Source organism: Rattus norvegicus, chromosome 14 (genome assembly GCF_036323735.1).
Source record: "Rattus norvegicus strain BN/NHsdMcwi chromosome 14, GRCr8, whole genome shotgun sequence".
NCBI lineage: Eukaryota > Metazoa > Chordata > Mammalia > Rodentia > Muridae > Rattus > Rattus norvegicus.
Window position 1 is genome coordinate 21,932,856 of NC_086032.1, and position 123,192 is coordinate 22,056,047.

At 39.8% G+C, this 123,192-nt stretch overlaps 2 protein-coding genes and 1 pseudogene across 3 annotated transcripts in view; 2 read left to right on the forward strand and 1 right to left on the reverse strand.

Moving 5' to 3' along the window:
- Tmprss11g (transmembrane protease, serine 11G) overlaps window positions 1-9,209 on the forward strand; it is a 41,061-nt gene extending 31,852 nt beyond the window's left edge. Inside the window, 5 exon segments of the mRNA NM_001008554.1 lie at window positions 305-343; window positions 1,095-1,266; window positions 1,871-2,130; window positions 5,833-5,975; window positions 7,671-9,209. Of these exon segments, the coding sequence (NP_001008554.1) occupies window positions 305-343; window positions 1,095-1,266; window positions 1,871-2,130; window positions 5,833-5,975; window positions 7,671-7,832 (776 nt within the window). The 3' untranslated portion in view covers window positions 7,833-9,209.
- Window positions 9,210-28,486: 19,277 nt separating this feature from the next.
- Tmprss11a (transmembrane serine protease 11A) lies at window positions 28,487-87,233 on the forward strand. Of its 2 annotated transcripts, none has more exons than XM_063273820.1 (9): window positions 28,487-28,618; window positions 46,829-46,950; window positions 47,697-47,815; window positions 64,627-64,694; window positions 67,706-67,866; window positions 76,276-76,447; window positions 78,474-78,733; window positions 83,542-83,684; window positions 85,652-87,233. In XM_063273820.1, the coding sequence occupies exons 1-9, from the start codon at window positions 28,605-28,607 to the stop codon at window positions 85,811-85,813; spliced, it is 1,221 nt and encodes a 406-aa protein (XP_063129890.1). In that variant the 5' UTR covers window positions 28,487-28,604; the 3' UTR covers window positions 85,814-87,233. The 2 variants fall into 2 exon arrangements, with proteins under 2 accessions (XP_063129890.1, XP_038948511.2); XM_039092583.2 differs by having other exon boundaries at window positions 47,739-47,815.
- On the reverse strand, window positions 59,132-59,251 carry LOC120096852 (U2 spliceosomal RNA; annotated as a pseudogene).
- Window positions 87,234-123,192: the final 35,959 nt, after the last annotated feature.

Sequence of the window (123,192 nt, forward strand, 5' to 3'; positions counted from 1 at the left end):
TCTACTTCAGTGAATGTATTCAGATACATAAAATGACATTAATCTTTCAGGCAATTATTGTCTGTCAATGCCAAGAATTCATATTCTTTGTACTTGTGCAAGAATCTTTCTGAAATTCATGTGTAGTCAGAAACTTGTTAATATTTCTCCTCCTCTTTTTCTGATTTATGCTATTGTTCTTATATTGAGGTCCCTAATTAGTATACTTTTTCCCAGGCTGAGAATGTCATGTCCTGTAGGCACTGTATTTTAAATGTAACAGTTATGTTATTGAGAAATGACCTTGACTTTGCTGTTTTTCCAGAAATGAATGCAGCACAAGCAGAACATATTCTAAATAGCAGTAAGTCCAGGAATGTCACTGATATGTTATTAAATCAAAAAAAAATCAAACTCATAACTCTTTGGCCTTTCCCTGTATAAATGTATCCTATTTCTCAAATACCTGCAATATTTTCAAGTTCTCAATACAGCTAACTTTTAATCAATGAAAAATTACTAATAGAAATGTTTTTATGGATTCTACGGTAATATCTTCTCTTTTAGTAGTAAGATTCACTGACAGCTTTTTAAAAACACTTCCTTGAATTTTTCCAGTTTATTTGATTGATTTTAAAATATAAATATTTGCATATATTTAAATGAAACTCACTATAATACTGAAAATAATATTTATTTATTGGATTTTGAAATATTATGTTTGGAATTTGTCTGCAATAAATGTCAATTATCAATACAGTAACCTGTTACATATAACAGGACTCAGAAAATGTAAAGAACTAATTTTGAGGAATGTAAAAAAAAGTAATTAATTAAAAATAAAAAACTAATTTCAAAAAGAAAAATGTTTTTAAGCAGTTTTAAAGCACTAAATAAGATGATACCTAACTTTTTATTGATGACTTAATTACAAGAATATACATCTCCAATCAACTTTAATATCCATCATCCTCATAATGTTTTCTGTCATTATGGGATACTCATCCATAATACTTTAAAGGCAAGCCGCATCCATAATTTTTTTAATGTTTAACTATTTGTCAAAGACACCCAACTCTCTGAAAATAGCCATGTTACTTTCTTCTGCCTGGCAGACTGTGGCTTGGGAATGGAGTACCCACGCATAGCAAGGATCGCTGACGGCAAACCTGCAGGCTCAAATTCTTGGCCATGGCAAAGCAGCCTGCAAGTGGAAGGCATTCACCTCTGTGGTGCTTCTCTCATTGGCTCCCAGTGGCTTGTGACCTCTGCTCACTGCTTTGACAAGTGAGTCCTCAGGATACACCCTCGGGCTCCCCTGTGAGTCCTCAGGATACACCCTCAAGGTCCCCAGCATCACTGCGTCTCACATTCACATCCAGTCATTCTTTCCACGAGCATCTCAGCCCCGTGTTAACCGGAGGAGAAAAGCTGATCAGTTTCTGAAGAACAGTGCGAACAATAGATTGCTTTCACCTCTGACTGAAAATATCTTTGGCAGTGATCTCAGTTTTAATCAGAAACAAGTCAACACTGAAAAATCAAGTATTCCTGAAATACATTGAAGTTTTCTTTCAGTGTCATAAATTATATCCCAACCTATAATTCATATCTGATATTCTGCATGTTTTTATTCTCTGTATGACTGTTAGGGGTTTAACGCATAGCACTGTTGGAGGAAAAAGAAATAGACGTGGTGACCCTAGTAACACAAAGTAAAACGGAATAGTTCTTGTCAGCTAGAAAACAAACTGTCAGTATGGGAAAGCCTAAGAACAAGATGGTGTTAAAGGCCAGTTCAAGAATGACCTTAAAAAGTTTGCCCATGTTGAATCCTGGGCAACTATAGACCAGAAGTGAACCCACTGTGCTCTTTTTAATTTTTGATCAGTTACAAAAACCCCAAACTGTGGACAGTAAGTTTTGGAAGAACCCTTGGCAATCCACTGACCACACGGAAGGTGGAGTCCATCATCATTCACGAGAACTACGCAGCCCACAAACACGATGACGATATCGCTGTGGTCAAGCTCTCCAGCCCGGTGCTCTTTTCTGAAAATTTGCGCACAGTCTGTCTCCCTGAGGCTACTTTTCAAGTCTTGCCGAAGAGTAAAGTGTTTGTCACTGGATGGGGAGCACTGAAAGCGAATGGTGAGTATTTCAAGAAAAACAAAGACGCCAACAGTGCATGCAAACCTGTGTTGCTTTTGCATGGAAATACCCAAATACCAAATTACAAAATATAAATCAAAATAATCCCACGACAATCACAGAAACTTTTTTTAAAAATGTACGAAAATTTCAGCTGTAAGTATCCATACATTTACATTTGATATCGTGGTTTTATAAGATGTAGTACTAATATTTCTTGTTTTATAGACTAGTTTTTATTTTCGTACTCTTGGAACATTCTCTTCAAGACTTCTCAGACTGTATTCCTTTGCATTGCCTTCTTTCAGGCCCCACCTTTCAGATGTCGAGGCACTTTGGGTCCGTCTGACTCACACAGTTTGCGAACACAAGGAATGATGAGATTCTGCAGGGCCAAGCTGCTAAGCAGAAAGAGCCTCAGTCACAGAATCTGAACAGCCGATCCTGCCTGACGTTAATTAGTAAAGGGGACTTTCTGCTCAGTGTGTCCCCGAAGTTGCTGTTGAACTGATGGCAAAGTAAAGTTGACACATACACTTCCCTGCACTAAATGATACCCGATAAGCAGCAAGGACAGACTTTTAGATGTGGCCCTGAGTCTTGGGTTCTTTTTTTTTTTTTTTGAAACTTTTTTACTATTTATTTTTTTTCTTTTTTTTAAAATTTATTTAATACTTAATAATAATTCTTTGGTTTCCGGGCAAACATCCCCCTCCCCCTCCCCTTCCTTATGGGTGTTCGAGTCTTGGGTTCTTTGTGCTGCTGCTGCTGCTGCTGCTGCTACTACTACTACTACTACTACTACTACTACTACTACTACTACTACTACTACTACTACTACTAAGGCTGCTGAGGTTTCTTTCCTTTCCTTTCCTTTCTTTTTCTTTTCTTCCTTCTTTCTTCCTTTCGTCCCCCTCTTCTCTTTCTCTTCCTCCTCTTCCTTCTCACTCTTCTTGTTGTTCATCTACTTGTTCTTATTCTTCTTCTTGCTCTTCCTCTTGCTTTCCTCTCTCCCTCCTCTCCCTCCTCCTCCTCCTCCTCCTCCTCCTCCTCCTCCTCCTCCTCCTCCTCCTCCTCCTCCTCCTCCTCCTCCTCCTCCTCCTCCTCCTCCTCTTCTTCTTCTTCTTCTTCTTCTTCTTCTTCTTCTTCTTCTTCTTCTTCTTCTTGTTTTATTTGGCTGTGGTTTCTCTCTACGTTGTAAACGGAGAGGAGGATTGCCCAGATCTTTTTGTTCTTTCTTTGCAAGATTTACCTCATCAGAGAATACTTCTGAGAGCTTGTAAAATGGAAATTTCCTTTTCTCCATAGCATTTCTTCCTTGAATAGTCAATGTTATAAAATAACAGTGTACTTTCAAGCACTTGAATCATGCTTTATAGTTAAAAATAGAGAACTTGGAAACACTTATGATTATATGTAGCATTTTATGTCACTTAGGAGGCTGGTGCGATTGATCAGTGGGTAAAGGTGTGTACCTCCAACCCTGAAGACTGATTTTGAACCCCAGGACCTACTTGTAAGAGGGAAGACTTTCCTGGAGGTTGTTCTCTGATTTCCACACATCTGCATGGTTGCTTGTGCACTGATGTAACCCATCCACACATACCTCCACCTCCCACACAAATAAATAAATGTGTTTCTATTTAAATAAATTACAATTAGTGAAACTGCAACTGGTGCAGCCGGAGAATATGTAAAACTTTTGTACACAAAGCCAACAGTAGTGAACATTGTTGAATTATCAACACAAACAATGTTAAGATTGGATTAAAGTTCGTCTAAAGAATAGGCAGCAATCAGATTCTTTTGCTAGAAGCATTTCAAGTAGGACAAAAGCTGGAGATAAATGTCTTATGATCCTCCCACACTTAACACTATGACCTGGGAGGCCAGTGAATAAAGGGTGGTATTTCAAAGACCACAGAGACACTTCGCCTTGCTAGCAAGTCAATCTTAGTGACTGAATCCATCAGTTTCCAACCAGAAAATTGGGTTCCTATACCTAAGCTTTAAAACAAACAAATGGAAGAAAACTAGATTTTTCTCTTCCTTTCAACATCTTTTTTTAAGACTTTAACTTGTGGGTTTTTCTTCTTTTTTATTAATCATTTTATTTATTTACATTTCAAATGATATCCCCCTTCCCAGTTACTCCTCCACCAACCCCCCTCATCCCCATCCCCTTTGACTCTATGAGGTTGCTCCTCCACCCATTCACCCACTTCTGCCTCACCCCTTCACCACCCCCTTTGCTGGGGCATCAAGGTAACACACAAGTTATGTACTCACTGATAAGTGGATTTTAGCCCAAAAGCTCAGAATACCCAAGATACAATCCTTTCAACATCTTAACTGTTCCCTGCTATCACTGAGATCAACTGTAAGCTCATGAGCATTTTAAATGGACAACCCTAACTGTGTACCCTAATAACTATGCTTACTGCAATTCAAATGTGGGTTAAGATGCTATCTCAAATGGTTTTACTGTTTTAACATTAACTTCTCCGTTGTACACACAAGTAAAGTTACTCTCAGTAACCTCTCCCAGCCCCTGAATTCTTAATTATAGTAATATTTCTTAAACTTTTATCTGTTGTCTATGAAATTAGAGCATGTAAGCTCATAGCCTTGCCTCATTACTTGTGTTAATGCTGAAATAAATCTATCCATTCAATTGTTTTGAATGTATTTATAAAAAGAAGTAGAATTTCATATGAATGGTATTTTTAAAGATTTATTTATTATACTTTATTTATTTATACATACATACACACACACACACACACACACACACACACACACACACACACACACACACATATATATATATATATATATATATATATATATATATATATATATATATATATACTGTAGCTGTCTTCAGACATGCCAGAAAAGGGCATCAGATCTCATTACAGATGGTTGTGAGCCACCATGTGGTTGCTGGGATTTGAACTCAAGACCTTTCTCTGGAATAAGAGTCAGTGCTCTTAATCACTGAGCCATCTCTCCAGCCCATGAATGACATTTTGAATAGAAACCGTTAAAGGTGGAATGAAAACACAATAGCTTAAAAGTAGTATTTCATTCAAGTAAATGGCCATTTTGCATTACAATCAATACAAACAAATCAATCAATGTGGCTAGTCAAGAAAATATGAAGAGGTGTTATCTTCCTCTTTGTGTTAATGTTCATTTTGAACAGCAAACCACACTGTTTTCATTATATAAACATCATTCTTTTCATGAAGCAGCAGGATCCCATAGAATGAAATTTGATTCTAGGCAATGCTCTTCTTTCTAAATGATGTCTAATTTTGAAACATCTGTGTTCTCTGTACAGTGTTCGCTGTAGGATTCTGGGTAGATTACAGGTGGCGAGAAACTTTTCATATCTAAACTGGCACTGTTTATGTGACAATTTAGCTACGTGATCATGGCAAGAGTCTTAATGATGGGAACATCAGTTTCCTCAACTAAAAATCCAGATTACTCATATCAATATCTTTAGAAGTTTTTGCAGGGACCAAACAATAAATGTATCAAATATGACATAGATATCATCCCAAAGTGTAACTCCTCCTGAACACTGTCACCCAGTCCCAAATTCTGCAACTTTGAGTTCTGCAGTGTTTAAACTCATTTCTCCCCATCTCTTCATGTTTAAGCTACTCATCTATTTATTGTTTCCTCCTTTAGGTCCCTTTCCCAATTCTCTGCAAGAGGTTGAAATAGAGATCATAAGTAATGATGTATGTAACCAAGTTAATGTATATGGTGGTGCTATATCATCAGGAATGATATGTGCTGGATTCCTGACAGGAAAACTGGATGCCTGTGAGGTAAGTATAGTCTACTCGATAAGGATGAAGTCGTTGATCACAGAGTAATGTCATTTAACACAATTCCGTGAAATTAACTTGGGTAGGAAAGAGGAAATATGAGGAGATGTTGAAGAACAAGCCATCTAATGCCTTATGAAACACCATATCGAACAAAGCTGTCTCAATAAGGTTTTCATTGCAAAACAGAACTTTTAGTGGAGACCAGAAATTCATATAGCTTGTAAAAGACAAGTATGAAACCACAGAACAAAGGCTCAGCCATATCTGAACTTTGAATATCTCTTTCAGACTAATTTCAAGCCACGGTGAGACAAGATCTACTGATATTTGACCCTAAATAGCTTATTCTAATTACTATTTAGAAATCTATACTATTTAGAAAAATAATAATCTGCACTTATTCCTATGAATGTAGTACATCACAGATCATTTTTCAAATTACACCAATACCATTTTGTCCATACTTACAACATATTAATTTTAAGTATTAAGCATTTAAGCACAGTATCAGTTCTCCTTTTTTTTTTTTTTCGGAGCTGGGGACCGAACCCAGGCCTTGCGCTTCCTAGGTAAGCGCTCTACCACTGAGCTAAATCCCCAGCCCCACAGTATCAGTTCTAATATATAGTTATTTGTAGGTCTGAAAATAACTAAGAAACTAAAGATGTAACCTATAGCATTTGCGAGTGGGCATAACAACAAAACAATTCCTTGAGAAATTAATATTGACTCTGATAATTTGGCATATGTGTGACATTTGTTGTAGGCAAAGCTGTCACCATTGAGCCAACATTGGCTATCATGTTATGGTAAGAAACATTCATTCACCTATTTATGTAGGTTTTCATGAACCAACGTCTATTATAGACATTACTGAGAGAAACTAACATTTTAAAAAATTGCAATGATCTGACAATTTCATTAGGGCAGGAGTTACTGAAACAAAAGGAGAAAGTCAGGATTCAGCTAGACATTCTAGAATACAAGGTATCCCTCTGAGGAGAAGCAACATGTGTGTCCAACAGGCAGAATCACAAGACTTCGAGAACAAACATGATCTTGAGCCGACCTTCTCATCTCATTGGCTCATACACCCTTACTGCCTTTTACCATTTGTACAGTAAGAGCATGAGGACCCTAGTTATAATGGAGGTCTGAGAAAAGGGGGCTAAGGAGGACTGCCTTCAGTGGATGGGGGTGTTTAGCAGATGCTGGAAGAGACTAAGAAGAACAGGAAGAATTGTGGAAAGCAAGCACCTTTGGAGAGGCTTCAGAAGCCTCTGCCTCTTCCAAACTACTATTTTCCCCATAGTAAACTATCTAAGGGTATGTTTTTGGAAAGAATAGAGACATACTTAAAGACAAACTTTAAATCTTTTGTAGAATTCTTAGGCTAAAGATTATTGGGAAGCCTTCTTGATTTAGGTACTCTAAATGTGTTTTCTCGGAATTCCACCTTAGCCTTTCAGCCAAAAGTGCTACACATTTGATAGAACACTAAAGAACACCCTTCTATTCAATTAGTGAGTATGGAGCAAGCTGGGAGTCTAATTTAAAGCAAAGCAGCACTCCTATTTAATGGAGTTAACATGTTAGTTCCAGGTATGAATTTATCAGTCAGGAGCCAGGGAGCTCTTATTTCTGACACCTCTTTGTTTATTGAACTGACAACATGTTTTTTCTCTTTTCTAGGGTGATTCTGGAGGGCCTCTGGTTATCTCAGATAATAGAAATAAGTGGTATCTTCTTGGAATTGTTAGTTGGGGAATAGACTGTGGAAAAGAAAACAAGCCCGGAATTTACACCAGAGTGACTCACTATCGGAACTGGATTAAATCTAAAACTAACATCTAATGCAACAGCCACCCCTTTATTCAACCTGGAGTGTCACCCACTGCATCTGGCAAACCGTATTCCATACCCACTGCCATGTGCGTCCTCATCGAGCTCAAGATGCACATGAGTATGGGACAGTGACCTCCCTCTTAAATCAGAAGGAGATAGACTTTCTTTCACATCAGTGGAAGGGTTCCGTTGACTATGAACACATAAGATGCTGTCTGCTTCACAAAGATCTACCATTCTGCCAAGTGTCTGATTACCTCCCTGCTCACCTCTGTTCTCCAACCTCATTCGTTTTCAACTTATACTAATCTGGAAGTTGAATAAGTACTAACTGTCCAGCCTCCCTCTGCTTTTCTCAAGAGATGACTTCCTTCTCTGATTCCTCTATAGTTTTTGTCTTCTTCATCTAAAAGATGAAGGGTGTTCACTGGAAGGTTCACCACTGACTGGACAGGCCATGTTAGTCTTAGTCAGTGGTGACACAGTGACGAAGGAAACACTGGATATGAGGCTAGGACTGAGGAGATGGCAATGAGCAGGTCCGTTCCTTTTCATCTTCAGATATGCATTCAGCTTTTCTCTGAAATTCATATTTATATTTGTGCATATTTTATTTTCTTTACACAATTTAGCTGATGTGTATTTTTAAGCGGTTCACCCACCCATATTTTTTTAATAACATGAGATGAATGATAGACATTCCTTAGTATAAATACCTTTCCGTACTTGCAAATTCAAAGTGCTTTTTCTTGTCCCTTTTATTAGCAAAATGTAAATGAGCAAGAATCTAAAAAAGTTACTTTCAGCTCCATCTCCAAAATGAGGGATGTTTCAACACTTGTGTAAATTTATTTTTCAATTGTATGTTATTTTATTTTAATTCACTTTATTAAAACAGCATTATTTTCAACTAGATTTTGAATAATTAAGTACCTGTATAATGGAGAGTCAACATAAATGAATTCTAAGAAAATATAAACATCTGACATGTGACGCTAAACTACCAGTACATATTCATAAAATACTTGAAAGAAGATATCAGTGAAGATGGATTAAATAGTGCATTCTGCAATGGGACATTTATATAAATCATTCAAATAATCTGGAAAGCATCTTTAGAATTCTTAGTTTGAATGATAAAATTGTCATTTTCATATGTATTTAGTTGCATATTTTATAATATCTCATGTGAATATATACCAGTATCAAAACCGAACTCAGATTCACTCTGTGCATTGGAATCTTTATCCTCCTTTTATCATTGTTAAATTATGTGCTGTCTTAAGTTTTTATTTTGGTTTTGTAATAAGTAAAATCTTACACTGTACATTTATGATAATAAACCAAATTCCTTCTCTCTGAGTAGTCACTGGAAGTGACATGTTACTGAACTTTGTCATAGACGTTTCTTCCTTTAGAAAGAGAAGAAGACCCTCAAGGGCATTGGAGGCTACTTAGTAACACTCCTTACTTCTACACAGGAGTTGTTTGCGGGACTCAGTTCCCCACAACTCTTCAGCCAAGTTGTAACAAACAAAATTGACTCCAGATGTTGCAACATGTTTCCAGTGGAATAAGACTACCTTCAGTTGAGAACAGCTACAATGAGGTCTTCAGTGAAAAAGTCACTGCAAAAAGTCATTCACTCTGTTCTGTCATTGTCCCTGCACTTCTTGTAGGCAGGACAGATTTTTTAATATTTTTATTTATTTGTTTATTAGTTTTTTGTTTATTAATTATTTTTTTACACTTTAGATTTTATTCCCCTCACCGTCCACCCCCAGAGGGTTCCACATCTCATACCCCACCCCGTGTCTCCACAAGGATGTCCCCAACCCATCCACCCCATCAGACCTCTAAACTTCCTGGGGCCTCCAGTCTCTTGAGAGTTAGGTGCATCTTCTCTAACTGAACACAGACCCCAGAGTCCTCTGTTATATATACTCGAAGGCCTCATCTCAGCTGGTGTATGCTGCCTGGTTGGTGATCCAGTGTCTAAGAGATCTCAGGGGTCCAGTTTAATTGAGACTGCTGGTCCTCCTACAGGGTTGCCCTCCTCCTTAGCTTCCTCCAGCTTTTCCCTAATTCAACAGGAGGGGTCAACAACTTCTGTTCGTTAGTTGGGTGCACATATCAGCATCTGATTCTTTCAGCTGCTTCTTGAGTCTTTTGGAGGGCAGTCATGATAGGTCCCTTTGTGTGAACTCCCCATAGCCTCAGTAATGGAGTCAGATCTTGGGCCTCCCCTTGAGCTGGATCCCACTTTGGGCCTGTCGCTGGACCTTCTTTTCCTCAGGCTCTTCTCCACTTCCACCCCTGCATTTCTTTCAGACAGGAAGAATTATGGGTCAGAGCTTTGGCTGTGGGGTAGCAACCCCATCCCTAACTTGATGGGGGACGTAGATTCAATAATTTCCCTCTCCCTACTGCAGGGCCTTTCATCTACTTCCCCCTCCCTTGAATCCTGAGAGTCTCTCACTCCCCAGATCTCTGGTACATTCTAGAGAGTCTTCCCAACCTCGTTCCTCCTGATGTCACCTGTTTTCATTCTTTCTGCTGGCCTAAGAGTTTCAGTCCTTTTCCCCCACCCAATACCAGATTATGTCCCCCTCTCCTTCCACCTCCAACCCCTTTTCCCTCCCTTCCTCCTTTTGGTTGCTTTCTTTTTCCTCCCAAGTGAAACTGAGGTGTCCTCACTTGGGCCCTTCAGCTTGCTGACCTTTTGGAGTTCTGCGGACTGTATCTTGGGTATTCTGTACTTTTTTTTTTGACAAATATCCACTTAGTGAGAATGTACTGTGCATGTCCTTTTGGGTCTTTGTTACGTCATTCAGGATGAAATTTTCTAGTTCCATCCATTTGCCTTCAAAACTCAGGATGTCCTCATTCTGAATAGCTGAGTAAGATTCCACTGTGTAAATGAACCACATTTTCTGTATCCATTCTTCTGTTGTGGGACATCTGGGTTGTTTCAAGCTTCTGACTATCACAAATAAGGTTGCTATGAACATAGTGGAACATGTGCCCCTGTGGCATGGTGTGGCATCTTTGGGGTATATTCCTAAGAGTGGTATTTCTGGCAGAACAGATTTTAGGTCCAAGGTTTTATTAATAGGATGGTGTCCTTAATCCTCCACTAAGAGTCCTGCCTAATTACAGGAGGTGGAGCTTCAGACTATATCTGGACTGCTAGGAGTCTCAGCTAGATTCACTCTCATAGACTTCCTGGAGCCTCCCCCATCCCAAATCTCTAGCTAGTCCCAGAGATGCCACCCCCTCTCCAGTTTGCCTTATTCTCCTGCCGACTCCCTAGAGCTTATCTCTCTCCTCCTGCCCCCTTCTTTTTCCAAACTCCTTTTCCATCCAGTTCCCTCCCTCCATTCACCTCTAATGACTATGTTATTTCCCCTTCTGAGTGACATTCAAGCATCTTTCCTTGGGCCCTCTTTGTTGCTTAGTTTCTTTGGGTTTGTGGACTGTGGTGTGGGCATCCTGTACTTTAATATTCATTTATGAGTACAAATGGCTGACCACTGACTGGCTCAACTTGAGATCCATCCCGTGGGGAGGAACCAATATGTACAGTTGCAGGAGTCTACCACAACTGTCTCCTGAGCGGCTCCACAGAGCAGCTGACGGAAACAGGGACAGAGTCCCACAGCCAAACATTAGATGGGGCCTGAGGACTCTTGTAGATCTGGGGGAAAGATTGAGAGACCTGAAGGGAATAGGGACACCACAAGAAGCCCAACAGAGTCAAGTAACCTGGATCCTTGGAGGCTCGCAAAGACTGAACCACCAACCAACGGGCTGGACCTAGGCCCTCTGCACATAAGTAGCAAAAGTACAACCTGGTCTTCATATGGGTCCCCCAACAACTGGATCAGGGACTGTCTCTGAACTCTCTTGCCTGCCTCTGGATCCTGTTTCCCTACCTGGGCTGCCTGTCTGGCCTCAGTGAGAGAGGATGTGCCTAGTCCTGCAGTGACATGGTATGTCAGGGTGGGTTGGTACCTGCGCAGTGGGGAGCTCCTCCTTTTCAGAGAAGAAGGGGAGGGGGAGTGGGAGGAGGAGAGGTTCAAAAGGTGGAGTCTGTAAGGGGAACTGTGATTTGGATGTAAAGTGAATAAATGAATTAATGAAAAAATTCATGCACTTAGGGTCTCCTCACCAGCACTTGGAAATATTTTTATTATCTTACTTTTAATAATGCCAGTGCATTTAAAGTCTAGTGTGTATGACCACAGCATGCCTACATAATTCTAGTCAAATGCAGATCTCTTAAAAACTGAACTTGTTTGGAGAAACGTGGACAAATATCCATTTGTAAACAATCTACAGACAGACAGAAGTCAGAGAGGTACAGATACAAATATAGTGAAATTGTTTTTAGGTTCCTAAGTCATCAGAGCAGCTACAGTGTGGTTTTGGATCAAATATATAAGTATCACTTATGTGACATTTATGGATCAGGCTGAGGCAGAATGGCTCAGCCTGTCCAAAATGACAATGCAGTGTAGAAAAATTTACAAAACATCATGAAGGCCTAAGGGGTATTCTGTCCAGTATGGCAGCCACCATTCAGAGTTAAGTTAATTTTTAAAATTAAAATTTTGCTTCCTTGTTTGGACTTATCATACAATAAGTAAAAAAAAAAAAAACACACGTGACTAACGGCTACTATTCTGGCTACATAAATATAGAACATGTTTGTTGTCACAGAAAAATCTAATGGATACAGCTAACGTCTACTATCCTAGGAAGCACCTACATGATCACTTAGTCCTTCATCTAGCAAATTTCTTGAACCTATACTTGGACACTCTCATAAATAGAAATGTCAGATCTGGGTTAGGAGAGTTGGAATGTTGTAGGCCCAAAAACCAGTTTTCTGGTTTTATCTTTAGTCTCCATAGGAGCCATTCATTGCCCAACTGTTGTGTGCCCAACATCCTTGTGACTATAAGGTAAATTCTATTAGAACATGCTAATATTAGATTCCACGAACCCCAAAACTAAAAATGCCACCAGGAAGCATCTGGCTATCAAATAGCCCCATCAAAATGTTTTAGATGCCTTAATTGGTACTTTTCTTTTGTTCTGTAACTATAAAAATTTAACAAAGCTGCTACCACATTAGAACATAGAGTTCAGTAAAAGTTGAATTTATATTCGCAGGTCATAGCCACTCATGTTTGGCTGAGAATGCACTGCATCTTGTTCCCTTGAGGTGAGAGATGCATGTTTGTGCTGTAATCGCCATGTGTTGTATCAGGCATTCAGGACGTTGAATGTACAGCTGTGTTCAAAACCAGTCCCCAGTCTGAAGACCATGGAAAGAATTGGTGGTATCCTAGACAACTGTCATCCACAGCAGTAGGCCTCTTGGGGGAATGTGTGTTGGCTGGCATGGCCATGTTTAGATCTCGCTTCTGGTAGACTTTTGTACCAGAAGAAAGAGGACTTTTTAAGATGTAGCAGCCTTGTCCAGTACCACATGTAAGGCTGAAGTCAAAATCTCAGAAATGGAGTTTGTGATCTGCCTTAGAAAAACATAAAAGAACATTGCCAGTTAATGATATATTTAATATATGTTAATATACAATACCTATACCATATAATATAATGGTGCATATATAATATATAATATAATATACAATACATAATATATTATATAGCATATAGCATATAATGCAAATCACATAATATATGATATACGATGGTATACGATGATATATTTAATATTTATACTTACTATATATTTATTAATTAGTATTTAATATTTATACTTACTATATAATAATTAAGACAGACTGTTTCTTAGCCCAGGAAGAGGTATTTATGCCAATCAAACAAAGAAATAATAATTAATAAGGTACATTAAGGTGACAGAAATACTATCTAAGCAAGAAGCCAACCCAAATAAGGCAAGAACTGGACCAGACAATCTTTTTAATATGATTTTTTTATAGCTAAATCTAGGAAATGGTGAAATAGAAGACTAATAATACACACGTAGACCAAATGTGCAGCTATAGCGCCATCTTTTGGCCGATGTTATTTTACAAAATACACTCTATTAAAACTTCATGATTGAAACCTGTGTAAGTTTTTCATTGTAGAAGATGGTACTAGGCCATTATCTGATGTAGACTTGGTAAAGACCTTTTCCCAACCCATAGGTTGCCATTTTGTCCTGTTGACAGTGTCCTTTGTCTTACAGAAGCTTTGCAATTTTACAAGGTCCCATTTTTCTATAGTTGATCTTAGAGCCTGAGTCAGTGGTGTTCTGTTAAGGAAAATTTGCCCTGTGCCAATGTATTTGATGTTCTTTCCCAGTTTCTCTTCTATTAGATTCAGCATATCTGGTTTTACATGGAGGCCCTTGATCCACTTGGACTTGAGCTTTGAACAAGGAGTTAAGAATGAATCAATCTGGGGCTGGGGATTTAGCTCAGTGGTAGAGCGCTTACCTAGGAAGCGCAAGGCCCTGGGTTCGGTCCCCAGCTCCGAAAAAAAGAACTAAAAAAAAAAAAAAAAGAATGAATCAATCTGCATTCTTCTGCATGCTGACCGCCACTTGAGCCAGCACCATTTGTTGAAAATGCTGCCTTTTTTTCCCACAGGATGGTTTTGGCTTCTTTGTCAAAGATCAGGGGACCATAGATGTGAGGGTTCAATTCTAGTTCTTCATTTCTGTTCCAATGATCTACCTGTCTATCTCTGTACCAATACCATGTGGTTTTTATCACTATTGCTCTGTAGTACAGCTTGAGGTTATGGATGGTGATTCCCCCAGAAATTCTTTTACTGTTGAGAATCATTTTCATTGTCCTGGATTTTTTGTTATTTCAGATGAATTTGAGAACCAGAAACTAAGTTGATCAAAGACTCAGTTGACAGCACATGCTGGCGAGGATGTGGAGAAAGAGGAACACTCCTCCATTGCTCGTAAGATTGCAAGCTGGTACAAGCACTCTGGAAATCAGTCTGACAATTCCTCAGAAAATTAGACATAGTACTGCCTGAGGACCCAACTATACCACTCCTGGGCATATACCCAAAAGATGCCCCAACATATAACAAGGACAGATGCTCCACTATGCTCATAGCAGCCTTACTTATAATACCCAGGAGCTGGAAAGAACCCAGATGCCCTTCAACAGAGGAATGGATACAGAAAATGTGGTACATTTACACAGTGGAGAGCTACTCAGTCATTAAAAAACAATGACTTCATGAAATTTGCAAACAAATGGATGGACCTAAAAAATATCATTCTGAGTGAGATAACTTAGCCACAAAAGACTACACATGGTATGTACTCACGGAGAAGTGGATGTTAGCCCAAAACAAAACAAACAAACAAAACAAAAACAACAACCCCAAAAACCAAAAGCCAAAAACAAAACAAAAAAACAACAACAAAAGAAAACAAAACCGGCTAGGTATACTAATGATACAACTCACAGACCATATGAAACCAAAGAAGGAAAACCGGAGTGTGGATGCTTCTCCTACACAGAAGGGGGAAAAATAATCATGGGAGGTAAAGGGAGGGGGGATCTGGGAGAGAGAAAGAGAGGAGGGGGAGGAAGAAGGGGAACAGGAACAGGGGAGAAGTACAGAGGGTCAGGAAATTGAAAGGGGATATGAAGCAATGGGGAGTGGGGAACTGGGGGTACCCACTAGAAAGTTCCAGGAATGACATTAGCCAAAATACCCAACAAAAAGGAGAGAGAACCTGTGGAGATCATACTCAGTGGATAGGCACTGCCCCCTGTTGAGGGATGAAGCCGCCCACTTATCTTTTTTTTTCTTTTCTCCAGCTTTATTAAATGGGGTATTTCCTATTAACATTTCAATTGTTATTCCCTTTCCTGGTTTCCAGGCCAACATCCCCCTAGCCCCTCCCCCTCCCCTTCTCTACGGGTGTTCCCCTCCCCATCCTCTCCCCATTACCACCCTCCCACCAACAATCACATTCACTGGGGATTCAGTCATGGCAGGACCAAGGGCTTCCCCTTCCACTGGTGCTCTTACTAGGCTATTCATTGCTACCTATGAGGTTGGAGCCCAGGGTCAGTCCACTTATAGTCTTTGGGTAGTGGCTTAGTCCCTGGAAGCTCTGGTTGGTTGGCATTGTTGTTCATATGGGGTCTCCAGCCCCTTCAAGCTCTTTCAGTCCTTTCTCTGATTCCTTCAACTGGGGTCCCGTTCTCAGTTCAGTAGTTTGCTGCTGGCATTCGCCTATGTATTTGCTGTATTCTGGCTGTGTCTCTCAGAAGAGATCTACATCCGGTTCCTGTCAGCCTGCACTTCTTTGCTTCATCCATCTTATCTAGTTTGGTGGCTGTATATGTATGGGCCACATGTGGGGCAGGCTCTGAATGGGTGTTCCTTCAGCCTCTGTCCTAAACTTTGCCTCCCTATTCTCTGCCAAGGGTATTCTTGTTCCCCTTTTAAAGAAGGAGTGAAACATTCACATTTTGGTCATCCTTTTTGAGTTTCTTGTGTTCTGTGCACCGCCCACTCATTTTAAAATGTTAACCCAGAATTGGTTTTGTCAAAAGGAAATGCAGGAACAAAGAGTGGAGCAGAGACTGAAGAAAGGACCATCCAGAGACTGCCCCACCTAGGGATTTATCCCATATGCAGACACCAAACCTAGACACTGTTGCTGATACCAAGAGCTTGCAACAGGAGTCTGATATAGCTATCCCCTGAGAAATTGTGCCAGAGCCTGACCAATACAGATGCAGATGCTTGTAGCCAACCATCAGACTGAGCATGGAGACTCCAATGGAGAAGTTAGGGCAGGGACTGAAGGAGCTGAAGGGCTTTGCAACCCTGTAGGAAGAGCAACAATATCAACCAACCAGAACCCAAGAGCCTCCAAGGAAGAAACCACCAACCAAAGCGTACACATGGAGGGACCCATGGCTCCAGCTGGATATATAGCAGAAGGTTACCTTATCTGACATCAATGGGAGGGGAGCTCCTTGGTCCTGTGGAAGCTCGATGCCCCAGTGTAGAGGAATGCTAGGGCACTGAGGCAGGAGGGGGTTCTGGGGCACCCTCATAGAAGCAGGGGGACAGGGAGGGGATAGGTTGATTTACTGGGAAGGGGAATAACATTTGAAATGCAAATAAATTAAATAACCAATAAAAGAAGAAGAAAAAGAAATGTAAGTAAAGAAAATAACCAATAAAAAATTTAAAAGATGATATTAAAAGCAAATCTAACATTCTTGCCCCAATCTTCTCTTAGGCAAATTGAAATTTAAAGTTTTTGATGTACTATTACATTATTCTATTGTGCAATAAACATATTTGCTTATATATTTACTATTTATTTTTTAAATGAGATAAATTTATCATTACACAGGACATCTCAATCCAACCCAGAAGTCTTGGCATTTATATACACTGTCCAAATCTAGACTCTGGTCTTCTTATCTTTGTGGCAAGCACTTTAAGTACTAAGCCCTCTGTCCAGCCCTGGAACTGCTTCACTCTTGGGAGTTTATCAGTGTGATTGCCACTGGGAGAGCTAGTTCATGCTAGACCGTCAGCAAATGGGAGTGTAGTAGTGACTGCGGGCTTGTAAGATCTCAGCCCTGGAATCCATCCCAAACCTGTTCTGTAAAACTCACCTTGGCACGGATAATGAGCAGGCTTGGCTCTTCCTCAGTGCCAGCCGGGTACAATAGCTGACTTCTCTTGGGAAATGTGGAGTCATATTCCAAAATAAACACTTGGAACTTTCTCATGAGATGACTAGATGAGATAGCAGAGGATCTCAGAAGTTCAAGAACGTAAAAGAAACACGATATCAATACTTAAACAGATGAGGAAAGATGTCAACTTGCTCTCCGTGACCAAGAATGCAGTTGACAGGGAGACAAAGAGAATGCACAAAGGAGGGAACTATTAGACCATGAAGAGAATGGAAACGAGAAAGAATGATTGCTGAGACGGGTAGCTGCACAGTGGCAACTAAGGAATATATTAATGAACCGGGACTTAAAAAATGATCATCTCTGTAGGAAGGAAAGGATAAAATATGTAAATCAAGTAATAAATTTTCAGAGATAAGAAAGACAGACCCAGAAAGGCCAAGGCCCTACTAAGAGCCTCGGAAGCTGGATCGGTGGCACAGCGGTTACCCCCCGCTGCTGCTCTGCTGGTATTACTTAGTTCCGGTTCTGTTCTGTGATAAAATACCATGACATAGAATGACTGGAGGAGAAAAGCTCTGTTAGTCTACGGTTCCAAGAATACAGAATTCCTAACAAGGAAAGCATAGCAGGAACCACATGTGGAGAGGTCATATTTCATCATCACACTGAGAGGAGTTGGGGGAGGGGGAGGGAGAACAGGAAGTGTGGCTACAACATCTTAAGATCTATCCCCAGGGATCTATTTCCTTTCAGCAAGGCTGCATTTTCTCTAAAACCTCCCAGAACAGTACCACCTGCCAGGGACCACTTGCTTGGAAATATGAGTTTGGTGGTTGTGGTGGCATTTCTCATTAAAACCACAGCAAATGTTGCATTTCCTACCTTGAATTACCACCTCTCTAGTTAGCAAAATCTTGTTTATCAAGTTGTTATCAAGTTGTTTGCTTGTATTTCCTCAAACAAACACTCCCAAAACCATGGACAAGAGTAGAAATATTAATTGGCAGTCCTTTCAATACCCACTCATTCCCTTTCATTGTCAAAATCTATGATAGCTAAGTTACAGACCTACACTATTGTCAGTTGAGTAGACGTTTATCAGACTTGAGGGCAAGGGATTGTCAGAAGTATTAAAATGCCAGCTCGCGCTGAGGGATGGCTATACTACTATAAATCGTGAGGATGAGTCGACAGAACAAACCATTGAGATATCACAGCATGTAGTTGTGCTGTCTTAAGTTTCAGGTTCCTTAGTTTTCACCGCTCCTTTCCCAGGGCTCGGACCCAAGCACGGATGGATTCTGACTATCCATCCCACTCCAGCAAGCTATTAGATTATCAGGCTGCCGCTTAGCTGTGATCTGAGTTTTGATAAACAACTCTTCAACTTAGAATTTAACTGATCTTAGGTTTGTTTTGTTTTGTTTTTAAAAAAAAATTTTTTTTAATTTTAATTGATGCATATTTGTGCATATTTACTAGGTATGATGTGATGTCTAGGTCCAATACATATATTGCATAAGAGTTGATCACAGCAACAATTGTGCCATCACCTTAAATTTCCAGCACTTTTCTATGATGAGCACATTCAGAATCTTCTATTCCACTGTCTAACCATTCCGTTACCTGTATTTACAGAGTCATTGGCAACCAGAAATTAAGCCTACCTAAATGTACTGTTGTATCCATAGATGCACGCCTTACCATTTCCTCCCTGTTTCTTTCATCACTCTCTGGTAACCACTTCCATCCTCAACTCTTATTAGGTGGACTGTAGAGTCTAAGATACTTGCTTCGTTCCCATGCAGAGCAGCAAGGGGATTTGAGACGAACCTATTACCCTTCCGTCTTTGCAACAGGCACTCTTTGCTCCCAGTCTTCAACTGCCCGGATCATTGTAACTTGCAAGGGTGTCTCCTTTTCACTTTTGCTCCTCTGACAAAGTAACTTAAAGGAAGGAAGGCTTATTTTAGTTCACAGGTCCAAACAGTCCACCACAGCAGAGAAATATAGGCAACAGGAGCTGGAAGTAGAGAGCATCCATAATCACAGCGTTGTGGCTGCATGCCAATTCTTCTTCCCTTTGTCTACTAACAAAGTTGCAGATGCCACTCAGGGACTGACCCTCACAATGGGTATGCCTTCCTACTTCAGCTAATGTAGCTAAGATCATGGCTCACAGACATGCCCAGAAGCCCACATCCCACATCTGGGAACATCCCAGACATTTCTAGATCCTGTTGAATTGGCAATTAATGTTAACAGTAACTACTCCATACATGTCAACTTGAAACTAAAAAATATCACTCTTAATCCATAATCTCTTGTCTCTATAGACTCATGACCACCCAGTAATGGAAAAGGCATTCAACCCAATATAAAAAGTTCCAATAGTCTTTAACAATTTCAACATTCTAAAACTCCAAAGACTCTTGACCTTTTATGAAAGCAAAAAAAATTTACCTACTTCCAACATATAATGACACAAAGCAATCCTTCCTCTTTTTAAAGAAGAAGCAAGGCGGAGCAAGACATAGTCACACACAAGGAAAAGCAAAATCTGCACAGCAAACATGAAATTCTGAAGCTCTGTATCCATCTAGGGATGGCACTGTAATTGGCTGGGCTCTAAAAGGCTTGGCATCCTTCCTCACAGCTCTGCTGCTGTGCTGGCTGGTTTTATGTCAACTTGACACAAGCTAGAGTCACTAGAAAGGAGGAAACCTCAATTGAGAAAATGCCCCCATAATATCTGTCTATGAGGCATTTTCTTGATTGATGATTGATGGGGCAGAGTCCAGCCCAGAGTGGGTGGTGCCATGCCTGGTCTGGTGGTCCTAGATTTTATAAGAAAGCAGTCCGAACAAGCCAATAAACAGCACCCCTCCATGACCTCTGTATAAATCCTGCTTCCAGGTTCCTGCCCTATTTGAGTTCCTGTCCTGACTTTCTTCAACGATGAACAGTGACTAGAATTGTAAGTCAAATAAACCCTCTCTTCCCCAACTTGCTTTTGGTCATGGTGTTTCGTCATAGTAAGAGTAACCCTAAGACAGCTGCTTTTTGTACACATAGACTCTCTCCTAGGTTATCTGCATTCTATTGCCATAGCTCTCCTTGGTACATGCTACATGGTACTGACACTTCCAATATCCTGGAGTCTCCATGTAACCCTGTCTTCAATGTCACAGCTGTGCATAGTGGCTTTTTTTCCCCTGGGAGTTCAACCCTACCACACATGGCCTGACCTCATGAGGATTTCCTTACCCTCACAATCTTTCATCAGATCGACAAAGCCAGTACCACAGGAATGCATTGCTACACTCTAGAAAAACTGCCATTCCTTGAACCATAGCCATATCAACATGTGTACACTGATGCTATGGAAACACGTTCCTAGACATTGAGTTTTGAAAAGCAGAGAACCTCATGTTTAAGCTTTATTTTCTTTTGATGTTTTTGAGACTTCTGTACATGAGTAAACTTTATTTACAACATTTCCACTCGTCCTTTTCCTTTTCCATTCCCCTTGCCTCCAACTCAACCTAAAATTTGTGACCTCTTCTACAATTATTATTTTACACACACACACACACACACACACACACACACACACACACACACACACACAAACACAGAGAGAGAGAGAGACAGAGACAGAGACAGAGACAGAGAGAGAACTTAGTGAGTCTGTTTACAGTTTTTCATATATTATACATGTGTTCAAGGCTGACCAGTTGAAATTGGAATTGGATAACTTCTCAGTGGTCCTGATCCTGGAGAAAACTGTTTTCATCCTTCCCTGACATCCATTGATCACCAATAGTTCATCTACGGGTGGGACCTTGTGAAACGTCCCCCTTTTATATTGGCATGTCAACTTTATGGTCACTATGAAGGTCTTGTGTAAGTGATCACACGATTGTAAATTTACTGGAGCAGCTTTCCTTTTATATCTAGAAGTCATTTAACTTTCAGCAGGCATTCTTGCCCTCTGGCTCTTAGAATATTTCCATCACTCGCCATTTCTGGACTTTTATTGGTGTATATACAGCACCTTGTTGTATATGGGCATCCTACAGTTGCTTAGTCTCTACACTATAACCGGTTGCGAATCTTGGTAGTAGCTCCTGTCTGCCACAGAAACAAGCTTCTCTGGTAAGGCTTGTCCTGGCTAGTTTTATGTCAACTTGACACAAGCAAGGCATTTTGAAATAGAGAACTTCAATTAAGAAAATTCCCCTACTAGATTGGCCTGTGGTGCATTTTTTTGATTTCATACAGGAAGGCAAAAGTCACTGAGTAGTACCACACCTTGGCTGATGGTCCTAGGTACTGTAAGAAAGCAGGCTGAACAAGCCATGGGAAGGAAGCCAGTAAACAATGATCTTACGTGGCCTATGCTCCTGTTCCTGCCTCGAGTTCCTGACTTGGCTTCCCTCAATGATGGATTTATAAGCTATAAGGTGAAATAAATCCTTTCTTCCCTAAGTTACTTTTGATCATGTTTTATCACAGTAATTGAAACCCTAAGTGATGGAGGTGAGGAGAGATAAACTTATTAGTACCTGCAAGAACAAACGTTTATAATGCAATGAGAAACTATATTGATTTAGGGAAATGGTAATAGTAGTTTCCCCTACTATGACCCTTCCGACCAAAGGTAATTGGCTAAGTTTACAATACCTAACTTGAATCCCCTTCCTACTGAACAGGTGATATAACCAATGAGACAGTTATTGGCTACTTCTAAGATAAAACTGTCTCTAACCTACCACTGGGTGCATTTTGCTTGGTTGGTATTGTTATGGATCATAAGCCTTGAACACACCCAAAGGAAACCTTATTTTATAAACCTACATAAAAACACACATGTAACAGAATGTAAGCTTTCTTTCTTTAAATGAATTTGGCCCTTCACAAGATGGAGCCTGCAATGGGTGGGATTTTGTAGCCAAAACAGTTTTTCTATTGTCCCAATCCAGCATGGGATATTTCTCTTCCATAAGGATGATCTTTTTAGCAAGTACTATGCCTTGTCACACCAAGCCAAACACAATCCTGTCCTGAGATCTCTTCCATCAGAAATAATAATAATAAGAAGAAGAAGAAGAAGAAGAAGAATAAGAATAAGAAGAAGAAGAAGAAGAAGAAGAGGAGGAGGAGGAGGAGGAGGAGGAGGAGGAGGAGGAGAGGAGGAGGAGGAGGAGGAGGAAGAGGAAGAGGAAGAGGAAAAGGAAGAAGAGGAAAGGGAAGAAGAAGAGGAGGAGGAAGAGGAGGAGGAGGGGGAGGAGAAGGAGGGGGAGGAGGAGGAAGCCATTATTTTCAAATACAACCTTATTTAACTTTTCAGGACATCAGCACAATGAAACCAGATTCTCAGCCAAAATATCATGTGAATGGATGAACTCCATCTAGCACTTTTGTTCCCATCTGAAATCTCAAGACCCAGGCCTCTCTCCATGTTTCTCTCAGCATTCTTATATTCCAGGATCATATCATAATGGCCCCTTAAGAGTTTGCCTCACTCCAAATTCCAAAGTCTTTCAAATTTCAGATACAGAATAATTCTAATGGCCAAAACACTTACACAGGTTTATCAAAACAGGCTGGTTGATTTTTTTTTGTATCTCTTTTTGTCTGAGCTCATTACAGCTCACAGTTCAAAGTAGAATAGATATCACAGGGAAGTGAAGAAAAGGGAGCATGAAGCAGCCGTCACACTGCCTCCATAATCATTAACTGAAGGCAGTAAGTGTATGCTGATTCTGGGTTCCTCTTCTCTAGTAACATAGTCTAGGATCACAGCCAGGAACTGCCAGCAGCGAGAGTGGGAAGGTCTTCTCACATCAATTAATGCAATCAAGACACTATCCCCCAGACATACCCAGAGGCCTTTATGGCAAGTGATTATAGATTCTGTCTATACTAATCATCCACAAAAGTTGACCCGATACCCAGAAGCATCAGGCAGTTTTCCAAGGTCCTTGCTGATGAAATCTTCAGCAGCCTCTCAGAGAAATCTGACTAAAGCCAAAGTGGAGCATTACGTCGTACTTAGCGGACGAGGAGAATAAGTCTCATGGAGGATGTAGAACTTTCATGGACACTGGTGTAACACAACTCTCATCAGCTACATGCATGTAGCATGGCCAGAAAATTGCTACTATACCATATCATGTACTGAGTTAGGTTCAAACTGTCTCTCACTGCAGTTTCTTCACCATAACAACGAGGTACCTCTCTGTGTTTACTTGTTCCAGGAAGGAGAAAACTTTTTTTTCCATCTTGGATAAACATCCCTAGGTTGTTAGAACAAACCCAAAGGGATTACCTTGCAGAAAGATTACCTTTGAACTCTAGAAAATAAAGAACCAGATTTCATCTCTCAGTGTTACAGCAATTAAAACAGAGATTTTTACACAGTGATCTTTTAATTCAAAACATCTTTCGTATCCATAACAATTACTTGCTACTAATTACACTACCTGGAAAACCTAACATATTAACACATTCCCATCTTGTTCTAGTTTATTGAAAGTGGGAGCAGGAGAGTGATAGGCACAAATTATTTTTACATCATTATCAGGCTTTGATCCTCGCTTTATCATGGAACAAGGAAAACAGGCTTCTCCTAAAATTTTAAAGACAACAGCTTTCACAGCCACCATCCTTCAGAAGATTCCACAGTGCTGAATAAGTGGGATTGTAGTACAACCTGCCCACTTCAGCTAAAACTGCTTCAGTGTGGTCGATGTATGTAGCTTTCAAATAAAGCTGCTTGACCAGTGGCTCAAACATGCAATCGTCCCCATTAAAGAATTTCTAGCAACTGTAATTTATTGTTCCAAGAGGACTTTTAAATGTGTTACCCACATTAATATTAGTAGGAAAAAAGAAAGGGTATAGATTCCTAAGTAAATAGAAGAGATATTTTGAGTCACAGCATTATGAAAGTTAGTAGGATATGTGAGATCAAGAGGAGTCTGAGAAAGAGTTCCAAGTGGTTGTCTGGGTTGAATGTGTGCCTCTTCCCAGGGCCTATTTTAAAAGATCTGAGAGAATACTTTGTTTCTTCTTTTGTCTTGTTGCTAAGTTCAGTGAACTTAAAGAAATCATTGATAAACAAAATTAAAAAAAATAATAAAACACAAACAAACAAACCAAAAAACCCAAACACTTTAGAGACCACACAAGACAAATGACAATAACAAATGTGGAACGGGGATAATCTGATTTTGAATGTTACCACAGCATAACATTTTGTCTATTCTTCAATGAGGAAAACATAAGAAAGTGCAGTTCATGCACAGGGAAATCAAAGATTAACAGAAACAATTCCTCAGGAAAAATTGGACATAGGGATTACTAGTCAGCGACTTTTAATCACCTCAATGACTTTGGGGCAGAAATAAAATTTATACCAAAATTCATACGGAATTTTAAGGAATCCTAACTATCCCAAACATCTTTACAAAGCAAAAATGAGGGTTTATACTTCCGTATTTCGAAACCTGATGCAAATCTAATCAAGGGTGTTGGCTTGGAGTTGCAGAGATGGCTCAGCAGGGATGAACTGCACAGCTGTCACAGAGAAGCTGAGTCACAATCCGAGCACAGCCTCCTGGAACTTTGGTTCTGTGGGATCTCACATTCTCTTTGGACCTCAGCAGGCACACACACACACACACACACACACACACACACACACACACACACACACACACAAAATTAAAGAATATATTTTTAATTTTAATATGTATATATATATATATATTTAAAGGAGTGTAAGCCAGACATAGTGACACAGCCTTTAACCTCAGTGCTCCAGAGACAGAGGCAGACGCATCTCTGTGAGTCTGAGGCCAGCCTGTTCTACACAGCTTCCAGATAGCCAAAGCTGTCTAACAAGACTGGCCTAAAGAGTTCAGTACTAGAAGAAAGACAGCAGACACAGAAACTAACCAATGAGAACAGAAACCACCAATAAGTAAAGAACATAATGTTTTGGAGAAATAAAATTAATTGTAAAATCTAGGTTCCACATGCAAAATAATGCAATGGTACCATTTAACTTATATTGCATACAAATATTAACTCTGATGGGATCAAAGGCCTAAGGCAGGAGTTAAAGGAGACAAATCTTGAGGGGAAAACATCATAGGCAAACTTCATGACATGTGATTTGGCAGCAGATTTTTTTGGACTTCTTACCAAAGGGATTGACAGCAAAAGAACAAATACATAAGTTGGACTACATCAAGATTTAAAGCATCTGTGCATGAAAGCATACTATTGTTTCCTCAAAAATTAAACACAAATTATCATACACTTTGGGGACTCCATTTCTGGGTGTATGTCCAAAATAATTAAAAGCAGGCACTCGAAGAGTGATTTCTTTTTTTTATTGGATATTTTTTTAATTTACATTTCAAATGTTATCCCCTTTCCCCCACTCAACCACCCACCCCGTCCCACCTGCCCGCCCTGATATTCCCCTACACTGGAGGGTCCAGCCTTGGCAGGACCAAAGGCTTCTCCTCCCATTGGTGCCCAACAAGGCCTTCCTCTGCTACTGCTACATATGCAGCTGGAACCAATGGGTCTGACCATGTGTTCTCTTTGGTTGGTGGTTTAGTCCCTGGGAGCTCTGGTTGGTTAGTATTGTTGTTCTTAAGGAGTTGCAAATCCCTTCAGCTCCTTCAATACTTTCTCTAATTCTTCCAATGGGAACCCTGTTCTCAGTTCAATGGTTGGCCGAGAGCATCCGCCTCTGTATTTGCCATGCTCTGGCAGAGCCTCTCAGGATACAGCTATATCAGGCTCCTGTCAGCATGCACCAAAGAATAATTTCTACACTCATGTTCACAACAGAATCATTTACAACAGAAAAAGATAAACATATGCCTACAGACTAAGAGATGAGCAGGTAGACAAACCATAAGCAAAGCGTACATCCCCCCTACCCCCATTATTCAGCCTTAAAAATAAATTCTGTTAAATGTAATCACTCAGTCATGATGAGGCACATATGACTCCACCTCAATGAAGCAATATGAATAGTCAGATTACACTATTTATAATGACTTGACTGGTTGATTAATTAGTACTAATTAATTTAAATTAATAATTATACAGTGCTATAGAGGCATGATAGTTTCTGAGTGCTGGAGTTAGAAAGGAATGGGAATGTATTACTGACTACATCCTGAGTGCCAATTTGAGAGGAAGAAAAGCTCAAGAAACACATAGTTGTAATTGGGAGATACCATGGATGTGAATCTACATATTTCAGAGAATATATGCTTGAGGCTTATATAATAAGTTTCATGCTTTACGTATTCATATTTTCAATAACATTTAAAACTAAAAAAGAGAAAGAAAAAGAGAGGCGGAAGAGACAGTAGCGAATGCAGGCAGAGGCTGGAGACACCAAACACGAGCCAAGGGATGCCTGGTACCGTCAGTGCTAGAAGATGGACACAAAGGCCAGGCCTGGTGGTACAAATCTGCAGTTCCAGCCGCCTGGGAGTCTAAAGCCTGTTTTGGCTACAGTGAAATTTCAAGAGCAGCCTGGATACTTTAACAAGACCTGGTCTTAAATTATTTTAGAGTAAAGCAGGATTGGTATGTAGCTCACTGGTAGAGCAATAGTCTTGCATGTATGTAGACACTAATTCAACAATTAGCACCTCAATATAAAAAAAAAAGCAAGTAATGAGTCTTGCCTAGACTCCCCTAGAGAGAGCACAGCCTCACTGAAACCTTGATTTGGGATGCTCGTTCTTGATAATGGTGAAAGAATACGTAACTATTTTTAATATTGAAAACATTTCTGTTATTAATCTTTTAGTCTGTATTTTAAGTAGGAAAGTCGTTGTGACATTAACACACATATATCATCACTCCTGGCTTTACTGCTAACCTGTCACATTTGTAGTCATTTGCTAAGGTGGTCACCGCCAGTGACATAGGAGTTACTAAGGAGCGGGCGTAGAAAAAATGAAGGAGTGATTGACGGAGAAATAGAAAGGAAGAGTGTGCAACTGCCACCCAAGAGAGAGAACATGACTACGCGGTGGGGATAGAGTGAGTGCAGGAAAACATGGAGCCCGCTGTAAACTCTGTCTATCTGCTCTAGAAGGCGGGGGATGATGAGTCACAGAAACTCGAATTTGTCGAGAGTTACCTTTCATCAAAAGAGTACAAGGGAAAGAGATGAAGGCCCCCAGTCTTGTTTCTAAAGTATCAATGTGACCGAAGAGCACACAGCATGTGTTGTTTGCCTAAACGAAAGAATTTGTTTATTCTTTTGAGGTTTTTCCGAGTCTGATAAATGCCAAATATACATGTTACTGCTTATTACATTAGGTCATTCTTTAAAATCTCATTTGAAATGCATTTATTTGCCTGTATTCTGACAGCAAGCACTTAAAATCAATCATTAGTGCATTAACTAGTACAATAATGTATATTGATGCTAAATTAGCACTGTACACTGTTCACTATATCATGAAACTTGAAAATAAGTGTTTTTCAACCAGAGCTGTGGGATCATTTCTCACTGAGCACTTTTATTGTCTCTAAGCTGTCCACATGCCTATCGACAATCTGCTTTACATTCTTAATCCTTGTACATTCCTAATACATTTCTCACCTAAATTCCTGGGACTGCTTTCTTCTTTAACAGAAGTAGTCAATACAAAAGAAAGAGAGAAAGACAGAAAGACAGATGGCAGGAAAAAAAGGGAAGGAAGGAAAGAAGGAAGGAAGGAAGGAAGGAAGAAAGAAAGAAAGAAAGAAAGAAAGAAAGAAAGAAAGAAAGAAAGAAAGAAAGAAAGAAAGAAGGAAGGAAGGAAGGAAGCCTAAACTATTTCTTTAATGTTGGGAGTTTGTTTTCTCTGGCTGCTTTCTCCAGGCTCATGGGCTGCAACTTCTGTGTTCAGACTTGTCAAACTTGTTTCATTTCAACTACTTGTCATTTGTTTCCGTATTTCTTCCAGGAGTGGATCTCTAAGACAAGTAGGGATGTCATAGAGTTGATTGGAAAGTCAAGTTCAGTGGGTGATACCTGCAGGATCCCTTCCTCCCATTCGTGATGTATCTGATTCGGTAAGTTCAATTTTGTTTCTTTGGGTCCTGCTCCTTTGCTGTGTCTGTCCTAGGGATAGACTTCCCACGCCAGAGGATGGCTGGTGAGGAATCTTTAAGGAATTCAAATTGCTTTTAAGCTTAAAGGATTTCTGGAATTTTCACAGTGAGCTGGAGTAAGTAATCTCTGTTCAAAAACCCGTGTTTTGTGTACAAGTCAGCATCAGCATTATCTCATGTTTCCAAGTTCTATAGTGGGTAATTGAGACTGGAGTGGAAAAGCCAATTCCACTTTGCCCTACTTGATTCGGATCTGAGAGGGAAATGATCATTCGTTTTAAAGCAGTCCTCGTTGTTCCAACCCAACAGGCTGTTCCTTCAACTTTTCCTCTTTGTTGTGTTGGTTTTTCTGGAGTGAGGAAAATTAGGAAGTAATGAATTTCAGAGACACCTGATTCACTGTACACTTCCTGAGGAGAAACTGAGCTAACAGGAGATCAAGACTGGTGATAATAGGCTTATTAATATAGTTAATAAGTCATGCATGAATATGAGTAGAACAGCCTTGCTATTAGCATTGCCATTTTCTTTTTTCTTTTTTCTTGGATATATTTTATTTACATTTCAAATGTTATTCCCCTTTCCCGGTTTCCCGGCCATAAGCCCCCTATCCCATCCCCATCCCCTTCTTCTATGAGGATGTTCCCCCTCCCAACCACCTCCGCTTCCCACCTCCCCAGACATTCCCCTGCATTGGGGGCAGGGTCCATCCTTGGCAGGACTAAGGGCTTCTCTTCCCATTGGTGCAGGCTAACTCTTTAAAACTTCTTTTAAATAGTAAAGAAAAATAAAAATATATAATTTTAGATATGATTTGCTACATTCAAAGATGGAAAAAAGTTGGTCTTATATATGGTGATAATATTTCATTTCTGTTGATATTTATGATCTTCGTGAAGTATTTTTACATACATTATTTCATTAAGAGCCTCTACAAGCCTGGTGAGTTCAGGAGAGTGGGTATCATTAAGGTCTATCCTAGTAAACAAATCTGAAGACACAGAAGTTAGGAGACTTCTCTAGGCTCACAGGGCATCAGATGTCAGAACTTCTTGGTGTAGTCCTAAACTATATAGCCTACACTTTTATTGTCTAATTAGCATATTCACCTTATAACCTCCATCTCCCTAGACAGAAGGCACCATCCTGGGAACTTTACATGTGAGCTTTTGATGTCAGATAGTCTGCTAAGTCAGTGAGCTTCCCTGGAAAACTTGCCCCCCCCAGAACACGTATATTTAATAGTAATATTTCAATCCGTGCTTTAGAAAGAAGTTGAATAGTAACCATGGTCTCCAATACTCCTTGGAAGGCTCAGCAGGGCTTCACACATAGCCAACACCTCACAGATACTTGCTGAACAAATGAGAAGACAAACAATATGAATGCTTTGTGCTAATGTTTAGCTTGCTTTTAAAACTCCATTTATCTAGAAAATCCATACCCAGTGCTTATAGACAGTAAGATTACAAAGCAAGATGTTGCATTTCCCATTTTTCTATTAAAATTATCAAGTTTTATAAGTATAGGTGGCAAAAGCTTTCTCTACTAGTGAACAATTACGCACCTGAGAAATTTACAGTTTAAGGGATGTAAATTATAGGAGTAGTATTAATGAGCAGTTGTCCCTATTTTAGACATTACTGACACATTATTAACAAAGAACAGACGTGGTAAGAAACACTAGGTAGCAGCAGTTGCTTTGAGTCGAATTCAGGAATACTAACCCCGAAATGGAAGGTTTTGCAAGAAATCCCGCAAAGAGGCAGACATAAGGATTAAGGACAAGAAGATGCCTACTAGTTGTTGTGATAGCCTATGCTGAATCTATAGTCATTCTAAAGGGCATTCCACAGCTCTGCGCACTGTTTCAGTTTTTACTTCTTCATAAACAAGAAGCAGAGGGAAGAGTAGGAAATGTAACACTTGATTCCCATGATTTGTCCTGTATGAACTCGGATATCCCCACCAAGGGGCCCCTTATTTCAGCTCGGTCCCTGGGCTGGCTTTAGTGGAACACGTTGCAAATTGCAGAACTCTCTGTTTAGATCCCCCCCGCCCCGCAATATCCATATCCCCAGCACTTCAAAAATCTTTATTGATTAAGGGATTTCGTTCACTTTTAAAATTTCATTTCTCTTCTTTGCAAAAGATAAGATGTAATGCCAAGTGCGTTCTTCATCTGAACTTGGGATCAAGTTCCCAGAAGCCTGTACAACCCTCTCTTCCTCTAGCTTAATAAAAAAGCAAAATATAAATTCATCTCTGGCCTATTAGCTTTAGAGGAAAAGGTAGTTCTGGATAAGTGCATTACAAATCTTTGTGGTTTATTTTTTATTATTTTTGGATAATTGTTTCAGTTGACATGCTAATTCATTAAGTCTAATCCCCGACACATCCTAAAAACCACCTTCAGAGTTAAAAATCATTAACTGGTAAATTATCAATTAAATATCATATTTTCTATTTTTCCAGAAAAGCCGTGTGTTCATGACATGCCTTATATGTCAGTCAACTCACCTAATCCTCACTAGTGTGTGACTTAGCCACTTGCTTCTATAGGTGGGAAAAGTAACCAGCCCAACAGTACAAGCTAATAGGAAGAAAAGGTAGGGCCTCGATGTGAAGGCAAAGCCCAAGATTAACTAAAAGGGTCTTCTTCACTTCCTCTATTTAATCAGTTTTAAAACCATAGTATCTTGTGTCCTCTAATTCTCAATTTCAATGAAGTATTCACGGTCTCATCATCTCCACATATCGATAGATAGATATAGTCCGTGGATTGTAATGAGTATTTATGTCATTGAGATTTAAAAAGTGACCTGAAAATCATGCCTTCATTTCCTGATTATCTAGAATATATGGAATTATATTTCTAATAAAATAGGAAGATGAGGATACCCAGACATACAGACACACACACACACACACACACACACACACACACACACACACACACACACAACTTATATTCAATACTGTAGAAATTTATTATCAGATCAGTATACAATCCCACATTAAGTGGTAATTTATTTGCATCTATAATAAGGACTATTATTGCCTATTTTTAAGTACACATCAGTTTGAATCACAGTATTTATTGGATTATTTATTCGTTACAATCCTGATGGAAGAAAACCTCTGTTTTCATGAGAAGAAAACATTGCCCCAGATCACAGTTATTCAATTTCATGTTGTAAACCTGATACAGCCATTAATATGTCTAAAATATTTGGCCAGTGGCCAGAAATGGACCCACTAACGATAACAACCAATAAGCAAATCTTGAATATTATTCTATCCTGGGCTTCCACATTTGGTATTAAGGTGGTCTGGCTGCAAACAAGCAACTGGACGCTACACAGACAAGCCCTTTCCTTCCTTTAGCGGACTTCACTAGTGAAATGGTAGCACTCAGACTGGTTTCATCAAGCCATGGCAGAAAACACATGAAATCATGAACATTGGTGGTTCGCAACCTTCCTGATGCTGCCACCCTTTAGTACAGCTCCTCCTCATTTGTGTTGACCCTGAACCGTAATTATTTTCTTTGTTACTTTGTAACTGTAATTTTACTATTACAAGTCATAATGCAAGTGTCTGATATGCAGGCCATCTGATATATGACTCCAGTGAGAAGGGTGTTTGACCTTTAAAGGGGTCACAGCCCACAGGGTGAGAACCTCTTATTTATCTGAAAGCACTCTGTTCAGAGTAGGACTCAGTATATGCTGGAGTCAGTCCTTCATTTGCTCACCTAATGCTTTCAAACCCAGGAGTAAGGTTTATTATCTCCACTTAACAGAGGGCAGGGAACTGAAGTAGACCAGGATGTGAAAACTTCAGAACACACACCACACCGCACCAAGCACTTCTTACCCGAAAAGTTATTATCTCTATATAAAATGCTTACAGAGGATTGTTCCACACAGATGGAGAATTTTAAAATATTTTCAAGTGTTTAACTTTCTTATTTGTTAACAAAATGAATTTTTGTTATAGTTTTACTCTTTTAAACATTTACATAACAAAGTTTGCAGTACTGAATTATTTTGAATCTCACAGGTCTCAAAGGTTGCAGCCCAGAGCTGGGTGTAGGGGTGTAGGCCTGTAATGTCAGCACGTAGGAGACAGAGGCAGGGGGAATGTGTCTATTCAAGGTCAGCCTGGACAGCACAGTGAGACTCTGTGTCAACAGTCGAGGAAAGGGTTGTAACGTGCATTGCATGAATTTAGAGTTCATGATGTATTCATCCTTACTTCCCCAAACTCGCCATGATGTTTAAAATACTTTATTAAGTCAAGAAAGGTTGAAAAAAACAGTCAAGTGGATAAGTAGACATAGAAGTAGAATGAATGTTGACAGATAAATTTAAAAACAACAAAATAAGAATAGAATACATTGTTACAGCTGGTTAACATCTTAGAAGTAGTTTTTAGAATATATTGTGCACGATTCTTTGACACAGGTATATGAATAGAAAGAGCTCATTCTTAGTACATAAATAATTATTCCAGCCTGAATCTTAATCTTCAATCTAACACATCCTCTTCACGCTTTAATGGATGAAAATAAAAACTGTGTCAGGTATAACTTAACTGCACATAAACATGCATTAACATAGAGGAATATTAAATGTTACCTGTCTTCTGGGGAACTTAGAATGTAGTATAACAAGCTTTGTTTAAGCCTGTATATTTAATTCTTTATTGACCTATTAATAGTACACATATTAAATAATATCTCGATTTCGTTGTATCACTTGTACTACAGTAGAATGTATTTTTATCATTGATTAACTTGCACTAAAATATTCTGGGTACTTTCTGATGTTTAATTGTGTATGCCCCTTCTTTGGGGCAACTCCAAAATAATTAAAATTCCTAAGTGTTTCTGGTATCAAAATTTCTTACAATAACCTCATAATGAAATATTCTTTTTCTCAGAATGGCTGATTTCTATTGTGTAATTACAGTAACAACAAATTGACTCACAGCAGTCGCATCTGTATGGTGCTGACTGTGGCTGTTTGAATGGGAACGGCCCCATAGACTCATGTTTGAAAGGTAGACAGACTCACATGGAATGATGTGTTTAGGAGGTGTGACCTTGTTGTGATCAGCGTGGCCTTGCTGCAGGAAGTGTGTCACTGTGGAGGTGGGCTTTGGGGTCTCATATGCTCAAGTTAGGTCTAGTGTGGCAATCTGCTTCTGCTGCCTGAGAATCAAGCTATAAAACTCTCAGCTCCTTCTCCAGCACAATGTCTGTCCCTATACTGCCATGTGTCCTACAATGATGATAATGGCCTGAACCTCTGAAGCTGTAAGCCAGCCCCAAGTAAATATTTCCCTTTATAAGAATTGCCTTGCTCATGCTGTCTCTTCACAGTAATAAAACCGTAACTAAGACACTTACTGTGTGCTAGTCTCTTTAGATGTATTAATGCATTTAGTTTATAAATAAGTATAATATTTATTTCCACTTAAAAATGTGGAACTTTTTTTTTAAGATTTATTTATTTTGTGTATATCGGATCCCATTACAAATGGTTGTGAGTCACCATGTGGTTGCTGGGAAATGAACTCGGACCTCTGGAAGAAGAGTCAGTGTTCTTAACCACTAAGCCATCTACCCAGCCTCGAGACATTGGACTTTTGATATAGACAGGCCAAATGCCTTGCCTCCCACTGCAGAGGACCAAAGCTGGGATGTATACTCAGATGAATTTTAAATCTGATGTATAACGTTATCAGTTAGATGCCTGTTCAATCATTCTGCATCAATTAAAGTTGCCTGTAGTTCTGTTTTATCACTGATTCAAACACTGAGCTCAACAATGTTTAATAAGGACTTTGAAGCTAAAGCTAGGACAACCAGACATCATGTTTTGCTGCTTTCTCTGCATTAAATTTAAGTTATTTTAGGGCAGAGCTAGAAAATACCATTTTGCTGAGAAGGACAGAGATCTAAAAGACAGAACTGGAAACTAATTTCACTCATTAAGGTCAGGAGGCATCAAAGGATGTGCTTCAGATAATTCAGAGTAAGTCCCATCTCCAAAGCCAGATGGGATGAGGAGTGAGTGAGCCACGATATAATGTCGGGGACGTCCCCCTCCACGAACATGGAGAGCATCAATGGCAGCCATGACAAAATGTTCTCTGTAGCCTTCCACTCACACTCTCATCTGATAGTGTCAAGTTCCTCATGGTTAAACCCTCTTAAACCTGGTTTTGGTTTCCAGTTTGCACTCGCAGGTTCAGGGCAAATACATGAGAAGCAGAGGTTTCTTCTGCAAACCCGAGGTCCTTCTTAGTTTCCTGAATTCAACACAGCCTGAACTTCATTATTCTTTCCAAATAAGAGAATCTAAGAAACAGGAAGAGATCCTAGTGAAAAATAGATATAATAATTTTTCATTCAATGAACTCTTTAGGCACCAGTGTCTAAGACTTAAATGGTTTGTGACACACTGTGAATCTGCTAGTGGCCAGGACATATAGAAAACTTGGTGTGTGGGGGGGGGAGGGTGCTTCTTGTTTCACTTTTCATTTGAAATAACCAAAAGCTCAGAAAGGAAGATTCCATTCAACATTACTTAAATTGTTTTTATATTCATTACCAAATATATTTGACCTGAAAAACCTCCCTTCTTCTTATGCCTTGGGAAAATGTTTTAAAAAGGCCTCAGTGCTGTGCATGACTTATTCACTGCCTTCACGATCTTGCTCTTTTAGAGAAGATGTGTGTCCACATATTAAATTATGGGCTGTGGATATGTAAGAACACTTGCTTCACTAGAACTCATGGAATAAGCTAGGTGTAGCCATGTCCCCCTGTTACTGAGCATGAGGAGGTACTGAGCATGACAGGAGGATGCCTAGGACTTACTGCCTATCTAGCTTAAGGTTGAATGAAAGACTTAAACTAAAATTCATAAGACAGGTAGTAAAGTAAAGGATACCTAACTTTCTCCTCTGACTTTTGTGCACTTTTGAGCACACACAAAAGAATTAAAATCAGAAGGTATTTGGTAGGATAGAAAAGTATAGTCATTATGTTTCCTTTCTATGCCTTCTCTTAGTCTCCCACCTCTCCAAATCTCTATGTTCACAAAAGGCTCTGTGAAGTTGAGGCAGAGGGGAATCATCACTTTGGGAAAGCACACACATTTAAAATCAATAGAAAAGATGAATGTGGAAAAAAACAAACTCAAATTCAAGACATAAGCAAGACAAAGACTGATAGAGTTTTTTTTTCCTTTTTCTTTTTTTCAGAGCTGGGAACCGAACCCAGGGCCTTGCGCTTGCTAGGCAAGCACTCTACCACTGAGCTAAATCCCCAACCCCGACTGATAGAGTTTTTGACCAATAAAACATTCTCTCCTTCAGTTCAGCAAAGCCTCTGCTTCCATTTAACTTAAATTCCACAAATCATCCATTTGTGTAACGGGAAGCTTTTCTTGAAAAGTTAAAACCAATCTCTTTTTTTTTTTTTTTTTTGGTTCTTTTTTTCGGAGCTGGGGACCGAAAACCAATCTCTTAAAGGATAATTTGTTCTCCAAGAAGAAATATTCTGAATCATTGAAGTCAAAGGCAGACCCTTTGGAGAACACCTAGTGGGTACCATTACACAACTGAGAACAAGGAATAGTTTCTAATATTCTATAGCTAGTAAAATAATGAAGGGTAAAATTAAATGACTATTTCAAAAATAGCTAGCAGGAAAGATTCTGAATATTTCTAACACAAAAAAATAAAACCTGCCCAGTTATAGATATACAGCAACCTTGATTTGTTCACTATTTATTGCATACATACACTGAAATATCACAGCACAGTTCATACATATACATAACCCTGCATCATCAATTAGAGTCAAGAATATGTTTCTAAAAAGTCATGTCCTAACTGCATACTTAAGGTATAAAAACTGGTTAAATTGTTTCTTAGGGTAATTACTACAAATAATTCTAGTTACAAGAATGACTATAGACTTCACAAAGGAACCAGTTAACCCAATAAAGTACCCTTTCCAAATAATAGCTCATGTTTTTATAATTTCTATATTAAGTGGTGATTCTTAAAAGGATGTAAGGATTGACGAGTTGACAGTAATATGTCAAAGTCATCACAAAATGTTCCTTGCCCTTTTCATGTAGCAGTGGCTGAGGACTTCTTGTAGTAAATGCTCCAAGGAAAAGATTTAGGTTCTGTAGAATTTTTTTTTCATTGAAGGTTTCCAGGCAAAGAATTCCCTAGCATTAGCATGACAGGCTGAACCACCATGTGGGTGTCAGAACTAGCTCCACTGTGTACACAGTCAACACTGTCAACCACCAAAATAAATTTGTCACCCTTATTTACTTAAATTAGTAAGTAGATTTATAGCATGGGAAGTTGGGCAACAATCAGTAGACATCAGATAGTGTTTCCTGAAGCTCAAACAATGGTTGTATGAATATTAATAGAAACATTACCAATGTGTAAATGGGCAGTCCTATGGCAAACACATGGATATACTTTGTACTGGCTTGTTTGATGTCAAGTAAGACAAGCTAGAGTCATCAGAGAGGAAGGAGCCTCAATTGAGCAAAGGTCTCCCTAAGATCAGGCTCTTGGCAAGATTATGGGACATTTTATTTATCAGTGATTGATTAGCAAACCAGTAAACAGCACTCCTTCACAGTCTCTGCTTCAACTCCTGCCCCCAGGTTTCTGCCTGTCCTGACTTCCTTTCATGATGGACTATGGTATAGAAGTATAATCCAAATAAACCCTTTCCTCCCCAGGTTGCTTCTGGTCATGGTGTTTCATCACAGCAATAGTAACATTAACTAGCAGCAATAGTAACATTAACTAGCACCGAAATTAGTACTAGTAACCTTAACTAGCACCGAAATGAGTACTAGGGTAGTAGGGTATTGCTGTAACAGACATGACCATGCTATTTTCTGGAGGATTGTTGTAGGAATTTGGAACTTTTGACTAGAAAATCCATGAGTGTTGGGAGCTCAGTGGGCTATACTGTAGGAGCTTGGTAAATATGACTGCTGAGGGCAGTGCAGACAATGGAGACTTGGCTTGTGAAGTTTCAGAAGGAAGCAAAGACTTTATTGGCCCTTTGTGTGAAGAATCTGTGCTTCTGGTCATCTAGAGCTGAAGAGTTGTCTGTGATTAACAATTGACCAGGAACACTGTTTTGGTTTGGGTTGTTTTATTGTTTTTTTCTTTTTTTGGCTTTTTTTATTGAAATTTTTTTATTTATTTACATTTCAAGTATTATTCCCTTACTCGGTTTTCCATCCTTAAGCCCTCTATCCCATGCCCCTCCCCCTTCTTCTATGAAGGTGTTCTCCACTATCCACCCACCCCTTCCCACCTCCCTGACATTCCCCTACACTGAGGGGTCCAGCCTTGTCAGAACCAAGGGCTTCTCCTCCCTTTGGTGCTCAACAAGGCCATCCTCTGCTACATATGCAGCTGGAGCCATGGGTCAGTCGATGGTGGATTAGTCCCTGGAAGCTCTGGTTGGTTGGTACTGTTCTTCTGTGGTTGCATGTCCCTTTAGATCCTTCCATCCTTTCTCTAACTCCTCCAATGGGGATCCCATTTTCAGTTCAATGGTTGGCTGCTAGCACTCACCTCTGTATTTGTCAGGCTGTGGCAGAGCCTCTCAGGAGACAGGTATACCAGGCTCCAGTCAGCATGCACTTCTTGGCATCAGCAGTATTGTCTGGGTTTGGTGGCTGTATGTCTATGGGCTTGACCAGAACCACTAAAGTAAAACCTGTGCTTTACTGGTACAATAGATGTTAGTCAGGTGGGGCTGAAAAATCAGCTCATTAGGAAGGGAGCAGCAATACTGAGGTAAAATCTGGGAAGTATTTCTCAAGAGTCAGCATATAGAATCTGTGTTCCAGAGATGGCTTAGGCTGCACCTCAAGTTTGAAGCTAAACTCGGTAGTGTCAGAGTCACCCAGATGGGATTGGGTTTGAAGGCATGAAGGGGTCACGGGGAGCAGCTGATGCTTGGCAAGAAGCTAAGAAGTCATTGGTGAAGTGCTGCCTTGGTAGCAATTAAAGATCCAGGACTGAAGGGGTCATACAGAAGTTGAGGCTTGGCATCGTGAAGAAAGTCTAGGAAAAGCTATTGGTGAAAGTGAAGCCTCATTGCAGCAAAAGACCCTGGTGTTTTGTGGATGCCATTGCCATGGGATGACCACGAAGAACAGCAGCAGTAATGGGGTGGAACCTTTCCAAGCTTTTAAGGCAACCTGTGTGTGCTGCAGAAGGTAGGGCTGGAGAAAGGACCCCGGCTGTGCTGCAGAAGGTGGGGCTGGAGAAAGGACCCCGGCTGTCTGGGGAGACCAAAAGATTGTGAGTGAATCCCAAACATTGAACACTGAGATATTCACACTATTTAAGTTTGGTTTTATATTGTTCAAATTGTGACTCTGCTCTAGTGCTTCTCTCTTGAAGTGAAATATATATATAATACACACACACACATACACACACACACACACACACACACACACACACACACACCTTAGGATCATAAGGTTGAGAGACTTTTTAAAAGAGGGACTTTGGAGTCCTACAGTTTTGGAGTTTAAAAGAGACTGACGTTTTTAACTACTCAGCATTTAATGGAGTATCATACAGTTTCAGTAAATAATTGGTTTTTGCATGGTGTTCTAAACGAATGCCTAAATTATCAGTATTAGTCAACCAGTATAGTGTCAGAACTTTATTTCATGACACCCCAAACAAGCATCTATGTATAAACAGTACCTTTCTTTCTATAAACTGTCTCAAATTCCATGAAAGCCTCTTCCCAATTGCTCTACCCTCCAAAATCATAGAAGGGTGGTGATTTAGAGACAGTCATTACTGCAATGCACTCCAAATCTCAGCCTCTCCACACCTACAACTTTTGCATTACAAAGAGCTTCAAAATGTTAAAAGGGGAGCAGCAGTGGGGACTGAACATTTTCTTTTTAGATACAACTTTTAAAGTGTTTGAATTTGTAAGGTCGCGGGGCTTTTAAAGTTTGTAAAATGTCTTATGTTGTGAGGCCTCTATTAATTTGTGATCTCGGGAATGTACAAGAAAGGAAAGATTGTGGCGTAACAGTGATGTCTTTGTGTCAACTTGACAAAGAGTCAATTGTTCTGAATAGTTTCATGTCAACTTGACACAAACCAGAGTAATCTGAGAGGAGGGAGCTTCAGTTGAGAAAACGACTTCACAAGATCAGGCTGCTTGAGGGGAAAGACCCAGCCCACTTGGGTGGTGTCACGTCACGCCAGGGTTGGTAATCTATAAGGACATTCTATAAGGAAGCAGGCTGAGCAAGCCACAAGGAGCAAGCCAGTAAGCAGTAACCCTCCATGGCCTCTGCATCAGCTCTGGCCTCCAGACTCTGCCCTGTTTGAGTTCTTGCCCTGACCCCCTTCAGTGATGGACTATGCTGTGAAAGTGTAAGTCAAATAAACCCTTTCTTCCCCAACTTGCTTTTAGTTATGGTGTCTCATCATAGCGAAAGTAACTATGTAACACATTCTTACACCAATAACATACACCATTTTAGGGAGAGCAGAAAAATAACCCGAAAGAATGAAAACTCTAGAGCCTATAGACAAAATGAAAAAGTTGAAAGTGGGGCAACTAGACAGGCTGTAGGCTGCCTGTCGGGGAAGGGCTTCTTAGGGAAAAGATCTCCATGGCAGAAGGCTCAGCATGTTTTTCTACTTAAGTCATGTCTGACACACATATGAAGATACTAAGGAGCTGCATCCTCTAACCTGCTGTGTGTTTTTCAACCTGCGAGATTTAGAGACAAAGTCACACTGTCGAGTGAATACCATTTTTCTTGACAGCATCTTAAAAAAGCAAACAAGCCACAAACCCACCCCTCTCCAAACTGACTGCTGACGGTAATGGATGTGGTAAACTGGCTTTCGTGGGGATTATAGGCAGTGTGCTTCAGAATAAGGATCATCTGTACCAGCTTGTTCCCCAAAAGAATGCCAAGTGCCAATTATGGCAGGACTGGGATTAGCGTTAGCTCTTAATTTCTAAGCGCTCACTCTGTGTGTTCAAAAACATTGCTGGAATAAAACATTCCCTGCTATTCGCTTTACTCCAAGCCCATCTTAGAACTGTCTTCTCGTGGAGTGGCACTCTCCTACTAAGTCTTAAAGTTTAGTGCTCTCATGCTTTCTCTCTATATGCATGCGCTCCTTATCACTAAGTCATCGTGTTTTTAGTTGTACTGAGGTCAAATCCCAAGATGACCTCCAACATCACCCTCTCTTCTAGATAATGCTTCTTTACTTACTGAATGAATCAAATCCTTTCTAGATGGTGTAAGGGGGTGGTGGTCACAGATATAATAAAGTCCACAGAAAATTTATTTTAAAAAAGGAGTTGTTATCTTTGTAGGTCTAATCAGATGACACATTAAGAAAAGCCTAGTTTTATTTTGATCTCAGTTCGGCCTCAAGAAATTGAGTTCTAGTAGTCTAGTGAACGTACAAGTGAGTCACAAGCCACAGATTATGAAAGCAGCCCCAACCAGAATCTGGATCTCCATCACGTGACTAGGAGCACTAGGTGTTCAGCCCTGAAAACATATATATAACACTATACAGACTGAACTTCTATGTTCAGGAATATATCTATATATGTGCAAGCACATATATGTTTGCAATAATAATTAGGCCAGAAATATAATCATGTAATGTAGAAAGGCAAAAACAAAACAAAACAAAACAACAACAACAAAAAAACCCAACCAAACCAACAAAACAAAACAAAACAAAAAATCCAGTCCACCCCATTACTTTCCCATTCTGCACAGACTCAGTCATCTGCTCGAGATCACTAAAGAAAAGTGGGGAGTGGTATATAGGAGGGATTGGACGGCAGATAGAGAAGGAATAAATGTAATTAAAATATAATTTCAAAAATAAGAATACAAACAAACAACTTTAAACACACCACAATATATACATATATATATATATATATATATATATATATATATATATATAGAGAGAGAGAGAGAGAGAGAGAGAGAAAGGAAGAAGAAGAAGAAGAAGAAGAAGAGGAAGAAGAAGAAGAAGAAGAAGAAGAAGAAGAAGAAGAAGAAGAAGAAGAGGAAGAAGAAGAAGAAGAAGAAGAAGAAGAAGAAGAAGAAGAAGAAGAAGAAGAAGAAGAAGAAGAAGAAGAAGAAGAAGAAGAAGAAGAAGAAGAAGAAGCAGCCAGCTGTGCCACATACAGCACTGGGTATTGTTTTGTGGTGCAAGTGTTGTCATAATTAGTTCCTCAGAGACAGAAGATGCGTACACCGGTGTTTTCTTTGCCAGCAAAGCTGGTGAAAGAAACAATGTCTGACACAACGGTGCTTCGATTTATAAACAGGCTGGACTCCAAACTGCTGTACTAAGTGTTTTCTAATCTGAGTGATCTTAAGCAGATAACTAACTGACTCTGTGCAGAATGGGAATGTAATTGGGTGGATGGATTTTTTTCTTTTGTCTTTCTGTATTACATGATTATATCCATAACAGCTGGTCTCATCCAGCCTTAATATGACAGGAGGCACCCAACAAGATTGCAACTTGATATGCCATGTTTGTTTGACGTCCCTTTTCTGAAGGGAAACTGAGAAATGAATGGGGAGTGAGGAGATGTATGGGGTTGGGGAGAAGGGACTGGGAGAAGAGGAGGGACGGGAAACTGTGGCCAGGATGCAGTGTATGAGAGAATAAATTAATTTAAAAAGTAATGAATAAAGAAAAGTTGGTCTTAAATGAAGTGTTTACTCATGTAGGGTTAAGTAGCAATTGCTTAAACTTAGGACTCTGTACCTTGTGTTACTCAAAGCTGTGTTGTTGTAAAAATATAAAAATAAAAGAGTATTTGTATTTTACCTCACTAGGTCCAGCACCTCAGTGTCCCAAGGTATCTGCTAGACATCTTGGCGGAAACACATCCCAGCCACACACTTTCCTACACTCAAACACTCACATAAAAGAACACACAACACAATAATCTTAGATCCAACTGATAAGATATAATTGCCCACTTAAACATACAAAGCCCGGTACCATCCATCCCTTGAGAACATTAATAACAACCTGTAAATACACAGAGCACAATTTTAACATCACCTGCCATGGCTTCTCACACTCTCCTCCTCCTGTCTCTTCCTTTCTCTCTAGTCTACTCCTCTTCCTTCAAACTTCTCTCCCACCCATCCTTCCTTCTCCTCCAATGACAGCCCTCCTTCTATCCTGTACCTGCCCCTCACCTGTACTTCACAAATTCAATGGGGAGGTGGTTCTGGTGAAGTCACCTGAGTTCTGGGTATGTGACTAGGCAGCTGTCCTTGGGACAGTGAAGTTAACATCAAAATACAGATAACTTCAGGGCAAACCACAAGAAAGCTGCATGGTGACTGTAGTCCCCAAAGGTTCTTGAAAACATATGCAGTTTGTTTTATGGGTCTGTGTGTGGGTGGTTGAATGTGAGGCCAGAGGTATTGTCACAGGCGGTTATGAGCTGCCTTACATGGCTGCTGGGTGCTGAACGTTGGTTCTCTGCAAGAGCAGCAATCACTCTTAACCACACAGCTGTCTCCCTCCTCCCCCAAGATGCAACACTTTAAACTCTCGGTCGTCATTGTCCATTTTCCCCAGATGCTCACAGCTTCACCGTGGGATTTGAAGCGGCAAGCCTTATGGTGCTTGTGCGCATACAGTGAAGCTGAAGCAGTCTTTCCCATGTGTGGTGGTCCTGCCATCTTAAATACCTGAATAGCAGGCATGTGATTCTTTCCACAACTGCTTTCCTCTGATTGTTCTGTTCAGAGGAACTGTTGTACGAGAAGGAGATGGATAGATTTGAAAGCTTGTACGTGTCCTTAAGTTAAACATTTCTTTGCCTTTTGGTTATGGCACACTAACACAGTTCCTTATAGGAGAGTGAGTATCCACCTGAGACAGAATGTTTTCTTCAGGCTGACCCAAATCCCCATTCTCCTGGCCAGTCATAGAGAAACTCCCTCACAAACGAGCAAATATTCTACATGCACACAGAAACTCCAAGCACATTTAAGAATTCAAGTGTAACTTATTGGAAGATAGCTTGCTACTGGGAACCTGTGCCCTAGAACTCAGATGACCTTAGTTTGAAAATCCTCCAACTTCTGTTATGGGAGGGAAATCTTTATATTTAGGGACGTAGGCGTCTTCTTTCGGAGGGTGGTTAAATTATGCTAAAACATCGCTAGGATTTTTTTATTCTGAGTTTATAAACATCAAGCCATTTAGAAAGCGAAGTCCTATCTTTTCTGTTTGAAACATCAGTTTGGTGTTGTAATTGAGCGTGTTAGATTGACTCCGTCAGAGAACGTACAGCACCTCATCTGCCAAGTCTTGGCTTTTGTGTTGTTTTTGTTGTTGTTGTTGTTGTTGTTGTTGTTGTTGTTGTTTCGGTTTGTTTTTAATGAACCATTGTGTATGTGGTCTATATTCTCTACACATAGATTTCATTCCTCTCCAGTTTTTGGGATGAATGTATTCTTTTAAAATTTTGTATAATTACAAATTACTCCCTTCCATTTTCTCCCTCCAAACTCTTCCTTATATCCCTCTCCACTCTATCAAATCCATGGTCTCTTCTTTCGTTTATAGGCATTACATGCAAGAACGCATGTGTATATGTATAGTCATGTACATTCCTAAATAGAACATGCTCAGCCTGTGTGCTATGGTTTGTATTCATGTTTTGGAGTTGAGCATTTGGCACTGGACAGCCCGTTGACATGCTCTTCCCTAGGGGGTTCTGCCTCTGTGTTCCCAGCTGCCCTCGGTTGTCTGTAATTTGTTGTGTGGTCTTGAGGCTTGGTGGGCTTCTCCACATCTACTGTGGCGTGTCTATATGAAATCTGTTCTTTTATTTACTATACAGGTTCAAACTATTAGACCTTTTTAAACCTCAACACTAACTTACCAAAATGGCTTCATATTTCCCCCTCAAATTAAATAACTACTATTTACTGAATGTTTACTTAGAGCAAAGCATTTCAATAAATTCTGCGACGGAAATATGAAGAACGTCCCTTGCTCATTGTTATCAATACATAAAGATGACAAACTAACAACACAAGGACACCAGTCACTATTACAGAAAATTGTTGAAATGGATCACTAAAGTTACAGCGCCTTATTGGCAGAGTGACTTCTCTGCCAATGTCTTGCAATTCATAAGCAATCTTGATTTAACATGCTTGTAGCTTACAGGTTTATAAGTTTACTCTCTACCAGACTCCTCCTCAGCTTTTAGCGGGAAAAAAATGACCTAAACTGCTGCAGCCCATTAAGGACTTCCAGCCGACTGTGTGTAGTGAGCACTAGTGCATCCACTTGATACAACGCAGTGACCACACTTGTTCACAAAAAGTTAAGAAAGGCAGGTTTTTATTTTAATCCAAAACAGTGACAATTTTCTCTACTCATAGTTTAACAAATTACGAAGCACACATTAGCACATATAAAGTATTTCAGTCAGTGAACTGAACCAAAAATCTAATTAGGGATTTAGATGTAAATTCTAGTTAAAAGGGACTTAGAAAATCAAGTTGATTGGTACCACAAGGAAGCATCAGACAAGAACAGAGGGTGAAACTATCTAAAAACTGTTTGGTTTTCCCAACAAGTCAATGACATTTTAACTTCAAAGGAAGCAAGGCTGCTCTTGACTAAAAGAGACTTATAAGCCATAATTTTCAAGGACTCTGCATTGACCTGCATAAAACGGGATCATATCCTAGCCTGTGTAACACAACTACAAAGACAAAAAGCAACTTGAGGGCAGACTAGCCATTAGAAGATATTAGAGCACTATTAACTAACATTCTTTTTTTTCCTTTTGCATTTTTTGTTATCTTTATTAACTTGAGTATTTCTTATTTACATTTCGATTGCTATTCCCTTTCCCAGTTTCCTGGCCAACATCCCCCTAACCCTTCCCCCTCCCTTTCTATATCAGCTTCCTCTCCCCATTCTCCCCTCATTGCCGCCCCCCCCAAAAAAAAATCACGTTCCCTGGGGGTTCAGTCTTGGCAGGACCAAGGGCTTCCCCTTCCACTGGTGCTCTTACTAGGCCATTCATTGCTACCTATGAGGTTGGAGCCCAGGGTAAGTCCATGTATAGTCTTTGGGTAGTGGCTTAGTCCCTGGAAGCTCTGGTTGCTTGGCATTGTTGTTCATATGGGGTCTCGAGCCCCTTCAAGCTCTTCCAGTCCTTTCTCTGATTCCTTTAACGGGGGTCCCGTTCTCAGTTCAGTGGTTTGTGACTGGCATTCACCTATGTATTTGCTGTGTTCTGGCTGTGTCTCTCAGGAGAGATCTACATCCGGTTCCTGTCAGCCTCCACTTCTTTGCTTCATCCATCTTGTCTAATTGGGTGGCTATATATGTATGGGCCACATATGGGGCAGGCTCTGAATGGGTGTTCCTTCTGCCTCTGTTTTAAACTTTGCCTCCCTATCCCCTGCCAAGGGTATTCTTGTTCCCCTTTTAAAGAAGGAGTGAAGCATTTGCATTTTGGTCATCCTTCTTGAGTTTCATGTGTTCTGTGCATCTAGGGCAATTCATTAATTAACATTGTTAATGAAGAGGTAAAAATGAGTTTTTATGACAACAAAAAACATCATTGACAAAGTTATAAGATAAATATATTTATTTAGATTTTTCTGATCTTTCCATGATTAAAACTTCACATTCGTTTTTAAAAGGTGAATAAAAACATATGTCTGACATTAGTTTGCAAGCCTCAGGTAGACTGCTAAGAAATGAGGGGGCACTGGAAGGGAAGGAATGGACGTTTGCATGCCTCTGCTGACAACGGCTGCACTTGGCATCACAGGAATGCCACCAAATGTCATTAGAAGCAGAAACTAGGGGCAAGAACATAATTCCCAGATCTGGTCTTTTCCATATCTTCTCACAGGACTAAAATGACTTTAACCAAAATCAAAATAATGTCCTCTTGGTGTTGAAGGAAGCATTAAAGCAATGCAGATTTATCCAAGCACAACTAGAAGACCTGTACCTACTCCAGTGTGAGAGTAACCATGGTGTTCCTTCATGCAGAATGGCAGGCTATGGCACCCACCACAGAGATGTGAAGTCGTGGATAATCGCCCTTCTCACCGCCCTGTCCCTGATGATGGCGGTAGTAACCATTGGACTTCTGGCTCACTTCCTTGTCTTTGGTAAGGTACAGTTGGGACTCTCACTTTGGCACATAGAACAGTGTGAAATGACTTTCTACCACACTCTGACAGTCATACTTAAACTCCAATTGCAGTTCATACCAATGACAAAAGATCCACATTAACTATACAAAAGCATCTTTAAGTGTTGGTCCTCTGATCTCTTTCCTTTTCACCTCTGATGGCCAGTCAGCTGATTGACTCCACTGTTACAAACCGTTTTCACTTGCAATCTCTGACAGCCTTTTTCTTGATTCCTTCATTGTACATGGGTCTGTCTCCACAAGAAAAGTATGCAATACTCACCTCTACTCCTGGATGCTTTACACCTCAACACACACCATGAATACCCACATAGCAATGAACACCTAAACTCTGGAGCCTCACTGTGCAATTGAAACATCCGAAAAGACCATCTGTCCATTGTATAACAAGCACCAAGGTAGTTGATGTTATTGTGTCTTACTTCTCTCCTTTATCAGATGGAGGTCTTGCCAACCCCAAGAACCTGGAATTATGATGAAATGATATGTGTGAGGTTCTGCACATAGTAAAGTCTCAACAAATATCAACTACTATTATTAATGTAAAACTATGCTAATATGCTACTATACTTTTATTAAGTTCAACTAGAAAGGGGTTTGGTGATAAATTTACAGATTCATTTCTGGCCTGTTATACTTAGGCCTTGGATCCAGAAGTCTTGGCATAGCTCATGCACTTCCTACTTTTTGTTGTCATCCCAGGCCAGAAAATGCAATGTTGTCAAGGGACCTTTACCATTTCAGATATTCAAGTCAATAGCAACTCAGGACGAAGGAGCTCAAATCAACTGAACAACTTACAGGACATGAATGAAAATTTGGTAAGTCAGATAAAATTTATCTTATAGAATACTGCTAGAATTTTGTGGCTCATTTATTTTATTTCCAAAAGCATAGTTTTTATAACACCCACATCAACATCCACTTGTAGCTTTCTAGCCCCCCTCCCAGACCAGTTTATCCTCTATTGCATGGAATGTATAGGTAGAGTTGGGGTGAGGGAATGTGCCTGTCTAAAAAATTGGGGCTCTAACTTGAATCTCTCATTAAACAATGAAAGGGTGTATGCTATGGGATCTATCCTACTGTTTCTCTAATTTCTCTAAGAGGTTTTTTCTAATAGAGAAATCTAGCTGCATTAGAACTCACTGTTGGTCACAAGTTTCTTATAAAACTATCCTTCATAGTTTTAAAAATAGCTATAAAAAGACAACAAAGATATCAATTTTACTTTGTAATGTATTAGCAAGCACAGAAGTACTTCATGATATTTATAGTCTGTGTTAACAAATTTATTAAAGCTAAAAAGTCTAGGACATCTTCCAAAAAGGAAATGTCTTCTTGGTTTTATAAAGTTATGTTCTAAATGTCCATGAATTCCCACTCAGGAACTGCTCAGCTTAATTTGTCTAAAGGAAACACAGAAGCTTGAGTCACTTAAAAGGGAATACATAAGGGTTTTTTCTTCATGTTTTAAAGATTTATTTATTCTATGAATGAGTGTTCTATCTGCATGTACACGTACATGCCAGAAGGGGGCTCCAGATGGTTGCTAGAGATTATTCCTGAATTTCCTCCCATGAGTATTTTTCCCCCTTCTAAGAAGGACTGATGCATCCACATTTTGGTCTTCCTTCTTCTTGAGCTTCATGTGGTCTGTGAATTATATCTTGGGTATTGGAAGCTTTTCGGAAAATATACACTTATGAGTGAATACAGGCCATGTGTGTTCTTTTGTGACTGGGTTATGTCACTCAGGATGATATTTTCTGGTTCCACCTATTTGCCTAAGAATATCATATAGTTATGTTTTTAATAGCTAAGCAGTTCTTCATTGTAAATGTACAACATTTTCAGTATCCATTCCTCTGTTGAAGGACATCTGGGTTCTTTCCAGCTTCTGGCTATTATAAATAAGGCTGCTATGAACATAGTGGAGCACGTGTCCTTGTTATATATTGGAGTAGCTTTTGAGTGTTTGTGCAGGAGTGATATAGCTAGGTCCTCAGGGAGTTCTATGTCCAATTTTCTGAGGAACCTCCAGGCTGATTTCCAGAATGGTTGTACCAGCTTGCAATCCTACCAGCAATGGAGGAGTGTTCCAATTTCTCCACATCCTCCCCAGCATCTGCTGTCACCTGAGTTTTTGATCTTAGTCATTCTGACTGGTGTGAGGTGGATTCTCAGGATTCTTTTGATTTGCATTTCTCTGACGATTAAGAAAGTTGAACATTTCCTTAGGTGCTTCTTGGCCATTCAATATTACTTAGTTGAAATGTCTTTGTTTAACTCTGTACCCCAGTTTTTAATAAGATTATTTGGTTCTCTGGACTCTAACTTCTTAAGTTCTTTGTATATATTAGACATTAACCCTCTCTTGGATGTGGGATTGGTAAAGATTGTTTCCCAATTTGTTCGTTGCCATTTTGTCCTGTTGACAGTGTCTTTTGCCTTACAGAAACTTTGCAATTCTTTGAAGTCCTGTTTGTTGATTCTTGATCTTATAGCATAAGCCCTTGGTGTTCTGTTCAGGAACATTTTCCCCTGTGCCTACATGTTTGAGGATCTTCCCTACTCTTTCTTCTATTCGTTTCACTGTATCTGGTTTTATGTGGAGGTCTTTGATCCAAGTGGATTTGAGCTTTGTACAAGGAGATAAGAATCAGTTGACTTCCATTCTTCTACAAGCTGACCTCCAGTTAAACCAGTACCAATTGCTGAAAATGTTGTATTTTTCCACTGGATAGTTTTAGTTCCTTTGTCAAAGATCAAGTGACCATAGATGTGTGGGTTCATTTCTGGGTCTTCAATTCCATTCCAAAGATCTACCTGCCTGTCTCTGTACCAATACCATGCAGTTTTTAACCACAATTTCTCTTTAATACAGCTTGAGGTAAGGGATGATGAATCCTCCAGAAGTTGTTTGTTGAAAATAGTTTTAGATTCCTGGGTTCTTTTGTTATTCCAAATGAATTTGCAAATTTCTCTTTCTAATTCTATGAAGAATTGAGTTGGAATTTTGATTGAGATTTCATTGAATCTGTAGATTCCTTTTGGCAAGATGGCCATTTTCACTATATGAATCCTGCCAATCCATGAGCATGGGAGAGCTTTCCATCTTCAGAGATCTGGGATTTCTTTCTTCAGTGACTGAAGTTTTTGTCATACAGATCCTTCACTTGCTTGGTTAGAGTTACACCAAGGTATTTTATATTATTTGTGACTATTGTGAAGGGTGTCGTTTCCCTAATTTCTTCCTCAGCCTGTTTATCCTTTCATCCCTGGAATGAAGCCTACTTGATCACTATGAATGATCATTTTGATGTATTCTTGGATTCAGTTTTTGAGAATTTTACTGAGTATTTTTACATCAATATTCATGAGAGAAATTGGTCTGAAGATCTCTTTCTTTGTAGTGTCTTTGTGTGCTTTAGGAATAAGTGTAATTGTGGCTTCAAAGAACAAATTGAATAGTATTTCTATTTTGTGGAATAATTTGAAGAATATTGGTATTAGGTCTTCTTTAAAGGTCTGATAGAATTTGCACTAAACCCATGTGGCCCTGGGACTTTTTCGGTTGGTGACTTTTAATGACTGATTCTATTTCTTGGAGGTTATAGATGATTAGATGGTTTAGCTGATCCTGATATAACTTTGGCACCTGATATATGTCTAGAAAATTGTCCATTTCATCAGATTTTCCAGTTTTGTTGAATATAGGCTTTTGTAGTAGGATCTGGAGATTTTTTTAATTTCCTCAGATTCTGTTGTTATGTCTCCATTTTTGTTTCTGATTTTGTTAACTTAGATACACACTCTATGCCCCCTGGTTAGTCAGGCTAAGGGTTTACTATCTTGTCGATTTTCACAAAGAACAAGCTCCTGGTTTTGTTGATGCTTTGTATAATTCTTTTTGTTTCTACTTGGTTGATTCCAGGTGAGTTTGATTGTTTCCTGCTGTCTACTCCTCTTGGGGGTATTTGCCTCTTTTTGTTCTAGAGGTTTCAGGTGTGCTGTCAAGCTGTTAGTGTATGCTCTGTCCAGTTTCTTTTTGGAAGCACTCAGAGCTATGAGTTTGTCTCATAGCACTGCTTTCACTGTATCCCATAAATCTTGGTATGTTGTGCCTTCATTATCATTATATTCTAAAAATTCTTTAATTTCTTTATTTCTTTCTTGACCAAGTTATCATTGACTAGAGCACGGTTCAGCTTCCATGTATATGTGGGTTTTCTGTTGTTTTTGTTACTATTGAAGATCAGCCTTAGTCCATGGTGGTCTGATAGGATGCATGGGATTATTTCAATCCTCTTGTATCAGTTGAGGTCTGTTCTGTGACTCATTATATGGTCCATTTTGGAGAAGGTACCATGAGGTGCTGAGAAGAAGGTATATTCTTTTGTTTTAGGATGAAATGTTCTGTAGATATCTGTTAAATCCATTTGGTTCATAACCTCTGTAAGTTTCTGTTAGTTTCACTGTGTCCCTGTTTAGTTTCTGTTTCCATGATGTGGCCAATGATGAGTTTGGGGTGTTGAAGTCTCCCACTATTATTGTATGTGGTGTAATATATGCTTTGAGCTTTAGTAAAGTTTCTTTTATAAATGTGGGTGCCCTTGCATTTGGAGCATAGCTGTTCAGAATTGAGAGTTCATCTTGCTAGATTTTTCCTTTGATGAGTATGAAGAGTCCTTCCTTATCTTTTTATGATAACTTTTGGTTCAAAGTCTATTTTATTCAATATTAGAATAGCTACTCCAGCTTGTTTCTTGGGACCATTTGCTTGGAAATTTGTTTTCTGGCCTTTTATTCTGAGGTAGTCTTTGTCGTTTTCACTGAACTGTGTTTTCTGTGTGCAGGAAAATGCTGGGTCCTATTTATATATCCCATCAGCTAGTCTAAGTCTTTTTATTGAAGAATTGAGTCCATTGATGTCAAGAGATATTGAGGAATAGTGATTGTTGTTTTCTGTTATTTTTGTTGTTAGAGGTGGAATTATGTTTGTGTGGCTATCTTTTTTGGGGTTTGTTGAAAGAATATTACTTTCTTGCTTTTTCTAGGGTGTAGTTTCCCTCCTTGTGTTAGAGTTTTCCATCTATTATCCTTTGTAGGGCTGGATTTGTGGAGAGATATTGTGTAAATTTGGTTTTGTCATGGAATATCTTGGTTTCTCCATCTACATTAATTGAGAGTTTTTTGCTGGATATAGTAGCCTGGGCTGGCATTTGTGTTCTCTTAGAGTTTGTATGACATCTGTCCAGGATCTTCCAGCTTTCTTAGTCTTTGTTGAGAAGTCTGGTGTAATTCTGATAGGACCACATTTATATGTTATTTGACCTTTTCCCTTACTGCTTTTAATATTCTTTCTTCGTTTTGTGCATTTGGTGTTTTGACTATTATGTGATAGGATGAGTTTCTTTTCTGGTCCTATCTATTTGGAGTTCTGCAGGCTTCTTGTATGTTCATGGCCATCTCTTTCCTTAGGTTAGGGAAGTTTTCTTTTATAATCTTGCTGAAGATACTTACAGGCCTTTTAATTTGGGAATCTTTGCTCTCGCCTATACCTATTATCCACAGGATTGGTCTTCTCTTTGTGTCCTGGAGTTCCTGGATGTTTTGGGTTAGGACCTTTTCGCATTTTGCAATTTTGATGGTTTTTTCAATGTTTTCTACTGTATCTTCTGCCCCCAAGATTCTTCAATCTCTTGAATTCTGTTGTATTCTCTTGTATTCTGATGCTTGTGTCTATGACTCCTGACTTCTTTCCTAGGTTTTCTATCTCCAAGGTTGTGATTTCTTTATTTTTTTCTATTTCTATTTTTGGATTCTGGATGATTTTGTTCAATTCCTTCACCTGTTTGTGTTTTCCTGTATTCTTTAAGGGATTTTTATGTTTCTTCTTTAAGGGCTTCTCCTTGTTTACCTGTGTTATTCTGTATTTTTTTTAAGGGAGTTATTTATATCCTTCTTACAGTCCTCTATCCTTATCATGAGATATGATTTTAAATCCAAATTTTGCTTTTATGGAGTGTCGAGATATCCATTACTTGCTGTAGTGAGAGAACTACATATTTTAACCAAGACTTTTTTCCTTAAGTATTTCTGTTCTCAAATCCATTGTCATCTTTTCCATGTGATCATATTCCTACATGCAATATGCACAACCACAACATGCTTGCAGTAATGGTATAGATCATGTTTCTAATGCATCTTCTCAATTATCATTAAGTTTTACAGTTTTTCTATCTTGCATTTTCATGTCCCAGTGTATCGTTTATGTTTACAGATCGAAGGATGTTCCCCTATGCTTTTGCATCCAGAGTATATTGGGCAATGGCATTTGCAGTATATTCTTGAGAAATCTCAGAATGAGGGGTGTGTGTGTGTGTGTGTGTGTGTGTGTGTGTGTGTGTCACCCAATTAGTTTTAGCTCAAGCGATTTTCCGATACATAACTGGGTGGTGGTGATTGTGGTACATAACTTTAATCTCATCACTCTGGAGGCAAGGGGAGGTAGATCTCTGTGAGTTTGAGCTCAACCTGGTCTACAGAGCCAAGGCTACACAGAAGGAAAAAAAGGTTTCACATACACACACACACACACCTTTACTTGAAAAATTAAATTCGTTCAGAGATAAAATATTATCACCTATTGAGAATCTTGAACTTCTTTTAGTCTGCATTCAACATTGTTATATTTTTAAATATATAATAAACCATACCTTCATTGAACTAAATAGCTATGATTGTAATAGGTCTGAAAATAAATAGGCAACATATGAACTTACAGAGGATGTGCATCATATCATACCCAGGGCCTGCATGAGTCTGCACCAGGTCTTCTGTCTCTATATTAGGACTTCCAGCTTAGTACTTTTTATGGGATTTCTCAGCATGCAAATGAGTGGGTCTCTGATTCTTATGCCTTCTCTTGGGTTCTTTTTCTTCTTCTGTTTGGTTGTTTTCTCCAATGCTGATGCTTTTTGCTGTATCTCATTTCATTATCTTTTATTATTTAGAATATAAAAGAAATTAACAATACTTGAAAATATATGAGTAACAGAAACTGAGTTTGAAGTAGATTTTCTTTTCTTTTCTTTTCTTTTTTTTTTACTGGATATTTTTTATTTACATTTCAAATGTTATCTCCTTTCCCAGTTTCCCGCCCATAAATCCCCATCCCATCCCTCCTCCCCCTTCTTTTAAGAGGGTGTTCCTCCACCTAAACAACCACCCCTTCCCGCCTCCCTGCCTTCCCACCTTGACATTCCCCTGCACTGGGGTGTTCAGCCTTGGTAGGACCAAGAGCTTCTCCTTCCATTGGTGCCCAACAAGGGCATCCTCTGCTACATATGCAGCTGGAGCCATGGGTCTGTCCATGTATACTCTTTGGGTAGTGGTTTAGTCCCTGGAAGCTCTGGTTGGTTGGTATTGTTCTTATGGAGTTGCAAGCCCCTTTAGCTCTTTCAAATTTTTCTCGAACTACTTCTCAGTTCAATGGTTGGCTGGGAGCATTCGCCTCTGTATTTGTCATGCTCTGGCATAGCCTCTCAGGTGACAGCTATATCAGGTTCCTATCAGCATGTACTTTTTGGCATCAGCAATATTGTCTGGGTTTGGTTGTCTGTATGTATATGGGATGGATCCCCAGGTGGGACAGGCTCTGAATGGCCATTCCTTCAGTCTCTGCTCCAAACTTTGTCTCCATATCTCCTCCTATGATATTTTTGTCTCCTCCCCCCTTCTAAGAAAGACTAAGGCATCTGCACTTTGGTCGTCCTTCTTCTTGAGCTTCTTGTGGTCTGTGGACTGTATCTTGGATAATCTGAGCTTAAGGGTCAGTTACGTGAGTTTCTAGGAATGTAAGTGCTGCAGGCACAGATATTAACTTAGATAATAGATATTATTCTCATGTGTATATTCAAGGTATTTAATGATTGTTGTGGTGGTAAAAATAAAAATGTAGTGGAACCGGTTCCTGGGTGTACCCTGGTGGTTTCCTGAGTGTTCCCTGGTAGTTGAGCTCTTTCTCTAGTTCTGGCTCCTACAGACCATTGGAACTAGCACTAATTTACTAATTTATCTCAACAGCTCCACACTGCCCGCAAGTACTCTCTGACCCGCTGTTCATGAGCGATTCCAACACACACCCTGTCAGGCCACCCCGCCCTCACTCACAGCTTTCTTGACGGGTTTCCACCATGCCAGGCATACACGTCCCAATTCTGTGGTGGGCCCAGTGCGTCTGGCCACCATACACTCTCTTGAACTCAATTAAGTCGCCACATGAACACACCACACAATATCTTCTGATAAGAAGATTGATAAGATATAATTTGCCTGTACAAACCCATCCCTTAAGAATAGTCATAATAACCTGTAATCTGTGCAAAGAGGAATCTTAACATCTGTCACCATATTCTCTCAGCTGCTTCCTTCTGGTTCCAGTCTCCTCTGCCTCTCTTAAATTTTTCTCCTGCCCATCCTTCCTTCTCGTCCAATCACAGGCCTCATTCTATCCTGTACGTGCATAATGACATCAACCTACAGATTGTCACTACATATTTATGGGTCAGACACCTTAACTAAATAAGCTGTGGAACCACATGGCCTGCTAAATATTTAATGTCTTTTATCTTCATAAAAACGCACACATATCCCTTCCCCTTCAAGTCACCATTCTGTTTTATGAGAAATTTTGTTTGTTTGAAATCATTCTTGCAGTTTTGTTTTCTGTGAGCATTCCTTAAACTTACCTCTTGTGTTACAGACCATGTTTGTTCCATCCTGGTTTTATGCAAATTCTTTTGGAAGAACTGTCCATGCTACTGATTGTGTGTCAATCTCATTGTAACTTCCCCAAAATAGTTTGGACCTGCCATTTCTTACCTTTGTTTCTGCCAGTCACTGTAAGAAATTTCCTAATCACACTCCTCCTTTTCCTGTTACTGATGCATCCATTTATGGAAGAAGAACTCCTGGTTCACTGGGCATAATTTCACTCACTGGTTAACGACCGTTCTTGAGAGTGGCTGAATCCGTGAGTTCTCCTATCTGCATGCAGTGTGCTTTGATTTGTGTGCTTGCACATCTTTCCCACAATGGGGTGTCTTACTCTATCCTTGTTTTTATAACAAAAAGAAAAATACCATAGACAGGGTAACTTAAACAGCATACTTTTATTTCAACTAGCTCTGGAAGTTCAGAAGTTTAATATCAAGTTCTTAGTGGACTTGGTATCTGGTGAAGACATTCTCTTTTTTTTTTAATTGAATATTTTAAAATTTACATTTCAAATGTTATCTCCTTTCCCAGGTTCCCTATCCCATCCCCCCTCCCTCTTCTTCTATGAGGGTGTTCCCACATGCATCCACCCACCTCTTCCGCCTTCCTGCCTTGACATTCCCCTATACTGGGGGATCCATCCTTGGCAGGACCAAGGGCCTCTACTCCCATTGGTGCCCAACAAGGCCATCCTCTGCTACATATGCATCTGAAACCATGGAAGACCTTCTTCTTGGTCATAGAAAGCTATCTTCAAAATGTAATATCTTCAAAATTATTTGTAAGTTTTCCATAAATGAGACCAAACACCTGACAGACATGGCTTGAACGAAGAGGTATTTACTTTATCTCAATCCATAGTTGGTTGGTCCCATGTACTTGGCAGAACACCATGCTAGGGCGATGTGTGGCCCAGATCACATTCACATCATGGTAAGCAAGAAAACAGATAGCAATATAACCAAGGCCAGGGAACACGCTTGAGGTTGCCTGCTTCCCTTAAACAGGCCTTATTTCTTTAAGGGTCTACAGCCTCCTCAAGCAGTACCACAGCTGGAGAAAGCAGTGAGCATGTAGCTGTTGTGACACAGCCAATCAGAAAGGAAAAGAAAAGGGTTCCCTAGAAACCAGGGGTCCTGTATAGCCCCAGCTGCCTGTCACTAGCTGTCTACTTAGGCTAGCTGGGCCTCTCTTGCTAAAGCAGCCAAATCCTACCACTATCAAAGAACTTTATTAAACTATGGACCGAGATAAAATAATATTTCGTCCCTCAAGTTGTGTCTGTCAGGTATTTGGTCTCATCTGTGGAAAAGTAAAAAATAATGATACCTTTACATTTTGATAATATTGAGTGCTTTGATTAAGTTTGCTAAAATCCAACTAGAGAGCCTGTTGAAGATATTTGATATTCCACCTATAAGAGGAATACACAAATATCTAGCTAATTTGGGATTATTTTTCTTTTCTTGGTACTATTTGCTAACCTAGTAGGCATAAAGTGGCAGTGTTACCTAATTACATTATTCTAATTTGCACTTTTCAAATTACTCCTGAGTACCTCATTCCTTCAAAGGCATTTCTTTCTACAAATTCTTTGTGTATATTCTTTGCCTATGTTTTCATTCCTTTTACTTACATTTTTTTAGGTGTTATGTGTAATTTCTAGACACCGAAATTTCTAGCTTGCCTTTGTTGTAGACGCCATATGTAACCCGTTTCTTCTGTTTGTATTGATTATGAGATGGGAATCTATGCCATCATACCAACTCTCTGAGCCTCGTAACTGTTTTTGAAAGTTCTTTGACAGTCCTTTCCTCCTCGTCAATCAAAGACATTTTATTGTACTTTCTTCTACTAATCTTAGAATTTTATGTTTTATATTAGCTCTTGAATTCATCTAGTGAATACTTTCACCTTATTTGTGACATGAATCAGTTTTTAGTCACCGTCTAATGAACTAGTTTTCAAAAGACAGCTAGCTAAGCAATCTAAGCTTTTCTTGTTTCTTTTCTCTTAAATTTTTTAAACTTAATTTTGCTTTTTTTATTTATTCGCTTTACATCGAGCTCACTGGCCCCCTCCTAGTCAACCCTCCCACAATCCTCTGAGTGGGTGCGGACCACTAGGCACTACCTCTCCCAATGAGGCCAGACAGGCCCCCCAGCTAGAAGAACATATCCCATGTACTAGCAACAGACTAAGCTTTTCTTAATATGAGTATTAAGCTTATTGTTTTTCTTGGCGCATGGGTCTTTGAGAAAAGGAAATACGATCTGTCTTTTCAAGTTGTTGCAATCCCGTGGGGGAGATGTGAGTAACACACACGGAGTGGGAAAGCAGGGCAGGATATACTTAAGGATTAAACTGTGTGTAGAGGACAGTGAGTGTAGGAGAATGTTGAAGGTAGAACAGGTCAAGGAGGATCCCAGTGGCCAGGAAAAGCTTTGTTTTGTATTATCTCACGAGCTTAAATCAAGCAGGCACTCTCTCCCCCTTCCGCTACAGAGTTAGCTTTAGAGGACTTCCTGGAAGGGTCCAAGTCTCATCCTGAGCCACTCCTCTTAATAGTTGCTAAATCCTAATGGGTAAAACCAGATTCGTCTCTTTCCTATGTGGATACTAATTGGATTGCCGAGAAAGACGGCTGCAGATCCTGTTCTGCCTCATAGTTTTGGCTTTACGCATTTGAATGGAGATGTAAACGTAAATTTGAGTTCATGCCCCGGTATTGCTAAAACTCCCAGTTCCACGAGATATTGTGAGGGATGTTGATATCCCCTCATAGCCTTTCAAGAAGACTGGTTTCCTGGCACCAGGAAAGATACGCTCTAAGTCATTGTAACATTACCACAATGAGCCCAAGATAAGCTGGAAACAGTGTACGGCAAAAAGGCATGTGATACATTTACCTTACCAAATGTCGTAGCTTAGCCTGGGCTATCCTAAAGACACGCAGGACATATACATTAGCCTAGAGTTGGACAAAATAATCTCACACAAAGCCTGTTTTATAATAAACTGACAGGTGGCTCGAGTTATCTCCTAGATATTCCCATGCAAAAAGTTTCTAAAACACATCGTTTTGCTGAGAATCATTGCCCAGCATCGCGGAACACATCACACCCATATTGCTAATCCAAGGAAAGACTGAAATTCAACGTTCAAAGTACGGTTTCTACTGACCCTCCAGTTTTCACACCACTGTAAAGCTAAATAAAATGACAGGATATTTAATTTCTATCCAGATTTTATGAGGGTAAGGATAATCCCCGAGAGGACGTTTTACTTTGAGACTATTTTCAGAGATATCTAAAACATTTGAAACCATTAGGATCCTTATACATGCATAAGTTATAAACTTGTCATACCATAATGACAGTAATAATATATACGCCCATATATGTATATATATAGAATGAAATAACATCTTGATCATCTTACACTTGATCTTAGCCAAAAGGCCGAGAAGCGATACATCTTGATCATCTTGTACATTTATTCTACTTAATCCTCAATGACAACCCTTTTGAGGGAGATAAATTACAATCTAAGTTTTGCAGGTGGGAACATGAAGGGACAGAACGCCCGATTTGCTCCAGAACACACATTCTGATGATCAGGGTAAATATATCATGGGACTGTGAGAGCAGGCACTATGACTTGAGATTCACATCCTTAGTGAACATCTGTCCCCAGGACAGATGTCCTCTGGAAGAATTATCTATGTGAGTGTATTTCCCGTGTACTGCTACTCCAATTCCCAGAACCTCTTTGTTTCTGGCACACTATTCTCTGTCAGTTTTCTTGTTGCCATGAGATTGAAAACCATGGCAACAGTTGGGGTTTTCTTCACTTTCCCCAAGTACTTAAAACGTACTCCCATGCCAAAGAGGAGGCTCAGCCAAAATCCAAGATAAAATGATTAAAACCTACCAATTCTTTCATTTAGTTTTTTATACAAATATATATTTCCTTAATCGATACACCAGAATCACTTATTGTATAAAGGTGTTCTCATCATTTCCTGGCATCAGTGTTTGGTGAGGGAAACAGTAATAGAACCGAGGATAATGAAGAGAATGTTGGTAGTCATGACTTTGTGTGCAGGTTTAGTGTAAATGATCTACAGTTGCACAAACGCTGTGTGTTTCCAAGTGTGCTGTTTAAGGGAAGATTTCTGAGAACGGCCGTGACATAAGACATCTCTGATCATGATAAATATAGTTCTATTGCAAGTCCACATTCCCCTGGATAACCTGTAATATATGCGGATTATTAATCCACTACGGGAAATACAGTAACACATTAGACATGAAAAAGAGACAAAATAAAATTTCTGTGTGTGTCTGCCTGTCTGCCTGTCTGCCTGTCTCTCACCAAATTAGAGATGTAAAAGATAAGTGTGGAGAGGACATGAGCTTTCTACATGGTGACGTTCTCTCCCTTGCTTTGAAGGTCCCTGCTTTTAAATGTCTTTAGTACTGTTTTAAATAGATGCATATTTGATATATCGTTCCGAAGATAATTTGTAGATCCTGTTTTTTTTGAGGCACCCTGAAAGTAATCACTTTTATCTTTTATTGTATCTCTCTGTAACCTCTTAATTTAGACGTATGTACTTTGACTCTCCCACCGCAGGAATATTAATCAAGTTGGGATACGGTTACCTAGCACAGTAAATCCAGCAATATGTGATTAGTCATGGATGTGTGTTTCCTTCAGGCATTCTACAAAGAGACATTGAAAGAGAATAGTGCAAGAAACTGACAACATTATGAAACATCACACCCTATTTAGTGATCTCATTCCTTTGATTTAAGGTAATCAGAAAGCCACACTTGCTTGTCACTTCACCCACACATCCAGACCTCAGATGACCCTGAATCTAACTCCTTTCTCCAGTAGACGCTGTAGTGTTCAATGCCAGGAGAGGTAGACCTTATCTCACTTCATCGAGACCGGAAATGCTAGAAACACTGCCTGGTGTTCAGGCTGGCCGTGCTCCACCCAACGCTGAAGGAAAGATTTAGAGCTCACTTTTTCAACAGCTCCCCTCTATGTGGGGGACATAGCCCAGTCACTAAAGTGCTTGCTGCATACACATGATGATCTGTGTTTAAATCCCTAACATCCACTTAAAGAGCCAGGCACAAAAGCTTTTATTCCTGCAGCACAAGGGTGGCAGATACCGGAGATTCCCTGGATCTCACGGACAAAGCAATCTAGCCAATCAGTGAGCTCCAGGCTCGATGAGGAACCATGACCAAAAAACGGCGAAAGATGATTGAGGACATCTACCGTTGACCTCTGGCCTCTAGATGCACATTACATGCAGTATCTAGAATTGTCAGTCAATAAAATAACATTATAACTGGATCACAGTAAAAGGTACTAGCATCTGCTATTTATTTTGGGCAGACTTTTGCAGTTTCTGGCTCACGTAGTCACAGGCCACTCGCCATTGTGATGAGGAGCTCTGGGTGCTCCTCCTTAGGCCAGTACTGTGAGGAAATTTTCAAGCTGAGAAGCTTGCCAGCCTAGGCCTAATCCCGATTCTGTGGCTCAATGCTGTGTCAATTAGGGCAAGCGACTTCCTCGTCCTAATAATGTGGACAGCAATTGTATTCACCTCTGATGGTTGATGAGACAAGCAAATGTGCTCACATGCCAAAGATTTTTGAATGTAGTGCACAGTTAGCAGACAATAGCGATACTAAATCCTACATTGACCACACAGAGATTCAGGATAGAGCAACTTGCCACAAGGAGACAAACTCCTGGGAAACGTCAATGAGAAGAATCCTTCAACTAGTCCATATGTATTTTCCTTGTTTGTATAGAAGTATTTGATCTCAGCCTATGTAATGGATAGACACATTTAGACCTACCATTGAACTGGTAAACATGAGACTCTCTGCTATACAGCTCTCTCTTATTTATTTATTCACTCTACAACAAGCAATTTAACTGCCATTACAAATGTTACAGACGAGGAAAACAAAATCACCATGTTTGCACATAATTCTTTACGGTTTGATGAAAGGAAGGATATGCTTATGTTAGTAAATATAAAAACATGTAGAAAGTATAACTGGATAAGAAAAATCAAGACAGTAGAAAGTGAGATTCGCATGAGGAGGAGGGGTCAACTAAACCCCAGAGGATTCCCTGAGAGAGATCTCCAAGGATAACTGGGATTCAGAGGAGAGAGATCCCAGAAGGTAGGAGAACCCAGTAAGTCAAAGACCAAGTACACAGGATAATAGAGGCCAGGGCTTGTGCTGGTATAGGGAAGGCTGAACAAGAGACTGGAGAGCCACTGAATGTCTGCTGTGTTGACAAAGATCAAATGTAATGACAACCAATTTCCTGTTTCACTGACTTCGTCCCTGCAGCCACAGTAATGTCAAGTAAGCTTTACCAGAGCTAGAGATATTTTTAAAAATTGTGTCAAGCTGGAGAGCTGGCTGAGAGGTTAGGAGTATTCAACTGCTCTTCCAGACGGTATGGGTTCAGTTCCCAGCACCCATATCTGATTGCTCCCAACTGTCTGAGACTCTATCTCCAGGACACTTGGTGCCTTGGCACTCCGCACATGGGCTGCAATATGTACTCACAAACACATGGACGTATTTCTACAACTAAAATGAATGATTTTTCTTTTAAGAATGTACATCCCATTAACCTTTCTATGGTACCATTCTTACGCTTAGGATAAAACAACAGAATCTATTTTTTTTTAATGGCACGATTTTAGTTCCTTTAGTTCTCAGGAGGTCAACTAAGGTTACGTTGGAAATAGGAGCTTGAGTAAACTATTCAGTAGAACAGCTACCTGAGTTTTGCAATCTCGACCTAGAAATACCCTCATGTGAAAACATAGATTACTGTCAAAGAAGAAGTCAATTAGGAAGGATCTAACAGAAAGGGCCCTTGCTTGACATGTGCAAACAGCAACTTCAGGAATGATTGGGAATGAGCTGAATGGCTGGGCGTATCTGTTTGAGTTGTCAACCTCTCCCTAAGTTTTTCATTAAACACCCAACTAAACTCCAATTGCCCTCTTAGTATTTAATCTCAGTGCAATTTGCAGCATTCCAAAGTCACTAAGCAGAAACTAAGTACTACCCTAAAGGGGTCTTTTGTTCAATATCAGGACACTCGGCTCCTAATTACAAAGCCATCAATGCCCTGAAGCAACAGATAGGATTTTAAAGTCATTGACTCTGTTAGATTGTGTATGACAATGAATTTTAGCAAGCTCATTCGTATCTACGCTGGGAGAAAAAGGTGTCCTAGAACTTGGAATGTCACAGCACTGAGTCTGTACGGTGGATCGGAAGACTCTTATTTCATGGGTAATTGTAAGGGTTAACGTAATAAAAGTCCTGGCTCCTAATGAAGCATCTATAAAATGTTAAAAGCAGTAAAGAGGTCAGAACTTGGTCCACTCTTCCTAAACCATCTTTCCTCCATTTGTATGTCTTGCTCTTTTAAAACTAAAAGTTGCATTTCTTGCCCTTGCCTTTAGGATTTAGAACGTCAGATTTCTCTCTTCTCCTCTTCTCTCCTCTCCTCTCTCTGTCTCCCTGTCTCTGTCTCTCTGTCTCTGTCTTTCTGTCTCCCTCTCCCTCCTCTCTCTCCCTCTCCCTCATCTCCCTCTCCCTTCTCTCCCTCATCTCTCTCCCTTTCCCTCCTCTCTCTCCTTCTCCCTCCTCTCCTTCTCCCTCCTCTCCCTCTCCCTGTCTCTGTCTCTCCCTCTCCCTCTCCCTCCTCTCCCTCTCCCTGTCTCTCCCTCTCCCTCTCCCTCTCCCTCTCCCTCTCCCTCTCCCTCTCCCCCTCACCTTTTACATTTATAATTCATCTGGTTTCTCAACAAGAGAAAGAAGCCTACATTCAGATGACACTATCGTCACCTAATGTTGGTTAGAGGGTACTGAAGTAGCAAGCTTGAAATTGCATATTTATCTGTTAAAACTTATATTCTTCTTCTTTCTTAGTGGTATAAAACGGGGTCCATCACTTTTACTTGATATTTCAGCATTATCTTACCACCTTTCTGGTTAGCCTTAGAGTCTACAATGAATTTAAAATCTGTTTCTTCCCAATACCCAATACCCAATACCCTGTATGCTTTATAACCAAAGATCTACAGAGCAAGTGATTACATTCGAAACATACTATAAATGAATGGCAATGTGGTTTTACACTTTTATTATATACTTTTGTGTGAAAAAAGTGTTTATAACATTTCCCTTAAACATGAACTATTTTGCTCATGTGTTAATTGATCTGAAATGTACAACCCCTAGTACAAACTGAGAAGATATTTTGTTTTTAAATTTGGAAATTCAGAAGCAACGAAACTCTTTTTCACAGATTGAAAGGGGAAAGAGGGTGGAGTCAGGGTGGGATCATACAGAATGCTTGCATGCATATTTCAGAATCTTTTTGCTTTTAATGTAAAAGCTTATGGGAAGTTCCCAATTTCTTTTCCCCCTTTCCTTCAGATATTTTGCAATGAGATTCTTTTATACAGAGCAAACAGTTTGAAATAATACCAAATTACTTGATGTTCATTTAAAAATAAAGTACAGCTCTGGTAAGGACACTGAAAGACTCGATAAAAAGCCGCCCATTTTATGTAACATTCACATTACCTCGTGGGTAAGAGCTATATTCGTTTTAAGGCTTTTTTAGAGGAGTAAATAATCAAATTTCTGCAAAAAAAAATCACTAACTTAAATAATCATATTGTTACTGTGAAAATTCTATTTGTTTCCCGTTTAATAGTTTTATTATAAAATATCCTGCTAACACATTGTTTTTCTTTTTTTTATAATGACAGGTAGATGAAATATTTATAGATTCAGCCCTGAACAAGCGCTACGTCAAAAACCACATAGTCGGACTAACGTATGTATATTTGGGCAAGGGTGTAGTTGTGAGCCTGCAGGGACAAAGGGAAAGGACACAGGGCCCCTCACATAACTTGTGTCTCTAGACCTTTTACCGGAGCTCTTCAGAAAAATTCTCTCTACTATAGTCTCAAAGTACAGGGCTGAACCCATCCTGAGAATTCAGAAGCTAAGATGTGGGGAGGAGAGTAGCGATATGCCGATGTTACCCCAAGAGACGGTTACAACTCAAGCCCTACCCAGTGGCTGTGCAGCCCAGAATCCACCTTAATCCCCAACCACGGGTAAATGCAGGCCATGTCGCTGCATGCACCGAGTTCTATACTTCTGACAGATACAGCGTTTCAAAAACACCAAGAAGGCAAAGTTTACTACAAAATGGGATCATAAGTTTTATCCATAACCAAGCCCTAGTGGCAGGCGACATGCCCGAACCGAAGATGATCCGTGTTGTAATAGATGCTCCCTTTTGCTTGGGTGTGGAGGCACGACTCATATCAGTTGCTGAAATTACTTAGAGGCCTCAACTTTGTTATTTAAAAAAAAAATTACACAGCAGAACACACAGGCACAGAGCCAAGAGTTTGTATGAATCATTTCAAAGAGAGAAAAAGATACTCAAACAAAGATGTAATTATGAAACCCACGACTTTGCACAACAAACATATACTAAAAAAAGCTTCGTGACAGCAACTGGATTTACTCAGCTGGATTTATTGGATGGGAAAGGTGCCAACCATTTTTCTTACCAGTAAACCAATGTACCATTGAAGGCTACAGTTTGTATACGGGACAACTCATGACTTCCATGAGGAATTTTTAAAAATTAATTTTCATTTTACACTAATTACTGTTTTGGCTGCATGACCATATGTTTATCCCTCCTGTTCTGTGCTGTTGGAGGCCAGAAGAGATCAACAAATGGCTGTGAGGCACCGTGTGGGTGCGGGAAACCCAACTCTGGTCTTCTGCAAGAGCAGCAAGTGCTCTCAACAACTGAGCCATCTCTCCGGCCCCTGCATGAAGTTATTACAATATGGTTGGGTAATTTAGGATGTAAAAAGCATGTGCATTCTGGAGCTTTCCATATTTCTGACTTTGAATTCTGATTTTTGTAGCCTTTTAGTGACATCACCATAGTCTAAGAAACTCATAATTTGTAACCCATTTTGAGTATGTTATTGTTGTGAACATTAAACTCAGTAAACTGCCTTAACTCCTCTGGAAAGAATATCTGGGTTCTCCTTTGCCAATTTAACATTAAATTTTAGTTAGTTATATTACCCTATTCTGGAGCCAAAATGAAATGTGAGACATATCATGTGTCGGAATTGATATCACTTCCTTTTTCTTTTTTTTTGCCAAAAGATTCAAATAGATTAAATAGATTAGACTCTCGACTTTTTAGAATGGTTGTTTTGTGGTATAAAAATAGGGGCAATGAAAGATCATTAGGTATCATTTTCAACTTTAAAAACATCTTTAATGAACCACATAGGTATATTTTGCTGTATATAAACATAAAAACAAGACAATACTCAGTGGAAATTTTTAGCATTTGTGTTTGAACATTTAAGTCAGGTTAGTTGCACATAAAGATACACATGCTGAGAGTCGCAAACAAAACCTCACTCTCCTCATCTCTGGAAAGGAACCCCTTTCATGGTTTCGTATCCCTACTGTGAGTCCCTGTGAGAGTTCACTTGCACAGGTGATGGGACTTGAAGCCATTTGAGGAAGCAGGTATGATGATCCGGAGGCGCCAGGGACCACACACCGCTGCCTTCAAACATTTAATATGGAAAAAGGGATTGATGCAAAAATGCTTGAAACTGGTTGCTCTAAGCTTTGCGTCACGGAAAACTAAAGGGTGGAGTTCTACATAAATAACTTTTAAAATAGAGCTGAACAAGGGGGAACATTCCCTTTTAAGCAAAGCAAAATTTCCACACCTTAATGACTGCCCGGGGGGGGCAGGGAACCACTTCTCACCCCTGCTGTAGAGGTGATCCTTATATCAGATACCCGATTCATTCCTCACGAGAACATGAGGCTTCATTCAGCCCTCAGAGGTTTTTATGTTTTTAAGACTCGTCTGTTGTGAGTACAGTGCATCTTATCATACCCCACAATTCCTCCTTGTGCCCCCAACGTCTCCCTTTCATATTTGTGTCCTCTGTTTCTATTATTACATGTGTACATATGGATACCACACACACACTCACATACACACACACACACACACCCTACTAGGCTCAGTTTGCACCACCCATACACAGAGCAATACCCATACAAATACATACATACACATAGGGGTAGGACTGACCTCTGGCATGTAGGCAACCTATAAAGACACTCATCCCTGAGGAAAACTGACTCTTCCAACCCTCAGTAGCTGTTGGCTTCCTGAAGCTCAATAATTACAACAGAGGTCTTATGGACCCTCTCGCCTCCAGTACTGTTGACTGGTCTGGTCTTGTTCAGATCTTATGCAGTCAGACATAGCTGCATAGCTGTTGGGAGTTCTTAAGTATAACATCTGTCACGACCGTTTCGCAGCTGACCTCCTGATTCTCTGGCTCTTAAACTCTTCCATACCCGCTTCCATGATATTCCCAGAGGTTTGGACATAATAAGGTTGTTTCCCATTTTAGAACCTGCACCTCGAAGCTGGCTACTTATTCTCTGCATTTTGACCCGCTGAGGGATGAGAACTACACTGCTTGCAAAAGCCCTTGACTACCAAACCTTTTTACGAAATAAAAATATTAGTAACGTGTCTTCGAGTTAAGGGGGTGCAACTCAAAATATTTTTTTTAAAGATAGAGGAAGAAACATGGGAAATGCATTTAAGTCAGAGAGTAGTATATGGAGGAGCATGGATGGGAGCAGATTACCTAGCGCTTGACAGCCTCAGCACCTGAGGCAGAGATCAGGAAATCACAGGGAGGACCTTGAGACAATACCCAGGCACCCTTTGAATGTGAACCCTGCTCTTGTGCTTCCCAGACCAGAAGAGGATGATACAAAAGCAGACATTGTTATGGTGTTTCAGCCTCCTTCTACAGAGCAAAGGACCATAGGAAAAGAGAAGACGCATAGCATCTTAAACCAGAAGACAAGGAACGCAAGAGCTTTGCCAGCCGATGTCTCTGTGGTTCAAGTTAATGGTAAGTGGACTGATTCCCACATGATACAAATCTTCAGACACTCATAAACTCACTGTGACATTACCATTCCAAAGAACAGTAAGAAATTGTATGGAAAATAATTCAACCTAAACATGAAACAATTCAGGTTTTGATTATTCCCAGATGAAAGCATGTCCAACATGAGTCATGACGTGGTTTTCCTGGAAGTAACCGATCGGTGCTCAGTTCTCAATAAAAATCATCTTTACGGCAAGCAGGGTTAATCCAACCCAGCCACTGCCTCCATGATTAATCACGTGAAATTAAGCAATAGTTGATTTCTGGGTGGGACCTTCTAAAGACACAAACTCATCTGTAGCCTTTAAAAACATAGGTAGTTTCTGAATTTGATGGTGTTAGGAAGTTCTTCTTCTTCTTCTTCTTCTTCTTCTTCTTCTTCTTCTTCTTCTTCTTCTTCTTCTTCTTCTTCTTCTTCTCCTCCTCCTCCTCCTCCTCCTCCTCCTCCTTCTTCTTCTTCTTCTTCTTCTTCTTCTTCTTCTTCTTCTTCTTCTTCCTATAGTATTTAGAAAAAAGATAACCTGCATTTAGAGCCACTGAAACCATCGGATAAATACTGCCTTGAGTATCAGTGGGGAAAAACAAGTGACTGCAACTTATATATTTGTATATTACTGCACTTTTCTCTTCTCTGTTTATCTTCACTCATTACACTAATACCACCTCTCTAATTGCACAAAATCCATCTCTATCCAGGTCCATCTGTACACTTTACATACAGCAACGAGTTTAATTTAATATCTTAATGAGGGATGGAAATTCTTTTACATTGCTGTGAAATTTTTAAGGAGCATAATAATTAAAAGGCACCAAGATTCAAATCTAGCCATCTAGTTTCTTGATGGGCATAATGAAAAGGGGGCTTTGAGCCTAAACAAATGTTGGAACCCTATGATCTTTGTCTCCTGGGAACTCATCCCTCTTTCAGCATGTTTGAGACTCTGAGGAGCTCACGTAACCAGAAATCTACTTACCCTGCAGATCGTGTGCAACCACAGCATCTACTTCTAGCAGACAGGTACAGATTATCTCACAAACTCCACTAGACACCAGATTTGTGACAGTAAGAACAAGTGATTTGTGTGAGAAGTAAAGCAGGGTGCCCTGCCCTTGTAAGGGTCAAGCTGACTTTTGAAGAGGAAACCTCATTAGGAAATGAGCCACCAAGGTAATGGATGAATGGTGCTTGCTCATATGACATAAACCAGTTGCTAAGAGCCTACCTCTATGGACCCCTCCCAACTGGAAGGAAGGGACCTGCCAGAATTGTGATCCATTTTAAGTGTTAGAGTTGTGAAATAATATCCATTGTCATGAGCTACATGACAGGCTGTCTGTCATTTTCAATAGTGAGTTAAATTTTCAGGAACTCAAAAGTCTACACTATCCAGAGATGAAGCTTCACATGGTCCCTGACCACCAGGCCTTCCTATTCCATTTGAACTTGTCTTGTAAGTTTCATGTACCTTAATGATTGTACTATATTTAAGACGAGGACGTTCCTATAGAGAGCCTGATTTGCATTACCCAGTTCTAAAGTCCCTTCATTACTGCTATGTAGGAGTAATTGTTCACCCCTGTGTGTGTGTCTTTTTTTCTTAAAAGCTGTAAACGTGCAATGGCAATGTTTGTTCTTTTTGACAACACTAAAGTCTGAGGAAAATATATAGGAAATTAGAAAACAGTACAGCACTGGAAAACTATTACTTCAGACTACGGAAAATTACATGCCCTTTGGAAGCTGATTGACTAGTAGGAGAGAGAGCAAAACTATAAATAAAGGCTGCAGAATTCCCAAATGCACAGTGTTTATGAGGAGCTAGAAAAGAACCACAGACTACAGAGCTCATATGCACAGGGAGCAGGTGTGTGTGTGTGTGTGTGTCTGTGTGTCTGTGTGTCTGTGTGTGTGTGTGTATGTGTGTGTGTGTCTGTGTGTGTGTCTGTGTGTGTGTCTGTGTGTGTATGTGTGTGTGTGTGTCTGTGTGTGTGTCTGTGTGTGTGTCTGTGTGTGTCTGTGTGTCTGTGTGTGTGTGTCTGTGTGTGTGTCTGTGTGTGTCTGTGTGTGTCTGTGTGTCTGTGTGTGTGTCTGTGTGTGTGTCTGTGTGTGTCTGTGTGTGTCTGTGTGTGTGTCTGTGTGCTTGTGTGCGTGTCTGTGTGTTTGTGTGTGTGTCTGTGTGTGTCTGTGTGTGTGTCTGTGTGTGTGTCTGTGTGTGTCTGTGTGTGTGTCTGTGTGTGTGTCTGTGTGTGTCTGTGTGTATGTGTGTATGTGTGTATGTGTGTATGTCTGTGTATGAGTGTCTGTGTGTGTGTCTGTCTGTGTATGAGTGTCTGTGTGTGTGTCTGTGTGTATCTCTGTGTGTATGTGTGTGTGTCTGTGTGTGTATGTGTGTGTGTCTGTGTGTGTCTGTGTGTGTGTATGTGTGTGTATGTGTGTCTCTGTGTGTGTGTGTCTGTGTGTGTGTGTGTGTGTGTGATGTCTTTCTATCTCTTTCCACCTTGTTTTTGTTTTGTTTTGTTTGAGGCAGAGTTTCCTGCTAAATTTGGAGTACAGTGGTTTTGCCTAACCTGGCTGGGCAGTGAATTAATTATATGGCTCCTACTGTTTCTAGCTCCCCAGTGCTAAGGTTACAGGATCCCACTATGGCCATATCCAGATTTTTACATGATAGTTAGAGCTCCAAACTTTCTTGTGTGGATGCTAAGCACTTTTCTGACTGAGCTCTCTCCATTCTCTGTTAAGGCAGCTTTCACAGTTAAGAGCAAACTGGTAACTGCTAGGAAAGAGAGTCACTTTTCTTTCATAGTATTGCTCCTAGTACATTGGCCACGTTCCTGTAGAAGGCCACACGTCCAAGAGTATGTGAGCAACAAAAATGAAGGCAGAGGTAAAGGAAAGAAATAAAAAGATACTAGGTTGGGTGGATCAGGAGGGGATGTAAATCAGGGAATGAGGTGGGGGAGAGGTTATAGTTATATTATTAGAAAATATTATTAGAAAATGGCAGAACCTAAGTTAAATCTACATGTAACTTTTCAGCTCAACGTTCTTCCATACTTTAACAAGAATCTGTTTTATTTGAATAGTTAACTGGGCAGTGTGGATCCTTCACTAGGTACAGTGTTGGGAAAGCAAGGGTACAATCAACTTCTTTGTATCTCTAAAGTCACTACTGTTACAAAATAGCTCACTGTCTGTGTCAGAGGCACTGTGCCCCTTTTCTTATCACAAGAGCTGTAGTCTGCAAAACTGCTAATACGGTAAAATTTTCTTAACCTCCAAAAACTATAAAAAGTTTTTTGTGCCTTGGAAAGAAAAAAGTATTTTATAAACATTGGAAGTATTCATCTAGGGACTGACAGATAACCTTTTAAACATTCTCCCTAAAAAAATTATTCTTAGAAATCCAATTCCAGAGCCAGGCAAGGAGGTAGATACCTTTAATTCCAAAACTCAAGAGGCTGAGGCAGTTCCCCTAAAGTTAAAGCCAGGCCAGCATAAATAATGAGGTCAACCAGGGCAATGGAGCAAGACTCTGTCAAAAGCAAAAACAGAGAAGGGAGAAATGTTATTTCCAATGATGCTGCTATAGTGCTTGCCCTGGAGTCATCCCTGGAGATGGACATTTTGTATTTTCCTGATACTGAATCAACGAAAGTCTAATCAAAACATTCTAAGTGTAACCATGAGCCTTGTACCTTGCTTGCTACTCAAAGCACCCGTGATTTAATGATAAGTTGTTGGGGTAAGGAAAAAAGACACATTTGGAAATTTAACCAAAGCAAAGAAGACAGAGCCTCTGTCTTCGTCATTTGTCTATGGTCATGACAAGGCATCATGGGAGTGGCAACTCTCAGAAGAAAAGAGTTGATCGGGGCTTACAGTTTCCGAGGGTGAGTCCATAACAGTCATGCTGGGGAGCATGGCAGGCAGGCAAACATGATACTGAAGCAGTGGGGGACAGCTCACATCCTGAAATGGCAAGTGTGTGTCAGAGAGGGGTGAGGAGAGAACGCCAACTGGGAATGGTGCATGTTTCGAACCCTCAAAGCCTGCCCCCAGTGATATACCTCTTCCACTAAGGCCATGCCTCCTAACCCTTCCCAAACATTCCCACTAATGGAGGCCAGTCATTTAAATACGCAAGACTACAAGGCGCCATTCTCATTCAAACCACCACATGCTCTTTCCAACAAATATCATCCTTTAGGTGGAAGCAAGCACCCAACTTCTCTAGGGAGCTGTACAGAAGCATACAGATAGGTGGGCACCCGGGGGAGTTACAAATTCAGGATACACCACCCTTATTTTGAGCCTAATGCTGATATACTGCATTGCTGCATGGCCTGGGGTCTGCATTGCTACATGGTCTGGGCTCTGTAAACCTCAAGAAAAGTTATTGATAAGAAAGTTTTGGAATTCACATTTTCTTTGTACCCTTTCCAATGAATCATTAATTCTGCCATTATCATCAAGACAAAAAGAGTACCTTTTCTCAGAAAAAAAGGGGTAGACAGCAACTGGTCATTTTTTCCTCAGAAACCTGAGGGGGATAAAGGCAAACAACTTTCTTCCAGAGGACGAGGGAGGAAGCACTCAGCGGAGATCAGTCTTTTATTAGCATCCGTGTGTGTGTGATTGTATGTGTGTGTGGTTTGTTCAAGAAACTTACAAACTACTTTAGTTAGAAAATCGCATTTCTTCCATAGGCTAAGCACTGAAAACTTGAGCAATTGCATCTTTACTGTGACCGGTGGATGTCCAAGGTTGACATGGGGGTCATCATTTTTTACGTTTCTGCTTCATAAAGGTCATTGTTGCCAGCAGCTCATATAACTCATATAGGACTTGAGGTAGCAGAATGGCAAATTATAGTTTTCCTCAAAGAGAAAAGCAGGTTGCAGAGACTGTTTCTGAGAAACGTGACCCCGTCATTTAGCACAACCTTCTTCTGTGAGTCCCTTGAACCAAAATGTCACCAGTTTTTATGCAACTTCCCCCCATCATATTTCCCAAGTGTTACTCACAAGTACAAATTGTAAATAGTCATTGTTTCCAACATGTTATTTCGTTGATACATAAAGTTCGTTTCCTTTGTCAGATTTCTGACTTTTTGGAAATTGGCAGAATTTAACCTTAAAGATGATCTCTCACAGTATTCAGCTCGTATTATATAATGATATGTGAGAGTTTCCTTTTTCCTTTTTGCTCATCTTTTGAGAAAGGGTCTGTCGTGTGATTTTCCTGAGTTGCAGGCAGGTGCGACTGTGTCCACCTAAAATATTTTCTTCATCCACAGCATGTAATTGGTTAGGAACATGTCTGAGTACTTTAAACACAATTTACGTTGGAGCTTCCCAAAGTCTTTTTCATCGTAAAGGCATTGAGAAAACAAGCTTATATGAAATCTTACGTAAACAAAAGAGACAAAAGCAGGCACATTTTGGTTGAGACAAAGTGTGAGGCCTAGGGGCCCATGTAATTATTCTCTCTTCTCATCCTACAGTGGAATCCAAGAGGATTCACCCTGTAGTCCTGGAAAACCACAGTTCTGCATTAATGGAAACTATTGTGTGTTTTATTTATCCACTATTTTTGTCTAAAACAATGAGTAAGAAATTACCCAACTAATTAGATGCTGCCTCTCATATCCAATATATGTTAGAAACCCAGTGTCCTGACTTGTCTGTTTGCTGAACTGTCTAGAATCCATAGTAGTTAGTGACCTCTGGAAATTCCTGGTTATTATGAGCCAAGAGAACATCAAATCAACTCTTACTATATTTTGGATTTGAGCAATGTGCTCATCAGCAGGGAAACTAACTGTCCAAGCATGCAACTCTAGTTAGTTTATATAAACAAGTTCAGTTTCTACATTGGCAATAGTATCTTCAAATATAAGCTTTGCATCTATTAATAAAATGTCCAAAGCATTTCATAATTTCTCAACCACACTCATATCTTCATCTCAAAGACTATTAGACAATATGATATATGTTTTTCTAATTCATAATAATAGGATATGTGCTTTTCTAATTCTAAGACTAAGAAAGTTAAAACAAAATTACATGTTTCCAGTTTTGAGTGGGCTTACTTTACTAAGTCTTAAAAAGGGCTATGAGACCTTCTTTCTGCTGAAATTAAGATGATATAAGGAGATACAGGGGAAGAAATGAACCCACTATCTGAGACTGACTACTGAAATATACTAGTATTATCTTCATGCCCAGAAGTGACTTTATCAAGACATTAAAACTCTCTGTGGCCTGAATTTTGAGAGATTTTACAAGTATGGTGTCTTAGGGTTTTATTGATGTGAACAAAAACCATGATCAAGACAACTCTTATAAAGGACAACATTTAATTGAGGCTGACTTACAGGTTCAGAGGTTCAGTCCAACATCATCCAGGTAGGAGCATGGCAGCATCCAGGCAGATATGGGACTGGAGCTGAGAGTTCTACATCTTCAACAAAGGCAGACAGGAGAATACTATCTTCCAGGCATCTAGGAATAGGATCTCTAAGCCCACCAGTACAGCAACACACTTCTCTAACAAGGCCATACCTGTAATAGTGCCACTCCCTGGGCCAAGCACATTCAAACCACCATATATGGTAGAGAAGTTGAACATCGAGTCATTCTTTTGCTTCTGTGTCTTGCAAACATCTGTACTACTTTTTTCTCACTTCTGCAATACCTTTGCATCTATTAATACAGTGTCCAAAGCATTTCAGGAGCTGGTCATACCACTGTGACTAAGACATGATCTTATTTAACCTATAATTCCTAAGTAAAGGAAGGCAAAACTAACTTGGAAAAATGTTAATATAGTATAATAAATGATTTGAGAAAATATACAGTGCTTTAGGAGTCTAACAGAGTTAGTAAGCTGATCTTGTTGCGATATAAAATAATCCCTAAAATAGGAAGAAGAAAGTCCGTGAATCAAGTGGCTGGTAGTAAATATACAGGACAAGGGGACCAGGTGACTGGAGACATCATCATTTCCTACAAATGAAAAAGTCTGCTTGGCTGTAAGAAAGACTTGGGAGCTGGGAGTATGGGGGAGAGATGTGACTAATAGTCATGCATTAGAATCCCCTGGAAAGAGTTTTACTTCATTCGGAGGGCAACGAAAGTTTCCTACATTTCAGAAAGCCCATTCAATGTCCAGTGCTGCAAATAGAATGCAGAAGGACAGGATTGTTCTTTCTGTTCTTTCAGATGACAAAAATGGTTGTCTACCCGAGAGTCACGGTAACATGATGGAGATTTCAGAGACGGCCATGTTGGAAATATAGTCAACACACACAAAATTAATTTTTACTCATATGAAGAAGAGCCAACCTACTACATTTTCTTTTTCTTTCTTTCTTTTAAAAACACTATGACCTTAAGAAGCTCTTGTCTCACAGCAGCCCCGAGTAAAGGCAGCGTCTGAGGTGATGGAGTTCATGTTTATTCTTGTTGATGGTGGATGTGAAGTTTATGTGGAAACATGGAAGCCTGCATCCTAATGACTGAATGACTAGCCGCGATGCATTAGTCCTTGGACACCTTAGAATGTAGTCACTATAGAAAGGTAGACATCAAATGGGTTTCCACCAAACAGACCACAGCTTAGCTGGCTAGAAGGAGTTGTCCTTCTGATGAGGACCCCATGGTGACAGCCCAACCCCGTTGGATTACTCACAATTGCAAAACAATAATCTTGGTGGGAGCTTCAAGAGTAACTGTATAACTGCCAATTGTGAGTCCATAGTTATAGTTTAGTAAAACTTCACAAACAACAGATGTACACGTATATAAAGGTTGGACTAAACAGTGCATCGATGCATAAGGAAACACAAAGAATGAAGAGCAGTCATGCCTAAAGAAAGGCAGGTACAAGGTCTGCATTGTAATATTCTATGGGATCCTCTGCATCAAAAGCTAGACAGATGCTTCTTTTTTTATCGGACATTTTATGTATTTACATTTCAAATGTTATCTCCTTCCCCCCTCTCTCATCCATGCTCCCCCTCCCTCTGCTTCTATGAAGATGCTCCCACTCCTCCCACCTCAAAACCCTGGCATTAGCCTACAACGGGGAACTGAGCCTTCAGAGAACCAAGGGTCTCCCCTCCTATTGATGACAGACAATGCCATCCTCTGCTACATATGTGGCTGGAGCCATAGGTCCCTACATGTGTACTCATTGGTTGGTGGTATAAGACCTGGGAGCTCTGTGGGGTCTGGTTGGTTGGTATTGTTGTTCTTCCTGCGGGGTTGCAAACCCCTTCAGCTCCTACAGTCCTTTCTCTAACTCCTCCATTGTGGTCCCTGTGCTAGACAGACGTTTCTTATAAATGGTTTCGTCTCTTTCAGATTGCGGCAAGCGAGCCATCCCATTAATTGCCAACAGAATAGTGTCTGGAAACCCTGCAGCCAAGGGTGCCTGGCCTTGGCAAGTTTCCCTTCAACGCAACAACATCCACCAGTGTGGGGGCACACTGATTGGTAACATGTGGGTCGTCACTGCAGCGCACTGCTTTAGAACGTAAGTTATTGAAGTCAAGCCAGTCCTCAGATTTGCTTAAAACCTCCAGCATTTCCGTATTCTACTGCCAATCAAATCAAATCAAATCTTCCTGATTCTTGTCTAAAGGATGACGTTATACTTGCAAACTTATTAGGAATGTCTGGTATGAATAAAGGAGTGCTGAATAGTATCCCAGAATCCATTAATTAAGTCTTCAGGGTCTCACTAAAGGAATTGCATCGATAGCAGAACACAGCAATTTACTGATAAATCCAGCCCCTTATTAAGTAATGCTCTCCACGTAACATTAGCGCCTGTTTCATTAAGCACTTGGCCAGCCCCATGAGGATGCTAAGTAATAACCTGAAGATAAAGTCTTCAAGAAGGGCCGGGAGTGGGTGACCGTTGCTCAGGTCAAGTTTTAAAGCGCTGGCATTTGTAGCCAGAGTTCGATTGTGATTGGCATTACATCTTTTTTTTTTTTAAATCAAAGCCGGAATATATGACATGTGAGCCCTAAGCTGCCCAGATCTTACCTGGGAGAGTAAATTCTGAACTGGGTGGCATACTTAAAGAGAGCTTGACAGGATGGGATATCAATACAAAGTGTCAGATGACAAAGGGGCAGGCAGTACGCCATCTGCCTTGCCACTCAAAGGGCAGTTCATCAAGCAGCAGCGCCCACCTTTTTAATAAGAGCCCCAAATCATTGGTGTGCACATGAATACCTGGGAAACATCGCCCTCCATGATGCAATCTCATTCTGAGAAATCTCTCATACGGATCATAGAGTTGTATTAACTGATCTGAAGTCCTGTCCTGTTTCTGGAAGAGACTTAGAGAGTCAAGAAAGAACTTGCCAGCAGGCAGAGCTGCTCAAAGATGAAAGCGATGCCGAGGTGAACAAAGGGATTCCGAAGAGGAGCAAGCCTCCATGTGCAGAGGGATCAGGCAGAGGCAACGGAGAGTTGACGGTGGCTTCCCAGCAGCAACCAGCGCAGCTATGAAGCTCCACGGTGCTACAGGCACTTGATTAGACACTTCATATAATTCTTAGAGTCCTCCCTCCGTGTAAGGCCTGAGGGGGAAGCCCTTTCACTGAGATGTGAGTCTAGAAGTACTCAGAAGTACAGATTTATAAAACAAACAAACGATAGAAAATAGCATGTCATTGTTTATTGGAGATGTCACTTAACAACATAACAACAAAAACTACCCTGTTATCTCAATCTAATAGTGAGTAAACATGAGAAGTCATTACACGAAAGATTGACATCCCAAAGGGATGTTCTAGCATCAAAAGATATACATGCATAAGTGAGATACATAACTTCCATTTTGAAAACATCCAAGAATTCCACTATCCCTTAAATACTGCCTAAGCATTTTCTCTCTCCCTGTAAGAAACTCTGGTCCCTACCTACCTCCTTTTCCAGCATCATCTTCCACCGTTATCCCACTGGTGTTGTGAACTGAGACCCACCTGGAACCTTGTCTCCCGCATCATCTCCTAGCTGACTCCCACCACCAGCTATGTCTTATCCTAAATCTACTCTTTTTCAAAACAAAAAACCCAGTACCTTCCATATCCTCACACCGGTGCATTACTCATTGTCCTCTTTTAATTTTTTAGTCGTCTTCAGAACTCATATTATTTGTCAACATTTTAACGTATTTTATAATTTGTTTCTTTTCAACCAAAATACTCGAAGTTAAAATTTATGTTTTGTTCACTTGCTTCACATGCATGATTAATAAGTATTTGCTGAGGGAACAAGTGAATAATTTTGTATGTGCTTTATGGTCCTAAAACTCAATAATTAAATATTAAGTTTACCAGCAATGTTCTATTGGTATATGTTCTTATATTTAAGTCATGAGCAGCAGACATATTTAAATAGCCAATGAGACTATAATTACAACCAACTATTGTCAGGGTGGCAAGTTCCTTTGCATTAATTCACGTAATTGCTTGTTGTTAATTCATCTAGATGTGGAGTCAATGGATACTGTGCCTCTCATGTATGCTGCTACTCTTTTCTAGCAATGCAAACCCTCGCCAATGGACTCTTAGCTTTGGAACAACAATAAATCCTCCCTTAATGAAAAGAGAAGTCAGAAGAATTATTATGCATGAGAAGTATCGCCCTCCAGCCAGAGACCACGACATCGCTCTTGTGCAGTTTTCTCCCAGAGTCACCTTTTCAGATGAAGTACGCCGAATTTGTTTGCCAGAACCCTCTGCCTCGTTCCCACCAAATTCAACTGTCTACATCACAGGATTCGGAGCACTTTACTATGGTGGTGGGTACCTCCGAACAACAAGCAGACCCCTCAGTTCTTTAACAGAGTTCTTCGATCACGAGTATTTTGTTGCCATCCCTTTCCGCACAGCTCGTTTTGTCAGTCGGTACTCTTGTTTTACAAGTAACAGAAATCCAACATAAAGAAGAAACAACGCAAATTTAGCCCTTGTAATTCAGTAGTCCCCTGTGAGAAATACAATTTAAATATAAGTAGAATGCAGAGTTTAATTGATGTTGCTGAACCCTGAACCACTAAAGCTTTGTACCTCCAAGTCCTTCTTCACCCTAGATTATTAGCTTCACGATCTGGAACTCTAGCTCCACCCAGTGGCAGAAGTGGCTCACAGCGGTACCGGATTGACTGACCAATTTCAATATTTTTATGCCTATGCAGCTAGTTTAATGGTGGCTAAGAATAAAATCAATGGAGAGATAAATCATCAAAACCTTCTTACCCTCCCTAAAACAATCCAACTTTATTACTAACCTATAATGACTGCTGCTGAATGCTTTCAGTCATTCTCAGACACACTCTGGATTCTAGAGTGTACTTTGGTTATATAAATAAAAACTGCTAGGGTGTTTAACTTCAGTCTTGAGAAAAAGCAAAACAGGCTTCTGAAAATGGGAACATCCATTCAAAGCAGCCTGTCTTATGTATGTATACACAATGAACTTCAAGGAAAAAGACTCTAATCTCAGGCTCCACCAAGGAACTAGGAAAACACTTAGACAAACATCACCAGGCTTTGAAGACTCTAGATTTTCTTCAGACATTCTCCGCAGTTCATATCCATCTTAGGCATGTGGAGCATACGTTGCTTTCTTCATGGTCATAGTACTGACTGCAGGAAATATTACCCATTGTTTCTTAGTTCCAGCAGGATAGCAAGGCTGAGACCAACCATGTCTGCACATTAAGGTTCTCTCTGTAACATAACCACTGGTTATTATGAAAGGGACATGGTGAATACCTCTTGGTATAAGAACACCCTCTTCTGGCAATAGTTTGAGGTTGGAACAGACACATACCTGACAGACTACATTGTGACTAGGAATAAGATTAGACATTTACAAAACAGTCTCCCTTGAAGTAGGAGGCCATACATTAACGCCAAGAACTTATGGCTTACTCTCCAGGAAAGTCCATTTCCATATATGAAAAGTCACCATTAGTAAATATGAAGTAATTGAGGCCATACGCTGAATGTTCTAAGACAATATGAACTCGAACTAGAAAACAATAGCAAAAATAACTAAAAAATGTCCAGATGCTTAGAACTTAAAGGACCCATTTATAAATGAAAGTCTGGGGGTGGATCTCTTAAAAGTACCTAGAACCAAATTAAAAATACTGTTTACAGAGTGTATTTGTTTTTACTTTTAAAAAATCTAAAATATATAAACTAAGTGTCAACTTTAATGCACTAATAAGGATAAGAAGATAATCTAAAACAAGCAGAAGGGAAAATAATAAAAATGAAAAAGTAGAGAAAATGGGCAGATAAAAATGAAGCTTTTTGATATAAATCAATACTTTTTAAAGAAGTGCCAATAAGAGAACACAAAGTAGTCGGGAGCTGTTAGGATTTGGAGGTATAAATTTTGGAACTATGCCTTTTTAATTTTATTACACTTTGCCAAGAAGTTTGCTATAAAAGTAATTAATTTATCTATCACCTAGAAAATATCAATTGTCATATCCACTAAACCTTCCCAAAGGGGAAATAGAATTTTTTAAATTGATAATACAGATATAATAATAAATATCTATATTTATATAGAGACAAAGCATTTTATAGACATAATCTTATATTGGTAGAAATCTATATCTTGATGCAGAATCGAAGTTATATTTTCTTACATTAGTACAGAATTTGTACATTGGTACAAGTTTAAGGTTTTTATTTGTATACATCTTTGTATATTGATATGAAATTTAAATTTAATTTTGTTCCTATGCAACTCATTTAAGAGTACAAGGCTTAGACTTGGTCCTTTTAATAGCTGCTATTACAAACTATTTAAAATAATTAAACAATACAAGTTAATAGTCGCATAGCTAAACTCGTGATCATATTAGATTCTGATTTAGTTAATTACAATAAAATGTTTTCGAGGTTATTCAAATAGTAAGTAACTAAAAAAAATCAATATTTGACACTTCAGTTGTGCTATGTATAGGTGAAGTCTTCAAAACTGTCCGAGATCCACAGAAATATGGCCTTTCATGTTATTTCTTTATTAAAGGGTCTTTTAACTACAAAACATGTCTACTCCAACATTCCACTTCAAAGACAATATTGAGCATCAATACCTCTATGTAGAGTTGATTTAAATAGAGCAAGCTAGCCACTGGGCAAGAAGTGCCCTAATTTTATCTGCAAACAGAATGCTGTCCAAAAGGACAAATGGACAGGAATAGTCCATTACTAACCTCTGCCAATACAGGGTAAGCTAGTCCTTCATAATGCCTACTTCACTTAAGGTCGACTAGATATTCTGGGCAAGAAGGCTGAAGACAAATGTTCCAACGTTATAAGGAATGTTGGGGACTACTCAGGCAGTCAACTGTCTCTGTCATTTGTATAGTTTTGGAAGTTATGTGTTTGTGCTTCCTGAATACTCAAATAATATTTAATCCCTTCTCAAATCTCTAACAGGGTTGAAGACTAAATAGTTATAGTCTCACAATTACACTTAAGTTGTATAGCCTTGATGATGTTCCAAATTTAAAAGGATGGTTTTCAGATGATAATACAAGTTAAAATCAAACATGATTTAAATATAGAATTGTAAATTCATTAAGTTAAGATAGATGATAAAATATTTCATCTAAATTGCCTAATATGACAGGCTAGCCATTATAAAAATATATCATACATTATAATTTACATAATTGTGATAACTGAGAGAAAAGACCCTTTCAATGGACTAAAAGGGGAAATTGCTGAGGTTTGCCTTTCACTGTCTATTGTAATGCAAGTGTGGACCCCCAGGACCTGGAGTCTGCACTAGCTCCTGTGACCCTGCCCCCAAGCTATTTCTGATTGGTAAATAAAGATGTAGACAGCCAATAGTTGGGAAGAAGAAACATAGGTGGGGTTTAGGTTTCCTGAGCTAGAGATCCAGGGATGAACCAAGAAGGGAAGAAGAGGAGTACAGGAGGAGGAAGGAGAAGCTGCCACGGGTTAGGTGAGCCATAAGAACATGGTCCTGAGGACTGGTCAATTGGAGTTAAGAGGAGCCCAGATGAAACATAATAAATAGTAATAACTCTGGGTTATCAATAGGAAAGTAGATTCTAATAACATGGAGGGTAGGTATTCACCCAACTATAGGCTTGTTATAAATGTAAAGATTGTGTATGTTTTCATCCAGGAACTACCAAAGTTCTACCCAAGGCAGGGTAGAAATCCCAAGTTGGGATTTAATAATTTCTAAACAGGTCAGAAGTTCAGGTTATTGGATCTTCTTTTCTGAGATTGTCAGAACAGTGGTTTGGGCATAGCCTCATCTGTTGTTCAAGATTCCCTTCCAGACTGGGTGCTTAAATTCTGTTTCTTGCATCTATAGAGTTTGCCTCCTCAGCAAACATGTGTGAGCAAACATGGAGAAATTATAAACCTCACCTGATTTGGCCAGGTCTGCCTTGGATAATCTCCCTCTGATAATGCCAAGGTCAATCTGGTTGAAGATATTATTTTGTATAAAAATTTCTCAGCACTTTGACACATATAACTTAAACTTAATTATACAAAAAATGATCTTCATCATGTTCTCTGAGTCCATCCCATGCTTGGGGAAAGAGAAATTACACAAGAATCTTGGGGCCATGCTGGAGTTCTGCCAACCAGGGTATATATCATGATTTCCTATCTAGTCTGTGGTTGAGAAAAAGAATTTAAGAATGTTTATAATATTCTTCATTTTCCTCTGCTTCTACCTTTCATGAGGACCTAGCTTAGACTGAATCCCTACATTTTTTTCTGAGACAAAGCCATTGTCATGTAACATAATCATATACATAAAAGATTTTTATAAATGTACAGGACTGGAGAAACATAATTTAAGAGGTACTTTATCAAGCCAAGAAACAATACCGACTAAGCATGTAGTTTTTGTGGAAACAATCTGAAATCAATAAACACACTTATTTTTTTTAAAAAAAAGAATGCTGTCTTTAAAAATAAAGACTGGTTTGAAGGGCTCTGCAGTTAACAGCACTGGTGGCTCTTCCAAAGGACCCAGGTTCTGTTCCCAATATTCACCCAGCAGCTCCCAGTCATATATAACTCCAGCTCCAAGGGATCCACCTCTTTTGACCTCCACAGACACTGCATGGATGTGGTGTACAAGCATACAGGCATGCAAAACTCCCTATAGGCATAAAACAAAAAAATCAAAATTAATAAATACCAGTTATTTTTAAAGTAAAGATTCAAAGATTTTCCAGAAAACAAATGGCAATACTGCTTGTAGATGTATTTAATAAAATGAATAATACAGTTTAGTTTGTTTGCTTGTTTTCTGGGACAGGGTCTCACCGCGTGACCCTGCCTGTAAAACAAACTGGTATCAGACTTGTAGAGATACGCCCATCTCTGTCTCTATGGGTACTGATAAGGGTATTTATAGCATATGCCAGATTTTAGCTAGCATTTTTTTCTAGGACTGTTCACACTAGCCTTAGTCTGGATAAACAAATCTCGAATGAAGACGGTTAGCTCAGAATCTCCTCTCCTCGGTCCATCTAAGACTTATTGAAAAGTGGTGAGAATGCTTTGTTTTTGTTTCTTCTCTAAGGGGAGTCCCAAAATGAGCTCCGTGAAGCCAGAGTACAAATCATAAGCAACGACGTGTGCAAGCAGCGACATGTGTACGGCAATGAAATAAAACGCGGGATGTTCTGTGCTGGATTTCTGGAAGGAATTTACGATGCCTGCAGGGTAGGTTGGAGAAAAAATAATTCAAAGTCACTAACTCAAAATCTTTTTTTTTTTTTTTGGCCTAGCCCAGGAAATACTCTATGTTTTTTATAGTCACATGGGGCATGCTGACATCTTCAAATGTGGTAATGTCACAACACCTAAGGACTTCCAAGTGTTTTATTATTGAAAACCCTGAAACAAAGGTTTCTTTGCAACCAAACACAGAATGTAGTTCTCTTAGTCCGGAAGCTCTCGGGATAAGAGTCTTGTAATGACATCTTACATTCCAACAGGCTCACGAATTACAAAGGCAGCAACTGTGTACAGTGAACTGCAGTGCTCTAAGAATGTAATGGAAAAGAGATCGTCTCCCCTTCAAGAAAACGTTCTCAGAACAAACATCAGAGAAATGATGCTTTACTGAGACCTAAAGAATACGTAGCACTTATACAATTACAGAAGAGGGAAGAATAACTACAACTGTGAAGATGTGTACATTTATAACATTACCAATTACTATAATCTGTAATGGGCAACCCCAAGCAAAGCACAAGCAGAAGGGTGCAAAGATTGATTAGGTATACCTATCAATATTCTACAGATCTTTACAGTGTTTTCCCCAGTCTTCCAGAATCTGTGTGGCACGTATATTTTCTGACAAAAAAAAACCCGAATATGTTTCTTGCCATATCCAAACATTTTCTTTTTGAGATGAGACCCTTGCAAACATCAAGGAGGTCAATCTGCACAGTGAAATGAGAGTGTTGGTGGCATGGGTTGACAAAGAGATGACACAGAACAAACTGTTGGGGGAAAAAAAAGAACAAAAATTTATAACACCCAGGCCAGTCCAGAACAAGATCTAACAGATAGCTAACCTCTCTTGCCAAGAGTGTGACAGCTATAATTTAGAGATCCAAGGAACAGGAAGGAAGAGGTGAGCGGAAGCTCATCAGAAGGCTTGCAACTGATGGGGATGATAATTCAGAGATCCATGGAAACATGTGTGGCTCAGAGGATTCACTGGGATTGGATTCAAAGAAATATAAGAAAGTCTCTACTCACAGAAAAAGTCATTGGAAAAGTGGCTCAAGTGCCGGAGAACAGTGATGATAATGGGGTGCCTGATCAGGGCTTCAGAGACTCTGATAAAACAGAATAACAGGCACCAGCATCAGCCTTCCTTACATTCCCAAATGCTTATCTGGAATTCAATAAATGCCCTTTACATACAGAAGGGAAAGGAGATGGAGGAGAGAGAGGGAGAGGGAGAGGGAGAGGGGGAGAGGGAGAGGGAGAGGGAGAGGGAGAGGGAGAGGGAGAGGGAGAGGGAGAGGGAGAGGGAGAGGGAGAGGGAGAGGGAGATGGTGAAAGAGCAGGAGAAAGCAAGAGTGAAAGTGAGAATTTCTCCCCCAAACATCTAGGTAAACAAAATCCAAGCACAGACTTGCTGATGAGAAACCCTGTCTTCCAAAAAACTAAAAAGGTTCTCACAACTTAGTGTGCAGATTTACAATTTTGTTTCTGGTTGGAGCTCAGTTAGGAGTTTGATGAAATAAAGATTCCCTTTGTAATCACTTCCGGGCAGTGGAAAGGGCAGGGTTGGAGGTGGTTCTTAAGGTGATGCTCAAATCACTGCAGAGCATAGCGGGTGGGAGAAGTTATCCTCATTTGACAACAGCTCCCAACGGAAAAATTCTCATCTCCAGCAGAGTTTCACTGGCTCTACAAACCACACTCGAGCCCCATGCCCAGCAGTAGAGAGCCAACACAAAACAGCTCAATCGTAATTTTGGAGACTTTTCTTTTTTGAATCATGTTTGGGCATTTTCTACTGTACTGGTCTTTTTCTTGTATGTTATGGGTTTTATTTACTTATTTGGTGTTGGGAATCTATACACACACTTAGAATAAACTAAACGGCTCATCAACTTTCATAAATGAGAAACTGTGTAGCCAATTGTTTTTCTCATGTTTACTTTCAGGGTGATTCTGGGGGCCCATTGGTTGTAAGAGACGACAAAGATACCTGGTATCTCATTGGAATTGTGAGCTGGGGAGACAACTGTGGTCAAAAGAACAAGCCTGGGGTGTACACTCAAGTGACTTATTACCGACGCTGGATTGCTTCAAAAACGGGTCTCTAACTCGCCATGGATAAACTCGCTAAAGAAAACAGTAGCATGATGGTCATATGTATATAAGAATTCAGACATTCATTTGGTGGCCTTGGTACAATGAAGTAAGATTAAAGAGCTGGACCTAGCAACACGAAACACATGATCTATTTCAGAATCACATATCTGTGAAGGGATGGGTTGATTTATCATCGAAAAATGCAGTAAAAATATTCACCTCCTTAAACCAAGCTAACTAGAGTATACGCAAGATGCATTATGTCGTTTTGCAGACAGCCAGGGAGAATTTTAGAGTATGTTTCTCCTGGGTTCCCTTCAAGAGAAAAATATTTTGAATCTTCAGGAACCTCCAGGTGCTCATACAAGTCCCTATGACTTACCCGAAATTCACAAACATCTTTTTTGTCTTCTTCACATTCCTTCTAGATTTTCCTAAGTTTTTCCATCACGGGAAATAAGTTTGTTACCTCTATATGTGTATCAGGGAACTTAGAAGAGAAGACTAATCAAAATTCTGTGGCAAAATAGAGCAAAGTTACTTTAAACTTTGCTGGGAATTTTTCTGTTTTTTTTTTTCCTATGACTTTCTAGAAACACAAGCGTGTAAACAACACTCATATCACCATACTGATTGCATAGATGTGCGTAAGATAAATATTGATCGATGTTTTATATAAGGGAATTACTTAATGTATAATTTTTATCCTGAAAAGTTGAGAGGGAATGATGACTTTGTGAGCTGTCCCAGCACAGGTGTACAAGAATTTGACATTTTGAATGTGCACTGACAGATTTTGGTCACCAGGGGGAGATTTTTGTCCAGCATTATCTTAGGGTCAAAAGATTGAAAACAATAGGGAATTTGTTAACACGTAGAAAAACATTTGTTTCTCCTCACAGAAAGGAAATTCTGTTGCCTTTATTTCTACCATCAAGTTTCCCCCAAGGCTCATATTTTGGTTATTACAATCACAGGACCATACAATATGAGATGCGTGGATTTGCAGATTAAGGTGTGTAAACAGCTTGACAAAGCTGTTTTCAGTTTTCATCCTTTGTTGTCAAAGTCATGTGTCCCCTTTCCTTACAAAGTTTGTTTATGGCCACTGTGTTTATTGAAGGAGAGTACCTATGACATTTCTCACTAAGTGCTATGGGATCAGTTTTTAAACTAGGAGGCTATTACTACGACTACTCACTTCAAAGCAAGGTTCTTTCTTCCTATATGTAAATATCCATTGTCACATAAATTTTCTGAATTGTGGTGGTTAAATGTGATTGTGTTTCTAATGCTAAGACTCAGTCTGGTCTTAGAGTTGTCAATAATGTCCTCCAAACTGTCTTCTGCAGCATTCCATTCAGGGTTGTATGGGAACAAATACTGTTTTATCGTTTTAAATCTAATAAAGTTGGTGATCGGAGCATTCCATAGACAGTATCTCTGAGTCTGTGTTCAGGCAGCAGTGTGGGTCTTTCAACTGATATCAAGGGTTACATTCTCTTTTATAAAAATAAAAAAAAGCCAAGGTCATTCTCAGCTTCTCAGGAGATTTGAAGCCAAACTCGGTTGTGGGAGACTTCATCTCAGAAAATAACAAAACCAAGCAAAAGAATCACACTCTGTAGATTACTAGTTAGGGTAACTCTGAAGAAAACAAGGACTCTTAACCTTGGTGTTATTGAAGCTTTTCCTGAATTAGTCTTGATTGCAGGGAGCTACCCAGTTCAGAGGGTTCAGTGCTCTTTCATGTCTGTAGCACCCCTCATCCACAAATTTTGATAACCAAAAGGACCTCTACATATTAGCGAACATCCTCCAAGGCATGAAATTATGCCCCAGGAGAATTGCTGTTTTGAAGGCAGTTGATCACTTTTAGAAATACCAGGAACTGAAAGAGGTGACGTTGGATATTCAAAAAACACAGTATCGTTATCAGGGGCAATAGCTGGATGGATGAAGAGTGCCAGTCAGTAGCTGTTTCAGATACAGGCTCATCTCCCCGCGCAAAATGAGCCCGGAGAATTTCTACCTCCGAGTTGGGAGGTCACAGGTGGGAGACTTTAAGTGAAATCCCCTGAGGAGGTGAAGCTGAGGAGCACGGGGATCGGCTGAGCTGAAGTGAGATAGTGGTGGGCGGGCATGATAAATACGCATAACAGAAATGTACGGAACTAGAAAGGAGTAAAAATATCATTAAATTCCTTTGCCTAATTATCTTCTCTAAATATAGTGTGCCATACAGCACCAAGTCACACTTCAGGCAGAGAGGTGGACTCCGAGCTCACCGTGTGGAGGGAGACCACGATTTCTACTAGTTCGTGTACCCTGACGATAATACACAGGAAGAAACAGAATACTTTAATGTCATAATCTCACACACACACACACACACACACACACACACACACACACACACATACACACACATACACACACTGAAATATATAAGTAATGATTAGATTGAAGATTGAAGTTTTTCACTTATCCATACTGAGTGTGATGGAATAGTTTTATTGTTTCTATGACTATGAAGCTAGTACCAAGTTGGCTGTAATCTACTAAGTCATCACCTTCAGAAGATAATCTGAATAGTCCTTGCTATTACCCATTCCCACCTTGTGTTACACTGCTACTCTCCTCTTCCTGGGCTCTCCTGGTGGTATTCACTTAATGAGTGGTTACTAAGTTGGATGACCCCATAATTTTGTTCCCTTCAGTCAAAATATCGTTGATATCACTTTTGCCTGAGAATCAGCCTGTATCAACCAATGGAATTTATTTTTGCTCGTGACTCTGCCTCTCATGAACATTACTTCCTCTTTTGTCCCATTGTTCTTTTGTGAGAACAGTTTCCTGTTTTGATCACACTGCTTTGCTTACTGTATAAAACCAAAATATTTTTATGGAACTGGAAAATATCATCCTGAGTGAGCTAACCCAATCACAGAAAGACATACATGGTATGCACTCATTGATAAGTGGCTATTAGCCCAAATGCTTGAATTACCCTAGATGCCTAGAACAAATGAAACTCAAGACAGATGATCAAATTGTGAATGCTTCACTCCTTCTTTAAAAGGGGAACAAGAATACCCTTGGCAGGGAAGAGAGAGGCAAAGATTAAAACAGAGACTGAAGGAACACCCATTCAGAGTCTGCCCCACATGTGGCCCATACATATACAGCCACCCAATTAGACAGGATGGATGAAGCAAAGAAGTGCAGACCGAAAGGAGCCGGATGTAGATCGCTCCTGAGAGACACAGCCAGAATACAGCAAATACAGAGGCGAATGCCAGCAGCAAACCACTGAACTGAGAATAGGACCCCCGTTGAAGGAATCAGAGAAAGAACTGGAAGAGCTTGAAGGGGCTCGAGACCCCAAAAGTACAACAATGCCAAGCAACTAGAGCTTCCAGGGACTAAGCCACTACCTAAAGACTATACATGGACTGACCCTGGACTCTGACCCCATAGGTAGCAATGCATATCCTAGTAAGAGCACCAGTGGAAGGGGAAGCCCTGGGTCCTGCTAAGACTGAACCCCCAGTGAACTAGACTGTTGGGGGGAGGGCGGCAATGGGGGGAGGGTTGGGAGGGGAACACTCATAAGGAAGGGGAGGGGGGAAGGGGATGTTTGCCCGGAAACCGGGAAAGGGAATAACACTCGAAATGTATATAAGAAATACTCAAGTTAATAAAAAAAAAAGATATTTTTAAAAGTATGTCATTTTTATTAAATTATTTTAATTATATTCTAAAAGTTGCCTCCCTTCCTGGACCCCCATTCCTGAATTCTTCACTCCATCCTCCCTCCTTCCTCCACCCACCTCTGAGAGGGTACTCTCCTTCCTGCCCTCACTCCCACCAGCATCCCTCTTTCCTGGATCATCAAGTTTCAACAGGATTAGACACATCTCCTCCCACTGGGACCATACAAGGCAGTTCACTGCTACAAACATGTCCCAAGACCATGAAACAGCCCATGAATACTGCTAGGTTTTTGGTTTAGTCTCTGAAAGCTCTGAGGGGTCTGTGTTATTTGACACTGTTGTTGTTTCTATGGGGTTGTAATCCCCCATCAGCTCCTCAGTCCTTCCCCTAGTTCTTCCATATTGGTACCCAATCACAATGCGATGATTGGCTGTCTCTGCTTTTGTCTCAGTCAGTTGCTGGTAGAGGCTCTCAGAGGATAGCCATGCCAGGCTCCTGTCTTCACGCACAATATGGCCTCAGTAATGGTGTCAGGATTTGGAGTATGTGCATGGGATGGATCCCAAGTTGGACTCATCTCTGGATGGACTTCAAGTCTCTGCTCCATTTTTGTCCCTGCATTTCCTTTAGATAGAAACAATTCTGGGTTAAAAATTTTGAAGATGGGTAGGTGGCCCGCTGCCTTGACTAGGGCCGTGTCTGTCTCCTGGAAGTGGTCTCTTCCCATTATATGTCCTCATTGTTGGGCACTTCGGGTAATGCCTTCTTCCCTATTGAGTCCTGGTAGCCTTTCACATTCCAGGTCTCTGGGACTTTCTAGAGGTTCCTCCTGCTCCCTACTCCCAAAGCTATACATTACAATTCATTCCCTCCTGTCTCTCCCAAGAACTGACCCTGCCCCTCTTTTTCCCCTACTCCCTCCCCTCTCCCACCAGGTTCCTACCTCCCTCTGCCTCCTATGATTATTTTGTTCCCCTAAGTGAGTTTCAGGTATCCATACTTGGGACTTCCTTCTCATTAACTTTTCTCAGTCTGTGAGTTGTATCATGGATAGTCTGAATTTTTTGGCTAATATCCACTTATCAGTGAGTATATACCCTTCATGACCTTTTGGGTCTGAGTTACCTCACTCAGGATGATATTTTCTACTTCCAACCATTTGCCTGCAAAATTCATGATGTTCTTGTTTTTAAACAGCTGAATAGTATTCCACTGTGTAAATGAACCACATTTTCTGTATTCATTCTTCAGTTGTGGGACATCTGAATTGTTTCCAGCTTCTGGCTATCACCAATGAGGTCACTATGAACATCATGGAGTATGTGCCCTTGTGGTATGGTGGAGCATCTTTTGAGTATATGCCCAGGAGTGATATAACTAGGTCTTCAGGTAGTACTATTTCCAATTTTCTGAGGAAATGCCAGATTGATTTCAGAGTGGTTGTACCAGTTTGCAATCCCACCAGCAATGGAGGAGTGCTCCTTTTTCTCCACATTCTTGCAAGCATGTACTGTCTCTTGAGTTTTTTTTTTTTTAATTTTAGCTGTTCTGATTGGTGTTATGTAGAATCTCAGGGTTATTTTGATTTGCATTTCCTGATGATTAAAAATGTTGAACATTTCTTTAAGTGCTTCTCAGTCATTCAAGATTCCTCTGTTGAGAATACTCTGTTTAGCTCTGTACCCCCATTTTTAAGTGGATTATTTTGGGGGGTTTTTTGGAGTCTAACTTCTTGAGCTCTTTCTATATTTTGTATATTAGTCCTCTATCAGATGGAGGGTTAATGAAGATCTTTTCCCAGTCTGTAGGTTGCTGTTTTGTCCTATTGACTATGTCCTTTGCCTTACAGAAGCTTTTCAGTTTCATGAGGTCTCATTTGGCAATTGTTGATCATAGAACCTGAGCCACTGGTGTTCTGTTCAGGAAATTTTCCCATATGTCCTTGTGTTTGAGGCTATCTCCCACATTCTCGTCTATTAGATCCAGTGTGTCGGGTTTCATGTGGAGTCCCTCAATCCACTTGGACTTGAGCTTGGTACAAGGAGATAAATGTGGCTCAATTTGCATTCTTCTACATTCAGATAGCCAGTTTGACCAGCAGCATTTGTGGAAGATGCTTTCTTTTTTCCACTGTATGCTGGACTTGTCAAAAATCAGATGACCATAGCTGTGTGGGTTTAAGTCTCAGTCTTCAATTCTATTCCACTGATGTACCTGCCTGTCTCTGTACCAATACCATAAAGTGTTTATCACTCTTGCTCTGGAGTATAGTTTGAGGTCAGGGATGGTGATTCCCCCAGTTTTTTTATTGTTGAGAATTGTTTTTGATATACTGGCTTTTTTTTTTTCATTTTCCAGATGAATTTGAGAACTGCTCTTTCTATGTCTATGAAAAATTATGTTAAATTTTTGATGAGGATTACATTGAATCTGTAGATTGCTTTTGATAGAATGGCCATTTTTACTGTGTTAATCCTGCTGAGCCATGAGCATAGTAGAACTTTCCATCTTCTGAGAGCTTCTTCGATTTTTTTCTTCAGAGACATGAAGTTCTTGTCATAGAAATCTTTCACTTGTTGGGCTAGAGTTACACCAAGATAATTCCTATTATTTATAACTATTATGAAGGGTCTTCTTTCTCTATTTTCTTTCTCAGCCTGTTTATTGTTTGTATAAAGGAAGGCTACTGATTTCTTTGAGTTAATTTTATACCCAGCCACTTTACTGAAGTTGTTTATCAGCTGTAGAAGTTCTCTGGTATAATTTTTGTGGTCTTTTATATATACTATCTTATCATCTGCAAGTAGTGACTTCTTTCCTTTCAATTTGTATCCCCTTGATCTCCTTTTGTTATTTTATTGCTCTAGCTAATACTATATTGAATAGACAGGGACAGAGTAGGCAGCCTTGTCTAGTCTCTGATTATAGTGGGATTCCTTCAAGTTTCTCTTCATTTAATTTGATGTTGGCTGTTGGTTTGTTGCATATGGCTTTTATTATGTTTAGGTATGGACCTTGAATTCCTGATCCCCAAGACTTTTAGTATGAAGGGGTGTTGGATATTGTCAAAGACTTTTTCATCATCTAATGTGTTATTTTTCTTTGAGTTTGTTTATATAGTAGATCATGTTGATGGATTTCTATATATTGAATCATCCCTTCATCCCTGGAATGAAGGCTACTTGATGATGGTGAATGGTTGTTTTGATGTGTTCTTGGATACAGTTTGCTAGAATTTTATTGAGTACTTTTGCATCAATATTTATAAGCAAAATTGATCTGAAGTTCTCTTTCTTTGTTGGGTCTTTGAGCAGTTTAGGTAGAATTCTGCACTAAAAGCATCTGGCCCTGGACATTTGGGGGAAAGCGGTGTTAAGAGGCTTTTAATGACTGCTTCTATTTCCTTCATGGATATGGGACTGTTTAGGTAGTTTACCTGTTCTTGACTTAACTTTGAAACCTAGTATTTGCCTAGAAAATCATCCATTTCATTTAGATTTTCCAGTTTTGTTGATAAAGGCTTTTGTAGTGGGATCTGATCATCTTTTGAGTTTCCTCAGTTTCTTTTGACATATCTCTGTTTGCATTTCTGATTTTGTTAATTTGGACAATGTCTCTGTGTCCTTTAGTTAGTTTGGCTATGGGTTTATCTATCTTGCTGATTTTCCCAAAGAACCAGCTCTTGGCTGCTGCAGTAAAATTAAAATGCATTTTCATTTGTCCCACACTAGATTCAGCGCCATTGTGCAGCATGATATCTGTTAGATATTTTCATCTCAGGCAGCAAAGCTTCTCACCCAAGTTGCTCCAACCAACATCACCCTGCTGAGGGCTACTCTCTGAGCCTGGCAACAATCTCTCTACCCATCTAGTTCGACAGGCAGGTTGCCACCATGCGAGACATACACATCCCAATTCTGTGGCAGCCCAGTGTGTCCAGCCACCACACTCTCTTGAACTCAATTAAGTCACCATATGAAAGAACACACAACACAATAACCTCTGATCTAACTGATAATATATGATTGCCCACCTGGATAAGATAGTTTGCTTATCTAGATACACAAAATCCTGTACACATCCATCCCTTAAGAATATTCATAACAACCTGTAAACATGTAGAGAGAAATCTTAACATCTACCTCTATGTTCACTTTGGCTGTTTCTCCCCCTTGTCTCTTCCTCTCTAAAACTTTTCTCCCACCCATCCTACCTTCTTGTCCAATGACAGGCCTCGTTCTATCCTGTACCTGCCTTCACCTGCATAATGACATCATCCTACACTTGATTTTGTCCATTCTTTGTATCATTCTTTGTTTCTAATTGGTTGTTTTATGCCCTCAGTTTGATTATTTCGTGACGTTTACTCCTCTTGGGTATGTTTGCTTCTTTTTGTTCTAGAGCTTTCAGGTGCCCTGTTAAATTGCTTAGTGTAGGATTATCTCCAATTTCTTTACAAGAGCACTTAATGTCATGAATTTTCCTCTTAGGACTGCTTTCATTATGTCCCATAAGTTTGGGGGTTCATTTTCATTAAATTCTACAAAGCCTTTAATTTTTTTATTTCTTCCCTGATCAGAGAGTTATGAAGTTTCTATGAATATCTGGGATTTCTGTTGTTTTGTTGTTGAAGTCTAACCTTAGTCTGTGGTGATCTCATAGGATGCATGGGATTATTTCAATCTTCTTGTATCTGTTGAGACTTGTTTTGTGTGAGATTATATGGTCAGTTTTGAAGAAGGTAACATGAGGTGCTAAAAAGAAGGTATATTCTTTTAAGGTGAAATGTTCTGTATATATCTGCTAAATCCACTTGGTTCATAACTTCTATTAGTTTCACTGTGTCTCTGTTTAGTTTCTGTTTCAATGACCTGTCCATTGGTGAGAGTGGAGTTTTGAAGTCTCCCACTATCAGTGTGCGAATCAATGTGTATTTTGAGCTTTAGTAACATTTCTTTTATGAGTGTGGGTGCCCTTGCATTTGGGGCATAAATGTTCTGAATTAAGATTTCATCTGGGAGGATTTTTTCTTTAATGAGTATGAAGTCTCATTCCCCAATTCTTTTGATAACTTTTGGTTGAAAGTCTATTTTATTGGATATTGGAATGGCTTCTCCAGCTTGTTTCTTGCAACTATTTGATTCGAAAACATTTTTCTAGCATTTTACTATGAGGTATGTCTCTCTTTATCACTGAGGTATGTTTCTTGTATGCAGCAAAATGCTGGCTCCTGTTTACGTATCCAGTCATTTAGCCTATGACTTTTTATTGGAGCATTGCATTCATTGATGTTGAGAGACATTAAAGACCAGTGATTGTTGGTTCCTGTTATTTTTGTTGTCAGAGATGGTAGTGTGTGTGTGTGTGTGTGTGTGTTTCTCTTATTTTGGTTTTTGTATGAGGTGATTAATTTCTTCTCTTTTCTTGGGTGTAGATAGCCTCTGTTTTCTAGTCTTCCTTCTAGTGTCCTCTGTAGGGCTGGACTGGTAGATAGATAGTGGTTAAATTTAGTTTTGTCATGGAATATCATGCTTTCTCTATCTGTTGTAATTGAGATTTTTGTTGAGTATAGTATCTTGGGCTGGCCTTTGTGTTCTCTTAGGGTTTGGGGTCTTCTGGCTTTTAGAATCTCTGTTGAGAAGTCTGGTGTAATTCTGATCAATCTGCCTTTATATGTTACTTGGCCTTTTTCCTTACTGCTGTTAATATTCTGTCTTTGTTCTGTGCAGTTAGTGTTTTTATTATTGTGTTGTGGGAGGATTTCCTTTTCTGGTCCAATCTATTTGTTGTTTTGTGGACTTCTTGTATGTTTATGGCCATCTCTTTCTTAGGTTAGGGAAGTTTTCTTCTATGATTTTGTTGAAGATGTGTTTTTGCCTTAGACCTGGGAATCTTTGCACTCTTCTATTCCTATTATTCTTACATTTGGTCTTTTCATTATGCTCTGGATTTTCTGAGTGTTTTGGGCTATGAGATTTTTACACTTTGTTTTTTCTTTGACCATTGTGTCAATATCTTCTATGGTATCTTCTACACCTGAGATTCTCTCTTCTATCTCTTGTATTCTGACAATGATGCTTGCATCTGTAGCTACTGATCTCTTTCCTCAGTTTTCCATCTTCAGCATTGCCTTAATTTGTGATTTCTTTATTGTTTCTATTTCCATATTTCGGTCTTGGACTCCTTTGTTCAATTCCTTCACCTGTTTGATTGTGTTTTCCTGTATTTCATTAAGGGGTTTATTTGTTTCTTCTTTAAGGGCTTCTACCTATTTGCCTGTGTTTTCCTGTATTTCTTTCAATGAGTTATTCATATCCTCCCTAAAGGCCTTTATTATCTTTATGAGATGAGATAATGATGAGGTCAGCATCATGCTTTTTAGGTGTGTGATGGTTTTGATCATGCCAAAATATTTTTACTTCTGTTGCTTATAATCTTGCAATTGCTTCTCACCATCTGGTTATCTCTGGTGTTAATTGGCCTGGGTGTCTTTGTCTGGAGCCTGCCTCCTTGGAGGCAAGTAAAGGTCTGTAACCTGGTTTAGAGCAGGCCTACTGGGAGACAAGCAGTGTTGATTCTGGTTAGGGGTGCCTCCTGTGTCCCTAATTAGAGGAGGACCCCTGTGTTCCTGGTTAGAGCAGTTCTCCTATGTCCCTTGTTATGGAAATCCTCCTGTGACCTGGTTATGTTAGACCTTCATTGGAGACAGGCATGCTTGGTATATGGGAGAGGAGCGGGCATGCTGATCTGCCCAGGCAGAGTTACAGACCAGAAAGGAGATTGAGGTCATGCAGAGAAGAGGGGTTCCCCATCCATTTGGGCTCTTTTGGGGTCCCAGTTGGAGTGGTTGTTTTGGCAGAGGTCTCACCTGTGTCCCTGGTTACAGCAGATCTCCTGGGTGAAAGGGAGATTGTGAAATGTAAAGGGAGGAGCAGGCATGCCAATCTAAGATTAAGTTTTATCTTTGCATGTAATGTTCCTCTTACTGTCTCAGGCAAAATTGTTCACTATATAAATCTCTTGTAGTAATTTTTCTCTTTCTCCAAATCATTTCTAACCCTTCACCCTGCATTGTAGTTTTTATATAAGTGTATAAGCTCTTAAAGTATTTCATATTCCATAAGGCTTAGAAACTGCTTTCTTTCTTTCTTTCTTTCTTTCTTTCTTTTGTCTCACACAGTACTTAAACAATACTCAATATATGTTTTAGATAATTGGTTAATGAAAGAACAATTGCAGAAAGGTTAAGTAAGTCAAGAAACCTATTTCTCAGGTTACCTAGCTCCTCTCTCCATTATTTCCTTTACTAAATTATTGAACTGAAATGGTCCTATTTTACATATTTTTGAATGTTCCTAAAGACCCCCTGCTCCTAACCTATGCCAAAATCAAGAAATTCAGGCATCCCCTCATACAGGTCAACACTCTTTCTGAGAACTTGTTATTTCAAAGTGTTTCTCCATATCTCCACATAGGAACATATTTGAAATTCATACATAGATCTAGAAATTAGGCCAACAAGCATATCTTCATTCTGAAGATCTTTACAAACCCTTTGTTCTCTTTATGGAATCTATCACTGTCCTCTGTTCTTGCTCTTTGTTGCAAATGTTTCACAATTCTGGCACTTCTCGGTGGCCATGATCAACATACATCATTTCCTTTGAAGCCTTTTCTTGTTGACATTTCCTAATAGCAACAAGAGAAATAAAACTGATAGTTATATGCAATATATATGTCTTTAAAGCTCATAGAAGCAAGGGGATATAAATTTCATAAAACAGAGATATTATACCTATAAATTTTAGTTTTTCACATAAGATTGCCTTTTTATTTATATTAGTGATTAGGACTTAATGGTAAGCTTGCTTTTTATGTGGGTTTTGTATTCATGAGTGTGTATATGATTGTTCATATGTGTGTGAGCTCATGTGTATGCATATGTACATGTGTGCATGTATATGGGGAGGCCCAAAGTTGTTACAGAGAATCTTCCTTGACTGCTCTTGACCTTATTCACTGAGGCAGTGTACTGGCTGGTTTTGTGTGTCAACTTGACATAAGCTGGAGTTATCACAGAGAAAAGAGACTCCCTTGAGGAAATGTGTCCATGAGATCCAGCTGTAAGGCATTTTCTCAATTAGTGACCAACAGTGAGAAGGCCCATTGTGGGTGATGCCATCACTGGGCTGGTAGTCCCGGGTTCTATAAGAAATCAAGCTGAGCAGGCTAGGGAAAGCAATCCAGGAAGCAGTAACCTTCCATGGCCACTGCATCAGCCCTTGCCTCCAAGTTCCTGCCTTGTGCAAGTTCCTGTCCTGACTTCCTTTGGTGATGAACAGTAATGTGGAAGTGTAAGCTGAATAAATTGTTTCCTCCCCAACTTACTTCTTGGTCATGATGCTTTGTGCAGGAATATAAATCCTGACTAAGACAAACTGGTAACTGAATTGAACTCACAGCTCACCAATACAGACTAGTCTAGCTAGTCAAACCCCTTTGGGAACTCCTGTCTTTGATTTCTGAATGCTGGGATTATAGATGAGACACCACATCTGCCTGCCATTCAGGCAGGTTCTGGAAAGCATACTATCCACTAAGCCTGTACACTAAATTTTAAAAATTAATTCTGGAAGACCAGGAATCCAATCTTATGAGAGAAATCACTAAACAGAAGGAAAAAACTTTACATGTTATATGAATCCAAAAGTACAGTAACAGAAGTGATCTGGAAGTCAAGGGTTAAAAAGAGACTAGAAATTTGAGTTAGTACTCGGATTCTCAATATAAGCAGGTGCTTGGAATATCCATCTTAAGTCTTTAGCATGTTATCATTCTGATTTAGTAGTTAAAGCATCATTTGTACATAAATTGAGGATTTTAGAAACATAAAGTTAGAATTGCTGTGAATTATGGTTTTATGAAAAACTCATTTCAAAAGTCATCTTAGAGATTTTTAAACTAAATATTTTATCTCATGAGGAAGAATATCTATACACAAACTACTTAGACACTAGAAAATCTGAAAGCCAACAGGATCAAGAAGAGTGTGGAAATTTGAAACCGAGTTATCCAAGCTTATGGCAAATCAGACAGATTTTAATGGAGTAACACTACTGGCCAAAGTTAGCATAACTAACGAAACTATCTCACTTTCAGTCACTAAAAGACATCAGGTATGTTTGGTACATTTCTTCATCATGAAGCATAATAACACTGGCATCTTCCCTCAGCCTGTACACTGCTACATAGACAAAAATAGTAGTTGGGAAATTCTTCATATTTCAGATTTCTGCCTCTATTAAACATCGCTTAGATTTTGAGATAGAAGTAAGAATCCTAGTCAGTTATACACAAGCACCATCTTAGAAAGAAAAGGTCAATGTTGATGATGAGTAATGAAGAACACAGTAATAATTGCTAACACTTCAAAGGAACTCATCCAACAGACCACTGGCGTCTGAGACTGACTAGAGATCATCAGACATTGTATTCTACACAGTAGACTATGCAGAGTTTGGCATATCATTTAACCTGAACTTGTTGACTCTTTACAGCCTACATCTTCCTCAAATGGTGTACACATAGAAGTATATATATGGAATCCCGGCACATGGGGATATAAGGAAAGATGATGGTGAGTTTGAGAACAGCCTGGGATACATAGCATGATGATGCTTCACAAAATACAGAGGAAAAATAACTTTTAAGAGCTACAAGGATACCAGGAGAATGTAAAAATGGTTTAGATGTTTTAGAAAGCTTGGTATTTTTTTTAACACATAACTCATCAATCACTGTCTTTGATATTCACCCACATGACCCCAAGATTATGTTCATACAAAAATTTGCACACAGACATTGGCAGCAGTGATTAATTTTCAAAACATAGAAGCAGCCAAGACATCCTTCAGAAAGTGGATAAACTGGCACATCCGGACAAGCCTTTGAGAACAGAAGAGCATTGCTAAATGAGAGACACGTATGAAAAAGCTATGTAATAGTTGAACTTAAGTCCTTTGCTTTAGGGAGATGTAAATTAGAAGGATATTAAAAGGTTGATGGTTCCAAGAGGTTAGGGGTTGAAGGTAAATGAACAAAGAGTTGGACAAGAAAATTTTAGGGAAGTGACATATCTTCCGTGAAAATATAATGGTGGCTATAAATATTTGCACATATGTTTGAACCCATAAAATTCCCCACACAAAGAATGAAGCCTGCTGTACTCCTAGTGAGAGAAGTGCATAATGTTGACTCCCAGGCAGCAACAAACGTACTGCTTGAGATGGTGGGGGAGGTTTTAAGGGGTGGAGATATACTGGAATTCACTACTTTCCACTCAGTTATTCTATGAACCTAACCTTGCCCTTAAAATGTCTATTTTCAAATATCTATTATTTTTAATAATGACTTAGAGTTATGATAGAAAATAAAGTGGAGTGGTTGGGGATTTAGCTCAGTGGTAGAGCGCTTGCCTAGGAAGTGCAAGGCCCTGGGTTCGGTCCTCAGCTCCGAAAAAAAGAAAAGGGAAAAAAGATAATAGCCAGAAAATGGAAAGAACCCAGATGCCCTTCAACAGAGGAATGGATACAGAAAATGTGGTACATCTACACAATGGAATATTACTCAGCTATCAAAAACAACGAGTTTATGAAATTTGTAGGCAAATGGTTGGAACTGGAAAATATCATCCTGAGTGAGCTAACCCAATCACAGAAAGACATACATGGTATGCACTCATTGATAAGTGGCTATTAGCCCAAATGCTTGAATTACCCTAGATCCCTAGAACAAACGAAACTCAAGACGGATGATCAAAATGTGAATGCTTCACTCCTTCTTTAAATGAGGAAAAAGAATACCCTTGGCTGGGAAGGGAGAGGCAAAGATTAAAACAGAGACTGAAGGAACACCCATTCAGAGCCTGCCCCACATGTGGCCCATACATATACAGCCACCCAATTGGACAAGATGGATGAAGCAAAGAAGTGCAGACCGAAAGGAGCCGGATGTAGATCGCTCCTGAGAGACACAGCCAGAATACAGCAAATACAGAGGCGAATGCCAGCAGCAAACCACTGAACTGAGAATAGGTCCCCTGTTGAAGGAATCAGAGAAAGAACTGGAAGAGCTTGAAGGGGCTCGAGACCCCAAAAGTACAACAATGTCAAGCAACCAGAGCTTCCAGGGACTAAGCCACTACCTAAATACTATACATGGACTGACCCTGGACTCTGACCCCATAGGTAGCAATGAATATCCTAGTAAGAGCACCAGTGGAAGGGGAAGCCCTGGGTCCTGCTAAGACTGAACCCCCAGTGAACTAGACTATGGGGGGAGGGCGGCAATGGGGGGAGGGTTGGGAGGGGGACACCCATAAGGAAGGGGAGGGGGGTGGGGGATGTTTGCCCGGAAACCGGGAAAGGGAATAACACTTGAAATGTATATAAGAAATACTCAAGTTAATAAAAAAAAAAAGAAAAGAAAAGGGAAAAAAGAAAAAAAAGAAGAAGATGGTATCTTAAAAAAAAGAAAGTGGAAAATAAAGAGGGGCAGATCATAGAGTTTTAAATGAAAAAGTATTGGAAGTAAGTATAACAAAACTAATTTATCTATAATTACTTTAGAGGGACTTTTTGGCTGTAATTGTAAATGTAATTAAAAATCTAAAAGTCAGAAAAAACTTTAATTAACATGCAGACACACTTACAAACAGATTTTTAGCAGAAAGCAGAAACCAAAAGAAATTTTCTCAAATAATTGAATAGTATGTATCAAACGGCTTAAATTCTGTGGTGTGATGGGTATGGATAATAGATCAATACAGAGACTATGAATTTTATGAAAGCGGACTTGTGTTATATTAACTAATATATTCAGAGAAGCAACTAGACTTTAGGAGTTGGGGGGAAAAGAGAAGTTCCTCAGATCATCCTAATTTGCCTTTTGTCTTAAAGTACTAGAATAGAGGGTATAGTATGCCATGCAAAGTCATTAGGTTTATCCTCACACTTGGCCAAATACATTTGCGTTGTTTCTAGGAACTGATAAAAGTAACATCATAGGGCAAGAAATAAAAGTTGATCATTGTCACCAACTGAGTTATATAGTCACTCTCTTTATAAAGCAGAGTACCTCTGAGTTCAAGGCCTTCGGGATCATCTCTTACAGACTGTCAGTCCCTGACTCCACTAAGGAACTCTCTGTGTATCCTTAAGGGACTTCATATGTATTATTTGGAGCCTGGGGCTGCATAACTTCAAAATTGTCTTGAGAGAAGTTTTAAGAAGCTTCTAGCTAGTCTCAATGCTCTTGGCTTCTAGGATTCCAGAGTTCTCTGGCTATTTTGACCATCAGCTCTGAGTAAAACCAGTGAAGGAACAGGATGTATTCCAGGTGGAAGTCTAGACCGTGACTCACGACGTGGTATCCTCGGAGTAATACTCACAAACATGAAAGGTATGTTGTACTATGGCAAACGAGGAATTTTATGTTGTAGTCACCCTTGCCTAGAGAACAGACTGGCCCTACCTTGCTTTCCATTGGTTACCTTGGAACTTTAATCATGTAAATTGTGAGCCATCTTCAGATTATACCACCCATTTGATATTCTTTATTCATTCTCATTTAAATTCAGAGTTTAAAATTCTATTTCAAAACAATGAAAAAAAAACTGTTGACTGGATTTCAGAGTAAGGAGAATAGTTCCTTTGTGTCCCAAAGAGTATAAACTGTTCCTTCATCCCAAACAGCTATCAATTAAAACATTCTTGAAAAAAGAATTAGAGATGAGTCCATTACTAAAGAGCAACTCAAGAACACACCCTCCAACAAGTAGGGAATTGCTAATTTTACGTGACTGAGTTGTTATAATCTGATGGTTTCACTTGGCCCTGATTGCTGCTTAAATGCCTCTAGACACATGTCTCCATTTGGTAAAACAGAGAGGCACTAGTGCAAAGCGTGATCACAGATGCTCATATGAAACCAATTTGATTATCTAATACGGGCTCAAATAATATTTTCAAGACATATGGACAAGTTATACTAACCAAAGCACACATTTCCTGGATTCAGATGGCATCATGTCAAGGCAAATGATATGAAGATCTGCAGCTCACAGTCTAGCTCTACAATACACTGGGTTAGTGGTGTGGGTCTGTTTGAGCTTTACGATCACTAATTTTTTTTCTCTCTTCTTCTTTTTTTTAAATCAGGATCTGACTCTGGAGCCCAGACTAACCTCTAATATGGTGCTGGGACTGCAGGAATGTTATACCTTAACCGGTTTGTGCTGCTTAACTTTCTGTGTCAACTTGTCTGACCCAAAATACTCAGATACTAGGTTCAAATATTATCCCGCATGCTTCTCTGGGGACATCTTTGAATAAGGTTCCCATCTGGTTTTAACTGTTTTAGGTTGCTAAAACAGAATACATGATATGGAGTCATTTATTAAGAATGGTTTGGGGTGGGAGCTGGAGAGATAGCTCAGTGGTTAAGAGCACTGACTGCTCTTCCAGAGGTCCTGAGTTCAATTCCCAGCAGCCACATGGTGACTCACAACCATCTGTAATGGGATCCGATGCCCACTTCTACTATGTTTAAAGACAGTGACAGTGTACTCACACACATTAAGTAAATAATTTTTTTAAAAAAAGGGATGTCTTTTTAAATTTTATTTACAATGGTGGGGGTATAGAAATTCAACCATGACATATATATCTACTGAAGATCTTCATGAATCTTCATAACATGGCAGAGCACATGAGATGGGCAAACAAGCATGCTAGCTCAGGCCTTCTTCTGTCAACATAGCTACTAATGCCATTGAGAGGGCTCCACCTTGATGACATCATCTTATTTTTATTCTCTCCTATAGGCCCTACCCATAAATACCATTAACTTACGAATTCTATAATTACGTGGCCAACTTGTAGGTGCTGGGGACACACCAAAATCATAGACACATTGAAATCTGTGGCCTTTGAATGAATAAATTTTCTTTCAACATGACAGAGTCCTCATCCAGCCAGTTGAAGGGCCAGTCAGAACCAAGGGCAAATGTGCCCACAACTCCAGAAAGAAGAAATTCTGCTAAAAAGTAGCATCCAAATGAATATAATGTTGGTTCTTCCTTTGTCTCCAATCTGACATCCCACTTTACAGATTTGGGGTTTACCAATCTCTATAACTACAATAGTAAAATCCTAATATCTATCTTTCTCTCTCTCTCTCTCTCTCTCTCTCTCTCTCTCTCTCTCTCTCTCCCTCTGTCTCTCTCTCCCTCTCTGTCTCTCTGTCTCTGTCTCTCTGTCTCTGTCTCTCTGTCTCTCTCCCTCTCTCTCTCCCTCTTTGTCTCTCTCTCTGTCTCTCTCTCTGTCTCTCTCTCTCTCTCTCTCTTTACATTTAATTACTTCTGTTACTCTGGAGAGCATAAATTTATATACAGTCTCTATGAATTTTAATTTTTAGTTAAAACCTATAGGGCAAATCTTCATATTTCAGGTAGAGATGATTGGTACACTGTGTTGTAATATAATGCAAACTGGTCATAAATTTTAGGAAAATGGGGCAGTTACTTTAAATTAATAGATACATTTTGAGTTTCCACCCAAAACATGTAACTTTCTTCATTATTTGCCATTCTATCGTGTCAAGCACTGCTCCCTGGCTCGAAGCAGAACAGTTACAGTGAATTTTATGTTTGTGAGAATATGATTCTTTGCTATAGATAGAGCTAAGAGGATCCGTTCATGAATTGGATGAAGACTGTGAGAGACTCAGATTATTATTCTCCTTGTTTTTCTTGTTTCTGCCCTCGCCTACTTTGGAACAGCCAGAACCACTGTGCGCAGTGCAATACTAAGTGTCATTACCCTTCTTAGAAGCCCTGGTGATGTCTTGTTCATCATAAACCAAAGTCATCTGGTTTCTGTTGTGTCTCTTCCTCATGCTTTCTCCCCGTTCCTGCGTACATTGTGTTCTAGCTTGTCTGACTGCTTGCTGATCTTTGAATTCATCAGTGCTTGTGTGAGTTTAGGCTTTTTGCTCCTTACAACTAGAACAATCTTTCTAGATATCCACTGCTTTTCTTTCAGATTCTTCAGAAATTTAGCCAACATCCACTTTCTTTAAAACTTTCTTAACCACCAAATCGGAAATTATACATCTGTCTGACAACTGTGGCCCCTGGGTTCCTTTGTTTTCCTTAAAATAAATTAGTCTGGTAGTCAAATGCTCTTCCCCATCCTCATGATCATTCCATCACTGATATCATGCTTATATTCATGCTGTATACATGAAGAGGTAGTTTGCAGATATAATTAAGGTCATTAAATATTTATATAAACTTAGGTAATCTTGAATTTTCTGAATTGGTACAAGGCAATATAGAAAGATAGATGGTTTTTTCACCAGATTTGAGAGATGATGTTGAGAGTTTGTTTTAGTGTGTAGGGCACCCGGAATACAAGAAGTTTGCTTTGAAATTCCCCAGGGTCAAAGCAGGGAAACTCCAACTCAATAAAAGCTTCATACTACTACTGATCAAGTCAGACATATCATGTTGTCACAGAAATGAAGGTGGCATTTGCAAATAAAACCCTAAATTGAAGATCTGTCATAACAAAATTTATGCATACATTCTCTTAATTTTTATATTCTATATGTCTTGCTGTTTGGTCTGTATGTATGGCATGTCTAGTGCCCATGGTAGCCAGAAGAGAGCATTGTATCCCATGAAAGTAGGGTTACAGACAGTTAAGTTGTATGTATGGATTCTGGGAACTGAACCCCAGTTCTTTGGAAGAACAACCAGTGATCTTATGTGCTGAGTCATTACTCTAGCCATTTATTATTATCATCATCATCATGATCATCATTTAGTGTAGAATACAGTTTACTTAGGGCATGGGGAGGGGAGTAGAGACAGAGAAAGGCAGAGAGAGAGAGAGAGAGAGAGAGAGAGAGAGAGAGAGATTAGAGGAGTAGAGGCTGGCCCTGAGCACATGGAAGGGGTAGGGGAATGGGGTGAGAGGAAGAAGACAGGAGAGCAAGCCCTTATTATTTTTCAAAGATTTATATATTTATGTATTGTATGAACGAATACATAAGTGTACCATAGCAAACACATGGAGGACAGAGATCAACTTGTGAGAGTAGGTTCTCTCATTCCAGCATATGGTCCTAAGGATATAATTCAAATGATAGGGATTAATGGGAAGATATAACTCAAGTCAAAGGGATTAGTGTTAATTTAACCAACTCTAAAATACATCTTAAATAATAATATCTATCATTTTTAATCATTTTTAAGTCTGGGCAATTTCTGGAAGTTAAAGGCTTAAACAAGAAAAAGGGCCATGACATCAGAAGAAAAGATAGGTTGTTGGTTAGGCAAATCTAAGGATGTATAAAGAAGAGTTATAGACACCAACTAGTTTGTAAGCTAAATTGGATAGGTAGATAGATAGATAGATAGATAGATAGATAGATAGATAGATAGATAGATAGATAGATAGATAGATAATTTAGATACCTATGAATCCCCAGAGCTAAGATACCTCAACAGATATTTCTAGAGAGTTCACTCCCTTGGCTGGAAGTCTGCTACATTCTATTTATAATAATTTAATCAGTGTTCTTTAAAAAATTATAGTTTGCTTCATTTATACTATCTAAAAGCAAAAATAGCATTCATTACTAATATACACTTAATTTTTCATACCAGTAATATTTCTCTAGTGCATTCCTTTTTCTTTGGCTGAAACCTGGCTGTGTTCTTCTAAAGAGATCATGGCAGTCCCTCATAAGGTGTTAAGACTATTACTCACCTTGGGCATTAATCGCATGAGTTCTCTGGCCCTTAAAATCTAACACTGAAGATATGGCTCACTGGTAAAGCATTTTTAAGGAAAGCGTGAGAGCCTGAGTTAGACTTCCAGAACCCACATTAAATCAGACATTATAGCACATCTCCAAAATATTAGTGCTCTAACAGCCAGATGGGCAGCAAAGGTATGAGAGTCCCTGGAAGCTCACAGGTGAGCTATCTGACATGTGCAGTGGGAAACAAGAGCCCTTGTACCAAAAAGGGTGGACTGACAGGACTGACATCCACAGGTTTTATGTTTTTCTGACTTTCACACGTGTTCCTGCATATACATTAAAGATATATGGTGCATGCACAATGATAATTGTTTTTCAAAACAAAACCATTATCATAAAATCAGGTCAGTATATGATAAGGTGTTGTCTTTAATTTATGATTCAATTTCTTTAATTTTTATAATCAATACTCTAAAATATATCATTGATAATGTCAGAATCTTTTATCTAATTATTTATTTCTCTTTTTTGGTTTTATGGGGGTTTTGTTTGTTTGTTTGTTTGTTTGGTATGTTTGTTTGTGCCTGTGTGTGGCTGTTTCTTTGTTTGAGACAAGGTCTTATCATGTAGCCCAGACTGGCTTCAGATTCACAACCAATTCCTGGGAACTGGCATTATATACATGACCAACCATGTCTGACCCTAAAACTGACTTAAAACTGTTCAATAATCATGTCCAAGAGTTTATGAGTTTCATATACTGTCTTTGGTTTAATTAACATCATTTAATAATGACACTTATATTTTAATTTTTGATCAAAAAGCAGCTAGTCCTACTACAGGAGTTCGGCAATTTGAAGTGACACCATCTCTAAAGAAAACAGAAACCTGGGATTGTAGTTCAATAGTAAAGAATTTGCCTCCATGTCTGAGGCCTCAAGCTTAATCCCCAGGTCCGAGTTGTGTGTCTATTGGCAGAAAGGTTCTTTTAAGTGAAAATATAAAAATACAAACCTATGATATTGGGGAAGGTGAATTCACGTCATATTACATAGTTGTATTTCAGTTAGAACCAAAAAGGAACACATCTCATAGAAAGAGAAAACTATAATTTATGTGGGTTTCATTTCTACACGTCAGAAGAATGCTAAGAAGTGACTGATGATATTATCAAAGACTTTCCAAATGAGCAGTGAAATACAAATTATTTGATAACTATCTCAAAATGAATATTTAAAAAGAATCAGGGTAAAGAAGACTACAGTTTGATATAAGCATTCACAATACCCCCACCCCATATAGTGCTGTTACTGAAGGCCTTCCGGGAATTGTGAGGCAATCCTATACCTGGAATATATGTCTATCTGTGAAAGTAAAAATTCAGCCCTCCTTTCAGTGTGAAAGGTCCCCAGTTGCAATTGGGGACCAATTGGTCTCCTTAAGAAATTGAGCTGTCTAGTGTGTACTGTGTTTTCCTCTGTAGATGGTGCATTGGCCATTTTGAGGAAACAGTATTAGATTACTGCTTATAAGTGAGCCTCTGTCTTTCCCACTAGGGTTTTGTCATTTATTTGTCTACCCATCACGGCAACACTTAGTGATTCTGGTCTAAGGTAAACCAGATTAACCGCAGTTCGACCAGAGTTGAAGGGGTTTCTGGATGCTGCACTTTCCCTTTTGTATTGTAGACAGTCTCAAGCAAAGTAGTGTCAGTTGGCTCCACCCTAATGTGTCTCTCTTCAGCATCTTCCTAATGATCTTGAGGAGTTACTTATCTATAACTTCTCAGGAAACATAACTTTTTTTCTTGGATATTTTATGTATTTACATTTTAAATGTTATCCCCATTCCTGCCTCTCCCTTGCCCTCCTCCCCCTGCTTCTATGAAAATGCTCCCACTCCTACCCACCCACTTTCACCTCAACACCCTGGCATTCCCCTACACTGGGGAAACAAGCCTTCACAGGACCAAGGGCTTCTCCTCTTATTGATGCCAGACAATGCCATTCTCTGCTACATATGAGGCTGAAGTCCTGGGTCCCTCCATGTGTACTCTTTGGTTGGTGGTTTAGTCCCTGGGAGCTCTGGAGGTCTGGTTGGTTGATATTGTTGTTCTTCCTGTGGAGTTGCAAACCCCTTAAGCTTTTTCAGTCTTTTCTCTAACTCCTCCATTGAGTTCCCCATGCTCAGTCCAATCATTAGCTGCAAGCTTTCTCATCTGTATCAGTAGAGCTCTGACAGAGCCTCTCAGGAGACACCCATATCTGGCTCCTGTCAGCAAGCACTTCTTGGCATCCACAATCGTGTCTGGGTTTAGTGGCTGCATACAGGATGGATCCCCAGGTGGGGCAGTCTCTGGATGATCTTTCCTTCAGTCCCTGCTCCACCCTTTGTCCCTGTATTTCTTCCCATGAGTACAGAAAATGTGGTACATTTACACAATGGAATACTACTCAGCTATTAAAAACAATGACTTCATGAAATTCTTAGGCAAATGGATGGAACTAGAAAATATCATCTTGACTGAGGTAACCCAGAACACACATGGTATGTACTCACCAAAAAGTGGATATTAGCCCAAAAGCTTGGATTACCCAATGTTCAATTCACAGACCACATGATGCTCAAGAAGAAGAAAGGCCAAAATGTGGATACTTCAGGCCTTCTTAGAAGGGGAAACATAATTTTCTGATGAGTCTTTTAGCTTCACATAAAATATTCATTCCACCATGTTAATTATTTTGAGCCTTTTAATCCCTTGCCTCCACTAAGTCCAATAATAATGCTGACGTCCCAGTGCTGTCCAGTATGGACCGTCATTATTTCTGGGATCCTAGGAGGCACTCCCACAACACAACAAGCTGCTTGTGCTATGCCCTAACTTTTATAATAGACTTGACAGCCAGAAGAGATGCCCATAGCTCCTGGAAAAGTTACTTGCTGTCATTCATAGAAAAAAATTGACTCTGTAGCTAGTGTCTTTCCAGAGTGTTTACTCTCAGTGAAAATAGGACAGCTATCTATACAAGGTCAGAAGACTCAGAATAAGTTGTAGGCTGTAGACCTCCAAAGACACAGAGTCAAACATTCAAATTCCAGATGTTTGATTCTCAGTCTTCCAATCAGTGTCCAGACCTTGGAAGACAGAACTAACTCAGGCGAGCATTAATGTCATTGCACTTAGACTCTCTGTTCAGCTTTGTGCTCAGCACTCGACTTTTCCTGATCACTTGACACATGCAATGAAGGCTTCCCAAGAGTCTAACCAAGGAATAATCCGTTTCTCGAATTCAATTTCTAAGTTGTGTTAGTTGTCCTCAACTTACTATTTTCTTAGCACATGGCAACTTGACATCCAAACGCTTCACTTTGAAATTATAAATATTGCATTCAAGGTTCCCAACTTTTCATGTTTGTATAATATGGCAAAATTAATTAAAATTATTCTTTAACAATCCCATACGTGTATAGAGTACTTTCTAGTGGCTCTTGTCGCTCACCCTCTTCTATCGTCATCACATTCCTATCACACACACAACAATCACTTTCCAAACTCGTGGGTTTTGTTCTTTTTGTTGTTGTTGTTGTTGTTGTTGTTGTTGTTGTTGTTGTTGTTGTTTTCTTCTGGGTCCTGAATTCAACCAAGGCTGTCTGTGTAACTTACACATAGACTTAGTCATTGGAGTCTAGTGGTATCAACAGTTGGTAGTCAACTAAAGACAATTCCAGAATACATCCATTGCTAATCATTGATGTTTGTAATTTCCAATATACCTTCCCTATCAATTCTTGCCTATTGTCATTTCCATTCTTGTGTAGACCCTCTGCAGGCAACCACAGCTAGTAATTTTGTGATCATAAAGGTTATTGTTGTTGCTGCTGTTTTTATCTTGCTCAGGAAATGATGTTTTGCATCCCATTTCCACATATTCTGAATTTTACATTCTTTTAGTCCCTCTTCTGCAATATTCCTTGAGCCTTACAAGGTATTATATAAATATGTTGTTTATAACTGAGCAGTCAACTGTTACTTAGCAACACCTTAGATAGCCTAAAGTCTCTACATTCATTGGAAAGAGAAGCTTCTCTGAGTAAAGCTTAGAGTAGCATTTGCCCATCAGTATAAACATACATATATTATAATTTCTATATTATGCATGTTTATTTTAAAACAGTATTAAGTTCCCTGTGTAGTCTGCTGATTACCTCAGTGATGTTTTTGTTTGCTTCTTTGTGCTTTTTTTGTTTGTTTGTTTTTCATTTCTTTTTTTTTTTTTTTATTGACTTGAGTATTTCTTATATACAGTTCGAGTGTTATTCCCTTTCCCGGTTTCCGGGCAAACATCCCCCTCCCCCCTCCCCTTTCTTATCGGTGTTCCCCTCCCCACCCTCCCCCCATTGTTCCCCTCCCCCCAACAGTCTAGTTCACTGGGGGTTCAGTCTTAGCAGGACCCAGGGCTTCCCCTTCCACTGGTGCTCTTACTAGGATATTCATTGCTACCTATGAGTTCAGAGTCCAGGGTCAGTCCATGTATAGTCTTTAGGTAGTGGCTTAGTCCCTGGAAGCTCTGGTTGCTTGGCATTGTTGTACATATGGGGTCTCGAGCCCCTTCAAGCTCTTCCAGTTCTTTCTCTGATTCCTTCAACGGGGGTCCTATTCTCAGTTCAGTGGTTTGCTGCTGGTATTCGCCTCTGTATTTGCTGTATTCTGGCTGTGTCTCTCAGGAGCGATCTACATCCGGCTCCTGTCGGTCTGCACTTCTTTGCTTCATCCATCTTGTCTAATTGGATGGCTGTATATGCGTGGGCCACATGTGGGGCAGACTCTTAATGGGTGTTCCTTCAGTCTCTGTTTTAATCTTTGCCTCTCTCTTCCCTGCCAAGGGTATTCTTGTTCCCCTTTTAAAGAAGGAGTGAACCATTCACATTTTGATCATCTGTCTTGAGTTTCATTTGTTCTAGGCATTTAGGGTAATTCAAGCATTTGGGCTAATAGCCACTTATCAGTGAGTGCATACCATGTATGTCTTTCTGTGTTTGGGTTAGCTAACTCAGGATGATATTTTCCAGTTCCAGCCATTTGCCTACGAATTTCATAAACTTGTTGTTTTTGATAGCTGAGTAATATTCCATTGTGTAGATGTACCACATTTTCCGTATCCATTCCTCTGTTGAAGGGCATCTGGGTTCTTTCCAGTTTCTGGCTATTATAAATAAGGCTGCGATGAACATAGTGGAGCACGTGTCTTTTTTATATGTTGGGCATCTTTTGGGTATATGCCCAAGAGAGGTATAGCTGGATCCTCAGGCAGTTCAATGTCCAATTTTCTGAGGATCCTCCAGACTGATTTCCAGAATGGTTGTACCAGTTTGCAATCCCACCAACAATGGAGGAGTGTTCCTCTTTCTCCACATCCTCGCCAGCATCTGTTGTCCCCTGAGTTTTTGATCTTAGCCATTCTCACTGGTGTGAGGTGAAATCTCAGGGTTGTTTTGATTTGCATTTCCCTTATGACTAAAGATGTTGAACATTTCTTTAGGTGTTTCTCCGCCATTCGGCATTCCTCAGCTGTGAATTCTTTGTTTAGCTCTGAGCCCCATTTTTTAATAGGGTCATTTGTTTCCCTGCGGTCTAACTTCTTGAGTTCTTTGTATATTTTGGATATAAGCCCTCTATCTGTTGTAGGATTGGTAAAGATCTTTTCCCAATCTGTTGGTTGCCATTTTGTCCTAACCACAGTGTCCTTTGCCTTACAGAAGCTTTGCAGTTTTATGAGATCCCATTTGTCAATTCTTGATCTTAGAGCGTAAGCCATTGCTTTTTTGTTCAGGAAATTTTTTCCAGTGCCCATGTGTTCCAGATGCTTCCCTAGTTTTTCTTCTATTAGTTTGAGTGTGTCTGGTTTGATGTGGAGGTCCTTGATCCACTTGGACTTAAGCTTTGTACAGGGTGATAATGATGGATCAATCTGCATTCTTCTACATGTTGCCCTCCAGTTGAACCAGCACCATTTGCTGAAAATGCTATCTTTTTTCCATTGGATGGTTTTGGCTCCTTTGTCAAAAATCAAGTGACCATAGGTGTGTGGGTTCATTTCTGCGTCTTCAATTCTATTCCATTGGTCTATCTGTCTGTCTCTGTACCAATACCATGCAGTTTTTATCACTATTGCTCTGTAATACTGCTTGAGTTCAGGGATAGTGATTCCCCCTGAAGTCCTTTCATTGTTGAGGATAGCTTTAGCTATCCTGGGTTTTTTGTTATTCCAGATGAATTTGCAAATTGTTCTGTCTAACTCTTTGAAGAATTGGATTGGTATTTTGATGGGGATTGCATTGAATCTGTAGATTGCTTTTGGTAAAATGGCCATTTTTACTATATTAATCCTGCCAATCCATGAGCATGGGAGATATTTCCATCTTCTGAGGTCTTCTTCAATTTCCTTCTTCAGTGTCTTGAAGTTCTTATTGTACAGATCTTTTACTTGCTTTGTTAAAGTCACTCCGAGGTACTTTATATTATTTGGGTCTATTATGAAGGGTGTCGTTTCCCTAATTTCTTTCTCGGCTTGTTTCTCTTTTGTATAGAGGAAGGCAACTGATTTATTTGAGTTAATTTTATACCCAGCCACTTTGCTGAAGTTGTTTATCAGCTTTAGTAGTTCTCTGGTGGAACTTTTGGGATCACTTAAATATACTATCATATCATCTGCAAATAGTGATATTTTGACTTCTTCTTTTCCAATCTGTATCCCCTTGACATCCTTTTGTTGTCTGATTGCTCTGGCTAGAACTTCAAGAACTATATTGAATAAGTAGGGAGAGAGTGGGCAGCCTTGTCTAGTCCCTGATTTTAGTGGGATTGCTTCAAGTTTCTCTCCATTTAGTTTAATGTTAGCAACTGGTTTGCTGTATATGGCTTTTACCATGTTCAGGTATGGGCCTTGAATTCCTATTCTTTCCAGGACTTTTATCATGAAGGGGTGTTGAATTTTGTCAAATGCTTTCTCAGCATCTAATGAAATGATCATGTGGTTTTGTTCTTTCAGTTTGTTTATATAATGGATCACGTTGATGGTTTTCCGTATATTAAACCATCCCTGCATGCCTGGGATGAAGCCTACTTGATCATGGTGGATGATTGTTTTGATGTGCTCTTGGATTCGGTTTGCCAGAATTTTGTTGAGTATTTTTGCGTTGATATTCATAAGGGAAATTGGTCTGAAGTTCTCTTTCTTTGTTGTGTCTTTGTGTGGTTTAGATATAAGAGTAATTGTGGCTTCGTAGAAGGTATTCGGTAGTGATCCATCTGTTTCAATTTTGTGGAATAGTTTGGATAATATTGGTATGAGGTCTTCTATGAAGGTTTGATAGAATTCTGCACTAAACCCGTCTGGACCTGGGCTCTTTTTGGTTGGGAGACCTTTAATGACTGCTTCTATTTCCTTAGGAGTTATGGGGTTGTTTAACTGGTTTATCTGTTCCTGATTTAACTTCGGTACCTGGTATCTGTCTAGGAAATTGTCCATTTCCTGAAGATTTTCAAGTTTTGTTGAATATAGGTTTTTGTAGTAAGATCTGATGATTTTTTGAATTTCCTCTGAATCTGTTGTTATGTCTCCCTTTTCATTTCTGATTTTGTTAATTTGGACGCACTCTCTGTGTCCTCTCGTTAGTCTGGCTAAGGGTTTATCTATCTTGTTGATTTTCACAAAGAACCAACTTTTGGTTCTGTTGATTCTTTCTATGGTCCTTTTTGTTTCTACTTGGTTGATTTCAGCTCTGAGTTTGATTATTTCCTGCCTTCTACTCCTCCTGGGTGTATTTGCTTCTTTTTGTTCTAGATCTTTTAGGTGTGCTGTCAAGCTGCTGACATATGCTTTTTCCTGTTTCTTTCTGCAGGCACTCAGCGCTATGAGTTTTCCTCTTAGCACAGCTTTCATTGTGTCCCATAAGTTTGGCTATGTTGTACCTTCATTTTCATTAAATTCTAAAAAGTTTTTAATTTCTTTCTTTATTTCTTCCTTGACCAGGTTATCATTGAGTAGAGCATTGTTCAATTTCCAAGTATATGTGGACATTCTTCCTTGATTGTTATTGAAGACCAGTTTTAGGCCGTGGTGGTCCGATAGCACGCATGGGATTATTTCTATCTTTCTGTACCTGTTGAGGCCCGTTTTTTGACCAATTATATGGTCAATTTTGGAGAAAGTACCATGAGGAGCTGAGAAGAAGGTATATCCTTTTGCTTTAGGATAGAATGTTCTATAAATATCCGTTAAGTCCATTTGGCTCATGACTTCTCTTAGTCTGTCGACATCTCTGTTTAATTTCTGTTTCCATGATCTGTCCATTGATGAGAGTGGGGTGTTGAAATCTCCCACTATTATTGTGTGAGGTCCAATGTGTGTTTTGAGCTTTAGTAAGGTTTCTTTTACATATGTAGGTGCCCTTGTATTTGGGGCATAGATATTTAGGATTGAGAGTTCATCTTGGTGGATTTTTCCTTTGATGAATATGTAGTGTCCTTCCTTATCTTTTTTGATGACTTTTAGTTGGAAATTGATTTTATTTGATATTAGAATGGCTACTCCAGCTTGCTTCTTCTGACCATTTGCTTGGAAAGTTGTTTTCCAGCCTTTCACTCTGAGGTAGTGTCTGTCTTTGTCTCTGAGGTGTGTTTCCTGTAGGCAGCAGAATGCAGGGTCCTCTTTGCGTATCCAGTTTGTTAATCTATTTCTTTTTATTGGGGAATTGAGGCCATTGATGTTGAGAGATATTAAGGAAAAGTGGTTATTGCTTCCCGTTATATTCATATTTGGATGTGAGGTTATGTTTGTGTGCTTTCATTCTCTTTGTTTTGTTGCCAAGACGATTAGTTTCTTGCTTCTTCTAGGGTATAGCTTGCCTCCTTATGTTGGGCTTTACCATTTATTATCCTTTGTAGTGCTGGATTTGTAGAAAGATATTGTGTAAATTTGGTTTTGTCATGGAATATCTTGGTTTCTCCATCTATGTTAATTGAGAGTTTTGCAGGATACAGTAACCTGGGCTGGCATTTGTGTTCTCTTAGGGTCTGTATGACATCAGTCCAGGATCTTCTGGCCTTCATAGTTTCTGGCGAGAAGTCTGGTGTGATTCTGATAGGTCTGCCTTTATATGTTACTTGACCTTTTTCCCTTACTGCTTTTAATATTCTTTCTTTATTTTGTGCATTTGGTGTTTTGACTATTATGTGACGGGAGGTGTTTCTTTTCTGGTCCAATCTATTTGGAGTTCTGTAGGCATCTTGTATGCCTATGGGTATCGCTTTTTTTAGGTTAGGGAAGTTTTCTTCTATGATTTTGTTGAAGATATTTACTGGTCCTTTGAGCTGGGAGTCTTCACTCTCTTCTATACCTATTATCCTTAGGTTTGATCTTCTCCTTGAGTCCTGGATTTCCTGTATGTTTTGGACCAGTAGCTTTTTCTGCTTTACATTATCTTTGACAGTTGACTCAATGATTTCTATGGAATCTTCTGCTCCTGAGATTCTCTCTTCCATCTCTTGAAGTCTGTTGGTGAGGCTTGTATCTACAGCTCCTTGTCTCTTCTTTTGGTTTTCTATATCCAGGGTTGTTTCCATGTGTTCTTTCTTGATTGCTTCTATTTCCATTTTTAATTCCTTCAACTGTTTGATTGTGTTTTCCTGGAATTCTTTCAGGGATTTTTGCGATTCCTCTCTGTAGGCTTCTACTTGTTTATTAATGTTTTCCTGTGTTTCCCTAAGTGTGTTCATGTCTTTCTTGAAGTCCTCCAGCATCATGATCAGATATGATTTTGAAACTAGATCTTGCTTTTCTGGTGTGTTTGGATATTCCATGTTTGTTTTGGTGGGAGAATTGGGCTCCGATGATGGCATGTAGTCTTGGTTTCTGTTGCTTGAGTTCCTGCGCTTGCCTCTCGCCATCAGATTATCTCTAGTGTTACTTTGTTCTGCTATTTCTGACAGTGGCTAGACTGTCCTATAAGCCTGTGTGTCAGGAGTGCTGTAGACCTGTTTTCCTCTCTTTCAGTCAGTTATGGGGACAGAGTGTTCTGCTTTCGGGCGTGTAGTTTTTCCTCTCTACAGGTCTTCAGCTGTTCCTGTGGGCCTGTGTCTTGAGTTTACCAGGCAGGTTTCTTGCAGCAGACAAGTTGGTCTTACCTGTGGTCCCGAGGCTCAAGTTTACTCGCGGGGTGCTGCCCAAGGGCTCTCTGCGGTGGCAGCAAACAGGAAGACCTGTGCTGCCCCTTCCGGGAGCTTCAGTGCAGCAGGGTTCCAGATGGCCTTTGGTGTTTTCCTCTGGCGTCCGAGATTTATGTACAGAGAGCAGTCTCTTCTGGTTTCCCAGGCTTGTCTGCCTCTCTGAAGGTTCAGCTCTCCCTCCCACGGGATTTGGGTGCAGAGAACTGTTTATCCGGTCTGTTTCCCTCAGGTTCCGGCGGTGTCTCAGGCAGGGGTCCTGCCGCTCCTGGGCCCTCCCCCACGGGAGCCCAGAGGCCTTATACAGTTTCCTCTTGGGCCAGGGATGTGGGCAGGGGTGGGCAGTGTTGGTGGTCTCTTCCGCTCTGCAGCCTCAGGAGTGCCCACCTGATCAGGCGGTGAGGTGTCTTTCCAACAGGGTCTGGGAGCAGAGAGCTGCTGCGGGCCCGGGATCCGCGGGTGGGCGTGGGACCTCGGGCAAACACAGGATGTGCCTGGTCCTAGATGAACTCTGCCTCTGTGTGTCCGATCTCGCCAGGCAGCTCTCTTGCAGCAGACAAGTTGGTCTTACCTGTGGTCCCGAGGCTCAGGTTCGCTCGTGGGGTGCTGCCCAGGGGCTCTCTGCAGCGGCAGCAACCAGGAAGACCTGTGCCGCCCCTTCCGGGAGCTTCAGTGCACCAGGGTTCCAGATGGTCTTTGGCTTTTCCTCTGGCGTCCGAGATGTGTGTTCAGGGAGCAGTCTCTTCTGGTTTCCCAGGCTTGTCTGCCTCTCTGAAGGTTTAGCTCTCCCTCCCACGGGATTTGGGTGCAGAGAACTGTTTATCCGGTCTGTTTCTTTCAGGTTCCGGCGGTGTCTCAGGCAGGGGTCCTGCCACTCCTGGGCCCTCCCCCACGGGAGCCCAGAGGCCTTATACAGTTTCCTCTTGGGCCAGGGATGTGGGCAGGGGTGAGCAGTGTTGGTGGTCTCTTCCGCTCTGCAGCCTCAGGAGTGCCCACCTGACCAGGCGGTTGGGTCTCTCTCTCACCGGGTCTGGGGGCAGAGAGCTGCTGCGGGCCGGGATCCGCGGGTGTGGGACCTGTTTTTCATTTCTTATACTGGATTTACAGCATTGCAAATAGAACCCCTCCTGTGAAGGAATCCTGAAAAGAAATCAGAGAACAGTTGATTGCTCTGATAATGATCATGCTACCATTGCACGGTTGTGCAGATCTCCCTGATCAAGTTTGTATTGTGGCTCCTATGCTCCACAGCTGTATACAATTCATCATGTCTTTTCTCACCCGCCTGCCTAAATAATACCACCTGGCACAGTGAGCAAGGAGAAAGCTCCCAGTTCAGTTCCAGATTGACTTTTTGACGCATTGTAGTTTCAGCAACAGTGTGTCTTGGGAGCAACTATGCTAGTTTGAATGAAAATGTTCCCCACAGGCTCATGTACTTGAATATGTGATCCCCAGTTGGTGGAGCTCTCTGGGGGAGCTTTAGTAAATGTATACTTGTTTGGGGAAGTGTGTCACTGAAGGTGGGAGTTGAGAGTTTAAAGACTCCAATCAATTTTAGTTGCTCTCTCTGCTTCATGTCTGGGGTTCAAGGAGTTCTTAGCTTCCTGCGCCAGCTGTCATGGCTTCCTGATGCCATGCCTCCCTCTCAGGGATGGTGATGAACTCTTATTTCTCTGGAACCAAAATCCAAGTGAATCCTTCTGTATGTTGCTTGACCAATTGTTTTCTTAACTTGTAGAACTATAACATCAACTAAGATGTATGGCATGAACCTTTAATACTTCATGAGCCAACAACCGCTACCTGGTATTGGGGTTCTTGTTCAAGTCACTTCTAGGCATGTTATTACATAGATTGCCGAGCCAGAGCATCTTTTGAATTGTGATTAAATCATATTACTTCTCATTGGGTTATAAGTTATTAGGTTTACCTATGACTTTCTAAATAATCTTCTGATTTAGTTGACCCTCCTCAAACCCTTTCATCTCCCCACCCTCCCACCTCAGTCTTACTTAACCCTATTCATTCCTAGTATTCTCCGTATATGTATTTTCATAGTCCCTACATTCTACTAATCTCCACTATCTAAGGTAACCTCACAATGGGCTTTAACAGATACTCCAGATTGAATATATAAAATAATAGAAACATACAAAGTTATACAATCAAAACTAGAATCCATATATGGAGGAAAATGAGTACTGCTTCTGGTTCTCTTCACTCAGTATATTTTTCCAGGTTCATCTTTTCATCTGCAAACGTTAAAATTTCATTTTGCTTTTTTTAAACTTTTTATTGGATATTTTTTATTTACATTTCAAATGTTAATCCCTTTCTGGGTTTCCCAGCCATAAGTCCCCTATACCATCTCCCTCCTCTTCTTCTATAACAGTGTTCCTCCTCCCCAACAACACCCCCTTCCTGCCTCCCCCGCCTAACATTCCTCTACACTGGGGGGTCCAGCCTTTGCAGGACCAAGGGCTTCTCCTCCCACTGGTGACCAACAAGGCCATCCTCTGCTACATATGCAGCTGGAGCCATGAGTCAACCCATGTATAGTCTTTGGGTAGTGGTTTAGTCCCTGGGAGCTCTGGTCGGTTGGTGTTGTTCTTATGGAGTTGCAAGCTCCTACAGCAACTTTAATCCTTTCTCTAATTCCTCCAACAGGGACCCTGTTCTCAGTTCAATGGTTTCCTGTTAGCATTCACCTCTGTATTTGTCAAGCTGTGCTTGAACCTCTCAGGAGACAGGTATATCAGGCTCCTGTCAGCCTTCACTTCTTAGCTACATCAATACTGTCTAGTGTTGGTGGATGTATATATATGGGCTAGATCCCCAGGTGTGGCAGGCTCAAAATGGCCACTCTTTTAGTCTCTGGTATCAAACTTTGTCTCCATATCCTCTCCTATAAATATTTTTGTTCCCCATATTAGCAAGGACTGAGGCATCCACACTTTGGTCATCCTTCTTCTTCAGCTTCATGTGGTCTGTGGATTGTATTTTGGGTAATTCCAGCTTTTGGGCTATTATCCACCTATCAGTGAGTGCATACCAAGTGTGGGGTTTTTTGTGATTGGCTTACCTCACTCAGCATTATATTTTCTAGTTCCATCCATTTGCCAATGAATTTCATGAAGTCATTGTTTTTAATAGCTGAGTAGTACAACATTGTGTACATATACCACATTTTCTATAGCCATTCCTCTGTTGAAGGACATCTGGGTTCTTTACAGCTTCTGGCTATTATAAATAAGGCTGCTATGAATATAGTGGAACATGTGTCTTTGTTGTATGTTAGAGCATCATTTGGGTATATGCCCAGGAGTGGTATAGCTGGGTCCTCAGGTAGTTCAATGTCCAATTTTCTGACAAACGGCCATACTGATTTCCAGAGTGGTTGTACCAGTTTGCAATACCACCAACAATGGAGGAGTGTTCCTCTTTCTCCACATCTTTGCCAGCATCTGTTGTCACCTGAGTTTTTTATCTTATCCATTCTGACTGGTGTGAGGTAGAACTCAGGGTTCTTTAGATCAGCATTTCACTGTTGACAAAGGATGTTAAACATTTCATTAGGTACTTCTCAGTCATTCAATATTCCTCAGCTGAGAATTCTTTGTTTAGCTCTGTACCCCATTTTTAATATGGTTATTTGATTCTCTGGAGTCCAACTTCTTGAGTTCTTTGTATATCTTGGATATTAGCCCTCTCTCAGATGTAGGATTGGTAAAGATCCTTTCCCAATCTGTTGGTTGCCGCTTTGTCCTACTGGCAGTGTTCTTTGCCTTACAGAAGCTTTGCAGTTTTGTGAGATCCCATTTTCAATCAAATGCTAATAGCTCTTCAGATAGATGTGGGCCTCAAGAGTCATTCCCCTCCATTCATGCTGAAATTCGATTTGGTTTGCTCTTATGTGGGTCTTGAAGACAATTACATCTACTGTCAGTTCATGAGTCCAGTGGCTACATCATATCCAGAAGCTAGGGCTTCCCAGCATTACTCCCCACCCTCTAACTATTATACTCTCTCCACCTCTTCTGTAATGTTACCTGAATAGTTGGTGGAAGTGGTGATACAGAAACTGTAGTATAGTTGAGCTCTCAAAAACATGTATTCTCAGCATGTACACGTTATGACTTTCTGCACAGCCACTAGAAACAGAAAAAGATAGTTTCTATGACCATGGTGTTGAAAGCAACACTGATTTATGGCTATAGTCACAAGTATATTTAGAAGATTTGTCTAACAGTATGACCATTAAGCAAAACAACAGATCCCTCACTAGATCAATCAACAACTTCCCATCTATGAGCTTTGGACCATGTTTACCTTACCAAAAATTGATTTTTCTTCTGTGGGATAGACCTCAAATCTAACCAGGAATCAATTAGTTGACTCCATAATGAGCCACCACTGTTGTGACAATGGGCAGATTTCTTAATAGCTTATTATTGCTGCATGCTGTGTTCAGGGATAAGGTTTTACAAGCATTTTGTAGAGAATTTTTACATCTACATTCTTCAAAGATATTGCCATATAGCTTGATTGTTCTTGTTATGTCTTTATCTGGTTTTAGTATTAATTAGATTGTGCCTTTTATCTAGAACTCTTTTCCACATTCTATGCCTGTGACTCATAGATATGGTCTTAGCACAGTTTCCAAAAATCTTACACCTTTTCTTCATGTGGACTTTTTAAATTAATCATTTTCTTTGATTGAATAATCCAATTTTTATACCTTGTCTTAAAATCTTAGTATTCTGCCTTCTACATGACTCATCCTGTTAGAAAGGGTATCAAAGAGTTTTATCTGGCTTGTTGAAATATTCATTTCCAGCTTTATTTCAGTTGTTTTTTTCAGTATTTCTACCCCATTATTGGTTATACTTTCATATTCTTAATTGTAGCCCTTATTTCATTTCTCTGTGTTTTCTTGGGCTTCTGTCTGGTTTTTGTTTTGTTTTATTTTTTTTCCTTCTGTTTTCCTTAAGTTTGTTCAGGTGATTATGTCCTCTTTCAACTCCTTTTTTTTAGTGGATAGTTTATGTATTTACATTTCAAATTTTATCCCTCTTCCTGATTTCCTCCTCTCCCATTCCCCCTCCTTTGCTTCTATGGGGATGTTTCCCCTCCCATCTCAACACCCTGGCATTCCCCTATACTTGGAAAATGAGCCTTCACAGGACCAAAGACTTCTCCTCCTATTGATGCCAGACAAGGTCATTCTCTGCTACATAGGTGGCTGGAGCCCCTCCTTCCACCCCCCTCCCCCCATGTGTATTCTTTGGTTGGTTTAGTCCCTGGGAGCTCTGGGTGTCTGGTTGGTTGATATTGTTGTTCTTCTTTCAACTCTTAAACTTGTTGAGCAAGTTTATAAATGTTCTTTTGCATTTCATGTTTTGAGTTTATTCTAGGTTGTTCTTAATAAGGATCATCACTATGATTTTGCTGTTGGGGGAGCCAGCTTGTTGTATATTGATATTTGTATTTGTGATGATTTTGTGATGGGACCTGGCCTGTAGGATTAGGTAGGTATTTGTGTTTGTTATCTGTAGCTTTGATATGTGGAGGGCTGTCTGTCAGTGGGGTGCCATTGGCTTGGGGTATTTCTAAGGGGACCTGTGGATGAGGAACTTTGGCTAGTGCCTCATAGGCCAACTGGAGATTTTCTAACAGTCAGTGTGGTGGGCTTGGGGAATTCCTCAGGGTTTCAGGGGGAACTCTTACCAGACCCTTCATGGGTTAGCTTGAGTTTCTCTAATGTTCTTCAAACTGAGGTTGCCATGGGAGATTCCTGAGGCAGAGAAATTTCTTACCAGTGCCCCCGAAGTCTGGCTAAAGTCTTTAGAACAAGAAGCAAGGTGAGGTGAGCTTGGGAAAGCTATTAGTTGGCCTTGTGGGCTGCATAGAGTTTTATAGGCAGTCAACATGGTGGGCTGGGCTTCTGTGAACTCTTTTAACAGTGACAAATAGTTGAAACATGTTAAGTGCAGAGTCTCAGATAATCTCTTAATTGTAAGCCTCTATCAAATAAAAGGTATGTTATATACTTCTAATGTCCAATGGCACTGAATAAACATCCCCATTTCAAAAGAAAGGAATAGAAGCATAGCATGGAAAGATCAGATCAAATAAATTCCAGAAACCAGCAGGAAAACCAGCAGGTTTTGTGGTTCTCGGCCCCACATCTGGGGCTATTTTTAATGACATCATTGATCTCCGACAGTCTTGGTAACTCAAACCTTCCAGTTCTCCTATTTGTATTATTTGAGGCCTTTCTCTTGGACCAGTTCTACCCTATGCTTGTGACTTTCCTACTTTGTTGTCACACAGACCTGGCATCTCCACCACCCTAAAGTCTTCAGTGCAAGTCAGACTTTACAGCTTTGCAGTGATTACACTGGACCTCCCTGCAGGGAACCTGACTCTACCATAGGTTACCTCTAACCTTAGTGTAAATCTGCCTGACCCCAGAACTCTTACACTCCGCATGCCTAGGAATCTAGAACTATATGAATAATGCTACCAAGTTGCTCTGCCATTCAAGATGGAGTCTAGCCTTCACCTGTCACAGCTATGATGATGTTGGTGTATCTTAGCAGCTGAAATTTAGAA

Bases quoted from the DNA above. Each gene is read 5' to 3' on its own strand.
- Tmprss11a (XM_063273820.1), top strand. The intron at 47,816-64,626 runs GTAAGTCAGATA...TTATAATGACAG, and splicing joins AGGACATGAATGAAAATTTG to GTAGATGAAATATTTATAGA. The intron at 83,685-85,651 runs GTAGGTTGGAGA...GTTTACTTTCAG, and splicing joins GAATTTACGATGCCTGCAGG to GGTGATTCTGGGGGCCCATT.